Source organism: Oryctolagus cuniculus, chromosome 3, assembly GCF_964237555.1.
Source record: "Oryctolagus cuniculus chromosome 3, mOryCun1.1, whole genome shotgun sequence".
Lineage (NCBI taxonomy): Eukaryota > Metazoa > Chordata > Mammalia > Lagomorpha > Leporidae > Oryctolagus > Oryctolagus cuniculus.
The window spans coordinates 16,394,247-16,538,425 of record NC_091434.1 but is presented as its reverse complement, the minus strand read 5'-3'; the positions used below and the strand labels follow the sequence as shown (position 1 = coordinate 16,538,425).

The window sequence follows — 144,179 nt, the reverse complement described above, 5'->3', positions numbered from 1 at the left end:
TGTAAAAAGGAAGAGGTTAAAAAAAATCAACCAATCAAGATTTTCAAAATGAAATTAACTTAAGGATAGAATGTAAAGAAGGGTTTGGAAGAGGACCTGATATATCCATACTGAAGAAGAATAAATTGCTTTAAAAATTTTAACCTTAATAAACCTATTGTCTTACAAAAACAATTTTTATTAGTGTACATCAATGCTAATCTAATAAATATGCTCCATGACCTGAATGCCCCAAATATTAATTCACAGGAGGACAGATGCCTGTAGCATGAAAGATTTAGGAGTCTTGAATTTTGTCTCTAATTTATTATGGGACCTTGGGCATGTCACTATATTTTTGCTGTAGCTTCTCAGTCTGTAAAAAGGATAATAAAAGTACTCATTGAGGTAACCTCCAAGAAGTATTCTCATGACTAATGAGTTGATGATGCTAATATGGTTTACACATCTGAGATGAAAGCCAGTGCATAAAAATGTATTGTCATTGTTGTTGTAATTATTGTATTGTTCATACACAAGGAATAGATATGGGAGCTGGCAGTATGTCAGCTACAGCAGAAGACCAAGCTACTCAAGAAAAATAATGAACACATTTATGAATATTGATTTCACTTATACTTTATTTTCATGGTATACACCTTAATTTGATTTATTGCTATAATAAAATGTTCTCAGAACGTGACTTCTCATTTGTAAATAAGGAACTTCTTGGGTGTTTCAGCAGCCAGTGCTGTGACCTTCATAGTGCCTTTTGGATCTCAGTTTCCATGTCAGTAAAATACAGTTGAGGGATTAGGGGATCTCTGAGTTTTCTTCTGGCTCTGAGAGTTTACAATTCTGTTGCTCCAGAAACCTCAAAGGTCAACCCTGCAGCCAATAAAAAACAGAAGGCCAAAGGCAACCACCATGCCAGCAAGGGAAGGTTGGTTGTAACACCGAGCAGGCAAGCGGAGAGGTTTAGAGCAAGGTCTTAGGAGTCAGGAAGCTGTGCTGTAATTCTTGTTCGACTGCTTTATAATAGCTTGTGGGCAGCTCTTTCCTCACCTCAAAATAGAGCTCAAAAAGAGCCCCATGACCTTGGGAAGATAACCAGAAGGGCTTAGGATAGAAGCTGGCATATAGAAAGTAATTGATCCATGTCAGATATTATGATCACTAAGCTCTGGGAGGACCTACACAGCAACCCACATCATTGGCTATGGCATCCACCTAACATTCATTAAACACCCACTGTGTTCTTGAAATAGTGCGGCCACCTAGTTGATATTCAAGTTCAAGAAAGATTGCTTTTGGGGAGTGTTTGGCCTAGTGGTTAAGACTGCTTGGAACGCACACATCCCTTCTAGGAGTGCCTGAATTTGAGTCCTGGCTCTGCTCCTGATTCCAGTTTCCTGAGCACATGCACCCTGGGAGCCGGCAGGTGCTGGCTTAAGTAGCTGGGCCCCAGCTACCATGTTAGTGAGCTGAACTGAGTTCCCAGTACCTGGTTTTGGCTTGACCCAGCCCTGGCTGTTGCAGGCATTTGGGAGTGAACCAGTAAATAAGAGTGCACACTCTTTCTCTTTCAAATAAATTAAATTTTTAAAAGTTGCTTGTGTTTTTCAATGAAAGTTGTTCTTGTGAGTTCCAGCTGCCTGGGGACTCACAAAAGTCAGGGGATGGGAACTCATCCTATTCAGGAGGAACTGAATATTCTGTGCCACACAGGACAGTGCCTTTCCAATAAGGCTTCATAATATCACACTTGGCAAACTGGGAGCCATGTACATCTGGCTCTAGAAAATGCATTTATTCCACAATTAGACAACAATTCTGGGGTGGGGGGCAATGCCATGGGCACAGTGGGTTAATCCTCCGCCTCTAGCACCGGCATCCCATATGGGTGCCCTTTTGAGTTTGGCTGCTCCTCTTCCGATCCAGCTCTCTGCTATGGCCTGGGAAAGCAGTAGAAGATGACCGAAGTCCTTGGGCCCCTGCACCCGTGTAGGGGACCCAGAAGAAGCTCCTGGCTCCTGGATTTGGATTAGCCCAGCTCCTGCCATTGTGGCCATCTGGGGAGTGAACCAACAGATGGAAGACCTTTTTCTTTGTCTTTCCTGAACTCTACCTCTCAAGTAAGTAAATAAAATATTAAAAAAAAAAAAACCTGATTTTTGAAAATATGGGTAATAGAAAACAAAATATCAGAGCTACTAATCTGTGGTGAAAGTAAGGGTTGTCCTTTGAAACCTTTGTCTATACATAAATAGAAGGGTATTTAAAAATGTATGTGAAAAATAGAATTCAAAGTGAAGTATTTTGATACAAAAAATTTTGAAATTCATGCTGCAGTGTCAGCACTGTGGCATAGTGGGTAAAGCCAGAGCCTGCAGTTCAGCATCCCATGTGGGCACCAGTTCGAATCCCGGCTGCTCCACTTCCAATCCAGCTCTCTGCTGTGGCCTGGGAGAACCGTAGAAGATGGCCCAAGTCCTTGGGCCCCTGCACCCGCAGGGGAGACCTGGAAGAAACTCTTGGCTCTTGGCTTCGGATCAGTGCAGCTCCGGCCGTTACAGCCAATTGAGGAGTGAACCATCGGATGATGGAAGACCTCTCTCTCTGCCTCTCCTTCTCTCTCTTTGTGTACTTTTTTCAAATAAATAAATAATCTTAAAAAAAAAAAATCTTGCTGGGGCTGGTGCTTTGGTGCAGCGGGTTAAAACCCTTGCCTGAAGTGCTGGCATCCCATATGCGCGCTGGTTCAAGACCCGGCTGCTCCACTTCCAATCCAGCTCTCTTTTGTGGCCTGGGAAAGCAGTACAAGATGGCCCAAGTCCTTGGTCCCCTGCACCCATGTGGGAGACCTGGAAGAACTCCTGGCTCCTGGCTTCGGATTGGCGCAGCTCCGGCTGTTGTGGCCAATTGGGAAGTGAACCATCAGATGGAAGCCCTCTCTCTCTCTTTCTCTGCTTCTCCTCTCTCTGTGTAACTCTGACTTTCAAGTAAAATAAATAAATCTTTAAAAAAAATCATGCTGCAAAAGGTCTTCGAAAAGCTCATGGAAAATATATACTATGAAAAAATCATGAATTTCAAGTTTTTACACCAAAAGCCTTATCTTTTAATTCCATTTTCTAAGAACTGTTGAAGTTCCCTTGCATTTGTTTTTGCGCACTGGATTGCTGATATTTTTGGCTATAGGTTGTGTCTGAAACATTTGGAAGTTGCTGTTAATATCTTTAGCAATAATCCATAGTAAGAACAAAGTTTATATTATAAAATGGTCCTCCTCTTCTAACAATGAACATTGGCACAGTTTAGCTGCTGCTTCCACTTCTTTCTTCCTCATCTCTTCCTTTTTCTTTTTTCCCCCAAGTTTAACAAATATGATTTGTCAATTTTCAATAGTAGGTGAAAGGACTTAAACCCTCTTTTGTGATGTGGTGATTTATTTTTTTCATTTTTATTAAAAGATTTTAACACATAAAAATTGTACATATTTATAGGGTATTAATGCAATATTTCAATGTATGTGTATGTTGTGCAACGTACAGTCAGGGTAGAAAACATATATTTATGTATATTCTTGGACATTTAACACTTCTTTATGATAGAAGTATCCCAAATCTTATTTTAGAGTTGTTTTAAAAAATTGAGAAAATACATAGCACATTAAATAGCTACCCTTCTGTGCTATAGAATCCTAAACGTTCTTATTCCTTCTAGCCATACTTTAGCACCTGTTAACTTTTCCCAACCCTCTTTCCCCTATTCCCTTCCCAGTTCTAGAAACCTCCACTGTACTTTTGCCTTATATGAAGTCACCATTTTTAAGACTCTGCATAAGTGAGACCATGTCATACCTGTCTTTCTGTGCTTGGCTTATTTTCCTTAATATAATGACTCCCAAATTACATTTTGAGATTTGATTATTGTTTATAGCCCTTGACTATCCTAAGGAACAGTGGTGTTTCTACTTACTACTTGTTGAATTATTTACTTAGTATAGGGTTAAGCTTGTGATTGTAAAGTAAATTGAAATTATGTCAATGTAAAACCTGAAAGAAAAATAAGAATGGAAGAAGGAGGAAGAATGGAAGCAAGGTGGGGGGTAGGGTGGGAAGTATCATTATGTTCTTAAAACTGTATATAGAAAATACATGAAATTTATTCTATATAAATTTTAAATAGAAAAAATATATAATGACTTCCAGTTCTCCCATGTGTCACAAATGAAAAGATTTCATCTTTTTTATGGATGGGTAGTGCTTCATTGTGTATGTGTACCACTTTTTCTTTACCCATTGATCACTAGATAGATACTTAGGTTGTTTCCATTTCTTGGCTATTGTGAATAGTGTTGTAATAAACATAGGAGTGCAAATGTCTCTTTGATAGACTGATTTCATTATCCTTGAATATATACCTGGAAGTGGGTTGTCAGGTCAGATAGTTTTTTGAGGAACCTCCGTATTGTTTTCCACAATGGCCTTACAATTTACTTTTTCACCAACAGTGGAAAATACTTTTTCATTTTTTGTCTTTTTGATAATAGCCAATCTAACTGGAGTAAGGCTATATCTTTTGTGGTTTTGATTTGCATTTTTCTGATGATTAGTGATGTTGAGCATTTTTTCATGTACCTGTTTGCCATCAGTGTGAATTGCTTTAAGAAATGTTTTTTGATTTATTGCCCATTTTTAAGTTGGACTATTTTTTTTTTGCTGTTGTTTAATGGCTTGCTTTTGAAAACTCCTTTGAAAAGAAATTTATAAAGACATATAAATATAAGGAAACAATGTACCATATCCTTGGACCCAAATACTCATAGCATTTAAAGTATATTGCAAATGGGATTTCCGTTCCCTCATAGGTAAACTTACTTTATAGCATTAAGTATCCAACTGTTCAATTCTCCTCCTGATAATTCTTTACTACATTTTAAACTTGCAAGGTATTTAGTTATTTTTCCTATGATATTCTCTGAAATTTTCTGAGAATGTCCATTTCTTTTGCCTCTCTAATAAGCTGTATTTTCTCCAGCATTTATTCTTTTGTTTGTTGAATTTGGTGTCTTTTAATGATAATGTTTCTCCCTAAATATTGTTTTTCCTTTGATCTTTGTACTGAAAGTTCCTGGTCCTCTGCCAGTTTTATCTGGTGTCCTGGGGGAGGTAGATGTGGGAAGAGATATTGTTGGCAGGAGGAGTGACCTTCAGCTTCTCCTCTGAGTGCGAAAGCTGTCCTCTGCCTAGGGGGATGTGTAATTCCCAGAGATCTTGCCTCTACAGCAGCAGTGTCCACAACCAAGGCTTTGACTGTGGGCAAATTCCCCAGCTCCCCAGATGGCCCAGCCCCTTCATACTTGTTTCCCTGTCATCACCTTTGGGGATGTTGCTCCTTAAATACGTTGCCTCTCAGCTGGGTCTGCTCCCAACTTTGAGTTCTTTTCCCTCTGGTTATTAATCCATAGTGCTGGCCTGTAGGAATCTTTATTAGTAATTCGTCAACTTTTTTGGGCCATTGAAGACGCTCTTGTTTTCTGAGTCAGTATTAATTTATTGCTGATATAGATCAAGCCCAAAGTTTGCTCTAGCACCAAATGCCCCAATTATGACATCAAGTATGTATCTCCTGATCCAATGATTTAGCTGTATCTTTAATGTTTAATATTAACCTTTTATATCTTAAATCACTATCTCTTCTGAAATGAGTAAGTAGGATTGTCAATTTTAGCCTTGTAGGAAAACTTAGGTTTTTTGCTTTGAAAAATTAAAAAGGGGAGTTCTCAAGTGTACAGAATAATCAATTCTTTTTTTTTAAATCTGTCTTTAAGATTTTTTTATTTGCTTGAAAAGCAGAGTTACAGAGAGAAGATGAGAGACAGAGAGAGATCTTCCTTCTACTGGTTCACTCCCCAAATGGCCATAACGGCCACAAGTGGATCAGGCTGAAGCCAGGAGCCTGGTGCCTCTTCCAGGTCTCCCATGTGGGCACAGGGGCCATCTTCTGCTGTCTCTCCCAGGTCATTAGCTGAGAGCTGGATGGGAAGTGGAGCAGTTGGGACCCAAACCAACACCTATATGGGATGCCAGCATTGCAGCCAGAGGCTGAACCTACTATACCACATCAACCTCTACAATAATTAATTCTTGAGGAATTACTTGTAATATTAATGTTGGCTGAGTCAGGGTTAAAGTTTAGTACACATAAACATATAAACAGGCTTCAAAATGTTCATGGAAAAGGTAAACTAAGAAAAAATTATGCATGGATTTCAAAAAATTTACACAAACATAAATTTAACTTTTAAAAAACTTGATTTTATTTGGGAAGCAGACAGAGAAAGAGAGGGAGACAAATATAGAAAGAGCTCTCCCAGCCACTGATTTAACCCCTAAATGCTCAGAATGACTGGAGTTAAGCCAGGAACAAAACCCAGAGCCAGAAATTCAACCCATGTTTCCCACAAAGATGGCAAGGAATCCACTATCTGAGCCATCACTGCTGCTTCTCAGAGTCTGCATTAGCAGGAAGGTGGAATCAGGATCCTGAGCCAAGAATTGAACCCAGGTACTCTAATGTGGGATGTGGGTGTCTTAACTTCTAGGCTAAATGCCGCTGCCTAAATTTATCTTTTACTGCTATTTTCCATGAATTTTGGAAGCCCCTTGTGTGTTTATGGATGGTGTGTGTACCTCTCTGGTATTTTCTAGGCAATTTCTGTACTACCAAGTGCAGTGGTAACTTTCAAGTCCAGTACATTGATTTATGTATACATTGATTTTCACTATCTGTGTCATTTTACTTTCCACGTGAGTATCAGGGCACGCACTTAATGATGTATCTACCAGACTTGCCTTGTATTCCCCAGACAGAAACAGAAATACCATTAAATAAACAGAGTCCAAAGCCAAGCAAGCCTGTCCTCTGAATGATCAGTTTCCTTAGAATGGAGCTCTTGCCTTCATCTTTACTGGGTCATTCAAGGTGCTTTGCTTCTTGGGTTATTTGTACAATTACAGTCCTTATCTCATTGAGGGCCAAATGTGAAAAAAACTTCTAGTGCAGTTATTAAAGGAAAGACCAGCTCTGCTACCAAAAGAAATGGTGAGTGAGAACCAGACTAAAACCAGTGATTAATAGGAGACCTTTCCCTCAATGAGTCAATGAGAAGCAATTGAGTGCTTCCCACAACTCAACAGGGAAATCCCACTATAGCAGATTCATTCAAAAATGTATTTCAGCAGGCCTAATGTCAAGGAATAGGAAAAAGCAAGGGATCATCAGGAATTCACTGCATGGTCCGTGTTGCAGCAGAGAGGTGAAGTCAAGTCACCACCCATGAAGCCATCACGCCATAAGGGAGCCAGTTCAAGTTCTGGCTGCTCTAATTTTTTTTCTAGAAACATTTTATTTAAGAAATACATGCTTCATGTATTTCATAAATACAACTTTAAGAATATAGCGATTTTTCCCACCATACCCACCCCCCCCCACACTCTCGCCACTCTTGTTCTTTCTCCTACTATTCCCATTCTTGTTTTTTACTAAGATCTGTTTTCAATCAACTTTATATACATACAATTAACTCTATTCTAAGTAAAGAGTTCAACACATCGGATGAAAAAAAAAATTGTTCCTCAACAGTCAAGACAAGGGCTGTTCAAAGTCATTACATCTCAAAGTGTTAATTTTACTTCTACTACCTTTTAGGTGCTCTATTAGTTATCAAGATCAGGGAGATATATGGTATTTGTCTTTTTGGGACTGGCTTATTTTACTAAATATGATGTTTTCCAGTTTCATCCATTTTGTTGCAAAGGACAGAATTTCACTCTTTTTTAACTACTGTATAGTATTCCATTGTGTACATATCCCATAATTTCTTCAATCAGTCCTCAGTTGACCAGCATTCGGGTTGAGTCCATATCTTAGCTATTGTGAATTGAGGTGCAATAAACACAGGGATACAAACTCTTTCATATGCTGATTTCATTTCCCTTGGGTAAATTCCCAGGAGTGGGATGGTTGGATCATATGGTAGGTCTACATTCAGATATCTGAGGTATCTCCATATTGTCTTTCATAGTGGCTGTACCAGTTTACATTCCCACCAACAGTGGATTAGGATAACTTTTCCCCCGCATACTCACCAGCATTTGCTGTTTGTTGATTTCTGTTTGAAAGCCACTCTAACTGGGGTGAAGTGAAACCTCATTATGATATTGATTTTCATGTCCATGACAACTAGTGAGCCTGAGCATTTTTTCATGTTTCTGTTGGTCATTTGGATTTCCACTTTTGAAAAATGCCTTTTAAGTCCTTTGTCTATTTCTTAACTTAGTTGTTTGTTTTGTGGTTGTTGAGTTTCTTGATCTCTTTATGTATTCTGGTTATTAATCCCTTATCAGTTGCATTGTTTGCAAATAATTTCTCCCATTCTGTCGGTTGGCTCTTCACTTTGCTAAGTGATTCTTTTGCAGTGCAGAAGCTTTTTGATTTTATATAATCCCATTTGTCAATTTGGGCCTTGATTGCCTGTGCCTCTGGGATCTTTTCCAAGAAATCTTTGCTTGTGCCAATGTCTTGAAGGGTTTCCCCAATGTTCTCTAGTAGGTTTATGATATAAGGTCATAGATTTAGGTCTTCAATCCATTTTGAGTGGATTTTTGTGTCAAGTGTAAGGTAGGGGTCTTGCTTCATACTTCTGTATGTGGTGATCCAGTTTTCCCAGCACCATTTGTTTAAGAGACTGTCCTTGCTCCAGGGATTGATTTGAGATCCTTTGTCAAAGATAAGTTGGTTGTAGATGTTTGGATTGATTTCTGGCATTTCTTTTGTGTTCCATTGGTCTGTCAATCTGTTTTTGTACCAGTGCCAGGCTGTTTTGATTATAACTGCCCTGTAGTACATCTTTAAATCTGGTATTGTGATGCCTATGGCTTTGCTCTTGTTGTATAAGATTACTTTAGCTATTCAGTATCTCCATATGAATTGCAGCATCATTTTTTCTACATCTGAGAAGACTGTCTTTGGTATTTTGATTGGTATCACATGGAATCTGTAAATTCCTTTTGGTAGTATGGACATTTTGATGATATTGATTTATCCAGCCCATGAACAGGGAAGATTTCTCCATTTTTTTAACCTTTTTCTACTTCCTTCTTCAATATTTTGTAATTGTAAAGATCTCTGACATCCTTTGTTAAATTTATTCCAAGGTATTCCAAGGCTATTATGAATGGGATTGATCTTAGAAGTTCTTTCTCAGCCATGGCATTGTCTGTGTATACAAAAGCTATTCATTTTTGTGTGTTGATTTTACATCTTGCCATTTTACCAAACTCTTCTGTCAGTGGAGTATTTTGGCTCCTTTATATCTAGAATCATGGCATCTGCAAATATGGATAGTTTGATTTCCTCTTCCCCAATTTGTATCCCTTCGATTCCTTTCTCTTGCCTAACGGCTCTGGCTAATGTTTCCAGGACTATATTGAATAGCAATGGTGAGAGTGGGCATCCTTGTCTGGTTCTGGATCTCAATTGGAATGTTTCCAACTTTTTCCCATTCAATAGGACTCTGGCCATGGGTTGGTCTAATTTTGCCTTAATTGTGTTGAGAAATGTTGCTTCTATACCCAATTTGCTTAAAATTTTCATCATGAAAGGATGTTGTAGTTTATCAAATGCTTCCTCTGCATCTGTTGAGATAATCATATGATTTTTGTTCACCAATTTGGTAATGTGATATATCACATTGATTTGTGAATGCTGAACCATCCCTGCATACCTGGGAATAATTCCACTTGGTCCAGGTGAATGATCTTTCTGATGTGTTGTTGTATTTGATTGGCTAGTATTTTGTTGAGAATTTTTTTTTTTTTTTTGACAGGCAGAGTGGACAGTGAGAGAGAGAGAGACAGAGAGAAAGGTCTTCCTTTGCCGTTGGTTCACCCTCACTGCGGCCGGCGCACTGCGCTGATCTGATGGCAGGAGCCAGGAGCCAGGTGCTTTTCCTGGTCTCCCATGGTGTGCAGGGCCCAAGCACCTGGGCCATCCTCCACTGCACTCCCTGGCCACAGCAGAGAGCTGGCCTGGAAGAGGGGCAACCGGGACAGAATCCGGCGCCCCAACCGGGACTAGAACCCGGTGTGCCGGCGCCACTAGGCGGAGGATTAGCCTAGTGAGCCGCAGCGCCGGCCTTTGTTGAGAATTTTTGTGTCAATGTTCATCAAAGAAATTGGTCTGTAATTATCTTTCTTTGTTGTACCATTTTCAGGTTTAGGAATTAAGATGATGCTGGCTTCATAGAAGGAGTTTGGAGGATTCCCTCTTTTTCAATTGTTGAGAATAGCTTGAGAAGAATTAGCGTTAGTTCTTCTTTAAATGTCTGGTAGAATTCAGTGGTGAAACCATCCTGTCCTGGGTTTTTCTTTGCTGGGAGGGTCTTCGTCACTGATTCAGTTTCCATCTTGGTTAATGGTCTGTTTAGGTTTTCTACATAGGTAGGTTGAATGTGTCCAGGAATCTATCCATTTTCTCTAGGTTTCCTGGTTTGTTGGCATACAGCTCTTTGTAGTAATTAATGATTATTCTTTTTATTTCTATGGTGTCTCTTGTTACATTTCCTTTTTAATTTCTAATTTCATTGATTTGGCTCTTCTCCCTCTTTTGTTGGTTAGTTGGGCCAATTATGTGTCAATTTTGTTTATTTTTTCAAAAAAACCAGCTCTTCGTTTTGCTGATCTTTTTATTTTTTTGTTTCAATTTTGTTTGTTTTTTCTCTAACTTTAATTATTTCTTTTTCTCCTACTAGTTTTGGGTTTAGTTTGATGCTGTTTTTCTAAGTCCTTGAGATCCATTGATAGCTCATTCATTTGGTGACTTTCCAATTTCTTGATGTATGTGCCAATTATTATAAACATTCCTCTTAATGGTGCTTTTGCCGCATCCCACAAGTTTTGATATGTTGTACTGTTGTCTTCATTTATTTCCAGAATTTTTTTGATTTTTCTTTTGATTTCTTCAATGACCCACAGGAGCATGTTGTTCAATCTCCATGTGTTTACATATGTTCTAGAGATTCCTGAGTTGCTGATTTCCAGCTTCATTCCATTGTGGTCAGAGAAGATGCATGGTATGATTTCATTTTTTTTTTTTTAATTTTCTGAGACTTACTTTATGATATAGCATGTGGTCTATCCTAGAGAAAGTTGCATGATCTGGTAAGAAGAATGTGTATCTGCATCTGAAGGATGAAAAGTTCTGTAGGTATCCGTTAGGTCCATTTTGTCTATAGTGTTGATTAACTCTGCTGTTTCCTTGCCAATTTTCTGTCTGGTTGATTTGTCCATTGCTGAAAGTGGGATATTGAAGTTCCCCATTACTATTGTATTGGAGTCTATGTCTCCCTTTAGATCCTTAACATTTCTTTTAAATAGCTAGGTGTCCTGTAATTAGGTTCATATATTTATAATAGTTATATCTTCCTGTTGAATTGATCCCTTAGTCCCCTGAGATTGTTCTCTCTCCACTTTTTTTTTTTTTTTTAAGATTTATTTTATTTATTTGAAAAGCAGAGTTACAGAGGGAGGTAGAGACAGAGAGGTCTTCTCTCTGCTGGTTCACTCCCCAAATGACCTCAATGATCAGGGCTGGGCCAAGCTGAAGCCAGGAGCCAGGAGCTTCTTCCAGGTCTCACATGTGGGTCGGAGGGCCCAAGTCTTGGGCCATCCTCTGCTGCTTTCCCAGGCAAATTCGCAGGGAGATGGATCAGAAGTGGAGTAGCTGAGACTATAACTGGTGCCCAAATGGGCTGCTGGTGCAGGAGGCCATGGTTTTAACCAATTGCTCCACAGTGCCAGCCCCCTCCACTTTTTTTTGAACTATCTTCTCCTAGGCTAGAGAAGTAAGCTCTCTCCCTATTCTGCCATTTTGAAAACTCTCCTGCTCTACCTCTGATCCAGCTCCCTGTTAATGGGCTTGGGAAAGCAGCAGGAGATGGCTCAAGTGTTTGGGCCTCTGCCACCCATGTGAAGGATCCTAATGGATCTCCTGGCTCCTGGCTTCATCCTGGCCTATCCCTGGCCATTGCAGCCATCTGGAGAGTGAACCAGCAGATGGAAGATTTCCCCACCCACCTCCCATCTCTGACATTCAACCATAAATAAACCTCTATATTAAAAAAGAAGAAGAATTCACTGCAGTGATGATATGGGGAGTCATTGCCAAATATTTACAAAAGCATTTGTCTTTATTTGTTCTGGCACAGTAGATAAATTGAGATAAATTGGATGCTGCTGGGTTTTTTTCAGCATTATATAACAGTTGTGCTTTGTAAGTTTGCATGGAGTTCACAATGGTTCCTAACCTCATTTTCTTCCAGCTGAAAATTAAGACTCGTTTTATACACATAATTGCCTTTCATTTTCCCATGGACCTAAAGGGAGGAAGGCAGGCCCTAGGTCCTTAAGGGGAAGCCTAAATGATGGGGTGAAATATAGTAAGGTGGGCGAGGGCACACAGCCTTCTGCCTACTTCATTTTCTAGAACTCATTCTCCCTTCTATTTGGAATGCTGTCTTCCTCCCAGTTTGGTTGAAAAGTCACTTCCTGTCGCTCCCCGTCTTCGTGGAGGAACGACACAAAGCCCTGCCTAGGCTTCATATCCGAGTCACGGCACCATTATGTCGCTCCCCCTCTTCGTGGAGGAACGACACAGGACCCTGCGCTGTTCTTTCGTCTGCTCGGCCCTCCCCGGGTTTGCTGCTGGTTCTTCCCGGGTTGGCTACTATCCCTTCCACCTCCGTGGAAGGGCAGTTCCCCCTGGCCGCATTCCCCACTTCCGCAGGGGAGCGGCACACCGCCGGCCGGCTTTCTCGGGGGCTGCACGGGTGTTCCTTCAGCTAGATGTTCCCCATAGATGTTCCCGGTGCATGCCGTCTCTCTCCTCCTTTATAGTCCTCCTCCGCCAATCCCAACTCGGCTGCCCACACGCCAAGTACGCTGCTCTCCAATCAGGAGCAAGTCCTACAGTTAATTGGTTGAACTGGAGGCAGCTGTGCGGAAGCTGTTTACTTCTCTCCCAGTGCCATATTGTGGGAGAGCAGATGCATAGAATAAGTCTTAATTCGAGTAACAGTCTAGTCCGGATTGCTCCCCACAGATCCCCCTTTCTTTTTATTTTTTAGCGTTGATACGCGCCTGTCTTCGGTGTCCCACGGCACACACTCTGCTCTACTTGCTAGAGTTGCCACAGGCTCTTACAAGTCCTATCAGGCAAACCGAATCCGGGTCCTCTCTTCGCCATGTTGTGAGGAGGTTTTTAGGCGCTGATGCGTGCCTGTGTTCGGTGCCCTGCAGCGCATGCTCTGCTCTGCCCACAGGGGCTTACAAAACCTATCAGGCAAACCGAATCCAAGCCTTCTCATTGCCTTTTTGTGGGGGAGACTTATTAGTGTTGGTTCGTGCCTATCTTCGGTGACCTGCAGCTCATACTCTGGTCGAGCTGCTTGCTGGCGCTTACCGCCTTAAATCAGGCAGACCGAATCCAAGCTTAATATTGTTGTATTGTGGGGAAGCCTTACTGATGTTAATTCGTGCCTGTCTTCGGTGACCTGCGGCGCATAAGCTGCTAGCTGCCCGCAGGTGCTCATCGCCTCACTTGATTAGGCAGACCGAATCCAAGCTCTCACATTGCAGTGTTGTAGGGAGGCCTTTTTATTTCTCTATTTCTCTATCTCCGGGCATTCCTATTTCTCCCATTTTACTTCTATCTTCCAGCATTCCTATTTTTCTCACTTTACTTCTAAACTTCTGTTTCTCTTATCCCTGCGGCTTTCCGGCACCTCGCCCCGCCGGCGGGTTCCCGGCTCTGCGCCGCTTCAGCCCGCGCGCCTCTCTCATCTGCGCAGCTTCCCGGCTTTGCGCGGCTCTGGCTTCGCGTGCTCCGCGGTCTCCACGCTTAACCCTTTCGCGTCTGAACCACGGCCTACGCCAGCGTTCCCTATCTATTCACGCCCCGTGCTCTCTCTGCACGCGGCGGCTTCCGCGAGTAACACAGCGTAGCTTGCGTCTCCACCACTAGCATTCAATCCAAGTTCCCCGGGCTAGCCTGGCGAATTCAACCCAGCGTACGTCTCCGCCCCACGGTTTGGCTTCCCGTCCTTTGCTCCCCGGGCTAATCAGACGGATCCCAATCTGGCTTGCGTCTCAGCTTCTGGTTTCAACTTTTCGCCCCCTATTCCCGGGCTAACTTGAGAACCCCAAAGTGGCTTTCGTGTCCGCCTTGGCCTGCCCCCCACGGCTTCAATTTCCCTAACATTTTTCTCTACCCGGTATGTTTCCCCAAGCTTTCTTCCAACAATACTCCTCCCTCATTTCTCCTGGCCTCTCCCCACAGTCCGCGTCCGAGTCTGTTTGTTCTAGCTTTCACTTTCGCTTTCGACCTTAGAGATTTCTCCCAGCTTCCCCCCGTAGTCCGTATCCGAGTCTATGCCTAGGCTTTCAATAGCTTCTTCCGGCTCCTTTTTCGTCCGGCTTTTCCCTAGGCTGTTTCGAGTCTATGCCTAGGCTTTCAATAGCTTCTTCCGGCACCCTTTTCGTCCGGCTTTTCCCTAGGCTGTTTGCTAGTCTCTCTCTCTGGTATTTTCCTGCTTCTTCCCGTTTCTTCCCTCCTAAGTTTGCTATCCGTCCTAGGTTTCCTATCCAAGTTAGGTTTCCTATCCGAGTCACGGCACCATTATGTCGCTCCCCGTCTTCGTGGAGGAACGACACAAAGCCCTGCCTAGGCTTCATATCCGAGTCACGGCACCATTATGTCGCTCCCCCTCTTCGTGGAGGAACGACACAGGACCCTGCGCTGTTCTTTCGTCTGCTCGGCCCTCCCCGGGTTTGCTGCTGGTTCTTCCCGGGTTGGCTACTATCCCTTCCACCTCCGTGGAAGGGCAGTTCCCCCTGGCCGCATTCCCCACTTCCGCAGGGGAGCGGCACACCGCCGGCCGGCTTTCTCGGGGGCTGCACGGGTGTTCCTTCAGCTAGATGTTCCCCATAGATGTTCCCGGTGCATGCCGTCTCTCTCCTCCTTTATAGTCCTCCTCCGCCAATCCCAACTCGGCTGCCCACACGCCAAGTACGCTGCTCTCCAATCAGGAGCAAGTCCTACAGTTAATTGGTTGAACTGGAGGCAGCTGTGCGGAAGCTGTTTACTTCTCTCCCAGCGCCATATTGTGGGAGAGCAGATGCATAGAATAAGTCTTAATTCGAGTAACAGTCTAGTCCGGATTGCTCCCCACACTTCCTCCAGGCAGTATCCCCTGACTTTCCTGTCTAGATGCATTATTAACTTTCTGTTCTTATCCTTCTTTGTGTAGACATGTGAATGTTTTGCTCACAAGGGGTACTACCAGTGACAGTGCCTGCTGCATGGTGGGTGCTCAAAAACATCTACTGAACTAGTGAATTATATCTCTTCTTCCTCTCATCCAAATAAGTTCTGACTGGGTGTGTGAGACCTGGCTCTGAGCTGTTGGGGGCGCTCAGTAGAATATCTTCCTCTTCATCTGACCTCTCCTTGAGTTGTCTTTCACTCATCAATTCCCATCTCAAAATTGGCTCAAAAAGTGCTAATTAAGACTTCTGTATTTTGCTAAAAGTCGTGTGTCTTTTTATTATCTGCCTTTGGAAACTACTTGAGCCATTACTTCTGCCTCTGGGTCTTCAATTAGAGAAAGCTGGAATCGGGAGCAGAGCCAAGAATTGAACACAGGTACTCTAACATAAGATACAGGTGTCTCAAGTTTTGTCTTCTAGGCCAAGTTACCATCCCAGTAATTTTTAAGCTAATAATTATGTTGCCATATAAATTAGTTATATGGATTTTTCTATTAATATATCACATTAATGAAATTTGATTTGCCCTTTCATCTTGTTTTCAACTGATTATAGTTAAAATGCATTAACACTACTTTTTTAAATTTACATATTTTTATATTGCAAGGAGAAGCTTATGGAAGCTTTTGTCCAAGAATAAATTGTTCCAGATTAGATAAGACAATTAAATACGTCAGTTTAGAGAAGTAGAACATGAACTGGTTTTACTTTTAAAGTTTATTTTACCTGATCAGAAACTTTAAACTTACAATGTGTTTGGTTAAAATATGAAAACACCTGGGCCAGTGCTGTGACGCAGTGGGTCAAGCCGCCGCCTGCAGCACCGGCATCCCATATGGGTGCCGGTTCAACTCCTGGTTGATCCACTTCCGATCCAGTTCTCTGCTATGGCCTGGGAAAATAGTAGAAGATGGCCCAAGGACTTGGGCCCCTGCACCCATGTCAGAGACCCGAAAGAAGCTCCTGGCTCCTGGCTTCGGATTGGTGCAGCTCCGGCCTTTGCGGCCATCTGGGGAGCGAAGCAGAGGATGGAAGACCTCTCTATCTGCCTCTGCCTTCTACAACTCTGTCTTTCAAAAAATTAAAAATAAATCTTTTTTTAAAAAGATTTTATTTATTTATTTGACAGGCAGAGTTACAGATAGTGAGAGAGAGAGAGAGAGAGAGAGAGAGAGAAAGGTCTTCCTTCCGTTGGTTCACTCCCCAAGTGGCCGCAACGGCCGGAGCTGCGCCTCTTCGGGGACTCCCATGCAGGGGCCCAAGGACTTGGGCCATCCTCCACTGCTTTCCCGTTGCTCTTATGAATGCTGTGCTGATTTCCACTCTGTTCAGCCACAGTTCCCCAAAACACAGCATTCTCAGCTAGAACCAGCTTTTAACAATGCAGACCCTGAAACAGACTAGGAGTCTAGGCCAGTTTGCACTTTTCTCCTTGGCCAGATGCCTCTTGCAGGCCATCTCAGCTCCATGGAGTAGGAATTGAACCCTCAAAGAGTAGGAAGTCTCTACATTTTCCCCCAAAGCTTCCAGTTCCACCATGTATATTTGCCAGTGTGCTTCATAAAACATAACACTCACAAAACATACCATGGAGTATAAGAAGGAGCATACTTTGGTGGCCTATAACAAAAATATCCACCGCATACGAAAACAAAAATCAAAAGGAAGAAGCAATATCTCACAAATCTAGAATGCATGCTTCACATTTATTTGCTGTTGCCGTCTGGCCTGAGAGGTGTCCACTTTTTTTCTTAAGTTATTTATTTATTCATTTATTTGAAAGGCAGAGTGACAAGAGCAGAGGGAGAGATAGAGGATCTTCCTTCCATTGGTTCACTCTCCAAAATAGATGCAATAGCCTGGTTTGTAACTTGGCCTTTCAAATAAGTAATAAAACAAATCCTTTTTAAAAAACCCGACAAATTGAGCCGGCGCCGTGGCTCAATAGGCTAATCCTCCACCTTGCGGCGCCGGCACACCGGGTTCTAGTCCCGGTCGGGGCGCCGGATTCTGTCCCGGTTGCCCCTCTTCCAGGCCAGCTCTCTGCTATGGCCAGGGAGTGCAGTGGAGGATGGCCCAGGTGCTTGGGCCCTGCACCCCATGGGAGACCAGGATAAGCACCTGGATCCTGGCTCCTGCCATCGGATCAGCGCGGTGCGCCGGCTGCAGCGGCGGCCATTGGAGGGTGAACCAACGGCAAAGGAAGACCTTTCTCTCTCTGTCTCTCTCTCTCACTGTCCACTCTGCCTGTCAAAAAAAAAAAAAAAAAAAAAAACAGACAAACACCATAATTGAGTCAAATGAACTCAAAATAAAATGTCTCCTATTAATATTCTTAATTCACACTAAGATACTCAGCAGGGGCATGCAATGCCAGCATCACATATGGCACCAGTTGGAGTCCCAGATGCTCCACTTCCTCTAAGTTACCTGGGAAAGCAGTGGAAGATGGCCCAAGCACTTTGGTCCTTGCACCCACGTGGGAGACCTAGATGAAGCTCCCAGCTCTTAGCTTCAGCCTGGCCCAGCCCTGGCCATTGTGGCCATTTGGGGAATGAACCAGCAGATGGAAGATCTTCTTTCTCTCTGCAACTCTGCCTTTCAAATAAATAAGTAAATCTTAAAAAAAAAAAAAAAAAAAAAAAAGAATGCTCAGCAATGATTTACCAAGATGTACCTTTTAAAAAACCGTCACTGCTTTCCCCAAGGCCCTTGGCAAATGGTAGCCGATATCACAACAACCCCTGCCTTCCACCATCCTCCAATCCCTCACTGCACAGGTAACAGTTCCATGTGAACTCAGAGTGACCCACCTCAGGCAGATGTCTGCTGATCCACTGGCAAGCCCAGGCTCTCCCCTAGGCCATAGGAGGCTGTTCACTGAACCTGAATGCACAGCCTGTAATCATGGGGAGTTCAGGCCAGCAGGCACAGCCCTTAGGCCATGGGAGAGGAGCCAGGGGCTAAATGTTACAGGTGCCTGTCCTTTGAGGGGACAATTGAGGTAGGCGTGAACCTTCTCAGAACTTTTGCTCAGAGAAGTGACAGATAATGCACCCTTTTATTGGCTTTCCCTCTGTTCTTGTCTCTGTTTTCTCTCTCACTCCTGCTCTCAGGGATCACCCTGCACTCAAATCCTGGCTCTGCTTTTGGAGAAACTCAAATTAATGACAAGAGGATATAACCTATCCAGGAGGAAGAGGCTGCTCTTCTATGGAAGACTCTCCCATCCCAACATATCTGAGACACATACCAGTCCCTCCCCAACTCCCACCCCATCACACACACACACACACACACACACACACACACACTGACATACAGCAGGCTGCTTGTCATTGTCTCTGCACAGATTTAGCTGTCTCCACCTAAGGGTAAGAAGAAAGAATATCTCTCCATCACAACCATTCTGAACTCTGGCCTTTCCTCACAGCCTGGGCTTGTCCTGCCTTATTGTTAATTTGTCCTGTTTGCTACAATCTAGCAATTGGTTCAAGTGCAAAACAATGGCTTAGAGCATTGTGAGAGAATGTCAAGGTCTTAGCCGGCTGAATTACCAATGCAGTTTCAAGTGCCTCTGTTGGTTTCTCTAAATTTTGAGTCATCACATAGTATTTTCTGATGCTTATTGATATATTTTTCTTTTAGATTTTGACCCTTAAATTTTTCCCAGACAAGCCTTCCTCTTCATTCTTTTGCTTGAGTTATTTTTATTGATTACCCTTTTAGGGTTTTGAGTGGACTGAGTTCCAGGGATACTCTGAGAAGATGGATGAAATAACCACTTTGGAAGTTGCTTCCCACCCATTCTTTCCTTTTTCTCATCATAGCCACAGCCTAGAATCCTGCTCCATTTTTATTTCCATCATTGACTTCCCTGGGGTCTCCGTATTTGGGGAGCTGTTGAAGGTTGGGTTCCTGGAAGTATACACTGAGATTGTCGCTAAATAAGATCAACCACTGGGGTGAGGGCGGGAGAACAGAAGCAGAATTGGGCAGAAGAGATGGGCTTCAGTCTAAGCACAACAAAGCGTCATCCCTCAGAGAGCCCTGGAGCTGGATGGCTCTCCAGAACTGTCCTGTGTTGGGACAAAAACTAGCCTTGGTGACCTTCTTGAAGACCAGTCCTTGGATGTAGGCATCTCCGAGAAGAGACAGTTTCTTGGTCATGGAGGGAGCTGAACGCTGCCAGCCTCCCCAGAAGCTGAGGAAATAAACCCTTCAGCCCTGAAGGAGAGGTAGGAATCTGGGGAGACAGCATACACATCCCACCACTCTCACACTCTTTAATCTACCGGCATCCATTCTCTGTGTTTGAGTCCTAAGGTCTGCCCGAAGACCTCAAGATAAACATCGAGGACCTGGCAACATTTTAAGCACACAAACAGGGGAGGGCATTTAGCTTAGTGCGTAAGACGCCAGTTAGGATGCCTACATCCCACATCAAGGTACCTGAGGTTGATTCCCAGCTCCAACTTTTGACTCCAGCTTCAAGCCAGTGCAGACCCTGGGAAGCAGTGGTAACAGTTTAACTCCATGGTTCCTTGCCACTCATGGAGGAGACCTGACTGAACTCCAGTTTCCTGGCTGTTCAGCCCAGCTGTTGCAGGCATCTGGGGAGTGGACAAGCAGATGGGAGGTTTTTTTTTTTCTTTTTGAGGATACTAGGTGTCTATTTCTCTCTCTCTCTTTCTCTGCCTCTCAAGCAAATAAACAAATAAATAAGTAAATTTTTAAAAAACTCACGATGAGAAAAGCTTATACAAATTGTGGTATAAAAGTAAGCCTATTTCCTTTTTCTTTACAACTTATTTGTTTATTTGAAAGACAGAGTTACAGAGAGGCAAAGGCAGAGACGGAGAGGTCTTCCATCTGCTGATTCACTCCCTAAAAGGCCACAATGGCTTTAGCTGGGCCCATCTGGGTCTCCCATGCAGTACAGGGGCCCAAGGACTTTGGCCATCTTTTACTGCTTTCCCAGGCCATAGCAGAGAGCTGGATTGGAAGAGGAGCTGCCAGGACTCAAACCGGCACCAAAAGGGATGCTGGCACTGCAGGCTGTAGCTTTACTTGCTATGCCACAGCAGTGGCCCCGAGACTTGTTTTCTTATGTACACACACACACACACACACACACACACGGTGGGGGAGGGGAATATGGGGAGGGTAAATGAATGTCTATGTTCCAAAATACATTTCTGAAACCGAGAGCTTTTTTTCCAGATACGCTAAACTTTGTGAATTCCATAGGAAATGGAAACTTAATTTCAAAAATAAACCTTGGAGCGATTTGAAAATAAAGAGGACTTCCCTTTTGAACCAATGCTAAAAGTTAAGCAGGCCCACAGGCACTGTGAACCAAACTTCTTAAGTATTCTCCAAAATTCAAAAAGATTGTAATAACAGATGTCTTCGAGTATGTGGCAGGATTTTAAAGTAGCTTAGGGAATACTGAGAAGGCTTCCAGTCAGAAACTTCTGAATTCTTTTTTTTTTTTTTTTTTTTTTTTGAACTTAAAGTACATTCTAAGGTCCATCAGACTTTATGAAGTTCTGTAAAGGTAGGGAGGTAAACCCATTGAGGGTATGAACAACTCAGTGTTAAATCACTATTGTGGACTCAATTTTGTCCCTCCAAAAAAAAAAAGTTGGATTCCTAATCTCCTGTATCTCTGAATGTGACCTTATATGGAGACAGGGTCTTTGTAAAAGTAATTAAGTTAAAATGAAGTCATCTGGGGGCCTTAATCCAATGTGAGAGTCGTACTTATGAAAAGGAGAAATTTGGACATAGAGTTAGCTATTGGGGAGACTGTGTGAAGATATAAGGAGAATGCCATATAGAAGCCAACCATCACTCAAGTCTACTAGAAGCTGGGAGAGAGGTCACCTGATTGTAAACCTGTAGCCTCCAGAGCTGAGCCAATCGATGTTGGTTGTTTAAGCCAGGCATGCAGTCAAGTCCACCTTTCCACAATGCAACATGGTCAGCACTTGAATTTCTCTTGTCTATAATTCATCAAGGTATCCTAAAGATATATCTTTCCTTCTTTACAGTAGCAGATCCACATTAGTAGAAGAAGGACCTGCCGGGCTCCAAAAAGAGAGTTTTTTGGTTTTGATTAGAAAATGAGGCAGAGTGTTCCCAAGAAATCCAGTTGATTATTGGTAAAGATAAGATTTGCCTTGAAAGTACCACTTCAATGCTTCATGTATTTTATGACCTCAGTTATCTGGAAGGTAGCCAAGGAACTAAAAGTGAACAAAAATCACCTGACATAACAGAGTAGAAAGAAGTAAAATTATGTGAAAGTACCAAAGTTGGCTCTTCTAGGGTAGTGGTCTTTTTAACATATGTTTGCCAAGTCTTTTTTTTTTTTTTTTTTTTTTTTTTTGACAGGCAGAGTGGACAGAGAGAGAGAGACAGAGAGAAAGGTCTTCCTTTGCCGTTGGTTCACCCTCCAATGGCCACTGCGGCCGGCGCACCATGCTGATCCGAAGCCAGGAGCTGGGTGCCTCTCTTGGTCTCCCATGCGGGTGCAGGGCCCAAGGACTTGGGCCATCCTCCACTGCACTCCCTGGCCACAGCAGAGAGCTGGCCTGGAAGAGGGGCAACTGGGACAGAATCCGGTGCCCCGACCGGGACTAGAACCCAGTGTGCCAGCGCCGCAGGCGGAGGATTAGCCTATTGAGCCGCGGCACCGGCCTTTTCTTATTTCTACTCCTTACTGTGTAGCTTTGACAGAGTGTGGCCAGAGCACCAAGTGGAATTAGATGGTTTTTCCAAAAAGAATTGCAAATGCTACAAAGAGAACCTGTCCTGCCTGGTGTGGTGCACTTCATTGTACTCATTAATGTCTGGTGCCTTCGATTTTGTCTCTTTCTTGACCTCTTTTCATCCACTGGACTGTTAAATGCTGGCGATGGCCAGGGTTCTGCCCTTTCCACTTGCATTTTTGTATGTATGATGCACTCTCCCTTGACAGACCCTGTCAACAAACATGGCTTCAGCTACCTTGTTCCCTGAGATATATTTTTACTCCTGACAGCCCTCATGAGCTCAGGACAATTAGATCTATCACACAAATCCAACTGAACACATTTATGGTCTCCTTCTGAAGCCTTAGTTTCAATTTGAATGAGAATATCAACCAGTCAGCCCTGGGAGCCTGGGAACTCCCTAGCCACTTCCCCATGTCCCCTCTCTCTTCTTTCCTTTTATTCCGTGCTTCAATTCTGTCTCTTTGATCTTGCTAATGCAGTCCCTGCTTTCTGCTCTCACTATGCTTTATTCAATTCCTCCTTATCAAAACCTACTTGATTTCTGCAGCAGGCTGTGTTTATCTCCCTATCTTCAGTCAAGTCCTTTGCAATCTATTGTCCAGGAAATGATCAACGAAACAAACAAAACCACATCTTCTACCTAAAAGCATTCAGTAGCTAATGTATGCTTAGAAGATAAATTCCAAACATCCAGTCTTGAAATAGCTGAAAAGTCCATTCATGCTCTTTCTCACATGTTCTCGGGCCATTTTCCTACGTAAAACCTGGTCTATAGTTATTCTGGCCTCCTTGTAATTCCAAACATGCAGTATGGTCCTTACTTGTATGCTTTGATACTTATTGATGCCTCTACCTGGGAAGTCCATCCATCCCCTCATCCTCTACCTCTCTGCCCAAGTCTTACATGTCTTTAGGGACTTGATTCAAATATCACCTTTTAGAAGCATGTCCTGACAGCCCCAAACTTATCTGGAAGTTTCTTCTTTATCAGCCTGTGAAGGCCTCTACCTTACTCCTTATTTACTGCCTTATTATTGATCTACTTGGGTAACGCCCTCACTAGGCTGATTATTACAGGTAGGAAATGGATCAAGCACATGTCTCATACATAGAGGGAGATGAAAGACATGGTGAATGAATGACCCTTGCCCAGAAGAATTCTCCTTTTCAGTCTAAGTCATAGGGGATTAACAGACAACCCCTCCCAGCAATGACCATAGTGTCCGAAGTTCTTCAGTTGCCCAGACTGAGACCTGAAAGTTGAAGCACATTTGACAGACAATTGTAATTTAACAGGACAACCATGACAATGCTCCTGAATTATTTGATGTGGCTACTGATCTGGGAAACTGGTGGGCATTCCTTTTTTGTCTCCCAGTAAAACTTCCCTTTCTTTTAACAAAGGTACCTTGATATGCTTCGGGGATACCAACCCAATCCCTGTAAATCATGTAGGACTGATCCTAGGCTTTTACTTCATTGGTAGCCAGATGACCTAGATTTGTCCAATTTGGACATTGCATTCGCTTTGCCTCAGCAGTTGGTTCAGAGATAAGCACAGGATCCGAGTGGTACCAATGACACTAAACACGAGGGTGTTCTCTGGAACTATCTAGAGAAAGATTGCCTTTTTCCCCTGGAGTTGCTTGTTAGAAATAAGTGGTAGAATTATAAACCTGCTGTGACTATTAGCCATCTTTGTCTTCATGTAGTAAAAGATTTGAGAATGAAGTCCATGTCAAAAATGAAGAGGAAAATGTAGAAAAACACATTGATAAAGTTTGAGTATCTAATCTAGCTTTGCATGATGTCAGGCCTGTTTTGTTTTGATTTTCCAGTTACATGATACAATCCATTACTCTTTTTTAATAAAAGCTTTTGATTTGAGTATCTGTCACTAGAATCTTTGTTAACAAAGAAGTCAGAGAAAATGTGAATACAGAACCTCTGTGGTCCTAAGACAGGGTGTGTGTTGTGATCTGAATATGATATGACCCCTCAGGAGCTCACATTGAAGTTTAGTCCCCATAATGAGATTCTAAGAGTTAGGTTCCTTATGAAGTGATTAGGGCTCTGCCCGTATGAACAGATTAATCCATTCGTGCAATTAATGGATTATCTAGAGAATGGATCTACTATAAAAGCCTCTGCGTGGGTAGCATAGGAAAGAGTTCCTCGGTGGGAGAGTGGGTCCTTAACTGTGGCCCAGTTAGAGCACACCTACTCCTTGTTCCATTTACACTTTCCTCCCAAAAGTGCCTTTTTTGAAAACTATTTTGTTTTACATTTATTTTTTGTTACTAAGCAAACCCTGAATACATTCTTCGGTAGAAAATTGAAATATCCTAGGAAAAACAAAAGGTCCCCTGACTTTTCCATGACCATTCCCTTCCAGATGTCACTCTGCTTTCAGCTAGTAACATTTAAAATGTTTTAACCTAGTATACAAACACGTAGGAACACAGAAGTTTCATTCATGTGGTGGCTATTCAGAGCATGGTAGTGATGATTACGTAGACTCTGCACACACAGACACTAAGTGTAAAAACCCAGACTCGGAACAACTCTATCACTCTCACGCTATCATCCAACCTCAGAGATATTTGCAATTGCCTTTCTTTTACATCTCTTCTGTGTATTCAGAAATCCTTACTAAAAGGCTATTATTAAAAAGTTTTGTAGGAAGGGGAAGATGAGCTAAACTATACTTTTTTCAAATTTTTTAAATTCAATTTTTAAAAATCATGTAAGTAATACACGAACATGTACTTAATGTAAAACATTTTGGGGCATTGTGGTAAAGCAGCTTAAGCTGCTGTGACGCTGACATCCCATATGAACAGTGACTTGAGTCCAAGCTGCTCCACTTCCAATCCATCTCCCTGATAATGTGCCTGGGAAAGCAGTAGACGATGGCCCAAATGCTTGTCCCCTGCCTCCCACGTGGGAGACCTGGATAGAGTTCCAGGCTCCTTGCTTTGGACTGGCCATTTAGGGAGTGAACAAATGGATGAAAGATTCCCTCTTTCTCTCTCTCTCCCCACCCTCCCTTCCTCCCTCCCCCCTCCCCTCTGTAATTCCTTTCAATTAAATAAATATTTCAAAAAACATTTTAAAAACACAGGAGTATGAGAATGTGAAACTAAAGTGGAAATCTGCCCCCATTTTACAATCTCTCTTCACCTCTTCACTGTTCCCTCCTTTCTTCATTGTGTTTTTCTAGTCCCTTTTCTGTGTATTTTCATTTTATACTTGTATTGCAGCAATATATTTTAGACACTTTTCCATGTCACTGTCATAGACTAATAGATTCAGTCATGAAAACCAGAGAATATGCCCTTAGGCAAAGACAGACAGGATGGGCAATTTTTGAAGGACGGAAAGGGGCCAGGAAATTGCTGTACACCGCTTGAATAGGGAGGTCTAGGCCGAGTGGCATATTAAGTGCTTGTAAGGGCACTGAGCTCAATGGGGCCATGTGAAGATCAAACCTCAATGACTTATCAATTTTTTGTAGCTCTGCTGGGAAGATGATTATGTTTGTGTTAGTAATGGGACTCTAGTTTTCTATTTCTATTTGCTACTTAAATTCGGTATTTCTTATACCACAATGTCTATTCTCTCTCTCTTTGGATAGGTCAAGCTGTGTGTTTTTTCCTCCCCATGTACTAATCTCATAGCACGCGATGGAGTCCTGGAAGACTGCTTCTCATTTTGAGTTCTTGTTATCTGGCAGAAATCTCCTCTTCCCTGTCCTCCTCTTCCTTCTTCTCTTCTGCTTTTTCCTCTATTTTCCTTTTAGTTTTTCTTCTCTCCTAGGAGTCAATACTTCAGAGACAGGGGTCAGGAAAATGTATTTTCTTTCTTTCTTTTTTTTTTTTTTTTTTTTGACAGGCAGAGTGGACAGTGAGAGAGAGAGACAGGGAGAAAGGTCTTCCTTTGCCGTTGGTTCACCCTCCAATGGCCGCTGCGGCCAGCGCGCTGCGGCCGGCGCACTGCGCTGATCCGATGGCAGGAGCCAGGTACTTATCCTGGTCTCCCATGGGGTGCAGGGCCCAAGGACTTGGGCCATCCTCCACTGCACTCCCTGGCCACAGCAGAGAGCTGGCCTGGAAGAGGGGCAACCGGGACAGAATCCGGAGCCCCGACCGGGACTAGAACCCGGTGTGCCGGTGCCGCAAGGCGGAGGATTAGCCTAGTGAGCCGTGGCACCGGCCAGGAAAATGTATTTTCTTTAATTTGCTTCCATTGTGGATCTTCATTCAATTTAGACAAATTGTTACAATTACTTATCTAACATTGAGGCTGATACAATGTTGAATATCCTCCAAAAATATTTAAGCATATGGATTTTTGGTGTGATGTAAGATATTCTACTAGGATGACTGGCAATACTGTCTTGCTCTCTGGAAAGCTAAGAACTGTCATGGGGAAATCGGGAGCTAGGGAGTCAGTCAGGCCCAGGTGTGGCTTCAGGTTCCAGTACCCACTAGTTTCAGGATCTCAAGAATCTAACAAGGTTCTCAGTGTTTTCTGTAAAACAGGGAAATGCTTCATGGGGTACTTATCAGGTTAAATAAAATAATACACACACTTATGGATGTATACACTCATACTTACATAACATTAATTCAATACATGAGTGATATTTTCCCATACTAATATTTTGATTTACAGAAGAGTCATTGGAAATTTCATATCACCCACCAAGTCAGCCAGAATACAAAAAAAGAGAGCGATTCTATCAGATGACCTGGCAAAGAGAAAAACTGCTCTGTGATTCTCTTCTGCTGATTCACTCAGAAACCTGATCTAGCTTAACCCAGTGCAGGAAGAAAAGGAAGCCCTAGAAATATGATTCCTGCTTTGTAGAGATACGATAAGGTTCATGCAAAACACATCTAGAAACTAGGCCTAGTGTCTGGCCATATGTTTAGCTCATAAAGATCTAGTCATAATTTAATGATAGTTACAAACTGCCTTGCTAAACTTCAGTGAATTTCATTTTTAAATCCCCCATTCATTTCTCTGCTTGTATGTCAGGAAGTTTGAGCTGGGACTGGCCTAAAACTACCTTAAGCACACACATGCACATGTATTAGGTCATTTTACTGGAAAAAATACGGGTGGATGCAGACCTGAAACCCAACTATACGAGGCATCCTCACCCCACCTCTCTTTCCTAGGCTTCCTTCTGTGTTGGCATGAGGGCTTCTGAGAGAGCTGATAAACTTCAGGCTTAGAGCATTCCAAGTCAATATTTCTCAGGTGCAGACGTAAAATGCCAGGGATGGACTCAGTTTGGGTCTCCCTGCTTCATGTGACTGCTCTTTGAGCCCACACCTGTGGCAAGGGAGGATAGAATGTTCTGACTGGCAGGCTGGGTACCACACTCGATTCCGTGGGTAGTGTGGGCAAGGTTTGTTGGCCTGCATTTCCTCCGGGAGAACACAGAGGAGGAGGGCTGTTTCCCAGAGGGAAGGGATGGCTTTTAATAGAAAAAGTGGGGGGAGAGTTGCTGAGCAGACAATACAACAGATGTCCACGTTAGAGATAGTCTTTTATAAAATGATCTTCTAGCTAGACTTTTACTGTCATTGTATAGATTAAAATAGAGCTTTGAAATTTTAAGTATCAAGTTCTTTAGCCCCTACGAGAGTGTTTTCATCACATCATTACCTCTGGTAAATGTATCCTAAAGTATTAGGAGACAGGACTACTTTTCAGAGTTGCAGTTAGAGTGCTGATAGGATGGGCTATATTAGGCTCTCTCACAAAACCAACAAATTCCCACTAATGATCTATTTGGTAGTTTTCTTTTTGCTGTACTTGCTGAAAGTAACTGATTAAAAAAGTGGATGGATGAGAATTTCTGATTTTGGAGTTAAAACTCATGTGTGGTGAATTACTGTGATTTTCTTAAATCAACACCATGGATATAAAATGAGCCTGGGAAACATGTTCTGACCTTGTAAGTACTTGAGGGGTTGGGAGTGGAAGATGCTGCATTTTATAAGGCTAGGCTTGCAGTTTTGGGAAAACTTGATTCTTTAAAGACTTTACATATTTTTCCCTAGCCAAGAAATTCAAGGGGCAGCAGGAGATCCTGCCTTTTGGATGAGTAGCAAAGAGCCACAGTAAACTACAGATCTATTCAATTCTCCCCCTAGCTTTTCCTGTATCTATGGAATGTTCCATTATGTACCTGTGCAGTGTGCCAAGACATCAGGAATCAGAGATCTTGTATCTGTTCTCTAAGCCAGTCATTTTCCTGTCTCTATGCCTGGATCTTGGTGTAAGTGTCAAATACATCTATATTTGGTGTCAGAGGGAATTGACAATTATGCTGAGTCAGTGTTCCTCCAACTTCAATGTATACAGAAATCACCTTGTTAAAATCTGGTTACAAAGAAACAAGTGGAGTCACAGGTCTTCCTAAGATTTTTAAAACTTTACTTTGGGGGTTGGTAGAGAGAAGAACAGACTCTTGAGAGGGGGCTCACATCCACAGGTCCACTCCCCAAATGTCCACAATATGCAGGACGGGTCCAGCCCAAACCTGGGAGCCAAGAACTCAGTCCAGGTCCCTGATGTGGGTGGTAAAAACCCAATCACTTGAACCATCACCACTGCCTTCTAGGGTCTGCATTAGCAGGAAGCTGGAATCCAGAGCTCGAGCCCAGAGTTGAAGTCGGGCACTCTGACATAGGATGTGGGCATCTTCATCACTAAGCTAAATGCCTACCCCTCCTAAGTTTTAGTTAAATCTGCTTTGTTCCTTGGTAAGATGAGTTAGGCACTCTCAATAGACTTTTTAGTTAATGTATTAATCGTTCCACAATTTATGCAAGTTTGAGAAATGTGCTTTTAGTAAGGTGTGAAGATATAATGAATACTAGAGGCTTGTGGTATAAAGATTATATACAGAATACATAAAGTGAAATATAAAACATGCAATGTTTTTATATTGGTATATGGATCTTCAAAATGTTCCCAGGGTCATTAGAGATTCAGTTAAACAGGTATAAATTACTAACAAGATGCATATAAATTTTATTTTTCAAAAACATTGGGAATTTTAGCATGGTCTTACTTTGTTAAAAATTTCTAGACTGAAAATCATCCTTATAATGTAAGAAAATACAAATGATAAATATTTTAACAGTCAAACTATGAAGGAGCAAAAGCTAAAACTAAAATGACATTTCTATTTTGTCAGTGACTTTTCTGTGCTGGTTAAATGTTTTAAATATCCTTCCCCACAGATGTATTAATTTGCAAATCCTGGCGGGGTGTCTCTTGCAGGTCAGGCACTGTGCCAGGCACTGGGATACAGTGGTGGATGAAGCACACACGGTCTGTTTTCATGCAGGCAGTTTAGATCTGTGCTGATAGATAGAGTAGCTATTGAGCACCTGAAAGGTGGCTAGTCCAAATTAAGAAGTGTTGTAAGTATAAAATTTAAATGTGAGGTTTAAAAGTATCCCTTCCCAGTGGTAGTTGTTTGCCTGCACTCCAGGTGGAGTGCCTGAATTTGCGTCCCAGCCCTGCTCCCGATTCCAGTTTCTTGCTGATGTATACCTTGAGTGCAGCAGATGATGGCTCAAGTAGTTAGCTCTGTGTTATCATGTGGGAGACCTAGATTGAGTTCCCAGCTCCTGGCTTCAGCCTAACTCAGTCTTAGCTGTTGTGGACTTTTGGGCAATGAAGCAGTAGATGAGAAAGATTTTTCTATATGTTTGTCTGTCTTTATCCATTTTTCAAGTAAAAATAAAAAATACCACCCAAATAACTCATTAATGATTTTTGTAATTATTATAAGTTGAAATGACAATATTTTTGGGTGTATTGGGTTATGCAAAATATATTACTAAAATTAACTTCACTTGTGTTCTTTTTACATTTTAAGGTAGCAAATGCAAAAATGAGTCTCCCATTTTATCTTTTTTTTTTTTTATAAAAGATTTATTTATTTATTTGAAAGGCAGAGTTACAGAGAGGTAGAGGCAGGGAGACAGAGAGGTCTTCCATCCACTGGTTCACTCCCCAGATGGCCACAACGGCTGGAGCTGTGCTGATTCAAAGTCAGGAGCCAGGAGCTTCTTCTGGGTCTCCCACATGGGTGCAGGGGCCCAGGGACTTGGGCCATCTTCTACTGCTTTCCTAGGTCATAGCTGAGAGCTAGATTGGAAGTGGAGCAGCTGGGACCCGAACTAGCACCCATATGGGATGCCTGCACTACAGACCAGGGCTTTAACCCACTGCGCCAGCCTCCCCCCCCAACACCCCATTTTATCTTTAATGATGGAAACTGGTCTGGAGCAGTTGACTAGTGTTTCTCAAACGTTTATGTGTCTACGAATCATCTGTAGATCCCGTCAAAATGCAGCTGTGTTTCAAACAGGCCTGGAGTGGAGTAAGTAGGCCTACTTACAAGCTCTCAGGTGATGCTTATGCCGCGGTTCCATGCAGCATATTTTGAGTATCAAGGGACTAGAAGACTTATGAAATGGTACATTAAATGTGGTTTGAAATCAATGACTAAGAATAAAGATACAGGAATGAATTCATTGGAGAAGTAATGATAAACTAATAATATTGCAAAAGAAATAACTGAAGTAAATATAGCCCAAGGACAGTCTTCCGGTTAAACTTTTAGAAACAATTTGTTATATAGATTTAAATGTACTGTCAATACCAACACTGGAGTATGTACCCCTGTAAACATAAGCAGGAATGGATATATTCATAGTTGAATACAACAAATGCAATTTGAGCTAACTCGGTGTGGACATTGTATCTACCAGCAAATTGGATAAACTTAGGGATAAAAGAGTAAAGGAGGGGCCTGCACTGTGGTGTAGCAGGTAAAGCCACCGCCTACAATGTCAGCATACCATACAGGCGCTGGTTCGAGTCCTGGCTGCTCCACTTCTGATCCAGCTCTCTGCTATGGCCTGCAAAAGCTGTAGAAGGTGGCCCAGGTCCCTGGGCCCCTGCACCCACATGGGGGAGCTAGAAGAAGCTCCTGGCTCCTGGCTTGGGATTGGCGCAGCTCCGGCCATTGTGGCCATTTGGGGAATGAACCAGCGGATGGAAAACCTCTCTCTCTCTGTCTCTCCTTTTGTCTGTGTAACTCTGGCTTTCAAATAAATAAATAAATCTTAAAAAAAAAAAGTAAAGGAACGTGCACCTAGCTCTCAAACAGCCCATGATTGAATAAAGAAAGACAAGTGCCCATAATACAGCACAGGAAGCCATGAGTTCGTGGTAGTGCCATGGATGTTTTGCTCCCTTTCCCATTTATGATTTCCCTGAAGGCATTTGCATTCGCCTGTCAGCCACATTGCCTCGGTGTTTGTGAGGTGTGGACTGCTAACCTCCACCCTAGGATTTAAACAGTAAGTGAGTCAAGCCTGGACAGACAGAACATAGTGTTCTGTACAAAAAGACTAGGCCAGGAGGGATGCTTAACCCCTCGAGAGGAAATAAGAGTTCTGGGGAGGGACTACATTTCCAACCAGAGCTTCTATCCACATGGCTGCCACGGGGACCACAGGATGGAACAAACACCAACACCAAGGAGGCAGGCCTGGGGAAGAGAGAAACCAACCTGCTCTTTCTGTTTTATTTATTTATTTATTTATTTTTAAAAAAGAGCTCTGCTCTTTTAAAACTATTTTAATAATTTTTGAGAAAAAATTCTTAATTATATTAGGCAGAAAATACAACCTGATATTAGAAAAGTTGGGTTCAGCCACTTTGTTTCGCTATAACTTTGATCAAATTATTTAAGCAGCTTAAGGTTAAACAGCAGTGCCCAACACATACTGAGAAATGCTTATGAGTGATAATACCGATTGCTTAGTGACTGCTTTGTGCCAGGAGCTCCTCTGCAAACCGTAATTTGTATGAGTTCCTTTACTCTCCATCATCCCTAACACAAAGAATCTACCACCTCCCCACTTCACAGATGAACAAGCTGAGGCACTGAAAGAGAAAGTGATTTGCTGACAGTCCCAGAGCCGTGGTAGTTCTAGAACTTATGCTCTCAATTACTAATTTATTCAATAAATTACTTAATGACTCCTCTCCTTCCTCACTTTTTCCTTTCTTCTCCCTCTCTATCCCACCTCTCCTCCCCCCTCCCTTTGTTCTTTTTCCTCTTTTATTTCCCTCCTCCTCTTCCTTTGTCATTGAGTAAAATCATGAAATAGATATGAAGACATGGAAATTTACAACCTGCTCTTTCTGATGTCTTTCAAGCACTGGATCAAGCTGTCCTGAAGGCGGAATTACTCCTGGGCTGTTTAATTTTGTAAGCTATACATTCCATTTGCCTAAGCAAGTTTAATTTGCCTTTCTATTCCTTATAACCTGAAGAGGCCCGATCAAAACACCAATAGCATAACCAAGACACAGAGAATGGAACAAGTAATTTTGCATGGGAGCATCAGAGAGTACTTGCTGCGTGTGTTCAAAACCTTAAGTGACAGGGGCCAGCGCCGAGGCTCACTTGGTTAATCCTCTGCCTGAAGCGCCAGCATCCCATATGGGCACCAGGTTCTGGTCTTGGCTGTTCCTCTTCCAGTCCAGCTCTCTGCTGTGGCCTGGGAGGGCAGTGGAGGATGGCCAAGGTGCTTGGGCCCCTGCACCCTCATGAGAGACCAGGAGGAAGCACCTGGCTCCTGGCTTCGGATCGGTGCAATGCCGGTCATAGCGGCCATTTGGGGAGTGACCCAATGGAAGGAAGACCTTTCTGTCTCTCTCTCTTACTGTCTGTAACTCTACCCATTAAAAAACAAAAAACAAAAACAAAAACAAAAAACCGTAAGTGACAAAGCAAGATTTGATAGAACTTTAGATGCTAGGCTTAGGTTTCTTGTTATATTTATGGATACTGTAAACTGGGCAGGATTCCAAAAAAAGGCCATTCCAGTCTGTAGGATCCAAGAATATAGTCTCTGGGAGAGGTGCTCTAAAGCTGGCTATAAATATCAAACAGTTTCTCATTAAGACTTAAATGTCACCTCTCTGAATTGTCTTCCCTGACCTCCCCATCCAAAACTGTCCCTAAGTTTCCTTTCCCCGTTTAAATGCCTGAAGAGCACTTTTGGCTCTGTGTCTTCTGTAAAAATTTGTTTACTGTTTTTACTTATTTATTATAACATCTTATCTTAGAATACAAAATCCTGAAAGATGAGAACACTTGCAGTCTTGATAAGTGTGAGATCTGTAGTGTCTAGCTCAATACTAGTCATCTGGTGGCATTTAAACATGTGTTGAATTAATGTTCAGTGAATTAGAGAACTGAATTCTGGCTTGTCTTCCAAATGTTTTGTAATGATATAGACAATAGCAGCTTAGAGAAAAGAAACAGAAAGAATGAAAGGGTTGAGCAGTTCAGGAAGGAACTCTTAAAGGAATTAATACAGATGGCTGTGGAGAAGGGATTGCTCAGGAATGACTCATTTCACAATTACATGATGACTCTTTACTCGAACAATGCAGAAAAGTTGTTGTTTATTGTCGCTGACTGCTGTATCAAAGGAGGAAACCAGTAAGAGCACTTTCCGTGAGCCAAAGGGAACACTTGAGTGCTATTAGCTTAGGGGAGTATCCCAACATATTATGGCTTTATTCAGATGCCCACCTTTGTCAAGAGAGCAGAAACTGCTGGTTGTTTATCCAATAACTACGCTCTCCTTCACGGCTCGTGCAGAACTCCGACATTAGGATGCTTCTAAGAAACTGCATTTCTGGTACCTTAGTATGTGAGGGTGTCCTGGTCAATGGCATGCACAGTGCAATGTTATGGGGAAAAAGCTGCTTAAAGGAATTCCTGAGAGTTGTAACTCCTTTATTTGCTGCTTTTCTTCCTCTCACAGGCAAGGAAAATAAGCGTTTTAGCTGGAGTTCCAGCAGCTATTTTATGACTTGGAGTACAGAAATCATGAATGGCAATGAGAAGGAGGAAAGCATCTTATGTCCTTTATGATTTCATGGAGTTACAATACTGGCCCTGGACTACCAAGTTCCTGGCTCCGTTTACGTGGAATAAAAACTTTTGTATGCTTTAGCCATTATCTTGCATTCTTAGTGGCAAAACAAGTCTGGTATATCTAAGTTTTCTCTATCTTAAAAAATGCTTTTTTCATTTTTTATTTGAAAAAGCACACACACACAAAGAGACAGAGAGAGAAAGAGAAATAGAGAAAGAGGGAGAGGGAGAAAGAGAAAGGGAGAGACCGAGCTGTCTGCTATCTGCTGATTCATTCAAACCAGAGTCCAGAATTCCATCTGGGTCTGGGTGGCAGGGACCCAAGTTCTTGAGCCATCCTCTAATACCTTCAAGGACACACACTAGCAGGAACCTATATCACAAGTGAAGAGCTGGGATTGAACCCAGGCCCCCTGCTCTGGGATATGGGCATCCCAAGTGGCAACTTAATCACTGTGCCAAGTGCCCACCCCTAGGTTGTCTCTTTTTAATCAAATATATCAAACCTATTTTATAAGAGATCTTTAAAAAACTACAAACAAGTTTAAGTTTAATATAACTGTCTGAGGGGCAGGCGCTGTGGTGCAGTAGGTTAATTCCCTGGTCTGAAGTGCCAGCATCCCATATGGGTGCCGGTTTGAGACCAGGCTGCTCCACTTCCTAACTAGCTCTTTGCTATGGCCTGGGAAAGCAGTAGAAGATGGCCCAAGTCCTTGGGCCCCTGCACCCATGTGGGAGACCCAGAAGAAGCTCCTGGCTCCTGGCTCTGGATCAGCACAGCTACGGTCATTGTGGCCAATTAGGGAGTGAACCATCGGATGGAAGACCACCTCCCTCTCTCTGCCTCTGTACCTCTCTTCTCTCTGTGTAACTCTGACTTTAAAATAAATAAATAAATATCTAAAAAGAAAAATGAAAAAAATAACTGTCTGAATTCTGGGTTCTTTTTTTAAAAAGATTTATTTATGTATTTGAGAGGTAGAGTTACAGAGAGAGGGAGAGACAGAGAAAAGTCTTCCATCTGCTGGTTCCCTTGGCTGAAGCTGGGCCAATCCGAAGCCAGGAACTTCTGAGTCTCCTATGTGGGCTCAGGGGTCCAAGCACGTGGGCCATCTTCTACTGCTTTCAGCCACAACACAGAGCTGGATCAGAAGAGGAGCAGCTGGAACATGAACCGGTGCCCATATGGGATACTGGCACTTCAGGCAAAATCTTAGCCCACTATGCCACAGAACTGGCCCCTTTTCTTCTTCTTCTTTTTAATTATTTCTTTATTTGAAAGTCAGAGCTACCGAGAGAGGAACAGAGAGAGAGAGAAAGAGAAAGAGAGAAAGAGAGAAAGAGAGGGAGAGAGAGAGAGAGAGAGAGAGATGTTCCATCTGTTGATTCACTCCATAGATGGCTGAAATGGCCAGTGCTGGGCTAGGGCAGAGCTGGGAGCCAGGAGCTTCTTCCAAGTCTCCCATAACAGGGGCCCAAAAACTTGGGCCATCTTTCATTGCTTTCTGCAGGCCATTAGCAGGGAGCTGGCTCAGAAATAGAGCAGCTAGGACATGAATCGGCACCCATATGAATGCAGGCTTCCCAAGCGGCAGCTTACCCAGCTTCACCACAATGCTGGCCCTTGAATTCTGGGTTCTATGCATATACACACATAAGATGGAAAGGAGGGGCCAGCGCTGTGGCTTAGCAGGTAAAGCCACCTCCTGCAGCACTGGCATCCCATATGGGTACTGGTTCGAGACCTGGCTCCACTTCCAATCCAGCTCTCTGCTATGGCCTGGGAAAGCAGTAGAAGATGGCCCAAGTCCTTGGGCCCCTGCACTGGCACGGGAGACCTAGAAGAAGCTCCTGGCTCCTGGTTTCATATTGGCCCAGCTCCACCGTTGCAGCCGTTTAGGGAGTGAACCAGCAGGTGGAAGACCTCTCTATGTCTCTCTCTGCCTCTGTCTCTCTATAACTCTGATTTTCAAATAAATAAATAAATCTCAAGGAAACTCAAAAGAGTGGATAAATTACAGGAAAAATTTCAGAAGTTAATATAGAAGATTGTGTATGCAGAGGCTTATACACTAAACAACAATCAAACTCAACAACAGATTGGAAGAGACTTTTAGACATTTAAGAGTAGAAGCTCACTGCCTTAACTGGGAATTAGTATCAATCAAGGTGAACCAGGAAACCAGGAATGAAGTATGTGTGTTACTTCAAAAAGCCTCGTAATTTTAGCGTAGTTCAATGGAATTTTGATGTGAAAAGGCTGGGAACAGATCTTTTCAATATGTTTTACCATTGCCAGATCTTTCTTTGTTTCTTTTTTCTTTTTTAGATTTATTTATTTGAAAGAGTTACAAACAGAGAGAAAGAGAAGCAGAGAGAGAGAGAGAGAGAGAGAGAGAGGTCTTCCATCTGCTGGTTCATTTCCCAGATGGCCGCAACAACTAGAGCTGAGCCCACCTGAAGCCAGGAGCCAGGAGCTTCTTCCAGGTCTCCCATGCCGATGCAGGGGTCCAAGGACTTGGGCCATCTTCTACTGCTTTCCCAGGCCATAGCAGAGAACTGGACTGGAAGTGGAGCAGCCAGGTCTCGAACCGGTGCCCATATGGGATGCTGGTGCTGCAGGAGGTGGCTTTACCTGCTAAGCCATAGTGCTGGCCCTGAGATCGTTCTTAAAATTCGGGTATCTTGTTTTGTCCTCTAAATGATAAAGAGGAGAAAACAGGAAGAAAAATGAGTAAGGGATAGAATATAGGTAATTTGCAAAAAGGTTTTAAAAGAAAAGATTTGTATCTTGGAAACAGAAAAGTAAAGAGGATTAACATATTACAAGTATTGCTGCTTGTGAAGTACTATATTATTTATTTATTTGACAGATAGAGTTAGACAGTGAGGGAGACAGAGAGAAAGGTCTGCCTTCCGTTGGTTCACCCCCACAAATGGCTGCTGTGCCAATCTGAAGCCAGGAGCCAGGTGCTTCCTCCTGGTCTCCCATGCAGGTGCAGGGCCCAAGCACTTGGGCCATCCTCCACTGCCTTCCGGGGCCACAGCAGAGAGCTGGACTGGAAAAGGAGCAACTGGGATTAGAACCAGGCACCCATATGGGATGCTGGCGCCACAGGCAGAGGATTAACCAAGTGAGCCACGGCACCGGCCCTGTGAAGTACTATTAAGAGGACGCTGGGGGCCTGTGTTATGTTGTAGTGATTAAACTGCCGCTTCTGATGCTGGCAACCCATGTTGGAGCTCTGGTTCAAGTCATAATTGCTCCCTGATAATGCACCTGGGAAGGCAGCAGATTATGGTCTAAGTGCTTGGGTCTCTGCCACCCAAATGGGAGACCAGCATGGAGTTCCTGGCTTCTGGCTCCTGGCTCCTATCTGGTTCAGGCCCTGTCACCTGGTCTTTGGCCTTGGCCATTCCTGGCTATAATGGCCATCTGGGGAGTGAACCTGCAGATGGATGGAAAATTCTCTCTCTTTCTGTCTCTAATTTTTTTTTTTTTTTTTTGGACAGGTAGAGTGGACAGTGAGAGAGAGAGACAGAGAGAAAGGTCTTCCTTTTCACCCCCCCCCCCCCATGGCCACTGCGGCCGGCGTGCTGCGGCTGGTGCACTGCGCTGATCCGAAGCCAGGAGACAGGTGCTTCTCCTGGTCTCCCATGGAGGTGCAGGGCCCAAGGACCTGGGCCATCCTCCACTGCACTTCCGGGCCACAGCAGAGAGCTAGACAGGGACTAGAACCCGGTGTGCTGGCACTGCAGGCAAAGGATTAGCCTATTGAGCCGCGGCGCTGGCCTCTAAATCTCTTTTTGCAGCTCTGCCTTTCAAATCAATAGATCAATCATTTTTTTAAAGGAGGCTGGTCAGTTTTAATAATTAATGTAGAACAAAATCAAATCACCTTAAATGGAAGGAACTGTTTATTGGTGGAGTGTTTGTGCAATCCAGCGTTAGTCAAGGCCATAGGAGACTTTGAACCCTACAGATCTTCATACAGTCCAGAGTGGATGAGAGAGTGCCCCACTGTGAGGTCTCACCCCATGATCATCCATGCACATCCCTCCTGAAGCTGACAGCAGATTATAAAAGACTACCTAGAAAGACAGAGGACCTCCTAGAATTCCTCTCCTAACTCTTTCTTCGAAATCCAGTAACTGGAAACTTCCTTGAATATATCTCAGTTTTGTTTTTAAACAAAAGGACAGATGACACATCTGTAGCAGATGCTGTGGGTGCCCTGCACACATTCCCTTGCCCTTCTCATGCTCAGTATGTGCTGCCGACACCTGTGGCTCTCCACCCCAGGTCTTTCCCTCTACCAGTTTCTAGAGCAGTGATTCCTTCTTGCTAGGGCAGCAACACAGCTGTTCCTTCCCACTGAGCTTTGCCAGCACCACACTCTGAGGGCTCACAGCCTGTCTGATTTGTCACCATAGAATTCTGTATGACAAGTGATCCAGAACCAAGGGATCCACTTCATAGTAGTGGAGTTCACAATGGGCAGATGCCTATGGGATATACTTATTATATACTTCATCATCAATAAATGTTGCCTGATAAATCTCTTAAAGGTCTTCTAACAGCCTAGCCTAACCTCCCGCTAGGCAGCCAGGGGGAGGTTCTGTTGGAGCAGTGCCATATCCTTCAAAATGTGGCATGTACTTTGAACCTAAGGTCAAATTATATTGTGTCCCTAGTGGCTGGATGGAGCATTCACTCCCATACCTAGTAACTGATGTATGATTGAGCTAAATTTATCAGGGGAGTTTTTACCTGTTTTGGTGGTTGGTTTAAAAGAAGTGGGCCAACAGCATCTTGGAAGATGGAACCCTTCTCAACACATACTGATAGGTAAGGAGAAGCTGCTTTTTCTTCTGACTTTGGATTTAGTGTGTAAAGATAATGCTTGAAACACTTACAGTCATCTGGTAAACCAACGTGGACACTGAGAATGGTGAAGAGATGGAAGAAGCTGGGACTTTGATGACATTATTGAGCCTTTGAAGTTATCATGGCACTGCCTTCCTTGGGATATTTTGTTACATAAGATAACAGTGTTAGTGGGTAATTTCACGTGATATCCATGGCAGACTTTGCTGGGTAGACTTTCCTCCATTTATTTCATCCTATGCCTTCCTCTATGTTAATGGTGCCTGTTTTCCATTAGAGAGTCCAAAAATACTTCTTCGGTACTTTCCCAGCCTTCCTTGCAGCTAGACAGGGACATGTGACCCAATTCTGGCCACTGAAATTTGTGGAGCAGTGTGTTATGAGCCTTCTGAGAAAGATATTTTTCCTTAACAAACAATGATGCTTAGGATACATGCCGCTCTTCTTTAGCCAGATGCTGCTGAGTGTGTATGTGACACTGGAACTATGGCTGCCATCTACGTCTGTGAGTGGATGGCTTAAGGAAGAAACCTATATGAGACTGACAAAGTCAAAGACTGGAATAGCCCAGGTCTTCGGTGATAAATAGGATCTGTGCACTGAACTTGGACTTGCCCTGTCTCTTAACTTCCCTTTATTTGTGAAAACAAATGTGATTTAAAAAGTTTTGTGTTGAGTGTTTTCTCCTTAAAGCCAGAGACATCTTAACTGAAACATTTGCCACCGGCATTGTAGGCTGCAGCTTTTACCCACTTCGCCTCAGCATTGGCCCCCAGTATTTATCTTTTAATTCCATTTTTCACCAGCATTTTGAAGTAACCTTGCATTACAATGGTTTTGAAAGATGTTAGTAGTATTTCATGATACAACCACATAGACTATTTCTGCAACGCCACATGAGTTTTAGAAAACCGAGTGTATAGTAACAGCCACTGAAGTTGGAGAGTGCGTAGAGACAGGGGAAAGAGGTGGTGAAACCCAGAATTGCCCAAAGTGTAATTCCCTGGGGGGAATTAACAGAGAGAAACGCAGTTCCAGGTGTCCGAAAGACAAGGAATTACTATGCCATGAGGCTGCAGATAAAGGTGTTATAGACCAATGTGGCCCAAGGCTAATCAGAGTGCTCCTGGACTTTTTCAGGATTAATAATTCCCGGCATCATGTAACAACATGAAATAAGAGCTAAGGTTATCTTAACCACCTTGCTTGTCTGGTAAAGGTTGGGATGACCTCTACGGTGATCTAGAAGGCAAGATGGTGGTATGTTCAAGACGGCCAAGTTATGTCAAAAAGAATCCTCCCCATATGAGATGGATCATGAGATAGTCCTGAAAATTACGAAGACATCATCCCTCAGTGTTGCTGGAATTTGGAGAAACAACAAAAAGATTGAAGGAGCTGCTGTACTCCTGTAGAGGTTTTCCTTCAGTTGACGATAACAGTTTCAGAATTGAATTTTTATAAAAAGAATGAAATGTCGCCAAAATCCATACTTCTCAAAAGCTCTTAGTAAAAATAGACTGCAATTTGTCTAAAACAAAAGCAACTGTGCTTTTTTCAAATTAAAGACAACAACAACAACAAACCTAGAAAGTAGAAATACTACATTTCTGTTTAGTCCAAGTGTTAAACTGCAAACAATATAACATTTGGAATTTAAGCTTCAAGGACTATTTTCCTTTAAATATAATATATGCCCATAATATATTGGTATAATATACAATTCAATGGTGTTTCCAAGTGTTTTTGGAAAAATGAAATGAAAATGTAAGTTTATTTTGTTGGGAAAAAGTTTTGAAATCTAAGCATAAGAGAGGGATCTTCAAAAATTTCATGGAAAAAGCATTTATGAAAAACTACTAAATTCCATTTTCCATGTACTTCTTGAAGTTCCGTAATTTTTGTCTAAAAAGAGGTAACAGAGAAAGATATTGCTGGAATTGTACCACTGATGGGGAAAAAAAAATCCAACATTAGTTTTGTTCCTTTAGAAGTTACTTGGTTTTTCTGGAGGTTCTTGGTGGAACTGGAACTATTCCTTACAAAATACGCTTCCCTCTGCAGAACTGTGGCCATCTGTTCACATGAGAAAATTCTGTGTTCCCCTAATCTTCGGGGTGTACTTTTGATAGCATTTTGTGGAACCAAGGAACAAAGGAACTGCCTTATTTTCTAGTGGGAGGCCAGGTTGCCTGAGTCGGATAGCCATCCCTTTAGGAAGCTAAGTTGGCCCAGGTCTCCCTTTGCCTGTGCATCAGCGCTCCCCCTCCTTCAAGTTCTGGCGGCTCCCTGATTTTGCCATTCTTCTGGCAAGTGAGCCTGAAGCTGATTCATGAATGCCACCTTTCACCTAAAGTTCACAGAGCAGCAAAATAATATGTTGGGTTAAAAAAAAAAAAAAACGCCCTGATACTAGGTTCATGAAAGTCTCCTTTCTTACAGCACACTGCAGCTGTTGTTTCAAGCGTTTGTGTTTTGGTTTGTGTGTGTGCGCTTTGTTCTTCGATTCGTTTGGCGGCAGGCAGGCAGTCTACCTTTTTCCTCCTTCCCTAGGGTGGGCACGCTTTAAAACACACCTTTAGAGACCTAAGTAGAAGCAATAATGTGGAGTAAACTTTACCTTTTGGAGACAAACACCAAACCTGTACAGCGGGTGCATTTAGAGGAAAACGAATTATACGCTGGGCTGAGAGATGCCAAGGCAAGAGGAATAATCGCGGACGTGCACTGAGGTTTTGTCTTTTCCTGTTCCACGTATTTCCAAAAGCCACTGCGTTTTGCAAAGCTCGGCATAAATTTGTGCAGGACCAGGATAACTAATGTAAGCCGGTTGGGAACGAAAAGCACCATGCATAGTACTTCACAGCCTCTATCATGTGGAGATTCGTACTAAGACTAGGACGCTTCGTCGTTCCGCCGGGTGAGCGGCGGGGGCGGGGTGGGGGGTGGACAGAGGTGGGCTCTCCTCCCGAGGGCCGCCGTGCTTCCGACACTACCCGGCCGGCCGCTCCTCCTCCGTCTCGGCCGCAAAGCCCCGCTCCCCTCCTCCGCCAGCCGCAGCCCCGTCCCGCCCCCCACCGCCCCGCCGACCCTGTCCCCGCCCCGCGCCGGCCGCGGCCAGCTCCGCTCCCTGGCTGCTCCGCAGAATGACCCTTAGTAACCCCGCCCCGCCCCGGGCCGCCTGCGCCGCGCTCCCCGGCCGGGATTCGATAGGTCCATCCCCGCACGCGCCACCGCCCGCGGGCCAATGGGCGGCGGCCTCCGTGCCTATGCAACGAGCGCCGGCCGGGGGTGCGCGTCTTGGGCGGTTCGGCTCAACAGACGCTGGTGCCGGCGCCGGAGAGCGACGCTGCGGTTGTCCCCGTGGCCGGGGTTGGGACGAGGAGGCGGCGGGCTCGACAGCGGCCGGTCGTCCCCGCGCAGTGCGGCCGCGGCGGCTGCGCCAGGGGCTCCAGGAGGCGGCGCGAGGCGTGAATGCTCTGGGGCGCAGCCGGGCCTGCGTGGGCCCGAGGCCCAGGGCACCGGGGCCCCGGCGTTGCGGTGAGTGCGGCGCCCGTTGTGGGAGCGGCGGGGGCCGTTGGGTGGTGCGGCCTCCGCGTGCGCCAGGGCTGGGCCGGAGGGGGCGTCCGGGCCTGAGGAGCCTGGGGGCCCCGCGTGCCTCAGGTCGCCGCGGAACCTGGCGCCGGGGGTGTGTGCACGCCGGCGACCCGCGGCGTTGGGGGCGGCTTCGGCGCCGGGGGCCCGGCTGACCGGAGGCTCGGGCCGGAGGGGCCCGCGTGAGCCGAGCGGCCGCAGCCTGCGGGGCGTCCCGGGGAGCGAGGATGCCGCGGCGCCCAGGGGCCGGGGGCGGCCGCTTGGTTGAGTGAGGGGCGTTCTCGCAGCGTGGGTGCGAGGCAGCGCAGCCTCGCGCCGGCACCGGCGGTGGCCGCGGAGCTGAGGAGGAATCGGCGTGGGCAGGGGCGGCCTTGGGCATCGGTTGGGGACGTTGGCGGCGGCGGGGCTGCGATGGGGACTGGTGTTTGGGGTTGGGAGTTGTAGGTTTACTTTTCCCGAGTGCGTTGTAATTACACACTAGTACGTCATGGGGCGTGTGACACTTTGAAGGGAGCGCTTGCTCGCGGCCGCCCGGTGCAGTGGACGCGCTCCGGTCCGTTTCGCAGATGAGGATCCTCGAGGCACAGATTGGACTGGTTCGCCCAGACCGTCTGGTTTTTAATAAAATGTGGTCGAAGCTATTTCATACAAGGCCCCTCGATCCATAGAAAGAACAACATCTTTAAATTTATATGGAGAAGCAGAAAGGGGAATAGGGGCTTTGTGAAAGCGGTTATTGCCGAAGCAGATGACAAATAGCTGACATTTATTGAGCCTTTATTGTATGCCACGCACTGCCCTAACAGCTTTATGCCCAGTGTCTTTTGACAGCCCTCCAGGGCGGTGTAGTTATTCCCATTTTACAGCGGGGGAAACTGAGGTTTACCCCGCGTTCACTTGCCGCAGATCCTGGCTAGAGAGGAGAGAAGCTGGCATCAGGAAGGCCTGCCTAAATCCAGAGCTCTTACCTCTGCTCGTTCGCTGACTGCATAGTTGCCACGGTGGAACGGAGTCTGGGGGCGCAGGGGCGCTTGTAGATTGGCGACGCCTTCCATCATGGTCCTCAGCCTGTTTTGTGCCTCTAGGTGAGTTGAAGGGTGCGGCTGAGTTGCTCCTGAGGGTGTCCTGGAGGAGGGTATTGTGGGAAGACTCGCTGTGACTCCTGGTCGGCTGCAGACTTTCTCTTACCATGTGCAGTTCTCACACTTAGGGATGAGTGAAGCTTCTCTGTCACTCTGGCATGTGTTTTTGTCTTTAGACTTTGGTTTCTCTCATGTATACAGAGTGCTGGTACTATAGGAGATGCATCTTGGGTGTAGGGCAGAGTGGCCCATGGCACCTGAGAGTTGAAATGCCAAGTCATCTCGTGTCTTTGGGTCTCCGTTACCGGATCTGTAAGACATCTGACTGGATGACTTAAAGCTCTCAAATACATTCTGAGTCTAAAGTGTCCTCCTTGAAGGTAGAAAGGGAGGTTGGGAGAAAATCACTCTGCTGGGTTTGGGGTGGGTATCCCATCTTAAAGCCTTAAGATCAGTATCAGTTGCTTATGTGCCTTCCTGCTTTCTGGTGACTGGTTCATCCCTCGTTCCACAGTTGCTCCGCTGGAGCCTAACGCCTCTGTAGGTCAGGCACCGTGTTACGTGCTAGGAATATGAGAGCTGCAGTGAACAGAATCGATGAGATCCCTGCCCTTAGGGAGCAAACAGGAAGCAAATGATCACACAGATAAATACATAATTACATGTTACAATAATGTGCAATGAAGGGAAAGTATTGTGTTAATGAAGATTCTAATCAGGATTATGACATAGGTGGAGATCTAGTCTAGGAAGCACCTTTGAATTGATATGGTGAAATTTGATTAGATGGCAACCTTTCACTTTTTTTTAATTTAGTTTTTTTTTTTTTTTTCATGAGAGAAAAAGAGTGAGGAAGGGAGGGAACAGGGATGCTTTCATCCATCCTGAATGCCCAGGAACTCAATCCAGGTCTCCTGTGTGGGCGATAACCCAACTACCTGAGCTGTTCCTACTGCTTCTCAGGAGGCATTAGCAGGAGGGTGGAATCAAGAGCCACAGCCAGAGCCCAGCCCAGGCATCCTGATGGACATCTCAGCTGCTAGGCCAAACACCTGCCCCCACCTTGCATCTTGAGGCTGCCGTTAAGTGTATATAATAAAATATTTGGGGAAATTTTCAGCAAGAATACTTCTTTTCATTTCTCAGTATCTGTTCCTATCCAGAGTGTCTCTCCAGCTCACATTGCAAGTTAGGTAAATGAATAGGGAACTTTTCCAGCAGTCTTTTTTTTTTTTTTTGACAGATAGACAGTGAGAGAGACAGAGAGAAAGGTCTTCTTTCCGTTGGTTCACCCCCCACATGGCCGCTACAGCCGGCGCTGCGCCGATCCAAAGCCAGGAGCCAGGTGCTTCTTCCTGGTCTCCCACGCGGGTGCAGGCGCCCAAGTGCTTGGGCCATCCTCCACTGCCTTCCCTGGCCACAGCAGATAGCTGGACTGGAAGAGGAGCAACCGGGACTAGAAGCCAGCGCCCATGTGGGTTGCCTGTGCTGCAGGTGGAGGATTAGCCAAGAGAGCCACGGTGCCGGCCTCCAGCCATCATTTTGAATGTCTTTCTTCAAGGTACTTAAAAACTTAAACATCCCCTCTAATACTTTTTCCTCCTCTGGAGATGAACAGTTAGAGAACAAGAATCTTTTATGTGAGATTTGGATTTGAAGATGAGATTTCAATTTTTTTTTTTTCAGGAAAGCTAGACTAAAAGTGACAATCTTTTCTAATTTTAGATAAACAGTGCCATAATTATCAAAAGTACCCATTGTTGTTTACACTTTACAGGATGATTTAACTTAAAATTCTCACATCTTAGGAAGCAAAAAGGTGTGGTCATTCTAAGCCACTGCTTCAGATACTTGGCATCCTTTGGTCCTGGCTATTTTGTACTTCCTATCTAGTTTCTTGCTAAGCGCCTAGGAGGCAGCAGATGATAGCTCAAATGCTTGAGCCCCTGCCACCCATGTGGGAGAACCAGATGGAGTTCCAGGCTCCTAGCTTCCACCTGGCTTAGCCTCAGCTGTTGCTGGCATTTGGAGAATGAATCAGCAGATGGACAATTGATATGTCTGTCTCTCTTCCCGTTCTCTGTCACTCTGCCTTTCAAATAAAATTGTAAATTATTAAAAAAATAAAGTTTTTGCCTCTTTGGAAGCAAAAAAAAAAAAAACAAAAAAAACCACAAAACCCTAATGGTGCAGATTGGGAAATAAAACTGTTAAATATATAAATATTTCAGTTGAACTTGTTTGAAGCCACTATGTTCATTGCAGTACATTAAATGCCATCTGCATACAAAGCATTGTCTTTAGGTGTACTGTGGAATAAATAAGATGAACTTGACAAAAGTCCTTAACTTCGAAGAGTTCAATTAGCACTAATACTCAGAGTTAAGGTTTTCTTCCTCCCTCCCTCCCTCCCTCTCTCCCTTCCTTACTTCCTATTTGAAGATTTATATATTTGAAATGAACAGTTACAGAGAGGGAGAGACAGAGAGAGGTCTTTCATTCACTGGTTCACTCCCCAAATGGCTGCAACAGCTGGGGCTGGGCTAAGCTGAAGCCAGGAACCAGGAGCTTCTTCCAGGGACTTGACCCATCTTCCTCTGCTTTCCCAGGCACCTTGGCAGGTAGCTGTATCAGAAACAGGGCAGCCAGGACTTGAACTGGGACTCAAACCAGTGCCCATATGGGATATTGGGGATGTATGCAGCATTTAACCTGCTATACCACAATAACAGCCCCTCTTTTTTTTTTTTTTTTTTTTTGAAGTACTGTTGTATGTTGGCTTTTACGAGCTTTATAGGATAAGGAGAAGTATTAAGAAAATGGAGATTTTTAACCATAAAATTGTCAGGTCATGGTGATAAATAGTATATAGGGTGGGGCTGGTGCTGTGTCCTAGCAGGTAAAGTTGCCGTTTGCAGCGCTGGCATCCCACATGGGCGCTGCTCTCACTTCCGATCCAGCTCTCTGCCATGGCCTGGGAAAGCAGTAGATGATGGCTCAAGTCCTTGGGCTCCTGCACCCACGTGGGAGACCCAGAAGAAGCTCCTGGATTTGGATCAGCACAGCTCTGGCTGTTGCAGTCAATTGGGGAGTGAACCAGCATAAGGAAGACTCACACTCACTCACTCTCTCTCTCTCTCCCCCTCCTTCCCTCCCTCTCCCCCCTCCCCCTCCCCCTTTCCCCCTCCTTTCCTCTCTGCCTCTCTGCCTCTCTCTCTGTAACTCAGACTTTCAAATAAATAAATAAATATTTTGGCCGGCGCCACGGCTCACTAGCCTAATCTTCCGCTTTGCGGCGCCGGCACACTGGGTTCTAGTCTCGGTCGGGGCGCCGGATTCTGTCCCGGTTGTCCCTCTTCCAGGCCAGCTCTCTGCTGTGGCCAGGGAGTGCAGTGGAGGATGACCCAAGTGCTTGGGCCCTGCATCCCATGGGAGACCAGGAGAAGTACCTGGCTCCTGCCTTCGGATCAGCGTGGTGCGCCGGCCGCAGCATGCCGGCCGCGGCGGCCATTGGAGGGTGAACCAATGGCAAAGGAAGACCTTTTTCTCTGTCTCTCTCTCTCACTGTCCACTCTGCCTGTCAAAAAAATTTTTTTTAAAAAATAGTATATGGGGTATGAGAAGGAGGTGTCAAGTGATTACTAGACTTCATACTAATGAAACTGAAGGCATGTGTGTGCTATTCACTGAGCTGGGACTTACTGGGATAAACCTTTGTTTTAAATCTGAGACAGTGTGACTTCAGATTTAGAAATGTTCAATTAGAGCTTCCTTGAGACCTCTTTTGACTTCCTGGGTTAATACTCAAAACTGGGGTGGATTTTTACTGTTTTGGAACCCTCAATGTAGAGATGAAAGCTGAAACAGTGGGTGCAGGTGAAGATTGTCTAGAGAAACCATAGAACAAGGCTAAAAGGAGGATGACTGGGATGACAGGGGGTAGAGGAGGCTGAGCTTGCAAAGGAGACCAGGGTGGTAGCCAGGAAAATAAGAGGACAGGTGATGTGGGCGTCCCTGCAGGGCAGGTGGTCAGTACTGTGCAAGCTCCTGTGAGAGAATTGAGAATCATTCATTGGAATCAGCAACATGGAGGTCTTTTGATGACCTTTGCAAGAAATGCTGATCTGCTGATAGGGGTGGGATGGCAGAGCAAGTGGGAGGCAAGGAAAAATGAGACATAGCAAGCTTGGGAAACTGCTTCCAAGAGTTTTGATTTCAGCATATTTACATACTGTTGGCAGGATTGATTGAGAGGGAGGGGTTGAATATAGACAAGAAAAGAATATACTCACTTGGGCAGATTTCCTGAAAGGGTGAGGGGAGATGAGATTCAAGGCAAAATGAGACGTGTGCCTCTGCTGGAAGGAGTACCACAGAGTACAGGCTTATAACCTGTATAAATCAGTAAGTACTTTGTTTACTGTGGGGCCTTAAGCAGATTCCATAAAATTGCCAAAGATTGTTAAATTCCTAAAAAAGCACCCAAGTTTAGCTAAGTTGTGACAATCTTTCAGGAAACTTCACCACAGAAACAGCTTGTGAAGTTGATTTAATGTGTGACTACCTTTGATTTCATCCACCTCAATAGAGTATATACCTTCATCTGACTTTTGATGATTTATTTCCCTTCTGAAAAAGAAGGCCTGGTAAATGTTAAATTTTGTGATTATTTTGCTACATGCTTATTTTTGGTTTCATAACAATGGTTTTCAGGTTACTTTTGTTTTCCTTGTTTTAAATAATTCTTGAAGTTTTAGTTTCTATTATTATTGGAGTATTTTACTTAGATACTACTAAGCTTCCTTCTTTGAATGCTTATTTAGTGGGTTAAATCAATGTGCTGAGTTGAAGATCCTTAAATAACCTTTTGGATAAGTTGAAATCCCCTCAGATAGTTAGATAATTGTTTGTGATGATATCTGTTATAAGGATATACTCCTACAGGGACAATGAATCATTCATGTATTTGGTATCTATTTTGCAAGGCACTGAGAATCTGGAAATGATTGAGAGATAGTTGCTGCTCCCAAAGAACTCACAGTTCAGGAAAGGAAGGAAGTATATGAATAAACATTACAGTATGGTATAACAGAAGAAGGCATATGAGCAGATACTTTACAGTTTGGTGTAATCAGTACAGCAGTGGAAGCTGCTAGGAAATACAAAGTGTGAAGCAGGCACAGGGCAGGGGAGGAAATTGGGATGGGGAGCTTTGCAGAGGAGGTGGTAGCTGAGGCAGGTTTCCCAAGAGAAATTGGTTCTTTGCCAATCTTTACCTTGATTTTTGGACCAGGTGTGTGTGTATGGAACACATACAGAGATATATACACACTGAAGAGGTTATAACAGTATTGAATAATATTTTTAGAAAAATGAAAGCAAAAAGTAACAAAACTCTTGCTATCAACACTACTGAAGAGGTGAACAGTTTCCCGTCATCCCCTGTTTAGTTGTAGTCAACTTTTTGGTTTCAGTGCTGCACTGAAGTGTATTTTTCTGAAAAAACAAACAAACAAACAAACAAACTGGTTTTTCTTTTTCTAAGGCTTTTGGGATGAGGGTAATGCCTTTATAGTATCCTGTGGTCAGGTACTGTTCTAATTTTCTTAGTCTTGTGTGATAGGTTCTTTTATCATCCTTATTCATAGATGAGGAAACTGAGGCACAGGATAGTGTAGGTGACTTGTTTGAGTTTGTGGTGGATTTTGTCCCAGGCAGTTTGGCACTGTATCTTCTCTCTTACGATGACAGTTTGGCTTGAGGTTCGTTTAAACTTCTGAAGGTATGGTTGTATCTGGAAAGGAGCTGTTTCAACATTTAGGGGCAGTGTTTAGATCTGTTTTACCACACAGGTGCTTTAACCAGCTAAGCTATGGAGCCTTGATCTATTTTAATTACACACAGTTATTACTCCAAATAAATCCCACCTCTTTGTTGTTGTTGTTTTTTTTTTAATGAGTGGGAAAAATAAAAGGTAAAACAAACTAAATTGAGGGAGTTCAAGTAGAATTTTCTTCTTGATCTTGAACATAAATATTTCAGGATACATTGTCCTTTACTATTCCTTAATATGAATTAGTGTTATTACTCCTTTAGATTTCTCCTTTGGATCAGAATTTAAAGGAATTTGAGAAGCCCTAATCTGTTAACTCCAGTTTTCATTTTCTGTATGTCTCAAAACTATTTAATAACATTTAATATAATTGAAAAAACTCACTCTTGTCCTCTAAATCTTCAGTTAATCATTGCCCAGAATTTGCTGTTTATTATTCTTACGCATTTTTCTGCAGTTTTGGTTCACATAATTGTATACCATTGTATGATACTGTTTTGTGTATTGTTAACTTTATATAGATGATACTGTGTGTATTGTTATGCAGTATCTGTGTGGCTTCATCCTTTGAGTTCTATCAATAAGCGAACCTAATTTAGTTCATTCAGTTTTACTGTGGAAAATGTATTCCTTTTTAGGCTGGGTATACCTTATTTCCTTTTTGTTGGTAGAGTTTAGGTTGTTTCCATATCTGTGGGGAGGTATGATTACAAGTACTATTACTCTATTATTGAATATGAGTCTTTTCCTAATTCCATTTTTGATACTATAGTTTCCCTATGCTTTTTTTTCTTTACATTTTTACATTGGCTTTGCTCTAGTCTTTTCATTGTTTGAGTCAAGGTACCTTATAGCACAAAACTACAATGAACATTTTTCCTTAAGGCTTTTTTTAATGACATTTATTTTAATCATATTTTACTTTTTTTTTTTTTTTTTTTTGACAGGCAGAGTGGACAGTGAGAGAGAGAGACAGAGAGAAAGGTCTTCCTTTTGCTGTTGGTTCACCCTCCAATGGCCGCTGCGGCCGGCGCACCGCGCTGATCCGAAGGCAGGAGCCAGGTGCTTCTCCTGGTCTCCCATGGGGTGCAGGGCCCAAGCACTTGGGCCATCCTCCACTGCACTCCCTGGCCACAGCAGAGAGCTGGCCTGGAAGAGGGGCAACCGGGACAGAATCCGGCGCCCCGACCGGGACTAGAACCCGGTGTGCCGGCACCGCAAGGTGGAGGATTAGCCTAGTGAGCCGCGGCGACGGCCTTTAATCATATTTTACTTTTTTTAAAGTAGGAATTTTATAAGGATCTAATATTATTTTACTTTTAGTTCCATAACTGACTAAGGGTAATTCATATGTACCCTTTCTCTCAGGCAGTTTTTCTTTGTTAATGTTTTTTTGTTTTACTCATTTCTGTATTTATGTGCTTGTTTCCTTTTAAAAATTTTCCTCTATGGTTATATCTTTCGCCATTGCTGCGTGCGTGTGTGTGTGTGTATGTAAAGGAGCCATGCTTGGAGTTAAGATGGCTTGAATTGGAATCTTGGGTCTATCTCTTATTAGCTCTGTGACCTTGGGCAGTTTATTTAACTACGGTGCTGCAGTTTCTTCATCTGAAAATAGAGATGATAATAGAATGTACGTGAAGATTGTTGTATTTATATAAGTAGTTGTATAGTCAGCACTTAAATAAATATGAACTATTTTTATTTATTTTTACAGTGTGCAATATTTTCTAAGTCTCACTCACTTTGTATTATTGCTGTCTTTTTAAAGAAGCGTTATCTTCACATAGAGAAATATACCTCAAGGACATGTTGAGTGTATCATACATAACCTCTTGTTAATGGAGGTTGGGAACAGGGAGCTTATAAACAGTAGAAAACTATAAATTGTGGGACATCATTAACTATATTTTTTATATCAACATCAGTAATTTAGGGTTTATCTTGTGCTTTTATTTCTTATAATTACATGTACAACTCATTGAAAAAGGTTGACATGGTGTACTTTCATTTATATAAATAGCAAGCGTTTACTCTTGTGATTTTTAAGTACCTTCCATCCTATGATCCTGATAATGATTCAGGTAGCATTTCTAAATAGAGGGAGCTTTAAAAAGTTCATGGAGAATATACCTTTTAATTTAAGTTTTCTATAAACTTTTTGAACCCCTTTGTATTATCGTATATTATCAAAGTTTTTTTCTTTTTCTTAAGATTTGTTTATTTATTTGAAAGACATAGTTACAGAGAGGCAAAAGCAGAGAGAAGAGTTTTCCATCCTGTGTGGTTCACTCCCCAAATGGCCGCAAAGGCTGGAGCTGGGCTCCATCCAAAGCCAGGAGCCAGGAGCTTCTTCAGGTCTCCCTTGCACTGCTTTCCCAGGCCACAGCAGAGAGCTGGATCAGAAGTGGAGCATATGGGATGCCAGCACTGCAGGCAGTGGCTTTACCTGCTGTGCTACAGCACTGACCCTATCAACCTTGTTTTGTTGAGTGGAGAAGGAACCATTGCCACACATGTGTGTAAAACTTGATATATAAATTTGAACTAGTTATTTACCCTTTCTCAGCTTTCCATTTCAATTTCTATAACGTGAAGATTTTAAAGGGCTATATTGTGAGAGGTGAGGGAGACCGTAGGTAGTTCAGGGCACATTGCTGACTCCTTATGTTAGTTACTTCCTCCATCTCTGCCTCTGATACCTCTCTCTTTCTCTCTCTCTCTCTCTCTTTTTTTTAAGATTTATTTATTTATTTTAAAGGCAAAGCTACAGGGCGGCCAAGGCGGTGGGGAGAGGGAGGGGGAGAGAGAGGAGAGAGGAGAGAGAGAATCTTCCATCAGCTGGTTTACTCCCCAAATGGCTGCAATGGCCAGGGCGGGCCATGCTGAAGCCAGGAGCCAGGGGTGTCTTCCAGTTCTCCCACATGGGTGCAGGAGCCCAAGCATCTGGGCCATCCTCTGCTGCTTTCCCAGACACATTAGCAGGGAGCTGATTGGAACTTTAGCAGCTGAGACTTGGACTGGCACTCAGTGGGATGCCAGCACTGCAGGTGATGGCTTCACTTGATCTTAGCCAAAAGACCCAGAAGCAGGTGATGGCTTTATCTGCTTCGCCACGGCGCTGGTCCCTCTGTTGTCTCTTAGTTGCCTTTTATTCTGTTTTCCCTCTTCTCCATTCTATGTTTCTTCTTCCTCCTTTGTCCTTCAGAAGTGGTTTTTTTGGTAAACAGCACAGTGCTCTGAATCCAGCATGTTCGGGAATCCATTACATGAATAAAAGTATATGTCATTTATAGAGGTCTAGGAGGTATTAATTCCTGAAGGAAAAGAGCTTCCAGACTGTATGAAGGTACAGAACAAGATGTGGTAAATCTAATATGAGCAATACCAGAGGACTGAGAGGTTGGATTTGGTCCTGCTCAAAAGGAGACCTATGTTGGATTTGAAGAAAGGGTTGAGTTTGAGGAAGGTATTCAAATTGAGTCCAAGGGCAGTGGAATTTGAAAGAGCAAATTGACATATAAAATTGAGCCATCAACTATTTAGGCGGACCAAAGAAGCTGCAGGGATAAATCACATCCCATGGGGCAGCAAGGAACAGACTTAGAGGACAAAAACAATGAAAACCTTGCATTAACTTCTTGATTGATTGATTCAGTTCAGAAAGTAATTGTTGGATGAATTAAAGCAGGGCTGAGGAACATCTGGCTGGTAGACTGTATAAGGCCCATGAAATCTTTTGGTTTGTCCCTGAAAAGGAAACTGTAGGTGGGACTTGAAATTCAATAAATCAGTAGCAGGCTAACTTTTTTTTTTTTAAGATTTATTTATTTATTTGAAAGTTGGAGTTATACAGAGAGAGAAAGAGAGGCAGAGAGAGTGCGAGCGGTTTTATCTGTTGGTTCACTTCCCAATTGGCCACAGTGGCCAGAGCTGTGCTGATCCAAAGCCAGGAGCCAAGAGCCTCCTCTGGGTCTTCCTACACAGGTATAGGGACCCAAGGGCCATCTTGTACTGCTTTCCCAGGCCATAGCAGAGAACTGGATAGGAAGTGGAGCAGCTGGGACTCAAACTGGCGCCCATACTTGCCTCAGTATTTTTGTTACCTGTGCCATAATTCTTTTCTTAGATGTCTTTTTATTTATTTATTTGAAAGGCAGAGTTACAGAGAGAGTGAGAAACAGGGAGAGATCTTTCATCTGCTGGTTTGTTCCCCAAATGACTGCAACAGCCAGGGGTGGGCCAGCCAAAGCCAAGAACCAGGAACTACATCCAGGTTTCCCACGTGTGTGGCAGGGGCTCAAGCTCTTGGACTGTCCTCTACTATTTCCCAGGAACTAGATCAGAAGTGGAGCAGCTGGGACTCGAACCAGCGCCCATGTAGGATGCTAGTGAAGCAGGCAGTGGCTTAACCTGTTCTGCCACAATGCTGGCCTCTTGAATAGATTTTCAAATCACCAGAATCTTGTTTATTTGAGGTCACAGATATAGAATGTTCCCGTTTCACTTCTCTGATTTTACTTGTGCAGCTTGAGTCACTGCCAAAAAAGTGATGCTGCTACTATTATGACATTTTCCCTGTTTGTTTCTGGTGACTATAATATTCACTATAGAAAGTATGATTTCATGGAAAAATCTTAAGTAACGCAAATGTTTATTTAACAGGAGGGATTCAAAATTTATAACTACCGGTGTGCCTAAGTTTATAAAGTAGATAATAGTAAGAAGGTTATATAATTTTTATAGACAGTAAATTTAAACATCATAGGAAGATTTTTTTAGTTAAATCATTATTACAAGATTTATTTTATTTTATTTGAAAGGCAGAGTTACAGAGAGAGAGAGTGGGAGAGACAGAGAGGATCTTCTGTTGGTTTTCTCCCTAGAGGGTCACAATAGCTGGAACTAAGCCAGACTGAAACCAGGATCCAGGAACTTCTGGGTCTACTATGTGAGTGCAGGGGTGCAAGCACTTGGACTGAACTCCACTGCTTTCCAGGTGCATTAACAGGGAGCTGGGTCAGAAGTGGAGCAGCTGGGACTGGAAGCAGTGCACATCTGGGATGCTGGCACTGCCGGCCCCTACATAATTTTTTTTTTTTTAAGGATTATTTATTTGAAAGGCAGAGTTACAGAGAGAGAAAGAGAGAGAGGTCTTCTATCTGCTGGTTCAATCCCCAAATTGCCACAACAACTGGGGCTGAGCCAAGCCAAAACCATGAGCTTCTTTTGGGTCTCCCACATGGATGCTTGGGCTGTCTTCTGCTTTCCCAGGCACTTTAGTAGGGAGCTAGATTGGAAATGGAGCAGCCAGAACTTGAACTGGTGCCCACGTGGGATGTCAGTGCTGCAGGCTGGGGCTTTAACCTGCTGCGCCACAGCTCCAGCCCCAAATAATTATTATTAACATCTACAAACCATCCATGCAATTGATGAGCTCCCACTGAGGAATGTTGGTGGACCTTGAGAATAGAGAGATGAATAAGACAGATGTGTCCCTTCCCTGGTGCATGGAGTAGGAAAGTGGACAGTAAGCACTCTCACAAATCGTTTAATTACAACTGCATTAGATGCTGTGAAGACAAAATAGGGTACTGAGAGAGTGGTAACATAGGCTTCCCTGGGATGCTTCTCTGAGGAAGTGCCACTGAACTGAACCAAGTCATGGGGGATGAGGTGGGGTGAATAGGCAGCTTTGTAGGCATAGTCTTAAAGCATTCTGAATGTGGGATGGAAACTTAGCACTGGGGAAAATCTACATGAAGGCTAGAGGGTCATGAGTTAGATAATCTGAGAGTAAATCCGACTCATTTGAGGGCCCACAGCATGCATAAGACAGAAGGTAAAATGAAGCCTTTTGGTCTCTTAAAAGCCATCTGTTGAGAGTAGGGAGGGAAGATTAGGGAATTTGGAGGTTCAGCTGTGCCAAGTAGCTAGCAATACCTATATCCAGTCAATAGGCTGCTTTGGTCCCTCAGTTACTACAAAAAGAAGTCTAAATTTATTACCACAAAATGTGGAAGCAGCTAACTTTTTCCCTTTTGTAGTTTGAGTTGTATTATTAAGAGTGTTAGAAATAAGCAAAAAATGGGGCCGCTGCTGTGGCTCACTTGGTTAATCCTCCGCCTGTGGCGCCAGCATCCCATATAGGCATTGGTTCTAGTCCTAGCTGCTCCTCTTCCAGTCCAGCTCTGTGCTGTGGCCTGGGAAGGCAGTGGAGGATGGCCCAAGTGCTTGGGTGCCTGCACCCGCGTGGGAGACCAGGAAGAAGCGCCTGGCTCCTGACTTTGGATTGGCGTAGCTCCGGCCGTAGAGGCCATTTGGGGAGTGAACCAACGGAAGGAAGACCTTTCTCTCTGTCTCTCTCTGACTGTCTAACTCTATCTGTCAAATAAATTAAAAAAATTGTAAAAAAAAAAAAGAAATAAGCAAAAAATGATCTTTAGCAGTATTAAAGCATCTGTAACACAACAACTTACCTAATTATAATTTATTGTGTTGGTTTTGATATGGATGCATATTTAGTTAGGGCCAATGAAAAAAACTTCTGTTAGATGAGATAATATTTTATGATTCTGTTGTTATGTGTTTTGAACGAAAAGATTTTAAGTAATGTCTATTCTGAAAGTTTCTTGTTTAAAAATAAACTGGCCTACTATTTCAGGTATTTTAGTATTGTTTGCATATATTTGTAGACATTTTAATGCATTTGAATATTTGCTTAAAGTTTTTCTTAAGTATAACAATATATGTTCAAAGAGAAAATTTGGAAAATACATGAAAGCATAAAGAAGAAAATAAAAATCCCAGCTAATCCTACATTCCAGTTGTAAATTTGGGCACTTTTAGTTTTGGCACCTATTTGTGTGTGTTAACAAAAGTTATATTGTGTATATTTAATGTTTGATCTCTTTTTCCTCATTTCTCATATTTTTCTTTTAATTTATTTGAAAGCCAGACAGGGCTGGCACTGTGGCGTAGCAGATAAAGCTGCTGCCTGCAGTGCCGGCTTCCCCTATGGGCACTTATTTGAGTCCCGACTGCTCCACTTCTGATCCAGCTCTCTGCTATGGCCTGGGAAAGCAGTACAAGATGGCCTGAGTCCTTGGGCCCCTGCACCCGTTTGGGACACCCAGAAGCCCTTAGCTCCTGGCTTCGGATCAGCCCAGCCCTGGCTGTTGGGGTCGATTGGGGAATGGACCAGTGGATGCAAGATCTCTCTCTCTCTCTCTCTCTCTCTCTCTCTGCCTCTCCTTCTCTCTCTGTGTAACTCTTTCAAATAAATAAATAAATCTTAAAAAAAAAAAAAAGGGCAGAGTTAGAGAAAGAGAACACGCGCTTCCATCTGCTGTTCACTTCCCCAGATGGCTGCAACAGCTGGAATTGGGCTGATGTGAAGCCAGGATCCAGGAGCTTCTTCCAGGACTCCCATGCAGGTTCAGGGGCCCAAGCACTTGGGCTATCTTCTACTGCTCTCCCAGGCCATAGCAGAGAGCTGGATTGGAAGTGGAGCAGCCAGGACTAGAATTAGTGCCCATATAGGATGTGAGCACTGCAGGCGGCAGCTTTACCTGCTACACCAAAGCGCCGGCCTCCTATCTGACAGTATCTTTTTTTTTTTTTTTTTTTTTTTGACAGGCAGAGTGGACAGTGAGAGAGAGAAACAGAGAGAAAGGTCTTCCTTTGCCATTGGTTCACCCTCCAATGGCCGCCGCGGCCGGCGCGCTGCAGCCGGCGCACCACGCTGATCCGATGGCAGGAGCCAGGAGCCAGGTGCTTTTCCTGGTCTCCCATGCAGGTGCAGGGCCCAAGCACCTGGGCCATCCTCCACTGCACTCCCTGACCACAGCAGAGGGCTGGTCTGGAAGAGGGGCAACCGGGACAGAATCCGGCGCCCCGACCGGGACTAGAACCCGGTGTGCCGGCGCCACTAGGTGGAGGATTAGCCTAGTGAGCCGCGGCGCCGGCCTGACAGTATCTTAAAGTGGGTATTGTGGGGGTACTGACTGGCGTAAGGTAGGAGGTCAGAGAGGAAGGGAGATCAGAGCACCTCACGTATTACTGAAGAGACTAGAGTGGTAGACAGGAGTAAGGAAGAGCTTGAGCATGGGGACCACGTTTTATAATTCTGTTTCTTTAAAATAGGGATGATGCCTGCCTTGCAGGGGACATGATGCTCTGGCATGTACATGCAATCAGTTGCTGGCGCTGGAAGAAACTGGTGGAAATTCTCTTGTTTAAAAAACAGTTCATATATTTTATATACATGATTTATAATGTTTATAGTATGCAAGGACATAATATTAAAAGTACACACTTGGAATGGCAATTTTTTTTTTCAAAGGGTGCTGTTGTGATCCTTGGTTTAGAGGTCATGACCTAGTGGATAAAAGGTCAGCCCATGCTTATTAGTTTGGGGCAACTCTAGAGATGAGTGGAGTTTGGGGTGGGTAAAAGTGCTGAGTTTGTTGGCTCTGGAAATGAATTGAAGGGTATTGAATTTAGGGAGTTAGTTTCTGTAAATTCATTTGCAAAGTGGTGGACATAGTAATGATTTCAGTTACTTTATGAAAGTCTTAAACTACTTACTGTCACACTAGATATATTCTCACGTTACATATTGTCACATCAAGTGTTAGAGAATTACATGGTCAAAATTGGATGGAATACCACCCAGAAACATGAATCACTATTAGAGAATTGTCCTTGATGCCTGGATAATTTGCCCACAGATAATTAGGAGCTGACTGTATGCGTGTTTGTGTTAATAAGGTTTATTTATATTATGTGATGCCAGAGGACAGGCATATTAGCGATAGGTGATTCCAGTTTTTGTTTCTTATTATTAATTTCAAATACAAGTATGAATAATGGTATTTTCTGTTTTTTAGGTAAGTCAGAAATATCATATATTTCCTTTGATCTCTTTAAGAGAGAGTAGGTTTGTTTGACCTTTCACTAGAAGGAATACTCTGTGAGAGGAGGCATGATTGTGTTTTATTCACTGCTGTATCCCCAGTGTCTGACATCTAGGAGACACTCCTATTTGTTGAATAAATCAGTGTCTGCATCCTTGCCACCTAGAGCAAAAATGGACATGAGACACTGAGCAAGCATTTATTATATTGAGTTGAAAGGTTTAAGCATAATATCAGGAAAATTTTGGAAGGCCAGCAATCTCACATCAAAAATGACCAGTATGTACTTCTTGTTAGTGGTGCTCTGAGTTGAAAGAATGGGGTTACTGTCAATAAATATGTACTTGAATAGCTAGCTGGCTAAGTAATATATACAAATAGTTTTAAAAATTGTGTGATAGAAAGGCAAGAAAAGGATAGATTGTTTGAGGCCAGGCTGTGTACTACTTTACCTCTTATCACCCTTTTGGTAGTTTTTTTTAAGATTTATTTCATTGGGGCCAGCACTGCACTGTGGCTTAGTAGGTTAAGCTTCTGCCTGCAGTACCAGCATATACCATATGGGTCTTCCATCTGCTGGTTCACTCCCCAAATGGCCACAACAGTCAGGGCTGGGCAGGGCCAGAGACAGGAGCCAGGCGCTTCTTCCAGGTCTCCCAGGTGGTTACAGGGGCCCAAGTACTTGGGCCATCTTCCACTGCCTTCCCAGGCACATTAGCAGGGAGCTGGGGCTTGAACCGGCACCCGTATGGGAGCTGGTGTTGCAGGAGGCAGCTTTACCTGCTACACCACAGCACTGGGCCCTTTCTATAGCTTTTGAAACTCCTGAGGATGCCCTTATCAACTTTCGTTTTGCCTTCTTTTGGATTCTAGGGCACTAGCTCTTGGTTCCTTTACCTGTGTTACTGGCTCTTCTAGTGATTGTCCTTAATACATTAAGGACAATTAAATATAAGCTAAATACAACTAAATATACTGCTCCCCAAGGATTCCATGGTCTTTGAATACAATCAGATCAGACTAAAACCTTGCTATTGGCTGTGTCTGGAGCTCCAACACTGTATTTCTAATACTGTATTCATATCTAATCCTTCAGTTCCTTCCATCCTTTAATTCAGTGCTCTCATACAAGTATTTTTTTTTTTCCTTCAGTATCCCTTATATCTATCACAGGCCATCTCTTTATTCCTCCACATAAGAAATGTTAATCTTCAAAGCCCTTGCCGTCTGCATTCCAGCTGACAAGTGCTATTAATTTTACTTCTGTGAAGTCTTTACAGTTGGTTCTATTTCTTCTGTATCTACTGCCTTAAATTATCTTAGCTCTTACCCTTTGGGCTATTGAAATAACCACATGCCTGGAATCCTTTCTGCTTTGTTTCTATATGATGACCCAAGTCACCATTATGAAAAAACAAATTTGACCAAATGCCTTACTTAAAAAGTATTCTCATTCTATCTGGAACATTATCAATACCCCCTCCAACCCTCCAGTATTTCCTGTGTTCTGTGTATCTCAGCTTACTTGAGATTCTTTTATTTCTTTTTTTTAAAGATTTATTTGAAAGGTAGAGCATCAGAGTGGGGAAGGGATGGGAGAGCAAGAGCAAGCAAGAGAGATCTTCCATCAACTAATTTACTTCTCAGTTGATTGGAACAGCCGGGCTAAGCCAGGCCAAAGCCAATAGCCAGGAACTCCATCCTGCTCTCTTATGTAGGTGTCGGGGGCTCAAATACCTGGGCAACCTTCTTTCTTCTTAGTTGCATCAGCAGACATGCTGGATCAGAAGTAGAGCACCTGGGACTTTAACCAGCACTCCCGTATGGGATGCTGACATGTCAAGTGGCAGCCTAACTTACTGCTCCACAATGATAGCCCTTGGGACTTCTCATTCTGTGTTCATTTATGCCTCTGTGTGTTAAGCATGAGGGGAAGAAGGGCTCTCACCCAGACTGACTGATTCAGTTCTGATGTGAGTCCATAGGAGAACTGACCCTCATGATGAGGCTTTAACTGCATTTTGAAGGCTGAATTTGCTTTGGCAGTATTCTTTGCTGCTTCTCCGTGCTATTCCATATCCCAGATTCAAAGTTCTGGAGAGGAGAATATGATTGGATCAACACATACATCATTTTGATATAGGCCTCACTGGTTATGGGCTCTTAGATGCCTGTGGATCCCTACATTTGCCGCAGTCGTCTGGGTGGAGATGAGAGTAAAGTGGCATCACGTAGTTCATACAGAACCAGTGCTTCCTACCCCAGAACAGAAGTAGGCCAGGCATATGGGCTATGCAAGCTAAGGCTGACATCACAGGAGATGGTTTCAGAATCAGGAAAAAAACTGATAGCATCCCAATTTTGGGATGTGGAATTGTGAAAGGTTATTAGTTGATGGCTTGTCTGTCCTGGACATAAATAAACCATTATTTCAATTCTGATTTTTCTTTCATACTCTTGCAATTTAGTGAATACTTTTTTACCCACTGGTCTGAAATGTACTGTGGTCAAAGTTTCCTTTTTTGGTTTTTAAATATTATACCAGAGCAGTTAGTGTTCATTTTCCATCTAATAAGACGTAACACATTAAATGTCCCTTTTCTTGCGTTTCATTAGCTAATCTTACAAATTTTTCTTCCAAAAAAATTTTAGAATTAACATATTAAGTAACCATACAAAACAAAAGATTTATTTATTTGAAAGAGTTATAGAGAGGCAGAGGCAGAGAGAGAGAGAGATTTTTTTCATCTGCTAGTTCACTCCCTAAATAGCTGCAGTGGCCAGGGCTGGGCCATGCTGAAGCCAAGAGCCAGGAGCTTTACCTGGGTCTCCCTTGTGGGTGGCAGGATGCCAAGCATTTGAGCTATCATCCACTGCTTTTCCCAGGCCATCAGCAGGGGAGCTGGATTGGAAGTGGAGCACACAGGACATGAACCGGCTACCATTTGAGATGCCGGTGTTGCAAGTGGCAGCTTTACCTGCTGTGCCACAATGCCATCCTCTCCCCCGCAAAGACTTTGATTTGGAATTGCATTTGATATAGCTTAGTTTTGGCAGAATTATGTTTATCTTTTCCACTAAGGAACAAGTCTATTTTAACAAATATTCAGGTTTTTTAGTGCCTAAGTATAGCATTTTACATATATTATTATGTGAGGTATTTTAATGTTGCTTTGCTATTGTGACTAAGATCTTTTTGCATTTTATTTTCTGTATGGTATTTGAAAAACTATCACTTTTTATTATTTACTTCATATTTAGATATATTAGGGAATTCCACTGATTGGATATTTTTCAAATGATTCTTTGAGTTTTCTTTTCAACAGCCATTTGTCTGCAAACAACATGAATTTGTCATACTCATTCCGTTTTGTGATTACAGTGGCTGAATTGCAGTACTATTCAAAGGAAATGCAATGAAAGCCATAGATGTCAGTCATATATCTGATTTTAAAATTCTAGTATGCATATTACAATAAGAGCAAACAGGGAAAATTACTTCTGATGTTTTTCATTTAATGCAGTATACTCCAAAATACTGTTTGTGTTTGTCATAGTATAAAAATCGTTAATGAGCTATTTTGCTTTCCTTTTTTCATACTGAGTCTTTGGAATCTTGTGTGTATTTTATATTTGGAATACATTTCATTTTGCAGTAGCCACATATCAAGTGCTCAGTAGCAGTTTTGGTTAGTGGTTATCACATTGGATATGTAGCCAGAGCCTTCTCAGTGTTCCTTATTTATTTATTTAGTTAGTTAGTTAGTTAGTTAGTTAGTTTTTTTGACAGGCAGAGTGGACAGCGAGAGAGAGACAGAGAGAAAGGTCTTCCTTTGCCGTTGGTTCACCCCCAAATGGCCGCCGCGGCCGGCGCACCACGCTGATCCGATGGCAGGAGCCAGGTACTTATCCTGGTCTCCCATGGGGTGCAGAGCCCAAGCACTTGGGCCATCCTCCACTGCACTCCCGGGCCACAGCAGAGAGCTGGCCTGGAAGAGGGGCAACCGGGACAGAATCCGGTGCCCTGCCCGGGACTAGAACCCCGTGTGCCGGCATCGCAAGGCAGAGGATTAGCCTAGTGAGCTGCGGCGCAGGCCCAGTGTTCCATATTTATGGCCATACTTGCCCTCCTTGTCTTGTTCTGTGTTGTAATGGAAATCACTGTGCAGTATGATGTTTACTGCTGTTTTTTGATAAATATACTTTTTTAAAATAAATTTTCATTTTTGTATTTATTTGAAAGGCAGAGTTACGCAGAGAGAGAGAGAGAGAGAGAGAGAGAGAGAGAGAGAGAGAGGTCTTCTGTCTACTGGTTCACTCCTGAGATGGCTGCAATGGCAGGAGCTGGGCCAATCTGAAGCCAGGAGCCAGGACTTTCTCCAGGTCTCCCATGTGGGTACAGGGACCCAAGTGCTTGGACCATCTGCTGCTGCTTTCCCAGGCCATACAGCAGAGAGCCTGGTTGGAAGTAAAATAGCTGGGACTCGAACTGATGCCCATATGGGATGCTGGCACTGAGGGCAATGGCTTTACTTGCTACGCCACAGCGCTGGCCCCAATAAATATACTTTTTTTTTTTAAGTTAAAGAAGCTTGTTTTTTCTTAGAAAATATTTTAAAGTTAAAAGTTGATATTGACTTTTCTTAAAAAAATACATATCACAACTTGCCCTTTCCACTTACCATGTTAATGTAGAGAACATCTTTGTATTTATACAGTGTGAAACATCTTTGTATTTATACAGTAAACAAATCACGCTAGGTCTCACTAGGTCTTGCTAGGTTGTGGTAGATTATTTTTACCTCTGTTAGATTAGATGTGCTGATATTTTAGAATTTTTTTTGTTAATATTCACTAGAGAGGTTGTTCTATTTGGTATGTCAGGTTTTTGAGTCAGTATTGTACTAGCTCTTATAAAACAGATTACAAAACTTTAGATTAATTTTGGCCTAAAAATTGTCTTTTAAAACTTTTATCACAGGATTATATACACACAGTTGAGGACTTTTTAATGTAATTTCTTAGCAAAGGGTATTTATGGAATGTAAATTTAATGAGTCGTTGCATGTCTGAAACTTTCTTTATTCAGCTTCAACTGATTGGAAATTTAGTTGGGACTAGAATTTGAGGTTAAAATTAATTTTCCATAAAACTTATAAATGTTTATAGCTACCTGTATTCCTGAGATATCTGATGCCAGTAGATTATCATTCCCTTATAGGAAGAGTGACCATACATTCCTGATTTGTCTGGAACATCCCAAGTTATACTTTTTCCTAATTTTTCAAATGTTTATTTTCATTTGTTTGAAAGGTAGAAAAACAGAGAGAGAGAGACAGACAGACAGACAGACAGTGACTCTTGAGATTCTTCTGTTTGCTAATTCACTGCTCAGGTGCCCACAAGAGCCAGGGCTGGACCAGGCTGAAGCCAGGAGCCAGGAATTTCATCCTGATCTCCCACATGGAGTCATTACCTGCTTCCCAGAGTGCTCATTAGCCGGAAGCTGGATCGGAAGCAGAGGTGACTCAGTCCCAAGAAACTCTGTGGGTTGTGGGCTGCTCAAGTTGTAGCTTAACCTGTTATACCACATAGCCTTTCCCAAATTACAATTTTTTTTAAAAGATTTATTTTATTTATTTGAAAGACAGACTTACAGAGAGAGGTAGAGACAGAGAGAGGTCTTCCACCACCTGGTTCACTCCCCAGGTGGCCAAAATGGCCGCCGGAGCTTATTTGTTCAGCTTGCTATAAGTACTTAGACTTTTCTGAAAGTTATCTTTCATTGTGTAACATCTTTGTACTTTTGCAAATACTGTTGTTACTCCCTGCAGTTGTTATCTACTTGGACAAAAATAGACCCATCAACTCAGCTTGTAGTGACTTCCTGGCTGTACAGAGGACTGCATTTGCCTGTCTGTTTTCGTTCCCTGCCTCTCTCCCTTCATTCTTCCTTTCTTTCCTTCTTGCCTTCCTTCCTCTCTTTCTTTCTCTTTCCTTTTCTTTCTGTAAGATTTATTTATTTATTTCAAAGTCAGAATTACAGAGGGAGGGAGAGAGGGAAAGGGGGGGAGAGAGAGAGAGAGAGAGATCGATCGATCGATCGATCGATCTATCTATCTATCTTCCATCCACTGGTTCACTTCCCAAGTGGCTCTAGCAGCCGGGGCTGGGCCAGGCTGAAGCCAGGAGATAGGAGCTTCATCCAGGTTTCCATTGTGTGTGTTGGGGCCCGAGGATTTGGGCCATCCTCTGCTGCTTTTCCCAGGCACATTAGCAGGGAGCTGAATTGGAAGTGTAGCAGCCTGGATTTAGGATGCTGGCACGGCAGGCAGTGGCTTAACCTGCTATGCCACTGCACCAGCCTGTGTGCTTGTCTAACAGTTTTTGCATGTTAAAACAATTTGTTTTGTCAGGCCTTACCTTGGGACTAGGAACTTTTTGAGCTCATTTGCAAAATAAGAAGCATAAGGTCTGGAGCCTTATATGGGTTTATTAAGAACTTGTTGGAGAGATTCTTAACATTCACTGAGGGCCAGTTACATTGGACTAGGACCTGTCATGTTGGGCTGTTTAATTAACAAAACAAACCAGGGGAAAATCAGTTTGCACATGTGCAAGAGTCAAAAGAGATTTGCTGGATCACAGCAATTTACATTTCCAGCTTTTTCTAGATGCTGTCAAATTGTTATTCAGACTGACTATACTTTCCCCAAAGTGCCAAGAGCTGTTCTGTTTCCTGTTTACTTACCAACAATTGTGATTTTCTTTTCACTTAAAAAAAAAAAAAAAGATGAGGGAAATGATAGTGTTTTCATAGTTATATGGACATAAGGGATTTTCTTCTGTGAATTTCCGGTTAATACTATGATTAAACTAACGTTAAACTTCAAAATGTGGAACATTGAGATGTAAGTTTATTTTGGTCTGAACAATTTTTAAATCCATGCATCATGAGTCTTCAAAAAATTTGTGAAGAATGTTAGTATGAAACAAACTATGCATGAATTTTATTTAAGATATTTAAATAATTCCTCCATGTCTTTTTACGACTTTATAGCTCTTTCAAGCAATGAATAATATTTCATTGTTTAGATGTACCACAGTTTGTTCATCCATTCACTTATCATGGTACATCTTGGGTGCTTCCAACTCTTGGCAATTAATAATAAAGCTGGTATAAATAGCCATGTCCAGGTTTTTGTATGAACATGTTTTTAACTCTTTGAGGTGAATATCAAGAAGTGTGATTGCTAGGTTCCTAGGGTAAGTGTAGGTTTAGTTTTTTATGACACTGTGAAACTGTCCACCAAAGTAGCTGTCTCATTTTGCATTCCCACCAGCAATGACTGAGAGTTCCTTTTACTCCACATCCTTGCCAGTGTTTGGTGTTTGGATTTTGGCTATTCTGTAGGGGAATAGCATATATACTATCCTTTTTTGGAGAAATGTTACATAATAAGATGTCATTTATTAGTGAGATTTATAATGTTTCCAGAAAAGCTCACTAGAAATTTTCTTCATGAGAGGTTAGGAAGTCACTTTTTCCTGAGCAAAGTTGATATTTGGCTTTGATTAACTAAATTATGAATAATATTTGTCTCTTTATTTGTTTGTTTTGACAGGTATTGACACAAAGGCAGCTATTTTGAAGGCACTAGTACCTCCTACCATTGTCAACTGGTAAAAATTTAATTTTTTATTATGAATTATTTCATTAAGCTTGAAATGTTTTAAAACCAATTATTGTTAAATTGACAAAAGGAAAAAATTAGAAATTCTTCCCATTTTGTGATTACAGAATTACTATGAAAGTTATGTACTTATTTTAATCCTGTACAAAATCAATGAGACATTAAACCATGCTGTTCAGTTATACTGTCTCCCCTCCTTTCTTTAGTTTAAATTCCATTAAGTATCTGTGCAAAGAATTTAAACTCAGTAGCTCTTTAAAATTTGTGGTTTTTTTTTGTAAATTTCTAAGTGGACATTTTAATAGAAATTGTAGCTTTGAGGTCATTTGAGGTCAGGAAACAGAGTTTTTTTATTTTTATTTTTTTAATTTTTTTATTAGCCCATAGAAAATTCAGCATGATAATCACAGTTGTTATGGAGCATAAAATACAGCACAATTTCGTTCTTCCCCTACTGTAGCTTCTGAAGTAAATAGATTTTAAAAAATTTTGGGCTAAAAATGTAAGGATCAAGTGACCTGAAGGTTTGTATTATTCTGAGAAGTGAGAGTAAAATTGGATAGGACTGTTACAAGGAGTAGTCCATGTTGGTAACATGCTTTGAGTGCATATGAACAATTAGCATTTTATCCAGTAGAAACACTATTGTTGACATGCGTCTTCTGAAGGTATTGTCTTTTATTTTTTTATTTTTTTATTTTTTTTATTAGCACAGAACTTAGGCATCCTAATTCCTGTCATGGTAGTAACCCACATGTCATACCTGGTGCTGATCTGATGTTTTATTTTATTGTGCAGTATTCTGGACTGTATCTACCACACTGTGCAGTAACTGATGCTCTGGACCTTTTTTTTTTTTTTTTTTTTTTTTTTAACAGGCTGAGTAGTGAGAGAGAGAGAAACAGAGAGAAAGGTCTTCCTTTTTGCCGTTGGTTCACCCTCCAATGGCCGCTGCGCTGATCTGGCAGGAGCCCGGTACTTCTCCTGGTCTCCCATGGGGTGCAGGGCCCAAGCACTTGGGCCATCCTCCACTGCACTCCTGGGCCACAGCAGAGAGCTGGCCTGGAAGAGGGGCAACTGGGACAGAATCCGGTGCCCTGACCGGGACTAGAACCTGGTGTGCCGGCGCCGCAGGCGGAGGATTAGCCTAGTGAGCCGTGGCGCCAGCCATGAAGGTCTTTTCAATGTCTTTGTCCATATCACTTGAATTTACTACTCTTTACATTTTTGAGTGATTTTAGTATGTTTATTGTATCTATTGCTAAAAACTGTCAATGTTAAGAGAGTGTAAGAAGACAGGAAGCTTTCCTGTTTCCTTCTTTATTTCTACAGTGATTATTCTTGTACAATATGGACTAAGTCCTTCTAGGCCTCTGCTGTGTACACCCCAGATTTCTATCTCTTAACAAAGCAGGCATTGTGGAAAAAGCAGTCTACTTTGCTCATTGGTGTGCCTTCATTTTATGTTAGACATTTCCTTGCCCATATCTCTTTGAGGAATGTATATGGCCAGATGAAGAGTGCTTTGAAGTGACTAAACACATTAGAACATGGTACAAAACTGCTACAGACTGCTTTTAGTGGCTAGTGGGTTATAGGAACCCCAGACTTCGAATTCCTAGCTTGGACTGCTTCAAGAGAGTTTATATTTAAAGTGAAATTTATAATTTACAGTATATTAAATAATAATTATTAAATGGTAATGCATTTGTAGATTATAATTACCTTTGGGGTAGATGGAGAAGTAGTGTTGTTTTTTTTTTTTTTTTTACAGGCAGAGTGGACAGTGAGAGAGAGAGACAGAGAGAAAGGTCTTCCTTTGCCGTTGGTTCACCCTCCAATGGCCGCCGCGGCCGGCGCACCGCGCTGATCCGATGGCAGGAGCCAGGAGCCAGGTGCTTCTCCTGGTCTCCCATGGGGTACAGGGCCCAAGCACCTGGGCCATCCTCCACTGCACTCCCTGGCCACAGCAGAGAGCTGGCCTGGAATGGGGGCAACCGGGACAGAATCTGGCGCCCCGACCGGGACTAGAACCCGGTGTGCCGGCGCCGCTAGGTGGAGGATTAGCCTAGAGAGCCGCGGTGCCGGCCGAGAAGTAGTTTTGTTGCTTTAGGACAATTTCTGTTGCCTCATGTAGGGCATTTAGGACACTTGAGGGAGGAGGCAGAAGGACATCAGGAGCATAGTCATGATTTTTGCCTCTGACATAATTTTGCCCCAAATCAACAAGGTCTAAGAAATAATAATCAAGATTAAAGAAAAATATTGGCACATATAATTTTGTATTATATGTTATAGAATATTTGTATTGTATGTATATTTTTTTCTCATAATTTAAAGCAGTATAAATGGATTGTGTTATCTCAGTTTTTCAACTGAATTTGAGACTTGAGAATGTTAAGGGACTTGTTTCATGTTATACAGTGGTCGAATAGGAAGCTGGCATCTAACTCAGCTTATTCCTGTGTTTCTAGAAATAGGGAGTCTGTTGAACACTATATATATATAATTTATCTCCAAACTACTCCTGCAAGTAATAAAACTGTTGATCATATGAAGTATCTAAATAAGTACCTGTCTACTTTGAAATGCTACATGAAATAACTTTGTACCCAATCCTCCTGTTACTGGTGAAGCGGTGGTAGCAGCAAAGAGATGATCTCTGTTCTTTGTCTTACATGGAAGAAGAACTTCTATGTTTATTTAAGTCAGGGACCTCCTGGCCAAGTGGCCAGGAAGGGGGCACCAAGAGAGGCAAAACCTGAAGGGGCTGGTGGCAGGTATGGTTTTTAAGCACAATTTTGGGGAAAAAAAAATCAGCTTACAGTCAGTTACAAGGCAGGGACAACACCCATCAAAAGAACTGATTTGTGATCTCATTTGCCTTGTCTGGCTTGCTTATGATAAAACAAAGTAGGGTGGGATAGGTAACTTATTTCTATTCATAAGATAAAACTAGAAACTCAGAGGGTGGGATGGGCACTTCTGTCTTGCTGAAGGCAACTTTTGGGAAGAAACATACATTGGGATTTGGCACCTTCTAAGGGGGACTTTCCTTTTTCTCATTTCCTACCCTGACCAACCTGGCTGTGTGACCTCTCCCACTTCTGTTGTAATAAGTAGCTCTTGTAGTGCTTTTACATTTTCTCAAAGCCCTTTGTATCTACTGCATTTTGTGTTTTATTATTTAATTTTGTGCATTAGATGATGAGGACAAATACTGAAAAATATGCAAAAATTATTTAGCAAAAAAGATTAAATTTTAACTATTAGTAGACCTAGGCTACATTTAGTTTGCTGATTCCATGAAATGTTTCATTGTAGAGTAGCCTGCTTATCTCAGTTTGCTGGGGACTTCCTTGGTGTTTAGCATTGAAAGTGCTGTGTCCTGGGAGAAATGCTGCAGTTCCAAGCAAACTAGTAGGATGGCTGGTCTCCCTAATTAATTATAGCACTTTGTGGTAATTGGGGATGGGAACAAGGTTGCCATACTTGTGGAATACAAGGCACCCAGTTAAATTTGAATTTAAATTTGTTAAATCTGGCAACTCTTAAGGAGGGAAGGGACATTCCAGTTTATAAAAAATCCACTCAGATGTTTGGCTATACATTTGGCTCATACATTTAAGGGAAGTACTGTCTGCCCTTTTCTGGGGCAGACAGATGGCAAGAGGTTGGGATGAATATGAAACCAGATTTTGCCCAGTGCCTGTGTATGTGTTTGTGTGTACTCGCGTATGGGAGGGCTGGGGTGGTGGTTTGAAGTATTTGGTTCTCTTACTTTATTGGAAAATTAATTCAGGTCTGAGTCTGTTTCGTCTTTGCTGGCTCAGTCTATCAAACCAGCACATTTTCATGGAGCATCCATAAGGTCTTTAGACTGTATGTTAAAGGTATTTTTTGATGTTGTTAAGACGGTATATTCAATATAGTTCAAGAACTTTTTTTTTTTTTTTTGACAGGCAGAGTGGACAGTGAGAGAGAGAGAGAGACAGAGAGAAAGATCTTCCTTTTTGGCGTTGGTTCACCCTCCAATGGCCCCTGCGGCCGGCGCATCGTGCTGATCCGAAGCCAGGAGCCAGGTGCTTCTCCAGGTCTCCCATGCGGGTGCAGGGCCCAAGCACTTGGGCCATCCTCCACTGCGCTCCCTGGCCACAGCAGAGAGCTGGCCTGGAAGAGGGGCAACCGGGACTGAATCTGGCGCCCCGACCGGGACTAGAACCTGGTGTGCCGGCACCACAGGCAGAGAATTAGCCTATTGAGCTGCAGCGCCAGCCCAAGAACTTTTTTTAAAGCAAGGGAGTTTTTTCCAAAAGGGGAAGTATTTTGTACTAGGAGACAGAATCCTTCAGGTTACTTATATATCATCATTGTTTTATGGCTGATAGTACTCCTAAATCTATTTTGGGAGAGCTAGATGTCAGTAGAATACAGTTTTTAAATTGATCCAGTTGAATTCCATCAGTATTAGTGGTGAGCAAAGTTAGATTTTTAGCGACCGAGTCATAGTAACTGGTGGCAGAGCTGATTTTTAACTAGAAGAGGAAGATGGAATAAAAGTAGTTTTCCAACGTTTCTGTCAGCAGGTTTTGGAAAGTCATGGGACCACTTTTGTATTTCACGGAGATTATGAAGAATCCTATACTTTCAACTGTTGAAGTAAAAGGACTGAAAAAATTTGAAAATTACAGTAGATAACTAGTAATTTAAAAAGGTTAGTTGGCTCTTTTGAACTGCTTTTTAATTTAAATATACTCATAGGAAAGAAATTTAGTATCTCTCCCTCATTTCCCCCTCTGTCTCATCCAGTATATATCTTCAGAGCCAGTATTTCAGTTTTGAAGGTTAGAATAAATATGAGCTTAGTCGTGTTCTTAAAAAGAAATACCAAATTATTATTTCTTCATAAAACTTTTTAGAAATTGAAACTTCTGTAATCCAAATGGAAATACAACTAAATTGTCTCATAGTGTATTATTGTTGTAGGCTGAAAGGACTTTCCTGTCCAGAATTTAACCATTTTATTAGTTGTGTTATAGAAGCATTTGCATAGGTTAATGATTTTGTTTTGCAGCCCTAGAATCATTGCAATATCATATAGCAAAAACAGTTTTAGGATCAGAGTTGAAATCTTCAATGTTGTTGGAGCATTGTGTTAATATTTGGAGATTTAGAAAGGAAAAATACTTTGTCTTCTTGTCAATGAAGAACCACTCTGTTATATAACACTGAGACAACATAATTCACTGTGTGTAAAGACTTTAAAACAACTTTCCTCCAGTGGAGGGTGGTTTTTTTGGCAGGCGGACAGCAGGGTATACAGTCAGTGAATATTTTAAAACCATATGTATTTTTTATTATGCTTTTAGCCTTGGGAAGCAGAGAAGCAAATATGTTCAGCAGAGCTAGGGTCCCCCTCTAAAGAAACTTCCTGATAGCAAATAAGGGTTGCTGGTTATATTTTCCATTACAGCTCTGGGAGGCTGGTCTGGAAAGGAAATAGTTCTGTCTAGCTTTTTTGACTCCAGTTTCTCATTTCAATATCGATGATTTAAATCATTCATCTAGGACCCTTTGTTTCTGTAGACCATTATCATATGTGATTTTTACTTTTGTGGAAAGGAGATTCAAAAGGAGCATGGTAAGGGGTTGTTTAACTCTTCCCCCCCGCCTTTTTTTTTTTTTTTTTTTTTTTTGACTGACAAATATTAACCATATAATTTACTTTGGGATTGTGTGGAAGTTTAAAAAGTTGGATGTGCTTTGGAGAGAGATTGTTAAACCAGAACTCTTGAGGCCCAGGAATTTCTGAAATAAAAGGGTTTATGGAGTTATTATGTGTCCCAAAGGAAAGGCTTAGATCTTGTGACAACTTACCACAGCTTGCACCAGTGAGGTTAGGTAGCAGTTGGAAAATGTACATTGGACTATAGCTCAGAGCATTTTTTGATAACTAAAATTTGGGGAAGAAAGGCATGAGTTGGTTACATTGAACCTGTCTTATTTGTAGATAAGAAGGGCAAGATGGCATAGGGAGGAGAGCTTAGGAGTAGGAGGTAGTCCATAAGAAGTCATTGTTGCTTCTGAATTGTTGGGGTTGTGATCATGATGCCCTGACACCCAGGGCTGTTGATGGCATTTACGTTAAGGTTTTAATATTTATTCAGGAATGTACAAAGGTCTTTCGTACTCCTCAGCACTCCCCAAATCCTTCTCCTTGTTAGGAAAGAGGCACAGAATAGAGAGGAGAATCTATAGCCAGGCCGAATTTATTCAGAGAAAATAAATTCGTAGAGGTGGGTGACCAGCTGCTGGTATGCACATTGATGGAACACATGGTAGAAGACCCTGACCACAGAGACTGAGCCTTTTTATATTTTAGGAGGGCTAGGGATGGAGGGTGGGGGGTAGGGGACAGCAGGCAGAGGTGAATTCCTGGAACTATTCTTTCAGGTGTCCTTGTAGGGCTTGGGGACCTGGGAAGGAATGTGGGGGTGCAAAGGCAGTAGGGTGTGAGACCCAATTGAGATCCAAGGGCAAGGAATAAATTCTAATGCTTATCTTTTGGGCAATGAGTGAGAATGGCTAAGATTTATGTCCTGTTCCATAACTCCTACTCTTGTAACTAGATTTAGGACATCTTGTAACTTGTCTCATATCAGCATGTAGGTTGAAGTCCCACCTGATCTGTTAGTTGTGTGTTTGGCATGATCTATTTGAAGAGTGTTTTTGTGAGAATTAAATGAGATACTCTAAAAACTTCGCTGCATAGTGTTTTCTTGGTTGATACTCAGTGTTGTTTCCCATTTATTGCAAGCTTTGTGAAAAATTCTGGGCACATTTCACATTTGCAAATATAGATTCCTTGATACTCATCTCTTATTTATGTTTCAATAGAAAGTGCTAAGCTTACTTTTTCTGCAGATATGAATAGTTCTGTAGTATTGATGCATGCTTGGTTGTTGTAGGCTGAAAGGAAAATACAGAGGAGAAAATCAGAGTATTAGGCAAAGTAACCAGGAAAAAATTGTTATCAGATGCCCCTTCTGGAGCAGTTTTTCCTCACTACCCTCCCTGACTTCCCTCTGCTCCACTCTGAGTTTGTACGAGAATTCAGTAATAGGATTCCTTCCCTGCTCTGGAGGTTGAGCTTGCAGTTCTGTTTTCTTGAGGGACTGGATGTGGGGAGGTGTGAAAGATTAGCTTGCTGTGTTGGTAGGGTGTTCATATAACGGCTTTATTGACCACTTCCCTTCTATGCAAATGTCTTAGATTCTGAGGGTGACCCCATTATTCAAGTCACCAGCTTTGTGAGAGTTAACTTCTTAGGTCTACCAGTTTTGGATTGAGGTACTATGCTGCATCTCTCCTGAGCCTAAGAAGTTCTTTAAATGTTTACCTGCAAATTACTGCAACCAGATCTAAGCAGGTACAGTCATTTAATACATTAGAATGAATGTGATTCTTGTGGCAGCCTTCTCCCTCTCCCTGTTTTTCTGTTATGTAACACTTGTTTCTGTTGAAAGCTTTTTATATGGGGAGAATTTAGGCCATTTTATGTTAAAATGAGAAGTTAATATACCCTTCTAAGATGATGGTATTTATCCTCAATATCAATTTAGCATAAAATTTCATTTTAGTATCAGTTTTCTATACTGTCAAAATGCATCAGTTGAGAGTGATTTTATAGGTGAGAATAAATGTCCGTTACTTTGTGTACAGTTTTCATAACCCTAAAATCTTTCCTCAGCTTTGTGACAGTGACACAAAATCCTACACTTTTCTTCTTCCATTCTTGCCAAGTCTTCTGTGTTCTTTTTCAAATAATAGAGATCATACAAGGGAAGGAGCTTTCTTCTACTTGATTGAAAGCAAATACTAATTAAAATGATAAAATGTAATAACTTTTTTTTTTTTCTTTTTGACAGGCAGAGTGGACAGTGAGAGAGACAGAGAGAAAGGTCTTCCTTTTGCCATTGGTTCACCCTCCAATGGCCGCCACGGCCGGCGCACCACACTGATCTGAAGGCAGGAGCCAGGTGCTTCTCCTGGTCTCCCATGGGGTACAGGGCCCAAGCACTTGGGCCATCCTCCACTGCACTCCCTGGCCATAGTAGAGAGCTGTCCTGGAAGAGGGCCAACTGGGACAGAATCCGGCGCCCCGACTGGGACTAGAACCCGGTGTGCCGGTGCCGCAAGGTGGAGGATTAGCCTAGTGAGCCGCGGCGCTGGCCTAAAATTAATAACTTTTATGTAATGCAATAATGGGTCATTTATATTGAACTTTTTTAAAAAAGATTTATTTATTTGAAAATCTGAGTTATACAGGGAGGAGGGGAGAGATCTTCATCTGCTAGTTTACTCCTCAGATTGCCACAATGGCCAGGCTGAAGTCGGGCGCCAAAAGCTTATTCCAGGTCTCCCACATGGGTGGCAGGGTCCCAAATTACTTGGGTCATCTTTGGCTGCTTTTTCCAGGCCATTAGGGAGCTGGATTGGAAGTAGAGCTGCTGAGACTTTAACCATTGCCCATATGTGATGCCAGTGTTACAGGTGGTAGCTTTATCTGCTGTGCCATTGTGCTGGCCCCTTATATTGAATATTTTAAAAACACATTTCAAGTGCTTGAATCTAGCTGTTCATTACTACATAGTTTGATATTTTTGGATTTAATATTTGCTCATCTGTACTTTTATAAATAATAGATCATTTGCTTGTAGTACTGTTAAATTTGAATCATTTTAATTGGCAGTTTTGAGAGTATAGTGAAGTTGGGAGTTGTTACATTTTTCATGGTAAATATACCTTTACCAGCATTTAAATATGTAGTGATAATTGCCTAAAAACCTTGCAATATCCCTGCTTTTTTCTGTGGTTGGACACGGAGCCACAAACACCTGTGAATACATTTTCTTCTTGTACCCCTCCATTCTCTTCTTGGAGTCCCTCCAGGTCAGTGCATGTATATCTAATTTGTTTTTAATAGATACTTAATAAAGTTGGTATTTCTCTACCTCTCTTCTTTCTTCCTCTAGGTCTTAGCCATCAGTATGCAAACAAGCTATTCTGTGTGTTTAAAACAAGAATTTCCTTTGTCCTAACCTGTTAACCCATTTCCCTGTCTACTTTCTCTCTTCCTATTTCTTGTTAAACCAGTTGAGCTTTGGTCTTAACACAGCTCTTTTCAAAGTCATCAGGGACCTTCACATTGTGAAATCCAGTGCTTGAGGGGTTTCAAGATGATGGAGTAGCAAGGGAGCTTACTGCTCTAGTCCAAGAGAAGATAGTTTTTTTTTTTTTTTTTCAGTATGTTTTTTTTTTTTTTTAAACTTTTATTTAATGCATATAATTTTCCAAAGTACGACTTATGGATTACAATGGCTTCCCCCCCATACTGTCCCTCCCACCCACAACCCTCCCCTTTCCCACTCCCTCTCCCCTTCCATTCACATCAAGATTCATTTTCGATTATCTTAATATACAGAAGATCAGCTTAGTATACATTAAGTAAGGATTTCAACAGTTTGCTCCCACACAGAAACATAAAGTGAAAAATAATAGATGATTTTTTTTAAATGATGATGAAATCAGATCAGACCTATTGTCATGTTTAATCCCAGTGAGAGTCAAGTTGGGAATTGATAATTTCTTTTCTTTTTTTTTTTTTTTTTACAGAGGATCAGTTTAGTATGCATTAAGTAAGGATTTCAACAGTTTGCACCCCCATAGAAACACCAAGTGAAATATATTGTTTGAGTACTCGTTATAGCATTAAATCTCAATGTACAGCACATTAAGGATAGAGATCCTACATGAGGAGTAAGTGCACAGTGACTCCTGTTGTTGACTTTACTGATGCCATAGACAGGAGTGTCAATTGGTAATCTCCCTATGCTCCAGTCATGAGTTTCCAAGGCTATGGAAGCCCTCTGAGTTCTCCGACTCTTATCTTGTTTAGACAAGGTCATAGTCAAAGTGGAGGTTCTCTCCTCCCTTCAGAGAAAGGTACCTCCTTCTTTGATGACCTGTTCTTTCCACTGGGATCTCACTCGCAGAGATCTTTTGCCAGAGTGTCTTGGCTTTCCATGCCTGAAATACTCTCATGAGCTTTTCAGCCAGCTCCGAATGCCTTTAGGGCTGATTCTGAGGCCAGAGTGCTATTTAGGACATCTGCCATTCTATGAGTCTGCTGAGTATCTCACTTCCCATGTTGGATCACTCTCCCCTTTATTTACTCCATCAGTTAGCTTTAGCAGGTACTAGACTTGTCTATGTGCTCCCTTTGACTCCCAGTCCCTTCACCATGACCAACTGTGAACTGAAACTGATCACCTGGAACAGTGAGATGGCATTGGTACATGCCACCTTGATGGGATTGAATTGGAATCCCCTGGTATGCTTCCAACTCCACCACTTGGGGCAAGTCAGCCTGAGCATGTCCCAAATTATACATCTCTTCCCTCTCCCATTCCCACCACCATGTTCAACAGGGATCACATTTCAGTTAATTTTCAACACTTAAGAATAACTGTGCATCAATTACAGATCTAAACCAGTCATATTAAGTAGAACAGATAAAAAAACTACTAAGAGGGATAATGTATTAAGTTGTTCATTAACAGTCAGGGCTATGCTGATCAAACCACCATTTCCCATAGTGTCCACCTCACTCCAACAGGTTTCCCTCTTGGTGTTCAGTCAGTCGTCACCGATCAAGGAGAACATATGGTATTTGTCCCTTTGGGACTGGCTTATTTCACTCAGCATGATGTGTTCCAGATTCCTCCATTTTGTTGCAAATGACTGGATTTCGTTGTTTCTGACTGCTGTATAGTATTCTAAAGAGTACATATCCCATAATTTCTTTATCCAGTCTATCGTTGATGGGCATTTAGGTTGGTTCCAGGTCTTAGCTATTGTGAATTGAGCTGCAATAAACATTAGGCTGCAGACCGCTTTTTTGTTTGCCAATTTAAATTCCTTTGGGTAAATTCCAAGGAGTGGGATGGCTGGGTCGAACGGTAGGGTTATCTTCAGGTTTCTGAGGAATCTCCAGACTGACTTCCATAGTGGCTTGACCAGCTTGCATTCCCACCAACAGTGGGTTAGTGTCCCTTTTTCCCCACATCCTCGCCAGCATCTGTTGTTGGTAGATTTCTGCATGTGAGCCATTCTAACCGGGGTGAGGTGAAACCTCATTGTGGTTTTGATTTGCATTTCCCTGATTGCTAATGACCTTGAACATTTTTTCATGTGTCTGTTGGCCATTTGGATTTCCTCTTTTGAAAAATGTCTATTGAGGTCCTTGGCCCATCTCTTAAGTGGGTTGTTTGTTTTGTTTTTGTGGAGTTTCTTGATCTCTTTGTAGATTCTTTGTAGATCCCTTCAAGATATTGGCACAGGCAAAGAATTTCTGGAAAAGACCCGGGAGGCACAGGCAGTCAAAGCCAAAATCAACTATTGGGATTGCATCAAATTGAGAAGTTTCTGTACTGCAAAAGAAACAGTGAGGAGAGTGAAGAGACAACCGACAGAATGGGAAAAAATATTTGCAAACTATGCAACAGATAAAGGGTTAATAACCAGAATCTACAAAGAGAAGATAGTTTTAAAAAAGTGGAGATTGTGTAGTCTCAGGGAAGAGGTAGGGAAAAAATGGCAGAGGAAACTCTACTGCAATTAGAGAGACATGGTGGACCTACATGGAGGGCATGGGTGTCCATGGCTTGGGACTCCAACAGTGGAGAGCCTGCGTACCCACGTACCCGTGCTGGAAAGTGAGGGGAGACAAGACCGTAGTAGCCCGAGCCACTGGCAAAAAAGCCACAGGAAGAGCCTAGAGGGAAAGAGGCTTGGAGCCCAGTGGGGGAAAGTGTACCAGCCAAACTAGAGGAGAGGAAAAAACAAAACAAAACAAAGATGGTATGGACATGTTTCTCTCTCTCCAACCATCTCACAAAGGTGTATAAGCCAATAGAGGGGGCACCATTTTGCAGAAATATAGCAGCAGGGTCAGCTTGTGTCTGTGCCCTGCAATCAGCTGAGCGGAGACTCCTGACTCTGGTGGGGAGAAATAACAGGGGACTAGGAGCTTGTGACTGTGTGATGCTTCTGAACCAGGATTGTGGAAAAAAAAACAAAACCAAAAACAAAACAAGGTGTCTGGGAAATCTAGCAGAAATGGATAGATTAATGGACTCATACAACTTACCTAAATTGAACCATGAAGACAAAGAAAACCTAATCAGACCTATAATCTAGACAGAAATTGAACCAGCATTAAAGGCCCTCCCAAAAAAGAAAATCCCAGGACTGGGTAGATTTACTGCTGTATTCTACCAGACATTTAAAGAAGAACTAACTCCGATTCTTCTCAAGCTATCCAACACAATTGAAAGAGAGGGAATCCTCCCAAATTCTTTCTACGAAGTCATCATCACCTTAATTCCTAAACCCAAAAAAGATGCAGCAGAGAAATAGAATTACAGACCAATTTACATGAAGAACATAGATGCAAAAATCCTCAATTAAATTCTAGCCAATAAAATACAACAACACATCAGAAAGATCATCCACCCATACCAAGTGGGATTTATCCCTAGTATGCAGGGATGGTTCAACATTCGAAATCAATCAGTGTGATGCACCACATTAACAAACTGCAGAAGAAAAACTATATGATTATCTCAATAGATGCAGAGATAAAATACAACACCTTTTCATGATGAAAACCCTAAGCAAATTGGGTAGAGAAGGAACATTCCTCAACACAATCAAGGCAATTTATGACAAACCCATGATCAGCATCATATTGAATGGGGAAAAGTTGGAAGCATTCCTACCAACATCCAGTAACAGACATGGATGCCCACTCTCACCGTTGCTATTCAATATTGTTCTGGAAGTTTTAGCCAGAGCTAGTAGGCAAGAAAAAGAAATCAAAGGAATACAAATTGGGAAGGAAGAAGTCAAACTATCCCTTTTTGCTGAGGATATGATTCTTCACTTAGGGGATCCAAAGAACTCCACTAAGAGACTATTGAAACTCATAGAAGAGTTTGGTAAAGTAACAGGATATAAAATCAGTACACAAAAATCAACAGCCTTTGTATACACAGACAATGCCACAGCTGAGAAAGAACTTCTAAACTCAATCCCATTCATAATAGCTATAAAAAAACCACAATAGCTTGGATTAAACTTAACAAAGATGTCAAAGGTCTCTACAATGAGAATTCCAAAACATAAAGAAATGGAAGAAGATACAAAAAAAGGAAAAAATCTTCAGTGTTCATGGATTGGAAGACTCAATATCATCAAAATGCCCATTCTTCCAAAAGCAATTTATAGATTCAATGCAATACCAATCAAAATACCAAAGACATTTATTACAGGTCTGGAAAAAATGATGCTGAAATTCATATGGAGGCACAGGAGACCTCGAATAGCTCAAGCAATCTTATACAACAAAAATAGAGCCAGAAGCATCACAATATCAGCTTTTAAGACATACTACCGGGCAGTTATAATCAAAACAGCCTGGTACTGGTACAAAAACAGATGGAACAGAATAGAAACACCAGAAATCAAACATCTACAGCCAACTTATATTTGATCAAGGAGCTAAAACCAATTCCTGGAACAAGGACAGTCTGTTCAACAAATGGTGTTGGGAAAACTGGATTTCCACATGCAGAAATATGAAACAAGACCCCCTACCTTGCACCTTACACAAACATCCACTCAACATGGATTAAAGACCTAAGTGTATGACCTGACACCATGAAATTATTAGAGACCATCAGAGAAACCCCGCAAGATATTGGCACAGGCAAAGACTTCTTGGAAGAGAGCCCAGAGGCACAGGCAGTCAAAGCCAAAATTAATAACTGGGATTATATCAACATGAGAAGTTTCTGTACTGCAAAAGAAACAGGAAAGTGAAGAGGCAACTGACAGAATGGGAGAAAATATTTGCAAATTATGCAACTGATAAAGTATTAATAACCAGAATCCACAAAGAGATCAAGAAACTCTACCACAATAAAACAACAATCCACTTAAGTGATGGGCCAAGGACCTAAACAGAAGTTTTTCAAAAGAGGAAGTCTAAACGGCCAACAGACACATGAAAAAATGTTCAGGATCACTAGCCATCATGGAAATGCAAATCAACATCACAATGAGGTCTCACCTCATCCTGGTTAGATTGGCTTTCATACAGAAATCAACAAACAATAGATGTTGTTGGGGATGTGGGGGAAAAGGCACACTAATCCACTGTTGGTGGGAATGCAAACTGGTAAAGCCACTATGGAAGACAGTTTGGAGATACCTCAGAATATAGCCCTACCATATGACCCAGCCATGCCACTTCTCAGAATTTACCCAAGGGAAATTAACTTAGCAAATAAAAGAGCTATCTGCACCTCCATGTTTATTGCAGCTCTATTTACAATAGCTAAGACATGGAATCAACTTCAGTGTTCATCAACAGAAGACTGGATAAAGAAATTATGGGATATATACTGTATGGGATATACACAGCAGTTATAAAAGAGAATCCTGTCATTTGCAACAAAATGGAGGAATCTGGAAAACATCATGCTGAGTGAAATAAACCAGTCCCAAAGGGACAAATATATGTTCTCCCTGATTGGTAACAACTGAGCACCTAAAAGGAAACCTGTAGAAGTGAAACTGACACTATGAGAAGCAATGACTTGATCAGCCCTTGTCCTGACTGTCAAGGAATAGCTTACTACTTTATTCCTTTTAGTATTTTTTTGTTCTTAATATCATTGGTTAAACTCTTTACTTAACACAGAATTATTCTTAGGTGTTTAAATCCAATTGAAAATTGATCCCTGCTAAAAATAAGAGTGGGAATAAGAGAAGGAAGAGATGTACAGTTAGGCACACGTTCCCTCAGACTTACCTCTAAGAGTAAAGGTAAAAACTTTTTCATGGGACTCCAAATCCCATTAAGTTGGCAGGTACCAATGCCATCTTACTAGTTAAAGTGGTTAGTTTAAGCTCATAACTGATCATAAAGATAGGATTAAGTGTCAAAGGGATCACATAAATAAGAAAGAGTCTGCTAATAATAATAGAATTAAAAAGGAGAGAACAATCCAACATGGGGAGCTGGCCACACAGCAGACTCACAGAATGACAAATGCCCCAAATAGCACTCTGGCCTCAGAATGAGCCCTTAGGCATTCTTATCTGGCTAAAAAGCCCATGAGAGCATTTCAGTCATGGAAAGCCAAGATACTGTGGCAAAAAATGGCCTACATGAAAGATCTCTGTGAGTGAGAGCCGGGTGGAAAGAAGGGGCCATCAAAGAAGGATGTATTTTTCTCTGAAGGGCGGAGAGAACTTCCACTTTGGTTATGGCCTTTTCTAAATATTTTCGGAATTTGTGGACTCAAGAGGCTTCCCATAGACTTGGCAGCTCAAGGCAAGAGCCTTGGGTGATCACTGACATCGTAAATAGGAGTGTCAATTGTTAAATCAACAACAGGAGTCACTGTATACTTGTTCCCCGTGTAGGACCTCTGTCATTAATGTGTTATACTATGAGAATTAATGGTAAAACTAGTCTTCAAACAGTACTTAATACTTTGTGTGTCTGTGTGGGTTCAATTTGTTGAAATTTTTACTTAGTATGTACTAAGTTTATCTTCTTTATATAAAAATAATTAAAAATGACTCTTAATGAAGAATGGGATAGGAGAGGGAGTAGGAGGTGAGATGGTTTGGGGCTGGGACGGCAGGTATGGGGGGAAGAACCATTATAATCCAAAAGTTGTAGTTATGAAATTTATATTTATTAAATAAAAGTTTTCTGTATAAAAAAAGCCAGTGCTTAATTCTCAAGCTCTTTTTTTGGTGGTGGGGGTGTTGAAATTGTAGACTAAATATAATATGTATCATTATAATCATCTTTATGTATATAATTCAATGGCATTAATACATAGGCATGGCATTCAGCCATAATATATGTTTAATGTACACTTTTCTGTAAAATTGTTTAAAATGTGGAATTGCAAAAAGTGCATGTGTTTTTAAGAGTATTACCAAATTACTTTGTTTGTTGAGCTATGGCTATTGCGGTCTTTCACATATTTATGAAACTGTTATTTGAAAAGTGGTATAAGCTTCTCTATAATCTTGACTACAAATTAAGGAAAGCTTGTTGTCATATTTTATTAGTCTTCTGCCTTTCTCCTTTTTTTTTTGACTTCCATATGCATATTCTTTTCCCAGTTTTCCTTGTGTTACTAGACTTATTTAATTTATAGGAGGTCTTTGTACATTTTGTCATTGTTTGTTCTTTTTCTTTGTTTTTTAGATTTGTTTTATTTGGAAAGCAGAGTTACAGAGAGAGGTAGAGATAGAGAGAGGTCCTCCATTTGCTGGTTCATTCCTTGAATGGCCACAAGGCTGGAGCTGAGCAGATCTGAAGTCAGGAGTCAGGAGCTTCTTTCGGGTCTCCCACAGTGGTGTATGGGTCCAAGGACTTAGGCCATCTTCTACTGCTTTCCCAGGTCATAGCAGAGAGCTGATTGGCAGTGGAGCAGCCAGGACGTGAATGCTTTGTTCATATGGGATGCTGGCGCTGCAGGCAGAGGCACTTAGCCCACTATGCCACAGCGCCAGCCCCTTTGCCAGATATTTAAAGCTAGACTTCTCAGGCATTCGTGTATAAAAAATCCATGTAGCTGCTGCTAGAGTTTTCAGTTTATAGGTGTGGTAAGGAAGTAGGGGTGACATATCTGATGAATATTGTTTGTACACAACTTGTAGGATAATTTTGATATGGTTGCTGTATGTACGTATTCAGGAAACATTGCTGTAAATCTGCTCTATTTAGAATAGTATGGAATTAGAACAGCAGTAGGCAAATCCATCAGAGAAAGAGTAGTAGTTAGAACTCATCCAAGTGGCCGGCGCCGTGGCTCAATAGGCTAATCCTCCACCTTGCGGCGCTGGCACACCGGGTTCTAGTCCCGGTTGGGGCGCCGGATTCTGTCCCGGTTGCCCCTCTTCCAGGCCAGCTCTCTGCTATGGCCAGGGAGTGCAGCGGAGGATGGCCCAGGTGCTTGGGCCCTGCACCCCATGGGAGACCAGGAAAAGCACCTGGATCCTGGCTCCTGCCATCGGATCAGCGCGGTGCGCCGGCTGCAGCGGCGGCCATTGGAGGGTGAACCAACGGCAAAGGAAGACCTTTCTCTCTCTGTCTCTCTCTCTCACTGTCCACTCTGCCTGTCAAAAATAAAAAAAAAAAAAAAAAAAAGAACTCATCCAAGTGTGTATGAGATGAATGAATATGACCTGATAAGAAGAGAATGGTTTATGTAATAAACAATTGAGACAATTCATTCACCGTATAGAAAGACAAACTCTACTCATTAAAACCTAGCTGAGACAATTATGCAAATATTAAAAAATATTCAGGAAACCAAATTTTTACCTTTCAATGGGTGAGGCCTTAATGGATTGGAAATTTTGAAGCGGGGCCAGTGCTGTTAGTGATCTAAGCCTCTGCCTGTAGCAACGGCATCCGGTGTGGGCACCATTTCATATTCCAGCTGCTCCTCTTCCAATCCAGCTCTCTGCTATGGCCTGGGAAAGCAGTACAAGGTGGCCCAAGTCATTGGGTCCTGCACCCACATTGGAGACATGGAAGAAACTCCAGACTCTTGGCTTTGGATCTGTACAGCTTTTGGATTATAGTGGTACCCCCCCCCCCCATAAACACCCTCCCATCCCAAACCATCCCATCTCCTACTCCCTCTCCCATCCCATTCTTCACTAAGAGTCATTTTTAATTATATACAGAAGATCAACTTAGTATATACTAAGTAAAGATTTCAACAGATTGCACCCACACACACAAAGTATTAAGTACTGTTTGAAGACTAGTTTTACCATTAATTCTCATAGTACAACACATTAAGGATAGAGATCCTACATGGGGAGTAAGTGTACAGTGACTCCTGTTGTTGATTTAACAATTGACACTCCTATTTACGATGTCAGTGGTCACCCGAGGCTCTTGTCTTGAGCTGCCAAGCTCAAGCCTCTTGAGTTCACAAACTCTGACCTTTAAATCCTTATTTTCAAGACTCTGTTTATCTCTTTTCCATCAACCTTCCAGTCATCAGCCAACTATTTGACTTTTTGTGTTTCTTTCTTAATTGAAGGCACCAAAACCATTTCTCTCCTTGGTAATGCAACTGCTCTGATCCCTTTTGCAACCAGCTCCACCTTCTAAGAGTCACCTCTTTAGGAAAATTTGAGACAACTGAAAGGGGCATATTAGGAACAACAAAAGCTGCTCTTCTTCAGAAGAGTTTTTAAGAGCTCTGTGCCAGGAAACAGGGATGAAGATAAATATATGCTATATTTCTTACTTTATTATTTAAAATTTGTTTTCATTTTATTTGAAAGGCAGAGAGAGACAGACACAGAGAGATCTTTCATCTGCTGGTTTATTCCACAAATGCCCACAACAGCCTGGGCTGGGGAAGCCCACCCCAGAGTTCAGAACTCCATCTAGGTCTCCCACATGAGTGGCAGAAACCCAAATACCCAAGCCATCATCTACTCCCTCGCAAGGTGCACATTATCAGGAAGTTGGATTGGAAGTGGAGATGCTGGGACTCTGATACAGAGTACCAGACATTCTGATATGGGATGTGGATATCCATGTGGCAACTTAAGCTGCTGTGCCAAACTCTCCACCCCTGTATTTATTATATCACAGTCTTCTATCCTGCAAGCTTGTTGAACTCATAATTAAGTTCTAGTAGCATCTTAATGGAGTCCTCTGTATACATGATTATATCATTTATGAATATGCCTTTTTAAATCAAGATAACTAATATTTTAAAAAGAGATTTATTTATTTGGGAGGCAGAGAAACAGTCACAGAGATCTTATATCTGTTGCTTCCCTCACTAAATGGCTACAGCAGGAGGCAAGAAGTCCATTCTGGTCTTCTACATAGATACAATTGCTTGGGTCATTATCCACTGCCTTCCCAGGTGCAGTAATTGGAAGCTGGACTGGAAGCAGAGTAGCTGGTACTCTAGTATGGGATATCAACATCGTAAGTGGTGGCTACAGGCAGATGACCAAACAAGAGATTTCAAATAAGAGTTTGTGTCACAGCACTGAGTTTCCACCTGATTTCATGTCAAAGAATTCTCTGAAATTTGTTTAGCTACTTTCCCCAGTTCCCCTTTTCCCCTTTAAAAGACCCTGGAGGAAAAGTGTATTTGGGATCATGGACTCGGCTTTCTTCCCAGTGGCCACTGTATAGTAAACTTACTGTCTGCTTACATCAACTGTTGTGTTGACTGTCTAGTGTTGACCAGCCCAGTTTTAGTCCTATAACACTGGCTTTGATTCCCATGGTTGCAGGCATGTTGGGGAATGAATCAGTGCATGGAGTGTTCTCACTCTTGGTCTTTCTCTGAAATAAAACATAATTGCAACAAAACAAAAAAAGCAAAATTAAATTTTTGAAAGAATACTTAATTAGATAATGATGTTTATTCTTTGCAACTCCCATTTCCTGGAAGTAGCAAGAACATTTGTTGTCATTGTGTCATTTTCTGTACAGAAGTGCTTGGTGACTTTCCTCACCTTTATGGCAAAAGTCCAAGTTCTCTGGAATAGTCTCCAGAGTACTTTGTAATTCATTTCCAAAGAAAACAGCTTGGAATGGTGAATAGAGCTTAGGGCTCAGTTGGGAGGCCTGGCTTCTTATCAGGTGTTCATAAACAAATTAGTGGATGTTCCACATGTTGTAGGATTGAGAGTTTGATTTTTTTAAAAAGATTTATTTGAAAGGCAGAACAGAGGCGGCAAGAGAAAGAAAGAAAGAAGAAAAGATATCTTCCATCCTCAGGTTTGCTACCCAAATGGTTGCAAGGCCGCAGGCTGGGCCGGGGCCTAGACAGTTTGGCCATCTTCCACTGCTTTTGCAGGCACATTAATAGGGAAGCTAGATTGGCAGCAGAGCAGCTGGGACTTGAACAGGCGCTCTGATTTGGGATGCTGGCATTGCAAATAGTGATTGTGAACCTGCTGGGCAGGGTCACAGAATCTTTCACCCACTGATTCAATACCCAGATGACTGCAGTGTTTAGAGCTGGGCCATGCAGGAGCCAGGAGCTTCCTCTGGGTCTCCCAGACTGGTGCAGGGGCCCAAGGAATTGGGACATCTTCTACTGCTTTTCCAGGTCATCAGCAGGGAGCTGGATCGGAAGTGCAGCAGTTGGGACTTGAACCAGTGCCCATATAGGATGCTGGCACTGTAAACGGCGACATAACCTTCTGCATCACAGCACTGGCCCCTTGATTTTTGATTTTTTAAAAGCACTTTTTTTCCTCTTAGTTCTTTGGATAAATTTACAATAGTTGCTTTTATGTCTTGTCTACTAAGTCCAGTATCTGGGCCTTCTTAAGAATAGTTTTCTGCACCCTGCTTTCTCCCCCACATTGCCTGTGTCTTCCTGTGTTGGTATTGTACTCAGCAGTTGTCTTTTACTAGTTAAGACAGAGCTCAAGGCAGCCATAAGTTGCTCTACAGTGTGAACCAGTGAAACTCGGTGCCCTTTTTAGAAGTTGTGTTTCAGACCGGTGTCTGGGGCTTGTCATGAGTCTAGGAGGGTTCTTAGGTGTCCCTTTCCCTGATTCTCTGTTAGACTTGTTTGTTCTTTTGTTTCTGTCATGGAGAGGTTTGGCCATAATCTCAAAAGTCAATCTCAAACCTTATAATCCTGAAAGATCAAAATCCTTAAAGTCTAAAATACTTAAACAAAAATTCGGGCAAAATATTTCAAAAGATCTTTATAAGACATTTTTTACTTTTTAAAAAGGAGATTTATTTAAGAAGTTTAAAGACATTTAGAACATTTACTAGGCTACTTTATACAATAAAAGTCAACAATAATAACCTCACATTTTTCTTAAGCATAAACATTCAGGTATCCTAGCATCAGTCATATGGGTATGGCAGTTAAACACAGGGATGTCTTTTAATTTATTAAGTTTATAAGTTTTTACATATATGAACAATGGTGCTTACACATAAACTTAATGTCATGGTAATGCACTTCTGTAGAGGAGACAGATTTGTAAAAAGCAAACTGTAAATCAGAACTCTATAAAACTTTTTTACAATTTATATAATGAATTTATATAATGAAAATGATGTTATGATAAAGTATGTGGCATATTGATTTGTAGCTGACAATTTAATATAGTGAGGGGGAACCCCTAAAAACAGAAAATTTGACATGAAAAAGTACATTATAGCATAAGTGATAAGCAGTTGTATGGAGTGGTCTCTAAGAGCTGGCCACCTGTCCCATCATGCACTGTGTACTGAGGCCTTCTCCAGCTTTCTGGAGGGGAGGGACATGACTCCTCACAGAATGCACTCACATTCCTTTTTTGTGTTACACTATTTCTGAAATTCTATGATTCCATTTTTTTTTTTTTTTGACAGGCAGAGTGGACAGTGTGAGAGAGAGACAGAGAGAAAGGTCTTCATTTTTGCCGTTGGTTCACCCTCCAATGGCCACCGCGGCCGGCGCGCTGTCCATGATTCCATTTACGCTGAAATATTCTCTATTGAATTGTCTCATTTTTTGTGCCTTGCTGTATTTTTGGGTACATGGAAATCTATTATACACACATTTGTATACAGATGACATATTTGGCAGAAACAACGCTGGTGGCCGACAGCAGCATGGTCCTGTGATTGTCTTATTCTACTATGCACATGATTATCCTTGAACAAGTCAGTAACTTTGTTGGCTTCTTAATCCAAATGTGGCTTTCATTCATGGAAACCTCCTGGAATTTCATCATCTGGAAGGAATGCCAATGTAGACAGATAACACATTTTTAAGTTGAAGTTTTCAAACTTGTCATATTCTGTGGCCAATCTTTCACCAGAATTTGAAATTTTTACCCTTCTTATATAGCATCCCTGTCCCCTAGCTTTTAAATTGTAATTGTGGCGTTGGGGATTTTGGCTTCCAGGATTTAAGTACTGTGATTTTCAGGATTTTAGATTTCAGGGATTTTCTTTAGATTTTAGGGATTTTGATCTTTTGGGATTTTGCTATTTGGGATTATGGATTTCAGCATTGTCTTTGGGGATTATGCTTGGCACAGTTACAGAGCTATCAGCTTCATCTTAATTGTTCCTCAAAAAGGCTTGAAATTTTTCACAGTGCCATTGGATGTGAACTTCTGTGTGCCCTGTTCCAAATAAAGCATGATTCCTAGAAATCGCTGAGGCATTCCCGTTCTTACAGCTTGCTCCTCCAGCCTGTGCAGAATCTGTCGCTGCTCTGGAGCCGGGACCAGGGAGAGTGGCTTGGTTTTCTTCTCCCTTTTCCCTTCCCTCCTGTCTTTCTCTCTCTCTCTCTCTTTCTTTCTTCCGGCTTCCCTCTCTCTCCTTCCCTGCCTTCCTCCCTTTCTTTCTCTTGCTTTTCTCTCTCTCTCTTTAAAGATTATTTGTAAAGCAGAGAAAGAGATTTTTCATCTGCTGGTTTGTTCCCCAAATAACCGCAACAGCTACAGTTGGGCCAGGAACCTAGAACTCCATCTGGGTTTCCTATGTGGGTGGTAGGAGCCCAAGTACTTGGACCATCTTCTGGATCACAATGCTGCCCTGATTTTCTTGGAGTTAGTCTGTTCTGTGAGAAGTCAGCTAGGCCGTGGCCGTAGCCACCAGTCTTCTTGGTTTGGAGCTTTTCTGTCTGCTTGAAACCTCTACCTTTCTTATAAGTGAACAGATGTAAGGATAATTTGTGCCCAGTATTCTCAGCCTGCTCTGCCTGGGGGAGAGTTTGTGCCCTATGAATGGCAACTGGGTGAAGGAAGGAGTTCTCAAATCTCTTGGCTATCCTGCCTGGAATAGAGTTTCTGCAAATGTGGGAGTAGCTGGCTGCTTGCCCCTTCTGGTGATAAATCATAGTTTTGGGCAAGGTACTGTTTAGTAGTTTGCTTCAGTTTTGTGTTAGGTTCGGCACACAATGCTCTCTCTCTTTGAAAGTCTCTTAGAGCAGCGCTCCCCAGAGACTTTTCCTGACTACTACCCAGGTGATAGGTCCTCTGCAACTCTATTTCCTTTTCCTGGGTTTGTTTTTCTCTGTAGCATTTATCAGTTCCAGGCATGCATGTATACCTACATATGTACTTGCTTATTTACGTCTCCAGAGGGTGTGTTTAGGTTCCATGAAAGCAGGGACTTAGGCTGTTTTGTTCACTGTTGTATTCTCTAGATCCCTTTTGAATGCAAAGCCCTAATGAAGGCAAAGTTAACTTTTTTCTTCTTCAGTTTAGCCTGTGTAAATTGAAAAATGTCTAGAACTAGTATGCAAAATGTAATTGTGAGTTTCCCAGCTCCAGTGGCTAAAGCGAGAATGGGATTACCTGGGAAAGAACTCGTTGATTATCTGGCAAAGGCTGCTATGGCCTTATGAAAGGAGGATGTGGCATCTCTAGTGCCATGAGACAGTAAAGAGCAGCAAGTGGGTAAATTCTTTGTTCTCTATTCTTTTTTTTTTCTTCTGGCTTGGTTCCTCTTTAGTACTGGGAAATGTTTGTGGATGCTTGAGTTAGATCGGAAAGACCACCTGTTGACAGTATGCTGTGGAGATTTTTGTGTAATTTATTGTTGATAAATAGGGTAGAAACCAGTCTTTTGGAATTACCAGGACGTTGCCGGGGTCAGTGTACCAGCTTCTTTCCAACTGAAAGAAAAGTCCTTGTTTTCCTATCTAATGTGAGGAATTTTTCTTTAAAATTTTTAACTAATGCTTTTCTTTTTCTTCCTCATAGATTCTTGCTGGAATCTGTAATTCTACTTTGGAACACATGAATAACCTCATATCTTCAAAACCGTCTACCATGAAGCTGAAACAGACCATCAACCCCATCCTTTTATATTTCATACATTTTATAATATCACTCTATACAATTTTAACATACATTCCATTTTATTTTTTGTCTGAGTCAAGACAAGAAAAATCAAACCAAATTAAAGCAAAACCTGTAAATTCAAGTCCTGAGTCTGCATACAGATCTGTTAATAGTTTGGATGGTCTGGTTTCAGTGTTGTACCCTGGATGTGATACATTAGATAAAGTTTTTATGTATGCCAAAAACAAATTTAAGGACAAAAGACTTTTGGGAACACGTGAAGTTTTAAATGAGGAAGATGAAGTACAACCAAATGGAAAAATTTTTAAAAAGGTAAAGTGATGTTTCATTGCCTTTCAGTCCCTTGAATAAAATGAACTCCTAGAAATGGTGGCGCGAGACATGCACAGCCTACTTCTATGGGAATGTGCTGATCTTGCAGGAAAAACAGGATAGAAAGGAGATGAGACTGTGCTCTCATCTCAGCCTGTGCTTACTTGCATTGATTTGTTCTGAATTTCCAGAAAGATTGAAAATATACACTGGTATGGGGCTCTTCTGATCCTTGTGTCCACCATGGTTTAGAATAGAATGTCGGGTGGATTTGGGGATGAAACCATATTCCATGTCTTCCAGAAGCATTTGGATGTTTAAAAGGCTTTTGGGGGTGTAAACTAATGTTTCAGATTTCCTGGGGGATTGCAGTGTGTGCTTAATGTCCTGGTGCTTGGCTTGTGGCAATTGCATAGTTTTAAAAATTTCTTTTTATAATCACAGAGGAACTGGCCACTGTTGATTTGAAATAGAGGGCAAGGTGTCTTAGAGGCAGTGTAACAGAGTGGTTAAGAGCCTGGACTCCAGACACAGACTGTAGATTTCAATTGTAGCTTGCCCATTTACTGACATTGTGACCTTACAGAAGTTATTTAACAAGCTTGCCTCATTTTCTTTATCTGAAACATGGAGATGATCATCATGTTTCACTAGTATTTATCATAAGTCAAGGTATTTCATGAGTTCCTCATTTTGTTAGTTTATTTAGCTCTATGAGTTACGGTCATCCCTACTTTACAGATGGCAGCATTGGGCATAGTTGGGTTAGGTAACTTACCCAAGGATACTACAGTTAGCAAATGCTGAAACTGGGACTCGAACCCAGGCCTTCTGACTCCATAACTCACACTCCTTAACTGTCTGTAGCAAGTTCTATTGAAGATGAAGACAGAAAGAGGTGGATTCACTGCCCGTTGCTCCCATCTTGCTCTATGTTGCCAGCCTTCTGAGAGGACAAAGGCTTTATTACTGATTCGTAAAGGGCAGGAGAAATGATTCAAATCTACATCCTTGAGTCAGATTTGAGTGAGGTTTTTTGGAGTAGGTAGGAGGGAGCTGATGTTTGAAACACAGGAGAGGTAAGTTCTGATTGGAGGGGCTTGGAATAGATCAGTCCAACTTAAAGTTATGTTCAGTCACTGTTCCTGAGAATGTAGGAGCTTTGTGTGTGCTTCTCTCCTGCCTGCCTCAGTGCCTTTGTATTCATTGATAATTCAACAAAATATGAAATATTTGGATTCATACAGAAAAGTTAGGGGCCAGTGCTGTGGCACAGTGTGTTAAGCTACTGCCTGCAGTGTTGGCATCCTATATGGCTGACTGTCCCAGGTACTCTGCTTCCAATCCAATTCCCTGGTAATGTTCCTGGAAGAGCAGTGGAGGATGACTGAAATACTTGGGCCCCTACACCCATGTAGGAGACCCAGATTAAAGTCCTGGCTCCTGGCTTCAGCCTGGCCTAACTCTGGCCATTGCAGCCATTTGGGGAGTAAACCAGCTGATGGAAGATTTCTCTCTCTCTCTCTCTCTCTCTCTCTCTCTCTCTCTCTCTCCCCCCCCCTCTCCCTCTCTCTCCCCCTCTCTCTCCCTCTCTCTCCCTCTCTCCCTCTCTCCCTCTCTCCCCCTCTCTCCCTCCCTCTCTCTCCCTCTCTCTCCCTCTCTCTCTCGCTCCCTCTCTCTCCCTCCCTCTCCCTCTCTCTCCCTCTCTCTCTCGCTCCCTCTCTCTCCCTCCCTCTCCCTCCCTCTCCCGTTCCCTCTCCCTCCCTCTCCACTCGCTCACTTTCACTTTCTGCCTCTCCTCTCTAACTCTGCCTTTCAAATAAATAATCTTTAAAAAAAGAAAAATTAGATGATGAGCTAGCTGTTTTTAGTGAATAACTTTTTCTGTTTATAGTACATTTTTAAAAAAATATTTATTTATTTGTTTGAATGAGTTACAGAGGGAGAGATAGAGAAATCTTCCATCCCTTGGTTCATTTCCCAAATGCCTAGAGTGCCCGGAGCTGTGCCAATAGCCAGGAGCTTATTCTGGGTCTCCCATGTGGGTGCAGGGGCCCAAGCACTTGGGCCATCTGCTGCTGTTTTTCCAGGTGCATTAGCAGGGAGCTGGATTAGAAGAGGAGCAGCCAAGATTTGAACCAGTGCCCATGTATGATGCCAGTGCTGCAGGTGGAGGCTTTACCCTTACACCACAGTGCTGGCCTCTATAATACATTTTTACAGGAAGTTTTTAGATTTACGTATGTCAGAAGATCTGCTTGCTATTAGTATTTGTCATTAAATTGGCATTTGGATTCATTAAGCCTTGTTCAGAAGGTATAGAAAGATGAGAAACATGTATTTTTCTTGTCTAAAGTTAGGTTCATTGGGAAAGTAGAATTGATTTTTAGGGTTCACGTATAGTAAATGAAGCAAGTATTTTCCATTAGCCTTACTGAGGAAGAAAGTGTGTGGTGCTGCAGGCACTGGTTTTTGTGGGTCCTGAGCTGTAGCTATGGCAGTGGCATGCTGCCTGGCTAGTGACTTCTCTCCTTAGAGCCAACTAACCGGTGCAGCTATGGAGAGAGGTCAGAAGACATTTTTGATGAAGGGCATCTTCATTAAATGGTTCATTAGACATCAGCTCCAAGATGGCGGAATAGGGAGGGAGCACACTGATAGTCCGGGAAAAGACAGTTTAATAAAATGGAGATACTGTAGGTTCAGGGAAGAGTTAGGGGAAAAACAGCAGAGGAAACTCTTCTGGAACTAGTGGGACACGGAATGGTTCACGTATTTGAAGATAATTTTCAGTTGGAAAAGAAAGCCAATGATGTAGAAACACTTAGCAGTTTCTTCTCATTTTGTGGGACAGACTTTTGGAGATTCAAACTGATTATATAGGTAGAAGCAAAGACATGCAGATCTTATTTCAAAATAATGAACTTTGAAGCTTTGTTTCCATATTATTCTAACAGTCTGTTGTGAGCATCCAAGGGAAGATATGTAGAAGAAAAGGCAGGTGATGATTCTGCTCTAACTATGCCCAAGATCGAGTGGCCACCAGCTTAACTAGTACAGGACTCTGAGGAGCAGGCAGAAAACTGCAAGCCGATTCAGTACTGCTGTCTGATGTGGTTTTGTAAAACCGTAGTTCTGTAAAGCACCTGGAATTTGTGTCATTATCACTTACTTCCTGCCTTCCAGCAGCAAATGCATTGTGCTAGTATCTTAAAATGAAGAACAGGGCCGGCGCCGCGGCTCACTAGGCTAATCCTCCGCCTAGCGGCGCCGGCACACCGGGTTCTAGTCCTGGTCGGGGTGCCGGATTCTGTCCCGGTTGCCCCTCTTCCAGGCCAGCCCTCTGCTGTGGCCAGGGAGTGCAGTGGAGGATGGCCCAGGTGCTTGGGCCCTGCACCCCATGGGAGACCAGGAAAAGCACCTGGCTCCTGGCTCCTGCCATCGGATCAGCGCGGTGCGCCGGTCGCAGCGCACCGGCCGCGGCGGCCATTGGAGGGTGAACCAACGGCAAAGGAAGACCTTTCTCTCTGTCTCTCTCTCTCACTGTCCACTCTGCCTGTCAAAAAAAAAATAAATAAATAAATAAATAAAAAAAAAAATGAAGAACAGTAGACAGTTGGATTTCAGAGCAACTTTAAAATATGTGCACCTGAAATGGAGCGGTTGCAACGAATAAGAACAGAAAAGAATACAAAGCTGGTTCAACTATCGTCTGAGCTAACTATCAGAAATACATTCAGTATTTTTTCTTGTATATTTTACACAGATTAAAAAAATGTAATATAATTTTCATGCATGGAGAAGTTTTGCTGTGACCTTTTTAAATCAATCCAGAAAGACAAAATATTCATTTTTTACCTTGTGAATTGACTTAGTTTTCTTTTTCTGTTTCTTAATGCTTATTCCTAAGTTACTTCACATTTTTTTACTGTTTGCTTATATGTATGATATATATTTACTGATTTTTAAGACATTTGAATCATAATTAATATCAAAAGTAATGACCAATCTCTTGGTCAGAATATGTTGCTTGGTTATTAATATTATCTCTCTTTGATTTTCTCTTCCAAACTTGTTCCTCTCCTTGCCGTTCTATTTGTTAAAGGCCCCACCATACACAAAATTGCTCAAGCCCCAAAACCATGAATCTCTGATTTATTTCCCTTACAATCCTTGCTCCTCCTGCCCCTCTTTTTTTTTTTTTTTTTAAAACGTCTTCTTATTTCCACTCTTGCTTCTACTGGAATTCACCCCACACAGCAATTAAAATGGTCTTTTGCAATTATATCTCAGACCACCTTACTCTTAAGGCTTTATAGGAGACTGACTCCTTTCTAGAGTACTTAGCACTCTGGGTGACTTTTCCTAAGTTTGTATTCTGGTCATACCACTTATTAGTTGTGTGATTCTGAGCAAGTTTTAAAGATACTTCAAAAAGTTTGTGGGAAAATGGAATTCAGAAAAGTTTATTGTGGTGGATGAAATTTTGAAGTGCATGTATAATTTTTCATAGTTGCCATCTTCCACAAACTTTGAAGCCTGCTTTTATGCATGGATTTCAAAATGTTTGCACCAAAATTTACCCTTTCATTCCATTCCATTAACTTTTTGAAGTATGCTTGTACTTTATCTGGGTCTCAGTATTCTTATCTAAAATAGGGGATAATTATGGTAGTTGTCTCTTATAGTTACTGTGAGAATTTAATATGTTAATACCTGCAATGACTTACCATGTAGTAGATAGTAGTAAATGTTAGCTGCCTTCATCATTACCATCATCAGGATTGTTCTCAACTACCCTGGTCTCTGTAATATTTTTATTCTCTCTGGCTCCCTCACAGTAATTTGTTCATAATAATCTTCGGTTGCAGAGAGAGAGAGATTAAGCCAGGTATCCTTTATTGAAGAAGACATGATTTGAGGTACTTCGGTTCCAAATAGTGAAAGCAGAAACAATCCTAGGGTTTAAATTTGTTAAACTCCTGGCTGTTGAAAACTTGATCTTTATTTGACGGTCTGACCTGTCAGGGACTTGAATGGTTAAGTATCTGTGCTTCTGCTTTATGGGATAGTCTGTATTCTCTCTATTTTTTACTTTTTTTTATAGCTTACCTTTGAGGTAGGAGACTATTATAAGAGCATGCAATTTCATTAGTTCCTGAGCAAAGTAAATTATTAATTTCCTGTGTCCCAGGCAGTTATAGTCTGACTGAAAACATTGATATTTACACATGTGTGTGTAACACCTGTCATAGAAAAGCAATGTAGTCAATTGTGAGAATGGAAAATGATCTTAAGAATCATGGTAACCCTTCCCCAGAGTTTATGAATGAGGAGACTGTTCAAGGACTCCATGATAATCTTTCAAATAGCCACATTGAAGGAAAATGAACATTTTATATGCGAGTCACTGGTAAAACATTTCAGAGGTAATAGACAAATGATGTAGTAGGTGATTGAACAGAGATCAGAACAAAAGTAGCTGTGGGAGTCAACTGTTTGGGTGGACCTGGACTTTTTTTAAACCAGTCTTTTAAAAGGAGGCTGCTGGAGGAGAGCATGAGATGAAAAGACTATTGAAGTTGTGTTGAATTATACCATTTATGCAAATAATTGCTGAGTGCCTGGAACTCTTCTAGGCACTAAGTAGACAGTGATGAATAGGACTCATGAGTTATTTTATCATGGATCTTGTATGGGAGGAACAAAGACAATAAACAAGTTGAAAAATACAGTAATTACTATGAAGAGATAAAGCAAATTAGTGATCAAGGAAAGCCTCACTGAGTAGGTTTTAGTTAAGCTGAGGCCTGACCAATAACTGTCCAACTTTCTCAAGATGTGTGTAAAGGAATTTCCAGGCTGTGGGACAGGATAATGCAGTGATTTTAAGACAGGAGCCCAGCTGTTGAAGTTCACAGGATGAAAAGTGTAAGAAGGCATTCTGGTCCTGAGAGGAGGAGTGCCTCCCTAGATTTGTGTCCTAGTGTCTGTCTTACCCTAGCTCAGCTGTTTGAAGGACATAAATTACAAAGTTGTGTTTAGAGTGAGTCAGGGGAAGGAGTTTGGGCACAGAGAGGCTTGCAGCTTCTAGAGCTGGTCAAGCCAGGGTGAGGTTTTTGGACTTCATTGTTCCTGAAAGAGAAAACCCTGCAGAGTGTTAATGCAAGCAAGAGATGTGGTTTATATGGGTTATGAGAAAATAAGAGTGGAAGCAAGTTGGCCAGTTGGTGTGCGTTCAGGAGAGAAATGGACTAGGATGATAGGAGTGAATTATTTTGCAGTAATGTTATAGTCAGGGAAAATATATATATATATATATTTTAAATAATTAAAGTAACGAAATTCAGATCTTTGTTTTGATGTACCTGAAGAAACCTTACACTTTATTAAGCTCATCACATGGTGACATCACAGCATGAATTTACATATTTGGATCATATTTTATATTTTTGAATGCCTTTTCAGAACACACATACTCTTTTTAAAAAAATTTTTATTAATATAAAGAGAGCAGATTTCTTACATATCACAGATATACTTCCCTCCCAAGAACACATGTAGTCTTTGAAATTTATAAAGCCCATCATTTAGCTTCTTTTGAGCTTAAAATTTTTAATAATTGTAATCTAGTTCACATGTTGGCCAAATTTTCATCTGTCTTCTCACCCCCACAGAGCTCCTTTTGAAGTCATTGGAGCTCCCTGGGAGTGCTGAGCCTTTCGTGGGGGTGCAGAGCAAGGTGAGAGTTTGGGACCAAAAATAAATAAGTATCTTAAATACAGTTGGCTTCTCCATCAAAATAGAATTTCCATTTTAAATCTTATCACTGAATAAACACTAGAGGGCGGCATTTATCCTTTTAAAATTTTTAGAAATCTTTATCCAACCTCTTTTTTCTAGAAATCTCTTCAATGTTGTTTGCATTTTTAAAAGTGGATATGCTCAAATGGTTTTAAAGTGCTTGAGACATACATTAATTACATAACTATCTTTGGGAACCATCTGCATGTTTGCAGAGAGATTTTTATCTAATCTGTGTGTAGTTGGGGATGTATGGCCTTACTGAAGTTGAAGAAAATCCTTAACAACAAAAATATGTTAACCAGCTTTAAAAGGGGGTTATTAATAAGGTAAACCTGATGTTACCAGTACTTTTTTTTTTTTTTATAATAAAGATTTATGTATTTATTTGAGAGGTAGAGTTACAGACAAGCAGAGGCTTAGCCTAGTATGTCACAGCGCTGGCCCCATTACCAGTACTTTTGATAAACACAGATAAGATGTTAAAAGCCTGGGGAGTGCCAGTGACCATTTCATACTTGAACAGAGGGGCTTTGATGAATAATACAACTAGTTCCTAGATGGTTGCATAAATAGAAACTTGCTTACTTTGCTATTGAGAGTTAGATAAAGCAATTTAAATTGAAGTCTTAAATATTTCTATTAGCTTAGGACTTGTTTCTGTTTGTGGGTCATGTTGTACCATCCCATGTTAAATCTAGGAATTTCTAAGTAGAAGAAGAGGAAATTTTGGTGTCAGTAGTACTTGATACCTTTTAAATTAACATGTAAATCACTTAGGTAAATGAAATCTGTAAGTTGATTGATAGTATGTACAGTTAAAGATTTAGAATAGGATTTGAGTTGTCATACAAGATATTATAACTAATTTTAAAAATAGTTCTTCACTTGAAATTCAATTACTAGCTTTTTATTGGAAAAAAAGATTTATGCAAGTATAACGTTCTTGTCGCTCAGAATTTGGAATATTTTAATTTCTTTTGTAAGGTAATATTTTGGATATATTAAAAGCTATTTGTATTTTTTTGTTTCATCAGGTTATTCTTGGACACTATAATTGGCTCTCCTATGAAGATGTCTTCGTTCGAGCCCTTAATTTTGGAAGTGGCTTACACATGTTGGGTCAGAAACCAAAGACCAACATCGCCATCTTCTGTGAGACCAGGGCCGAGTGGATGATTGCTGCACAGGCGTGTTTTATGTACAATTTTCAGCGTATGTGGGCTTTCTTACTTTCCGGAAGAGTGACTATTTTAAAAGAGATGATACTTAAATATTATAATATTTCACTCTCGAGAGGGTGAGAGGTGGGGTTAATTTTCATGGGGCATCCAATTAGTAGAGAATTCTTAGTTGTGACTTGTAATTTTTGGTCTGTTTCTGAAAAAGAACCAGTTGTGGAACAGATTGTCCCAGTCAATGTAGTGAAGAGGATTAGCTTATTAGCAGGGGATTTTCTGGGTCTAAGGAAACAGACCTACACTCACTTAGGGGTCCCTGCTCCATTATCGTCTCTCAGGAATCCACTTTTGAAGTCACTGTTCTTGTGTTAATGCCACATCTCCCAGTGGCAACAGTTGACCTCTAAGACACTTCCATACTTGAACACGGTAAACTTCAAGGTGCCAGGTTAAATGATAGAGTATTTTAATGTTGTAATTGCTTCAGTGGTAATTGAGATGGCTCAGTCTGTGGGATATTCCTGAATGCTTGGTTAAGAGATGGTGGTACCAAAACGTTAAGTGTAGATGTTGTCACCTATTTCAGATGAGACTGAAAAGATACTTTAGCTAGGTTTCTTGCTATATGTATTTGTACTTTTTCTTCTATTTATTCTATATTTTTTTAATGAATGAGACAACTGCACACACACACACACGCACACACACACACACACATTAGACACAAGGAGAATGAGTGCACACATACTGTGCAGCTTCACTCCCCAAATGCCCACAACTATTGGCTGTTCTGGGGCTGAAGCAAGGTGCCAGGAATGTAGTCCATGTGAATGGCAGAGACCCAGTCACTTGAATCATCATTGCTACCTCAAGGGTATGCATTAGCAGGAAGTTGGATTCAGGAGCTGGAGCCAGGAATTGAACCCCAACCACCTGATATGAGACATGTACATCCCAACTGATAGAAAAAATGCCCAGCTCATGTTAAGAATTCTTCTAAAGCTTCTTAAAAGAAACCTATTTTCCAAGTCATTTTGTGTCCAACTTTATTTAGTTAGACAGAAGGTAAGAATCCCCATTATCATTTATATTCTGTAATTTTGACGTTTTCTAAGATTTTTCTTTAGATTTTTCTGCCTTAGAATAAACCATGCTGCCACTTGCTCATGCTATTTTCTTGACATGTTATGCCTTAAGTCTGACATTTCATTAATCATGATATTGGTATGTTATTTTTTACATTTTAATACCAAGTAGTCAACAATTATTTTAAAAAAAAGAGATTTATTTATTTATTTATTTGAAAGAGTTACACAGAAAGAGAAGGAGAGGCAGAGAGAGAGTGAGAGAGGTCTTCCATCCGCTGGTTCACTCCCCAATTGGTTGCAACGATGGAACTGTGCTGATCTGAAGCCAGGAGCCCCTTCCAGGTCTCCCATGTCTGTGCATGGGCCCAAGGACTTGGGCCATCTTCTGCTGCTTTCCCAGGCCATAGCAGAGAGCTGGATAGGAAGTGGAGCAGCCGGGACATGAACTGGGGCCCATATGGGATGCTGGCACTGCAGGTGGTGGCTTTACCCTCTATGCCACAGTGCTGGCCCCAAGAGTTAGGTTTTGAAATTTTTTATTTTTTTTATTTTTTTTAAATTTTTTTGACAGGCAGAGTGGACAGTGAGAGAGAGAGAGAAAGGTCTTCCTTTGCCGCTGGTTCACCCTCCAGTGGCCGCCACGGCTGGCGCGCTGTGGCCGGCGCACCGCGCTGATCTGATGGCAGGAGCCAGGTACTTATCCTGGTCTCCCATGGGGTGCAGGGCCCAAGGCCTTGGGCCATCCTCCACTGCACTCCCGGGCCACAGCAGAGAGCTGGCCTGGAAGAGGGGCAAATGGGACAGAATCCGGTGCCCCAACCGGGACTAGAACCCGGTGTGCCGGCACCACAAGGCAGAGGATTAGCCTAGTGAGCCACGGCGCCGGCAGGTTTTGAAATTTTAAAAATCAGTTACAGTTCGTTTCCAGAGTGATAGTCCCAGAGTAACATCTGTAGGTGAAACCAACTAAAATTTAGAACCGTTCATTTGGGGGCCAGTGCTGTGGCATAGTGGGTAAAGCCGCTGGCTACAGTGCCAGCATCCCATATGGACGCTGGTTTGAGTCCCGGCTCCATTTCTGATCCAGCTCTCTCCTGAAGCCTGGAAAAGCAGTAGAAGATGGCTCAAGTCCTTAGGCCCCTATTCCCACATGGGATACCCAGAGGGAGCTCCTGGCTCCTGGCTTGGATCAGCTCAGATTTGACCTTTGCAGCAAGCTGGGGAGTGAACCAGCGGATGGAAGACCTCTCTCTCTGCCTCTCCTTCTCTCTCTGTGTAACTGTGACTTCAAATAAAAAAAAAAATCTTTAAAAAAATAAAGCTGTTCATTTAAAAATATTGGAAACTGGGGCTATTAGGTGAGGGTGAATAGGTATGATGTCAACAAATTATGTTAGAATAATTTTAAAAAAAGCACTGTCTCATGGGCTATGGATTTCACAGTTTAGAATGCTCGGTTATGATATACATCCGCTGTGAGGCTTTATTTGCACCTGGTAGTTTATAAAATGTGTGTATTCTTGATTTGCTCTTCTTTTCCTTGTAGTTGTTACGTTATATGCTACTCTAGGAGGCCCAGCCATTGTTCATGGATTAAATGAGACAGAGGTGACCAACATCATCACTAGTAAAGAACTCCTGCAGACAAAATTGAAGGTGAATTCTGCAGTTGCTTTGTGACTGACACTTTAGAATTTGCAGTGTGATGAGACCTGTTAAGATACTTTATTTATGGTTTCTTACATCCTTACTGTCTTTGTAAGCTTTTATGAATATCATACCCTGTTATTTTTCTTGAGGAAATAAAAAGTGGGTTTTATATATATATATATATATATATATATATACACACACACAAATTCAGATAGTCCAGGGTTATGAACTGTTAATGTTCTTATGTTTAAATAAAAGGGGTCACAACTTTTATTGTACTCATATATTTTCTAGTCTTTTTAATAAATTTGTAATTTCTAAGGGTTATATTTTAAACTGGTAATTCATGTTGCTCCTGAATTATTGTATAATAATGACTTCAGAATATTGTAAAAGTTAAAATTGGAGACTTGGAAAATTATAGAAAATGGGCTTTAGTTTCTAGACAGTTTCCTATAAAAATAGAAATATCTGGACCATTCATTCATTGGTTTATTTAGCTTTATAACTTTACAATTGAAATCCTCACTCCCCACTTTATCTCATGTGTTTTTATTTCACTTCTTAAAAAACTGAGTGATTGACTCTGATTTCCCTGGGGCTCATGTCACCTGTGTGTATGTGCCCACTTGGCAAGGCAGTGGCTTCATTGATTAAGATTTTACTAACGAACATGGGGTACATGCTGTAAAAGAGTAAGTTCAATTTAGTGCAATATTTCTCAATCTTAAAGTGATATTTATGCCATTGCAACCCCCCCCTTTCTTTTGAGATAAGAAATTTCTTCAATAGTTGTTTAATATGGTAAATCTCTTTTCTTGTATCTTGAACTATTTGCTAAACTGTTTCAAGAATTACAAAGAACTTGGTAAATGTTGGCATTTTTCCAGGATATAGTTTCCTTGGTCCCACGCCTGAGGCATATCATCACTGTTGATGGGAAGCCACCAACCTGGTCTGAATTCCCCAAAGGTGTCATCGTGCACACCATGGCTGCAGTGCAAGCCCTGGGAGCAAAGGGGAGCCTGGGTATGTTCCCTTTACTCATTCTTGATGAGTGCTTTCTGTGGGCACTTCTCCAGGATTGCTCCAGAGATTTGACTCTGTGGTTAGATCAGATCTAGACCATGAGTGGGAGAAGTGTTTCTCTCTAGGTATCCTTTCATCTAGCCCATAGAGAAAAGTTTAAAGAAAAATACATTCTTAATGTTCTAAAAGTAATAAGAGTAATTTAAAAGAAAATATTTGATAATATAAGTTTTTCTTTTATTTAATCTTTCCATCTCCCTTTTCTGATCATTTTGGGATAGTTTAAAGTTGATTTTGTAAATATGCCATTAAGCTTGTCCATGTGAATTGCTTGCTTGTGTTAACAGATGGAGGACTCGACCTGGAGCCCTCCTTTTACACTCTGCTCCCACTCTTCCCTCTCTGGAAGTGACATGGTTGTATCTTCAGTTAGTACACCTGGCATGGTGCCTAGAAGTTTTTATTCATAAATAAATGTAAAAAAAAGTTAGGGTGTACTTTACTTCCTCTTTAGTAGGAAACTTAGTGATTCAGTGTGAGCATTCACTTAGCTCAGGAATAGAGTTGTGCTGACATGAATTTTGGGCTTGTGTTTTAGGTGCTGATAGGACATTCACGGGTATATACATGGTCTACTTGAGTTTGGAATTAAGAGATTTAGAAGCTAGTAATAGTTGGGTATTCATTAGAGCTTTGGGAAAAGGTGAGGTCACCCACAGGGAAAGGTGTCACTGAAGGTCCCTGAGGACTACTCAGAGAGAAAGGAAGAAAATGACATTAGGAGTGTGTGGCTGGTGAAGCCAAGGGAAGGAGATTTGGACAAGTCATCAATAGGACTAGGTGTACAGAGAGGTCAGGTGACACAGGGGTTGCAAAAGCACTACCAGACTTGGCAAATGTTGTCTTAAAGAGGGCAGTGCCCAAGATGTGATAGAGGTAGAGAATGGTGTTAATGGGTTGCAAAGGAATGAATGACAGATGCAGAGGCAGACTTGACTGAATTACTTTTCAAGAGACACATCTGGGTGAGTAATAGAGAAGGGAGATTTTCTTTGGGAACATGTATAAAGACTTTCCCCATTTATTTAGAAATCCACATCAAGGGTTGTTTTATTCAGGTATGTCAGCATTTTCATCCATTACTCATTTCTCTCTTTTTGCTTTGTCATCTCTATTCCTTAGGGTTGTCATTACAAATGGTTGACAGTGTTGTTGTTTTTTTTTTTTTTTTAAAAGATTATTTATTTGAAAGTAGAGTTACAGAGAGGCAGAGGCAGAGAGAGAGAGGTCTTCCATCTGCTGGTTAACTCCCCAGATGGCCGCAATGGCTGGAGCTGTGCCGGTCCAAAGCCAGGAGCCAGGAGCTTCCTCCAGGTCTCCCACATTAAGTACAGGGGTCCAAGGACTTGGGCCGTCTTCTGCTTTCCCAGGCCATAGCAGAGAGCTGGATCAGAAGTGGAGCTGCTGGAACTCAAACCGGCCCCCATATGGGGTGCTGGCACTGCAGGCGGCTGCTTTACCCGCTATGCCACAGCGCTGACCCTGACAGTGTTTTTCAGTTCAGGACTGCAAGCCACACTTATTTCTAAGTTGAATTGGTAAAATAGCCTTTTGTTTCCTTAATTCCTTTCTTGTCTTTATAGTTCGTTAAGCATACAGCAGCCAAGTAATCCTTGTCACAGGTGATGATTATGCCTCTGTTGAGAACAACATTGTTTCTCTCTGGAGTAAAGTCCAAAGTCTTCAGCGGGGCCTATAAGACCCCACGTGTATGGTCTGGTCTGCCACCTCACCACAGTTCTCTGGCTGTCTTTTGTGTCCACTGCATTCCCACTGCATTCCTTGATCGTCTTTATGTATGCCAAGCACATTCGTACCTCAGGACCTTTGCACCTGCTTAGTATCCTTTGAATGTTCTCTCAGTCCCAGGGTTTTCATGGCTCTCTTCCTCACCCTATTTAGATTTTCACTTAAAATAGCTGCAGAGAGGCGTTCCCTGATACTTGTATCTAAGTAGCATCTGCTTCATCTCGTTGCCTTGTCTTGCTTTGTGTTTCTTCATAGCTGTTATTCCAGTATAGATTTTTTTGTCCCAGTAGATTTTATGTTCTTAATGTGTAAAACATGTATATTTTAGTTGAATTGAGTTAGAATAATTATGAAAAAATCGGTGATATGATTAAATTTCTCAGAAGTGTGTTATTTTTCCTTCAATACAGAGAACAAACCTCATAGCAAACCATTGCCCTCAGACATTGCAGTAATCATGTACACAAGTGGATCCACAGGAATCCCAAAGGGAGTCATGATTTCACATAGTAACATCATTGCTGGTATAACTGGGATGGCAAAAAGGATTCCAAGACTGGGGTATGTCATAGTAAAAAAAAAAAAAAGGGGAATGTTTTCATATGTATGTTGTTATTAACAGATATGTCTTTACTAGTGTATGGTTAAATTGCTCCTTCAAAGGCTATTTACACTGGATTTTTTTTTTTTAATTTAAAGATTTATTTGATAAGCAGGGTAACATAGAGGCAGAGGCAGAGGCAGAGAGAGAAGTGTTCCATCTGCTGGCTCACTTACATGGCCACAATGGCTGGAGCTGGGCTAATCCGAAGTCAGGAGTCAGGAGCTTCTTCCATATCTCCCACGTGGGTGCAGGGGCCCAAGGGCTTAGGCTGCCTTCTACTGCTTTCCCAGGCCATAGCAGAGAACTGGATCGGAAGTAGAGCAGCTGGGACTTGAACCAGCACCCACATGGCATTCTCGCACTGCAGGCGGTGACTTTACCCTCTATGCTACAGTGCTGGCCCCAATATACTGAATATTTTCTAAAAATTGGACACTAAAATTAATTATGAAATATAAGGTTTAACTTTTTAACAATTTTAAATTTTAAATGACTTATATAAATCCCTTAATTTTTTAAACTAGTTGATACTGTTGCTTCTTTAGTCATTTTTATATCGAAATACTGTTTAGGTAAACAGATAACTTGTAAATATTTATTCAGTAAATATGAGCTGTGTTCACAGTCTCTGATTATTTTATTTAATTTTTAATTTGTTATTCATTGAGAGGCAGAGGGAAAGAAAGAAATGGACAGAGTGAGTCCTCATTGTCTGGTTCTCTCCTGAAATGCCTGCAGTGGCTTGAGCTTAGAACTTAATCTGGGTCTCCCAAGCACCCGACTACTTGAGCCATTACCTGCTGCCTACTAGGCACTAAGGGTTCACATTAGCAGGAACCTGGAATTGAGAATGGAACTGGGCACTGCAGTACGGGATGTAGGCATTCCAACCAGCATGTTAACCACTAGACCAAATGGCTGCCCCTGATTTTTATTTTTAAGACAAACTCCAGTGATAGCAGGATGGGTATAATGGAGTAGAAAAGAGATAATGGAGGAAAGCAGATGGAATCTGAGGGGTGGTAAAGGAAACATTCCCAGAGATGGAATCAGTATTCCCGTGACTGATCTGAAGCAGTGGCTATTTTTAATGCCTTTTTGTACTGAAGCCACACACATATGTACACACATAGTTACTGTGGGATTGAGCTTGGGGATAGAGCATGAAATTTCTTTTATATATTTGTACATTACAGAAAACAAATTAGGAATAACAATTTCCTTATAGGTTTGTCTGAGTTGTACTTGGTATTTTGGGGATGGGGGCAGTTGTTGAAATACACACACACACACACACACACACACACACACATATATATGTATGTATATATATATATGTAATATTTGTGGTATATTAGCCTATAATTTTTTATTTGCAATTTAGTCCCAACTCCCAGAGCAGAATCTGTTTTGTAAAATATCTGGCAGACACTTGTGGATTGGAAACAGCATCTCTTCTTGTCTGCTGCCTCAGTTTCGGTTTAGCTTGAGCAGTAGTTTTTTACCCTAACATCCCCGCTAGTACCTATCTGTTCCTCCCCTAATGTGGTCACTTTGAGCATAGAGCACAGCTGACCTTTCTCCTGTCTCCTTTGTCTTAGAGAGGAAGATGTTTACATTGGATATTTGCCTCTGGCCCATGTCCTGGAGTTAAGTGCTGAGCTCGTTTGTCTCTCTCACGGATGCCGCATTGGCTACTCTTCACCACAGACTCTAGCAGACCAGGTAAATTAAATGTCTGTGACTTGAAATAATGGACTTTTCAGTATGACAGTATATTGTAAGGATGACAGTAAGTCATTTTGAAATAAACTCTTTGCTTCTAAAGTGTTTTGTAGTTTATAAGTACATTAAAATGATGAATTTATAATATGCTTTTTGATTTGAGGTTTCTTTGCGTATTCAAAGTGAGGACCACTTTATATGGATCATTTTTTTCTTTTCTTATAGTCTTCAAAAATAAAAAAAGGAAGCAAAGGGGATACATCCATGTTGAAACCAACCCTGATGGCAGCCGTTCCGGTAAGATTTGAGCAGTATTGAATATTTAGTACTGAAGATGTATGATCTGCTGCAGAGCAGTAATGCTTGTGAAAAAGGTAGCACTGACATGGTAATTGATGCAGAATTTATTCCATATTGTTTTAGAGCATTATGCTTTATAGGACTTATTCTTACATTTTTAGCTTTAATTTTTCTTCGTGTTTACTGAGCACTCAGCCTGGCTTCAGCTTCCATATATTATCATCAAATACTTAAATGGAAAGTTATAGAAAAAGGACCCACAGCAGTTTTCTGGCTTCTCCTATTATGGCTTTCTGATTTTGCTTAAAAGTGTTGGGAATTACTTGCGCTTATATCAAGTGTATTTACGTAGTTATTTCAAAGTCAAATGTAAATGGTCAGTAGTTTGGAGTTTAAGTGTGATTATAGTTTCCTAGTAGTACCCTGCTTTAAATTCTTAATTTGTTCAAAAACTAATTATAACTTAAAACTGTGGAGAAAAAATTATTTTAAATCATTAACGTATACTTTTTAGTAATGAGACTTGGCAAGCACAATGCAGACAAGGAAAGTTTTCATGGCAACGATATTAAAAGACAAACAAATCAAAAAACAAAGGAAACCTAGGCCCTTTTGTGAGCAAACAGTATGCTACATCTATATAATATGAAGTTAGAGGGGTTGGTGCTATGGCGCAGCAGGTAAAAGCCCTGGCCTGCAGTGCTGGCATTCCATATGGGTGCTGGTTCAAGTCCCAGCTGTTCCACTTCTGATCCAGCTCTCTGCTAAAGCTCCTAGGAAAGCAGCAAAGGATGGCCCAAGTGCTGGGCCCCTGCACCCATGTGGGAGACTCAGAGGAAAAAGCTTCTGACTCCTGGCTTTGGATTGGCTCGGCTCTGGCTGTTGCGGCCATTTGGGGGGAATACCAGTGGATAGAAGATCTCCCTGTCTGTCTCCCTCTCTCTGTAACTCTGTCTTTCAAATAAATAAAGTAAATCTTTAAAAAAAATAAAGTTAGATTATAAAAATAAATATCAGATAGATGTTAATTATTTTGTGAGTTTAGTGTTTGGTTCAGAGTAAGTGAGATAAACAAAGAAATATAAAGAATCAATAATGATATATTCCTGCCCTAAGTCTTATGTTTCCCCCTTTTTGTGTTATTATCAAGAGTATCTAGGTGTATTTCTGTTAAAAATTATTTCTTCAGAAGTCTCATTTTTAAACTAATTGTGGCTGTATTTCATAAGTTTTGTTCTGATAGAATATACTTTTACAATGCCTTAATGAAAATTTATAAAGCCTTAAATAGAAATACAAATCAGGTTTTCAGATTTGAATATTTAAGGCAGCTGCTAATCATTAACTGCGTTATGGATTCATTTTTGTATATTTATATATGTATTATGTTATAAATATACATTTATAAAATATAAACAATTATACATAAAATATGTTTATACCTACAAATATATTTATATACATATGTATTTATGTGCTGTATGTTCATTTTTATATTTGCAGGAAATTATGGATCGGATCTACAAAAATGTCATGAATAAAGTGAATGAAATGAGTAGTTTTCAACGCAATCTATTTATTCTGGCCTATAATTACAAAATGGAACAAATTTCAAAAGGACGTAGTACCCCACTGTGTGACAGGTAAATAAGGACCCTCCCTTTTTCTTTTGATAATTTAATCATTTAATTCATGTTAATTAACCAGTTAATTGAGATAGAGATAAGTAATATTGGGGGAGGGCAGCATTGTGACGAAGCAGGTTAAACCACTTCCTGCAGTGTTGGCATCCTGTATGGTTGCTGGCTTATTACTGGCGCAGCTCCAGTTGTAGCAGCCATCTGGGGAGTGAACCAGCGGATGGAAGACCTCTCTCTCTCTGTTTTTACTTCTCTCTATAACTCTGTCTACAGATAAATAAAATCAATAAAACATAAAAGATATAATAAAAAAAAGAATATGAGGTATTTAAAAATAACCTGCAGGAGCTGGTGTTGTGATATAGTAGGTTAAACCACTGCCTGCAACGTTAATATCTCATAGGGGCATCAATTTGAGTTCCAGCTGCACCACTTCCCATTCAGCTCCCTGCTAATGTGCCTGGGAAAGCAATGGAGAACGACCCAAGTATTTAGGTCCCAGGACCCATATAGGAGACCTGAAGAAGCTCCAGGCTCCTGACTGCAGGCTTCAGCCTGGTCCAGCCCTTAGTTGAGGCCATTTGGATAATGAACCAGCGAATGGAAGATCTCTCTGTATGTGTCCCTCTCTCTCTCTCTCTCTTTCTCCAACTCTGCTTTTCAAATCAATAAAAATAAGTCTTGAAAAAACCTGCAATATCTTTTGAAAATATTTTTCGTTTAGAATTTTGCTGTATTTAATTTAATTTTAATTTTTTATTTAATGTAATTCTGTGGACACTTAAGGGACTTAGTACTTTGAGAAAATTTCTCTTTGATTTGAAATTTATATTGGCATCAATATAAAATTTCAGTATGAATATAAAATGAAGACTAAATATGATTAAATGTTTTGTATTTAAAGTTTTAAATGACCAATTTTATCCCAGATATGTATTTTGATAGTGTTAAATAGATTTATGATTTTATGATTAAAATTCAAATTTTTATGAAAAAATTAGTTTTCAGGTACTTCTTTTTATTTAGAACTCTATGAGCTTTTTTCCCTGCCTTATTATCTCTTTAGCAAGATATATATACATTGCTTTGGAAAGTTTGTTAATTTGATTTTTCAAAGTTATTTAAAAATTTTTTTAAAAATCTTCTTCCCCTTTTGGATTGAAGTAGTGAATAATCTTAATTTATTAAAATTAATTTATTAAAATATTATTAGAAACTTATCAATTAGATGATGAATTATTTTCCTTTTTTTAATTCCTCATAGATGATTTCTTTTAAACAATAATAATGCTTCTTTTAAACAATAAAACTTCAATTAGTGAAATATTAAAAATAGCTAGGAGGTGGGTATTTATTTTAATATTTATTATTTGAGAGATAGCTTATAGACAGGGAGAGGGAGAGACAAAGAGACAAATCTTCCATTTCAATCCCCAAATGGCGGTAGCGGCCAGAGCTTTTGCTGATCCGAATCCAGGAGCCAGGGTCTCTCATGTGGATGCAGAGGCCCAAGCCACTTGAGTCATCTGCTACTGCTTTCCCAGGCCTAGCAGAGAGCTGGATTGGAAGAGGAGTGGCTAGGACTCAAACTGGTGCCCATATGGGATACTGGCACCTCAGGTGTAGCCCATTATGCCACAGAACCAGCCCTGGAGGTGGTTATTTAACCTAATAATTAAGACACTTAATCCTGTATCAGAATGCCTTGGGTGCATTGCCTGGACTCAGCTCCCAACTCCCCAAGTCAGCTTCCTGCTCATGTATACTCTGGGAGGCAGTGGTGATGGCTTAAGTAGTTGATATCTGTCACCCATGTGGAAAAGTTGAATTCTTGGTTCCTGGCTTTGACACGGTGTCGCTCCCCTCTTCGTGGAGGAACGACACGGACCCTGCGCTGTTCTTTTGTCTGCTCGGCCCTCCCGGGTTTGCTGCTGGTTCTTCCAGTGTTGGCTACCGACCTTTCCACCTCCGTGGAAGGGCGTTCCCCTGCCACTTTCCCCACTTCCGCGGGGGAGCGGCACACCGCCGGCCGGCTCTCTCGGGGGCTGCACAGGTGTTCCTTCAGATAGATGTTCCTGGTGCATGTTGTCTCTCTCCCTCCTTTATAGTCCTCTTCCACCAATCCCAACTCTGCTACCCACACGCCGAGTACGCTGCTCTCCTCCAATCAGGAGCAGGATCAGCTCCTGCAGGTCATCACTCAAGTTGGCGAGAGGCAGCTGCGTAGAAGTTGTTAATCCCTTCTCAGCGCCATATTGTGGGAGAGCAGATGCATAGAATAAGTCTTAATTCCAGTAACAGTCTAGTCCGAGTTGCTCCCCACAACACGGCCCAGTCCTGGACCTTGCGGGCATTTGGGGAGTGAACCAGCAGATGGGAACACACCGTATCTCTCTCTCTCTCTCTCAACAACCAAAAAGAGCTTTGTTGCTATGTATAAATATGTGCACATTTCTAATGAAGTAAAGCAAAAACCTAATTTGCTTTTAATTTCATGTAGATATAATACAATAATATAATATAAACTAGTTGCTATGATTTAAGGGATTTTCCATTATTACACAAAATAAATTATATAATAATTCTTTTTGAAGATTTATTTATTTGAAAGCAGAATTAGAAGGAGAGACAGAGAAAGAGATCTTCCATCCACTGGTTCACTCCCCAGATGGCTGCCATGGCTGGAGCTGGGCTGATGAGGAACCAGGAGCTAACTTTAGGTCTCCTACATGGGTTGCAGGGGCCCAAGCACTTGGGCCATCTTCCATTTCTATCCCAGGCACATGAGGAGGGAGCTGGATCAGAAGCAGAGGAGCCAGGACTCAAACCGGTGCCCATATTGGGTGCCAGTACTACATGCAGTGGCTTTACCATAGTGCTGGCCTCCTTATGATTGTGAATTTAGATATTACTTGAAAATTTCTTATGGGGAATTCATGTATTCTTTACCTTGTTAAACTATTAGAAGCTAAGATTTAAATAACAGGTCAAGAGAATCTCCCAAATTGGCTGTGTGACTTTAGATAAGTCACTTAATTAAAAAAATCTCATATCATAATTGGGAGATTAGAAAATGATTTGGAAATCTTTCAGCTTTAAAATCCTGTGACTCTGATTAATTCCTTTTTTTAGCTTTGTTTTCCGGAAAGTTCGAAGTTTGCTAGGAGGAAATATTCGACTTCTTTTGTGTGGTGGTGCTCCACTTTCTGCAGCTACACAGCGGTTCATGAATATCTGTTTTTGCTGTCCTGTTGGCCAGGGATATGGACTTACGGAATCTACTGGTGCTGGAACAATTACAGAAGGTTAGTGTTGTTCCTGAAATGAAGTGTCCATCTGAGACTTAAGTACAACTCCAGGTATTTTTTTGGTATGGATTATTTTCTGCAAATATATTGGAGATGAGTAGTAGAGGTTTTTGTCTAGTAGATGAGTGGGTAAAATTGAGGTGGTATTATTGATACCAGTTTTTAGAATATATTGGATGTGTCTGTAGTCAATAATTTATCTGGAGAGGCTTTTCATATTAAACTATTCAGGTATTTAGCATTCTGGAAAGAAGCTTTAGTGACCAGCATTGACTGTGTTGTATATATTTATCTTCTAATATCAGTTATTAGATTTCTTGTAGAAAAATTTGGGTGTTTTTGTCTAGTTGAGCGCTCAAGTTCAGAAATGTCTATGGAGATCTCTCTAAGTGTGGAGAGGAACCAGATTTGAGTCTAGTGAGTATAATTACCAGACTTCATCATGATGAGGGGTTGAGGAGGAGATCCACTGCCTAAATGGTGGTTGTTTCCCAGATGAGTCCCATAGATAGTGCCTCATGTGTCCCTTATAGGAGAGAGTCATTTTGCTTCCCAGTGCTAGAGAACTGTGCTCCTACTTTATATGTCATAGATATTGATAGATACTAAGTTTTTTAACTGCTCATTTTCCATATGAGTGCTTCTGTTTACCATTCATATGCAAGGTTTTTCTTACATTCTGTGTTTTCTTGCCTTTCAGTTGTGTTCTTTTATTTTACATAATTTGGAAGCTAATTTTAGATTTATTTTGCAGGAAATAAGCAGTCTTAAAAACATGCAAATCTGGAGCTTTTTTTTGCAGATATTTAATTTCTTCTGTTTATAAGATTTAGATTGAATATGGGGTTATCAATAACAGTTTGTATTATAAGTCAAAGTCTTTGAAGTGTTAAATATCAGACTTTCATTTCTGATATTTGAATACTCTTTAAAGAGCAAACATAATATAGTTGTAATTCATGATAGCGGAAGATTCCAGCAGCCTTACTCTGTGGCCTGCTTCTGAGATACTGTAGGAATTTCAGATAGGGCTTGCTATCATAAGGTAAGGTGAGGGAGACTGTAATAGTGACACATGGAAGACCAGAGTTATTTGTGCTGTAATGCTGTGGGGCCTGATAAGAAAACAGAGAAGTGTAAACGGCTTGCTCCATCAGCCTTTAAGCTAGGGGTACAGACTCACTGAATGAGCAGCCGCTTAATGAATGCAGTGGGTCCTGTCTTGAGGAAATGTGATGGGAAAAAATTCTAGGGGGACTGAGCAGGCATCCTGTCTAACAGAGGCTGTTGATTGTTGCTATATCTTTAATGTGGGTCTGTCCTCACTGGAGATTCCACACTTATCTGTAAAATTCCATGATTTTTTAAAAAAGATTTATTTATTTTCTTTGAAAGAGTTACAGAGAGAGAGGAGAGGCAAAGGGAGAGAGAGGTCTTCCATCCGATGGTTCACTCCCCAGTTGACTGCAACAGCTGGAGCTGTGCTGAAGCCAGGAGCCAGGAGCTTCTTCCTGGTCTCCCACATGGGTGCAGGGGCCCAAGCACTTGAGCCATCTTCTACTGCTTTCCCAGGCCATAGCAGACAGCTGGATGGGAAATGGAGCAGCTGGGTCTCAAACCGGCGCCCATATGGGATGCTGACACTTCAGGCCAGGGTGTTAACCCGCTGTGCCACAGTGCCAGCCCCAAAATCCATGATTTTTAAAAATGGTAATAGCTAATTCAGGTTTTAGGAAAACTCAGTATAACAGCATGCCTGTGCAGACTGCATCCTGTGGTTCACCAGTTTGCAGTTTATGATTTTGAAGATATTTAGCTTTGGGATAAATCATTATGTTGGTAATTTAGAAAAATGAAGTTGTTTGTTTGTTAACTACTGTTCTCAAATGCTTTTTTTTTTTTCCATATGTCTCTCAGTGTGGGACTATAATACTGGAAGAGTAGGAGCACCATTAGTTTGCTGTGAAATCAAATTAAAGAACTGGGAGGAAGGTAATATCCTACTTTAACCATAGAGCATTAATTTTTATAACATTAAGGTTGAAAATTAGAATTATGCTTCATTTTCTTCCTTATTTTTAGAATAATAACTTCCAGAGCTTATTTTTGTCCTTTGTAAAATAGTTATAATTCTATCTAGAGCTTTGGGAATACATTTAGTTACCATGTTTCAAAGATGGTTCTGAAGAATTTGTTTTTATTTTATTAAATGTAACTAAGAATTGTGGCATAAACTTATGTAAGGTGCTAAATGGATAATGTTTTTATTTTGTAGAGGTCAAATCATAAAATTTATTCCATCAAATGGGATTTTTTTATGCTTCTTTCTTTTCTGTAGGAGCTTCAGTGTGGAATTATCAGAAGGATTTCACTTTAATTCTATAAATGTTTATTGCATATACCATTTAAAAAACATTAGTTGATCCTGCTAAAATTTAGTGAAAGTTTTCTTTGATTTATTGGGATGCACCTTCTCTGCAAAGAATGATCCTAAGGCACAGAAGTCATTTTTCAGCTATCTTTAGCAGAATTTATGGAAATGTTCAATAAATTTAAACTCACTGTCCTTCTGAAATTATAAGAATATCTCCTAAATATATATTGTTGGATTTTATAGACTTGTTCTCTTATTAAATGTATGACTTAGTACTTTTATTTTTATGCTAGTGTGATATTTAAGACTCTACAGAATCATAGAACTGCTTACCTGTATAGTATTTCTAATTATTTTATATGGTAGGTGGGTGATACTGGATTTTAGAGTATAGTATTCTTTTCTTTTTTGAATAGTGGCTTAAAAGCATACTTGCCTGTGGTTAAGCAACTGAAATTTTGTGCCTAGTTTCATATTGATGAATATTATCTATTCATTGAAACCAGTAGTTTCAAATTTTCACATTACATATAGGGATAAAATACTGAATTCTTAAATTATTTTATGTTTGTTAGGTGGATACTTTAATACTGATAAACCACATCCAAGGGGTGAAATTCTTATTGGTGGCCAAAATGTGACAATGGGATACTATAAAAATGAAGCAAAAACAAAGGCTGATTTCTTTGAAGATGAAAATGGACAGAGGTGGCTGTGTACTGGAGATATTGGAGAATTTGACCCTGATGGTTGTTTAAAGATTATTGGTGAGCCATCTAGTAATTTTTTGGTTAATGACTGTTTATGAAATAGTTTTGCATAAAAGATACTGCATATTTAGGAAAGCTGTTTAATAATTTCAGAGTATATTTTTATGTAATGTTGGCATGGACTATTGAATCCTCCCTGGAATATAAAAGTTTTTGATAAATCTGCACTTTACTTTCCTTGCTTATAATTAGAAGCTTGCTATTTAGAAGTTCCCAAAATTCATAATAGCAGTGATCTTTGAATTATTAGGAGATAACTGTTGGTCATTCTTTCCTCCTTGTGTAAGGGATACTCATTTTTGTGAATTCTTTGACATTAGAGGTTATTGGATGAGACTTCCCATGTACCCTGTGTCTTTGGCTTGCGCAAGAGAACAAAGGAAAGCACGACAGCTCAAGTACTGTGACCCATACTGGGCAAAAAGTACCTGTGCCCACTTCCTCTATTAGTTTCTTTTTCCCAGTTAATGGTATTCCTGTCCCAGTCATTCTAACTAGAAACCTGAGAGGAGCTGGAAGACTCTGCAGTCAGTCCTGATGCCTGTTCATCCCATTGATTGATCCTATGGGATGTGCTTCAAAGTCATACTCTTACTACTTTCTTTGCCCTTACCAGGATTGTAGGCCAGGCCTGAACTGTCTACCATCCTATTGCAAGAAATTACTCTTTATTTCCATTCTTGGATCCCCTTAAAAACACCTCCTCATGCCACTGTGTCATTACTCAACACTGACCTTACAGATTGCTTTCTTCGGCAAATGTTTTAATGGCTCCTAGCAGCTCAGTTCAGGGTATCTGTCACATGACCGTTGTTCACCTGTTTACCTGCATCTTCACTTGTTTGCCTCCTGCTTTATGCTGTACAGTAATTGGAGCTGACATATTCTCTGGCCTTTGCTAGTGATTTTTACTTGGCTTTATCTCACTGTCCCCTTAAGTCTCAGCCTGAGCTGTACTTAATCGTACAAAAATTAGAGCCCAATTTTATATTTTTCTTACTTTTAGCATAACCCTTAATATCTAATGTAACAAACTTTAAGTAATTTGATAAATTATTTGGGGAATGGCCAGTATTTATTTGTATTAAAGGTATGATCAATGTCATTCTCCTCAGTGCTCCCCCCTCCTTGTTTTTTGTACAGATCGTAAAAAGGACCTTGTAAAACTCCAGGCAGGAGAATATGTTTCCCTTGGAAAAGTTGAGGCAGCTTTGAAGAATCTTCCACTAATAGATAACATTTGCGCATATGCAAACAGGTAAGAAAAGTAGAATTCCTACTACTTTTACTTCAAATATTTGGTGTGCTATAGGCATTTCCTGCGTATGTTATACCTTCTTTGTAGAGTTTTTACAGGAACTTTCCTTCCTGCCTGTTATCTCTGGGAACAACCCCTCATTAGCTGATTTCTTTCCTTGCAATGCTTTCCCCTCCTCATCTTCCTGTTTGTCTTTTCTACTTTACATCTCACTGTGGTGTCCTGTGTGGTAGGGAATGGAAGAAAATAAACTCCTCCTTCCTGATAGCCTAATGTACTCCCGGCTATCTGGTCTTTAGTACAAGGATGTTTCACAGGATGACCCCAGAGGAAAGGGAAATGAAGAAGTACCAGCAAACAGTCCACCGTTCAGTGCTGGATCGCTCTACTCCCCTTGTCCTCCGTAAGCCCCAGACCCTCCCGGAGAGAAGAGCCCGCAAGCTGAGTCCAGACCAGCACCGCCCCCTCCGCCCACTGCTCTGGGGGGAGGAGCGGGGAGCACGTGTGGCTTCCGCGCTTCCTCTGCGGCCCCGCCCACCCTCAGCCTTCCAGAACTTTCCTTCCGAGGAGCTCTGATGGCAGCGTCTGCGAGCGGCCCTTGGCCGTGGCTGCCCCGTGGCTGCGTTGCGGGCGGGCATCTGCCCTCCGCGCCTTGCCCTGACCGCCTCGCGGCCACAGCTGCGGGCTCTGCCCCGCCGCTGCGCTGGCCTCCGGGCCTTGGATAGGCCCCCGCGCTCGGCCGGCAGCTGCCCCAGAACCGCCCACCTTGGCCGCGACCGACTGCTCGGGGCCAGGACGGCCGGCCGTAGGGCCCCAGGAGGCCCGGGGCGGTGTGGGGCTCGGCTGCGCAGGTCCCAGGTAGCTGGTGGGGGGCAGGGTGCTGCCGGCCACTTGCGGAATAAACACCGTGACCTCTGCTGAAAAAAAAAAAAAAAATAAAGGCAGCTGGAGCTGGGTTAGCTTCTGGGCAGGTCTAGGAACTCCCACCTTATAGCATGCCAAGTGAAAGCTTACCATGTAGCATTCCTAGCTCATGAGATACAAAGAAGGTGGGGCTAGAGAGTTTTAAGTTAAAATTCCAAAATTATGTTTAAGAGAAATGTGTTGCAATTTCAGATTGAAACTCTGATAGCATTTTTCTATAAAAGTATTGCAAGTGGTAATTATTCAGAGAGAGAGGGAGAGAGACTTTCCATCTGCTGGTTCACTTCTCAGATGACCTCTGAACCAGGCCAAAGACAGAGTCTTCATCCAGGCCTCCCATGTAGGTGTCAGGGACCCAAACACTTGGGCCATCTTTTGTTGCATTTTGCAGGCTATTAGTAGGGAGCTGGATTGGAAGTGGAACAACTAGGACATGAACCAGCACCCACATGGGATGCTGGGTTCACCAGCTTCACAGGTGGCTGAGTTACCTGATATGCTACAGTGCCAAACCCCCCCCCCCTTTTTTTTTAAGATTTATTTGTTTATTTTGAAAGTCAGGAGTTATAGAGAGGGAGTGAGAACAATCAGATGTTTTGTGGATGAGCCTAGGAATCCATCTATAGCAGTTGACATTTATTACGGGAGAATTGAGTCAAGTATCAAAAAAAAAATTTAGAAATAGACTTCGGGGTATGGCCCAAATTAAAGATGTACTACACTGGGGCAGAGGTTTAGCCTGGTGGTTAAGAAGCCTATGTTCCATATCAAATACCTTGGTTTTATTCCCAGCTGTGACTTTTGACCCCAGTTTTTTGGCAGTGCACACCCTGGGAGGTAGTGGTGATAGCGCAAGTGATTAGATTCCTGCTACCCACATGGGAGACCTGGATTGTGTTCCCAGTTCCAGGCTGTGGCCCTTTCTGTTGAGGGCATTTAGAGAGTAAACCAGTATGTAAGAGCTCTCTGTCTCTATCTCTGCCTCTAAAATAAATAAATAACAAAATTTTAAAAAGGTGAACTAAATTGATTTATAAATGATTCTACCCTTTAATTAGCCATTTAGTATTTACCTTAGTGATGCCACAGTTCTAGATTTTAATGTGATAGCAAATCTATCTTGTTTCTTCAGGTTACTGTTTTATGATCTTCAACAAAAGTGTTTGTATTTGTATGCTCAGAGTTCATCTTTCAACATAAATTCTCATGATAACCAAAGAAAGTGTCACAATTATTAACATTTGTAGTTTTTTCTTAAAGATGTATGTATGGCACAATTTATAATAGTTAGGAACACTTGAAATTTATCATGAGATGTCAGATTAAAGTTTATTTAGCAGTGAACTCTTTTAAAGCTTTGAAACTTACTAAAACTCAACCAAGAATACCATTGCTTGAAGTAAGTTTGCCATAGTAAATATGGTATGTACATTTAAAAAAATGGTGGACAGTTACTAAATGTCAGTGTAATTAGTAGCTGCAGCTAACTGCTTTGTTTGTTTAATTAAGTTATCCTTTATATATATTTCAGTTATCATTCTTATGTCATTGGATTTGTTGTGCCAAATCAAAAGGAACTAACAGAATTAGCTCGAAAGAAAGGACTTAAAGGGACTTGGGAGGAGCTGTGTAACAGTTGTGAAATGGAAAATGAAGTCCTCAAAGTGCTCTCTGAAGCTGCTATTTCAGGTGAGTTTCTGGATCCATGAGATGCATTGATAGCTCTTTCATTTGGTGCCTTTCCCATTTCTTTGTGTAGGCGCCTATTGCTGTAAACTTTCCTCTTAACACTGCTTTTGCTGTGTTCCATAAGGTTTTATATGTTGTATTGTTATCTTCATTTGCTTCCAGTAAGTTTCTTTTTCCCTGTGACCCACTGTTCATTCAGGGGCATGTTGTTCAGTCTCCATGTGTTTGCACTTGCTCTAGATTCCCAAGTTGCTGATTTTGGTTTATTTGGTGGATACCTAGGAGTGGAATTAATGGATCATTTGTCAACTTTATATTAAATCTTTTGAAGGACAATCTAACAATCCTCTGCCTAATCCAAGTCACAAAGACATAGCTCAAAGACATAAAACTTCTTTCTAAGATTTGCTTAGTTTTAGGTCTTACATGTAGCCTTTTAATTAATTTTAAGTTAGATTTCCTATGTGGTGTGAAAAGGGAGTACAGTTTCATTAAGTAATATCTATATTGGGAAGAATTATGCAAGAGATACACAATCAGTATAAGGTTATATATTTTAAGATACAAATGTGTCTCTGTGTGTGTGTGTGTGTGTGTGTGTGTGTATGTATGGTGGGGGGAGGAGAGAGAGAGCAAGGGAGTGTTACTGCAAGAAATTGGCTTAAGTGACTGTGAGGTCTGTATAGTAGTATACAGAATTGTCAGGGCAAACTGTTAGAAGTGCTAGACCCTCAGATAAGAGCCGAAACTCCTGCCCATGTGCAGAATTTGTCTTTGGAAGCCCTCCTTCTGCTTTAAGGTCTTTCAGTTGATTGAATCAGCCCCACTAAGTTTAGCTAGTATGTACAAAATACCTTCACATCAACACCTACTTTATTATTTAAGTAGGAGCCTGTGCTTCTTGACACATAAAATTGACTTCACTGGCCTACTTCTTATAAATGACATTTACACACATTAATCATAGTTAATTCCATATACAGACAGTTCCAAAGTTAGTCTTCTGCCCAGCTTTGACAACAGTCATCTTGTATACAATTGAAAATACACCACCCTTTCCCCAGAGACACAACTCCTTGGGTGATTTTAACTCTTTTTCCTTCGATGGCCTTTAACTTAAGTACTGTGATACAAAGTTTACTGTTACTAATCCATCTTATGGCTATCAGAAAATAAGAAAAACATAACGCAAGCATGTCTTTGACATAGTTAGTACTCATGACTGTTAGAGTGCTCATAGCTCCAATTCGTCATGCTGTGCTTAGTTTCCTGAAGCATGGGTTTAGATGATACTATCACAAAAAAGGATAATTTTGGGCCAGCACTGTGGAGTAGCTGGTAAAGCCGCTGCCTGCATCCCATATGGACGCTGATTCAAGTGCCAGCTGCTCCACTTCCTATCCAGCTCTCTGCTATGGCCTGGGAAAGCAGTGGATGATGGCCCAAGTGCTTGGGCCCCTACACCTGTGTGGGAGACCCAGAAGAAGCTCTTGGCTCCTGGCCTCGGATTGGCCCAGCTCCAGCCATTGCGGCCATTTGGGGAGAGAACCAGTGAATGGAAGACTTCTTTCTCTGCCTCTGCCTCTCTGTAACTCTGCCTTTTAAATAAATAAATAAATAAAATAGTTTTTTTTAAGAAAAGATAATTTTGAGTCATCATAGAGTGCTGTGCTGAGCAGTTTGAAATAATAATAAGAAATATAGTGTCAGACTCCACTCCATTTGTAAGTCAGTTCTTTGTTACCTGCCTTAATGATTTTGCTGCCTTTGGAGACCGCTCTGGTGACAATCTTGAAGGCTCAAACCCTCAGTGTTTTTGTTTATGAGTTCAAGTTAATGTATCTTTTTTTTGCTCTTGAGGCACCTTATACCTTTAATTTGGTACATTTCCTTTCTTTTAGTGTAATTAAAAAAAAAAAAGATAGCATTCAATTTACCACCCTAGCCATTTTGATGTATACAAGTGTAGTAGTGTTAAGTTTATTTATATTAGTGGCTGCAGAGTTCTAGGACTTGGTCTTCCAAAACTGAAGCACTGTGCCTGCTAGGCTCTGATTCCCTTTCTCCTTGCTTTTGACAGTCACCTTCCTACTTTCTGTTTCTGTAATTTGACTTGAATTATTTCATTAAGAGTGGATCACAGTACTTGTCCTTTAGTGACTGGCTTGCTTTGTCATACCCTCACAGTTCATCCATGTTGTAGCATGTGACAAGATTTCCTTCTTTTTAAAGCCTGTATATTACTCTGTTGTGTGTGTAAGTAGATTTCAGCAGGTTTATAGAAAGATAGAATTAAAAGAAGTAATTTTGGCCTTGAGATTCCATATGAATTTTAGAAGATTTGTTTGTCTATTTCTTCCAAAAAATACCATCAGAATTTTGGTAAGGATTGTGGCAATTCTGCCAGTTGCTTTGGGCAGTAGTGTGGAAATTTTTTTTTTAAGATTTATTTATTTATTTGAAAGGAGTTATGGAAAGAGAGGGAGACAGAGATCTTTCATCTGCTGGTTCACTTCCCAATTAGCCGCAGTGACTGGGGCTGAGCCAAGCCAAAACCAAGAGCCAGGAGTTTCAACCAGGTTTCCCATTGGGCCATCTTCAGCTGCTTTTCCCAACAAGGAGCTGGATCAGAAGTGGAGCAGCTGGGATTCGAACTGATGCCCATATGGGATGCTGGTGTTGCAGGCCTTAATAATTTTGCTGCCTATAACCTGCTGCACCACAGCACCAGCCCCTAGTGAGGAAATTTTAAAGATATTAAAGATAATGACTCTTCCAATCCAGCAGTACAAGATATCTTTCCATTTCTTTGTATCTTTTATTTCTTTAAGCCTCTTTTAGTTTACAGTGTACATGTTAGGTTTGTCCCCAATTTTTTCCCCCCACAATGGTTATTGTTAATATATAGAAATACAACTGATTTTTGCTTGTTGATTTTGTATCCTTAAACTTTGCTGAAATCTTTGTTGTTGTATTTTTATACATATTAGGATCATGTGATCTGCAAACAGTTAAGTTGTACTTCTTTACAGTTTGGATGGCCATTTATTTGTTTTTTGTCAGGTTGCTCTGGCTAGTACTTCGAGTATTGTGTTGAATAGCAGTGGCACGTGGGAGATCCTTGTCTTGTTTTTGATATTAGAGAGGAAGCTTTCATTCCTTTGCTGTTGCATATGATGTTTGCTGTACTGTAGGCTTTTCGTGTATACCTTTGCTTTTTTTGAAGTAATTTTTTTATTTCTACTGCATTGAGTGTTTTGATTTTGAAAAGGTACTGAAATCTTGTCATGCTTTTTCTGCTTTGACAGGATCATATGATTTTTTAAATCAACTTCCTTTTTAAATTTGGTGTGTTTCACTGATTTTTCCATATGTTGAAGCTGCTTTGCTTTTCAGGTGTAACTCTCACCTGGTGTTGATGTACTATTTAGTTTGATTTTGAGAGTATTTTGAGGGCATTTTTACATCAATATTCATCAGGTCTTTAGTTTTCTTACACTTTTTTCTGGTTTTGATATCAGAATATGGCTGACTTTATAGGATGAATTTGGTATTTCCTCTCTAATTGGGAGAATTTGAAGAGGATTGCTGTTAATTTGGTTTTTTAAAACAATTGGTCGAATTTTTTTTACAGCTTCACTTTTTCCTAATGTCTCCTCATCATCCTGCAGGCTGTAGTGCCCTACCCAAGTGACCAGGTGTACCATTGTGATAAGGCTGGTCTCTGTCAGTAGTTCACCTTCTTGCCCTCCCCTGACTGGCTTAGTGACCTTCAGATGCACCAGGGAAATCCCCTCAGCGTTTGCTTATGTACTCTGCTTCTACTCCCCTTCACGGCATTTGCCCCTGTATTTTCACTCTCTGATCAGTTGACGGGTTGGTGTGGCCTGGTGTGCCTCTCTGTGTTGTTATTCCGCATCTGCTCCTTTCCCAGCCCTAATGAGCTCTGATTTTCCTTTAGCCCTCCTACTGGTCCCAAAGTCCTAACTCCCCTGGTGTGTCATGGAATCATGTGGATTCTTCCAAGGGTATTGTCCTGCCTCGTTGCTGTTGTTATTTTTATTTTATCCTATTTGCTTTCTTGTTTATAGTGACATGTTTTGATCCTCTCTGCATTTCTGTCTATGTTCCATAGATATTTTCTTTGTGGTTATCAGTGCGGTTACATAAAAAGCTAGTTATAAAATCTAATAGTTTAACTATAATTTTATATAAAAATTGTACTCCTTTACGTCTTTCTCCTCCATTTATATTATTGATGACACCAGACACCTCCTTTTAAATTATGTATCCACCATCTTAGATTTAAAATTACTTTGTATGGCTTTGTTTTTGAAATTCTATGCTAGGGGAGTGCATTTAGCCTAGCAAACATGTTCCTAAGATATTTATATGCCACATTGGAGTAGCTGGCTCCAGCTACTGACTCCTGCTTCCTTCCAGTGCAGACAGACCCTGGGAGGCAGTAGTGATGGCTCAAGGGGGAGAGTTGAATTAAGTTCCTGGCACCTGACTTTAGCCTTATCCCAGCCCCTGCTATCACAGGCATTTGGGGATTGAACCAGTAGGTGTGAGCCCTCTCTCTGTGTTTCTGCCTCACTGTCTCCTCACAAACGAATGGAATGGATTTCTGTACTGGATTTACAAGTGATTAAATACATACACTACTGTAGAATTCTGTATTTCTCTGTGTATTTGCTGCAGAATTTTATATTTTCATGTGATTTTTGTATTACTATTTTTTGTCCTTAAAAGACTGTCATCATTTCTCATAGAGTAGATGTAATGGTTATGAATGATTTCAGCTTTTACTTATAGGGAAAATTTTAATTTTCTTTCATTTTCCTAAGATAGATTTTAATTTTCCTTCATTTTCCTAAGATAGATAGATAGATACTAATTTTCCTAAGATAGATAGATAGATATTAATTTTCCTAAGATAGATAGATTTATTTATCTATTTATTTATTTATTTAAAAGCGCTAAAGAGAGAGAGATCTTCCATCTGCTGGTTCACCCTCCAGGTGGCTGTAATAGCCAGAGCTGAGCCAGGCAGAAGCTAGGAGCCAGGAGCTTCATCTAGGTCTCCCATGTGGGTACAGGGACCCAAGCACTTGGACCATCTTCTGTTGCTTTTCTAGGTGCGTTAGTAGGGAGCTGGATCTTAAGTGGAGCTGTTGGGACACAAACCAGTGTCCATGCGAGATGCTGGCATCACAGGTGGCAGCGGCTTTACCCAATAAGATAGAATGCTGGCGCCATTTTCCTTCATTTTTTTTTTAAAGATTTATTTATTTACTTAAAAGTCAGAGTTACACAGAGAGAAAAGAAGAGGCAGAGAGAGAGAGAGAGAGAGAAGTTTTCCATCTGCTGGTTCACTCCCCAAGTAGCCGATCCGAAGCCAGGAGCCAGGAGTTTATTCTGGGTCTGCCACGTGGGTGCAGGGCTGAAGCACTTGGGCCATCTTCCACTGCTTTCCCAGGCCACAGCAGAGAGCTGGATTGGAACTGGAGCAGCTGGGACTTGGGCGCCCATATGGGATGCCGGCACTGCAGGTGGCAGCTTTACCCACTACACCACAGCAACAGCCCCTTGTCCTTCACTTTTAAAGGACATCTTTGCCAGGTATAAGTTTCTTGGTTGGCAGTTTTTTTTTCCTTCTAGCATTTGGAATATAACATCTTTTTCCTTTTTAGCCTTCAGTCTTTCACCTGAAATGTCCGATATTCTAATGAAAGCTCCCTTGTACGTGATGAGTCACTTTTTTATTTTTGCTTTCAGGATTCTCTGTAGTTTTTGACACTTTGATTGTAATATTTCTGAGTGTAGTTCTCTTTAGATTTATCCTAGGGAGTTCTTTGAACTTCTTGAATTTGTGTGCCTGTTGTTCTCAGATGTGGAGAATTGGGAGCCATTATTTCTTCAAATAGATCTCTGGCACTTTCTCCTTTTTTCCTCTTGTGATTCCCAGAATGTATGTTTTTCCATGTGATGATGTCCCATAGATTTTTTTAGGTTCCTTTCATGTTTTTTGTTTTTTCCTTTTTTTTTTTTTTTTGCTCTTCTACTTTGTAATTTCAGAAGCCCTCTGCTGAGTTTGCTAATTTTTTTCTGATCAGATTTCTTGTTGGTATCCTCCAATGAATTTTTCAATTTGTTTATTTTACTCATTTCCAGAATGTGCTTTATTCTACTTCTTAGTGGGTTTTAGGTCATTATTATTAATCTTTCACTTATAGTCTCATAAATTATTTTCCTGATTTTTTTTGGTCATCTGTGTTCTCTTACTTCTTGAGTGTCCTTATTGTATTATTATTATTATTTTTTTTTTTGCATTCTTCATTTGATAATTCACAATTTTTCTTTGAGTTTGATTTCTGGAAATTTACTTTGGTCTTTTTGATGGGCCTTGTGCCTCTCTCTCTCATTTTGGTATGTCTTACTATGTTTTGCTTGAACTTTGGCACTTGTAAAATTGGCTACCAATCTCAGTTTTTGTGTCTTGTTTTGTCCTGGGAGGATTTTCTCCATTCAGCTCTGCTAGAGATTTTTCAGCAGGCCTAAGGTGTTTCCTGAGGTGTATCCCCTCTGATTTGCTGGTTTCTATTCAGGAGCTCCCCCTTGTGTCTTTGTGTGATACTGCAGCTTCTGGTACTTGCTGGTTGCCTTTGTTCTTGGCAACCCCCAGCACTGGCGCTTTCTACCTGTTAGCACTTAGATTCAGGCGAGACAGAACCCAAAGTCAGAATGTTAGATGTACATCCCCTCCAGGAACAAGTTGGCAGTTGGGGGTGTCCTCTGTGGCTTTGCACTGTGAGAAGGATGGGTTCTGGCAGGTGAATGCCATGTGTTCTCTGTGTCAGGCTTTGTTGCTGTTTTCATGTTTGCCTGGCGTGTAGGGGCCTCTCAGCTGGTTTCAGGTTCCTCACACAGGCATACACAGGATTAGTGTTCAGTCCATGTCTCGGGCGGGGGTGAGGGGACGACAGCTAAGTCTGTTCTGTCATTTTACTGACATCACTCCTCCCTCACACCTGTTTTATGTATTATTATGGTTTGATGTTTGCTAGAAACATCCAATCCCCTGTTGGATTGCAGACCACTTGAAAACATTACCTATTCATTTTTGTGTTTTAAAGACTGTTTATTAAAATACTATACATATAATAAATTCTCAAATACTTGTGAAAGAATGAAACAAAAGGCAGCGATGTTAAGGACTTTAATTTTCTTTAATTAAGTTTCTTTAAGTAAATAAATAAAAAACATTTTAAAAAGATACTTTTAAAATGTTTTTTATTTATTTACTTATTTAAATCACCTTGAAAGATGTGGTAACAGAAAGAGACAGTGAGAGGTCTATCGCTCTTCCTTCCTCTGATTCACTCCAAATTCCTGCCTTACCCAGGGTGTAGCCAGGCTGAAGGCAGGAGCCCAAGCACTTGAGCCATCAGGTGCTGCCTCCCAGGATGGATTAGCAGGAAGCTAACAGAGTATCTGTGACTTGAACTCTCACTCTGATATTGGATATGGGTGTATTTCAAGTTGTGGTTTAACCTGCAGTAGCACAATGCCCACCCTGAGTGAGTAATTTATTAAACTGCATTTTAAAACTTTAACACTGCATCTCCTTCTTCACCTCCCTCAGATGTCCTTTCCTCTCCCTCCCTCCTTCCGTTTATCAGCTATCACCAATCTACTGTATCAGTAGTAGGAATGTAATAGTGACCAAGCATTCTGTCTTCATAGCTTATAGTGAATATCATGATTCAGTGACAACATTCTCTCTAACTAAACTTTATTATTTTTTAGCATCTGAAGTCATTGTGTTCTTTGTAATCAATTCAAGGAAAACAAATGTGTGTGAAGGAACAAGTGAAAATGTCCTCGGCCGGCGCTGCGGCTCACTAGGCTAATCCTCCGCCTAGCGGCGCCGGCACACCAGGTTCTAGTCCCAGTCGGGGCGCCGGATTCTGTCCCGGTTGCCCCTCTTCCAGGCCAGCTCTCTGCTGTGGCCAGGGAGTGCAGTGGAGGATGGCCCAGGTGCTTGGGCCTGCACTCCATGGGAGACCAGGAAAAGCACCTGGCTCCTGGCTCCTGCCATCGGATCAGCGTGGTGCGGCGGCCATTGGAGAGTGAACCAACGGCAAAGGAAGACCTTTCTCTCTGTCTGTCTCTCTCACTGTCCACTCTGCCTGTCAAAAAAAAAAAAAAAAAAAAAAAAAAAAAAAAAAAAAAATGTCCTCCTCCTTCTGGACCCCAGCCCCTCATGTTATCCGTGTCCGCACATCTGGGTGCAAGCCTCCCCTGCCTGTGCTGCCAGTCGCCTTTTTTTTTTTTAACCTATAAGTGAAATTCATTTTATGACAAAATTGTATCCTACTTTATGCCTGAATCACAATTTATTTAACTCCTTCTGTTGATGAGAATCTGTAATTAGTTTTTCACTGCAATAATTATCATGTGTCCATGTTTTATACTTGTATTTTTGAGGGACAGATTTCTTAGACATGAGATTTATGGGCCATTTGTTGGTTGTGCATTTTGATGAACACTCAAAGAATGAGGAAGCTATTCTATTAGCTTAGAATTTTAATCGCACATTTTAAAATTCCTTTGCTTTTCCTTTTTTCTCTTTTAAACATCTTAGCAAGTTTGGAAAAGTTTGAAATTCCAGTAAAAATTCGTTTGAGTCCTGAACCATGGACCCCTGAAACTGGTCTGGTGACAGATGCCTTCAAGCTGAAACGCAAGGAACTTAAAACACACTACCAGGCGGACATTGAGCGAATGTATGGGAGAAAGTAATTATTCTCTTTTGACATCAGTTTGCTACAGCGAGCTCAGATCAAATAGGAAAATACTTGAAATGCATGTCTCAAACCGTGAGACAAACTCCATTCCTCGTATTAAACCGAAACTGTTATTCTCATGACATCACCATTTCTAACTGACAGGATTAGTAAAATATTAAGACAGAAAACTTGTGTCTGTCTCTTCTTTGTTTTTCCCTACTCCAGTTTACCACCTATGACTGTACTTGTCAGTATGAGAATTTTTCTGAATCATATTGGAGAAACGGTGATTTTAAAACCTCAAGTTTTTAAACATGATTTGTATGTTCTGTATAATGTTCAGTTTGTAACTTTTTAAAGTTTGGATGTATAGAGGGATAAATAGGAAATATAAGAATTGGTTATTTGGGGTTTTTTACTTAACTGTATTTAAAAATGCAAGGGTATTGATGTGAAATTATGTAAATTTCAAATGCTTATGAATCAAATCATTGTTGAACAAAAGATTTGTTGCTGTGTAATTATTGTCTTGTATGCATTTGAGAAAAATAAATATACCCATACTTATGTTTTAAGAAATTGAGAGCTTGTGAATATATGCCTGACAGTGTCTTCTTTATATATTTATTTTTTATTAGAAAAAAAAAAAGTTTGGTTGAAGTTGCAGGACAGTCATGGTGTAATGGCAAATGATTTAATACAGCAACTGTAGCATCAGTTGTTAGTCTCCAGTAGCTTACTGTCAGATTAGTGTCTTCTCTTTAGCTGTTGAGACTAGGAAAATGTCCAAACTTAAATGGGAGCAATCTGAAGGACAGGGTAGAATGTTTTTTTTTTAAAGGATAGATTTTTTAATGTCATTGACCATATGTATATTGAGTTGTCTCTATATGAACAAATTATTCATGAGAAATTATTCTATTCCAAACTCTTATTCTAGTTTTAGTCTAGGTATTAATCATATGTCTCATTTCACAGTTGCAGTTTTTTTTGATATTTTGCACTGGTGTCTGTGTGAGAGGGTCAGTGGTTGTAGTTTATTAAAGAGCACGTTATCCTCTCTTTCTGCCATAATTTGTCCATACTAGAAAATGAAATAATTTAGAATGCATTTGATAATAGCATTCTCACTAAGATACATGAGAATTTAACTTTATAATGAGATAAGATTGATAGGCTGTATGTCAATATAGAAGTTATTTGTGATTCATAAAACATTGCTTGTATATACATAGTCTTTCCATATGTAATGCTTGTTGTTATTTCAGGAGTAATATTACATCGATTAAGATGTGTTCAAATCAGAACTCAAGAGTTGTAGGAACCACAGTTTTCATACCAAACTAGTCACTGTTTCTCAGTTACTTTAGAAAGAAAAATGAGCATTATGTATGTGTATGTGTGTATGTGCACAGATGGGTTTAAGGTAGCAGGAGTCTTATGAAGAGCCAGGACTGTGTAGTTTTGGTCACATCACAAGTGCTGTATCTGGATGTTTCAATTCAGTGTTTTGTTTTGTTTTCAGTTTTTTTTTGTATTGCTGTGTATTTGTATTATGTCTTGAATTCTTTTGTTTTTGTCATTGTATGAGTTTTAATTATGTTGGGGAAAACTGCCAAAAAGTTCAGCTGAGAGAAAATGAACGGAACTTCTCTATGTCAGAATGCTGTCATCTGAAAGTCAAGTCAGGGTGGGTGAGAGAATTAGTTTTGATGCTTTGTCTTTAAAATAATGTTTGATTTCAAATTATTTTTAAAAAGAGGTATTTAGGAAAAATACTCAAAGCTTCAAAGGAAAGATAACTGGTAATTATAACTTGAAACAGTGTCAGAGGACTCTGTAGTTTATGTCTTCAGAAACATCTAGTGTAAGGCTAGCTTAGTTTACATCTAATTCCATTTGTTTTCTCATGCGGTAATGTTTATAATTTATTTTCAGTCTCAAGATATCAGATGCTGGATTTGAAATGCCACAGCAGAGCATGAGATTAAATAGATAGAATGACTTTTCAAACAAATTTTTCTCTTACCCAAATCATCCTTAGTGACTTGAAAAATAATAATTTGGTCAATTAAAAAGAACTCCAAGCATTATAATTGTTAAGAAATACTGGTTTAACCAGAAAATATTTGGGTAGGAAAATTTTAAGGAATTTCATAGTAAATTGCTAAATGTAATACACATATTTGGGAATGGAATATAGGTGCTACAGAACTGTTGTCTTCCAGAAGTGAACCATATGAAGACACCTTAAACATTTTCTATTACAGAACCTTAAGCATTTTATACATGGAGACTGGTGGCCACTTCCACTCTTCTCTTACTCACGCTTGCTGATGTATTTTACCTGAAATTTCGTTAACTTTTTAACTAAGAACACAACAAAACTGAAAGTAGTATCTACTTTCTAAATGCTACTTTATTTTTTAAGTAGTAGAGTTATATCCATGATCTGTAAAACTTGCAATTTTGGGGCAATGTTTAAAAATAATTTAACTTAAGGTAATTATTTGCTGCTAAAAGACTCAAAATTTTAGAGTTTTTAAACGATTAGTCCCTGGGATACAAGTTTTAAAATTAAAAAACACTCTAATATGTGGGTACCTTCTTTTACTACAAGAATTGTGTACATCTGTGATGTGTAAGAGGGCTATCCACATTTCACCAGTGTGTGTACTGCGCCACACTTGGAGTGTAATGCCTCCTTTCTATGCTTACAATTCATGGTTTCCTGTGAGCTTATTTCCAATGGATTCTGGGTTATTGCTGTTTTCTGCCTGAAGAAGTGTGTATCAGAAAGAAGCTACATGGCTACATGGTATGGACTATTTATTTGTAACTTGACCCTAAGTTTGAAGAATAAAGAGATGTAAATATTAAAGTTTCTGATATTAAAATTCTTAATATTTTTTCTCAAAGAGGAAGTTCTCCCACACTAAAGATTTTGACATTGCCAAGATTGTTGTTGGAAAAGGGAATTTGGGGGATTTTTTTCCTGGCCTCAAAATCCTTTCGAAGAGAAATTATTCTGGAAGTTCTGATCCACTTTGTTTCCTAGTGTTCTTGTGTTCTGGCTTTGCTCTAATCCCAGCTGAGGGCCTTTCCATTCCTTTCTTGGCTTTAACTGCACAGAAGGTATGCTGTCAGCATTTTAAAGTCAGTGTTTACAAAATGCTGTCTACACTTAAAATATTCACATTGCATGAAGTCTTCAGTAGGTTGGTAAATTAAAGTTTGACATAGAAATTCATGGGCTAAAAGCAGATTGGGAGCAATAAAATACTTTGTTTCAATCCTGTGGTTGTGCTAGGGAGAGTGCTGTGCTATGATAGATCAGAAGCCAGCCCCTCCCTCCAGGGACTGCCAGGCAGGGTCTGTGGGGTATGTGTGACTTTATACTAAAACTTTTTAAAATAACAGTCCATCTTTCTGTTTAATCTTGTAACACTTAATTTAAATATGTGCCTCTGGCAACTTCCGTATGTTTCGTTTTTTGCATTAACTTGAGATGTTTATGCCTTGTTTCTCTTATTAAATTTTCTTGGATTTTGTTTTTTGAACACTAATTGCTTAAGATTTCTACCACACTACCTACAGGTTTTATGATGAGGCATACCAAACAAAAGTAGCAGACTATGTGCAGATAAATAGCCTGGTTTTAAGTTGTAAAAATCTGTTTATCTTCTGATTTTAAAAAAGTGCTCTGATTCTTTAATCAATCTGCATACAGGCCTGTAATTTGCCAACGCCTGTCCATTTCAGACGTGGCACTGAGCCCAGTGCCGTAGCATGGTGCCTGGCCCCAGAGCAAGTGTTTAGCAATTATTTCTGAGTACATTAAAGTGTTAAAGTTGGTGTTTGGCCTAGCAGTTAAGACACCCACATCCCATGTGGAATGCCTGGGTTCAGTATCTACCTATGGCTCCTAATTCCAGCTGCCTGCCAATGGCAGACCCTGGGAGGCCATGGGGATGACTCCAGTAATGACTGCAGTCACCCACGTGGAATTGCTGGATTGAATTTCCAGCTTCCAGCCTGGGCCGCCTTTCAGCCCTAGCCATTGCGGGCATTTGAGGAGTGAACAGGCAGGTGGGAGCTGTCTTTGCTTCTCAAACAAAACAAAACAAAACAGTTATAATGACAATACACTTAGATATTTGGATGCCTTTCTTCTAGTTCAGTCCTTTTTTTTAACTTTTATTTAGTAAATATAAATTTCCAAAGTACAGTTTATGGATTACAATGGCTTTCCCCCCATAACTTCCCTCCCACTCGTAGCCCTCCCATCTCCCGCTCCCTCTCGCATTCCATTCACATCAATTTTCATTTTCATTTATTTCATTTTCAATTATCTTTATATACAAAAGATCGATTCAGTATAAAGATTTCATCAGTTTGTACCCACACAGAACATAAAGTGTAAAGTACTGTTTCAGTACTAGTGATAGCATTAATTCACATTGGACAGCAAATCCCCATCAATCTCCTTATTTGTTGATACCTTTGAGAAACGTTGCTTTTGGTGGGATTCATTTAGAGGCAGCTTTTCCCACTCAGTGACTCCTCTTTGGGTTAGTCCTCAGGTCTTTGTGAAGAGTTTCCCATTCTGTGTGGGGTTTTGTTATCCATTAAGATGGGATCTCAGTGTGAAGCCTTTTCTTCCCAGTTGCCTCTAAAGAAACAAGGTTTCTGGTAGTTCCTGTGGCTGGAAGTTTTCCATGCTTAGTGCATTTGCAGGTTTTCTGTCTGACATGTGTCTTCAGAGAAATGGAAGAGCTGTAGCTGTAGGTTTTCTTATCCTATGCTCCTTCACAGGAGGGTTCTTCTGCCTGTGAGTTCTTTTATGTTCAGTCAAGGGTAGGATGCAGGTGAAGATTGCTCCATGTTGTCCTTATTTGTAGTTTCTTCAGTGTGGATTCTTTGCTGTGTTTTTTTTTTTGTTTGTTTGTTTTTTTTTTTTTTTTTTACTTTTATTTAATGAATATAAATTTCCAAAGTATGGCTTATGGATTACAGTGGCTCCCCCCCCCCATATCGTCTCTCCCACCCGCATCCCTCCCCTTTCCCACTCCCTCTCCCCTTCCATTCACATGAGGATTCATTTTCGATTCTCTTTATATACAGAAGATCAGTTTAGCATACATTAAGTAAGGATTTCAACAGTTTGCTCCCACACAAACATGAAGTGAAAAATAATAGATGATTTTTTAAATGATGATGAAATCAGACCTATTGTCATGTTTAATCCCAGTGAGAGTCAAGGTGGGAATTTGATAATTTCTTTTTTTTTTTTTTACAGAAGATCAGTTTAGTATGCATTAAGTAAAGAATTCAACAGTTTGCACCCCCATAGAAACACAAAGTGAAATATACTGTTTGAGTACTCGTTATAGCATTAAGTCTCAATGTACAGCACATTAAGGACAGAGATCCTACATGAGGAGTAAGTGCACAGTGACTCCTGTTGTTGACTTTACAAATTGACACTCCTGTTTATGGCATCAGTAATCTCCCTATGCACCAGTCATGAGTTTCCAAGGCTATGGAAGCCTTTTGAGTTCACCGACTCTTATCTTGTTTAGACAAGGTCATAGTCAAAGTGGAGGTTCTCTCCTCCCTTCAGAGAAAGGTACTTCCTTCTTTGAAGACCTGTTCTTTCCACTGGAATCTCACTCACAGAGATCTTTCATTTAGGTTTGTTTGTTTTTTTGCCAGAGTGTCTTGGCTTTCCATGCCTGAAATACTCTCATGGGCTTTTCAGCCAGATCGGAATGCCTTTAGGGCTGACTCTGAGGCCAGAGTGCTGTTTAGGACATCCGCCATTCTATGAGTCTGCTGAGTATCTCTCTTCCCATGTTGGATCACTCTCCCCTTTATTTATTCTATTGGTTAGTATTAGCAGGTACTAGACTTGTTTATGTGCTTCCTTTGACTCTTAGTCCTTTCATTATGATCAATTGTGAACTGAAATTGATCACTTGGACTAGTGAGATGGCATTGGTACATGCAGAGTGGACAGTGAGAGAGAGAGAGACAGAGAGAAAGGTCTTCCTTTGCTGTTGGTTCACCCTCCAATGGCCGCTGCGGCCGGCGCACCGCGCTGATCCGAAGGCAGGAGCCAGGTACTTATCCTGGTCTCCCATGGGGTGCAGGGCCCAAGGACTTGGGCCATCCTCCACTGCACTCCCTGGCCACAGCAGAGAGCTGGCCTGGAAGAGGGGCAACCGGGACAGAATCCGGCGCCCTGACCGGGACTAGAACCCAGTGTGCTGGCGCCGCAAGGCGGAGGATTAGCCTATTTGGCGCTGGCTCTTTGCTGTTAAGGTGTTAAGGATATGTTATGGCTAAATATTTCCCCACTTTCCTCACATTCATAGTTTTTTAAAAAACTTGTGTGAACTTTCACATGTTGAATCAGGGAGGGAGTCTTAGGGGTTTCAGATATTTTATCAAAACTTTAAGATCCTAGCGTTTCTGACGGTTTTTCTCATAGTGATGAAGACTTCTGGTCCCGCTTTTTGGTCTCACATTTTTGCCCTCTGAAAGAAATTATTGACAAAATAATGGAGGACGTCAGGAAGCTTTTACTTAGGTGGCTTACATGTATTGATGTATACATTTTTTAATAAAGATTGTTTTATTTGAAGGGCAGAGTTAGAGACAGACAGATGGATGGACAAATAGATCTTCCATCTGCTAGTTCACTTCCTAAATGGCAGCAATGGCCAGGGCTAGGACAGGCCAAAGCCCAGAGCCTGGAGCTTCTGGGTCTCCCACATCAGTGGAAGGAAGCAAGGGCTTGAGCAGTTTCCCACTGCTTTCCCAGGTGCATTAGCAGGGAGCTGAAGAGCTGGATCAGAAGTGGAGCCACTGGGACTTGAACTATCATCCATATGAGATGCCAGAGCTGCAAGTAGCAGCTTAACCTGTTGTGCCACAATGCCAACCCATCTCTTTCTCTCACATATAATATAGATCTAGATAAATCTCATATAATATAGATCTATATATGTTTATATATTTATATATATGTATCTCTCCAATCTCTATAATGTGTATATTTTCATTTACTTGGAAGAGTGACAGTGAGTGAGAGTGCTTCCATCTCTGGTTCACTCCACAAATGCCCGCAATAGTTGGGCCTGGACCAGGAACTCCATCCAGGTCTCCCACGCGTATGGGTGGTAGAAACTCAAGTATTTGGGTCATCATCTGCTGCCTCCCAAGTGCAGCAGCAGGAAGCTGCATCAGACATGGGGTAGCCAGAACTTGTACCAGGCACTCCAATATGGGATGGGAGTGTCCCAAGCAGTGGCTCAACCTGCTGTATCACAGTGTCTTCCTCATATCTACTGGTATTGTAAATATCATAGGCTTTTTTCTTTTTAAGGAGTTTGCCCTGAGCCATGAATTTTCAAATTACTCACTTTGATATTCTTTAATGATAATTAATGAAGTCTAAGAATGGCTTAAACAGAAGACCTAAGTGGATGGGGCTTCTGGCTGTATGGGAAAGAAAGGGGAGGGAGAAGGTGTGGTGTACAAAATTCTCAGCTCTGGCCGGCGCCGCGGCTCACTAGGCTAATCCTCCGCCTTGCGGCGCTGGCACACCGGGTTCTAGTCCTGGTCAGGGCGCCAGATGCTGTCCCGGTTGCCCCTCTTCCAGGCCAGCTCTCTGCTGTGGCCTGGGAGTGCAGTGGAGGATGGTCCAAGTGCTTGGGCCCTGCACCCCATGGGAGACCAGGATAAGCACCTGGCTCCTGCCATCGGATCAGCGCGGTGCCCCGACTGCAGCACGCCGGCCGCGGTGGCCATTGGAGGGTGAACCAACGGCAAAGGAAGACCTTTCTCTCTGTCTCTCTCTCTCTCACTGTCCACTCTGCCTGTCAAAAAAAAAAAAAAAAAAAAAAATTCTCAGCTCTAAAAACCCAATGCTGCCTTGGAGGCCGCTGTGTCTTGCTCAGGGGCCTCGTGGTCCGCCAGGCTCCCAAGCCCACAGGGAGGCCTCACTCTCGCTCTGCTCCTGTGAGCCCAGGACACAGTCCCGTATTTGCCAGGTGCTCTGCCTGCCTGTACGACATCTGCCGGCTCAGCCTCAGTGCTGATGCCATTGTTGCCGACCATTCTCTGGGTTTGATTGCTGTCTGCGCGCTGGCACAAGATCTCTGAAAATTAAACAAGGAAAGCATGTTGGCCATTCTGTTGCCATGGTTAAGAGTAGCCTGCAGGATTTGTTTGTGAACCTTGGCTATGAAACCACAGCTCACCTTGGGAGCGTAAGGTGCACCAGGGGCTGAAAATGTTCCCTGTTCTCAGTCCTGCTCCTGGGAATCTGCCTTCAGAAAATAGCCAAGAGATGCAGGTTGAGATTGCTTGCACAGGGCTTTTTAAGATCTTGTTTAATCAGTCGGGTACAATTTAAGCACCCTTGAGTGAGATAACAACTGCATACTATACAGTATTCACTTGATTATATAGGCAAAAAAAAAAAAAGCTATCTGGATATCTTTATTTTGAGAACTATTTCATGCGATGGATGATTTGGGGCAAAGAAGCTGGGAATCAGAATTCAGTGGGTTCTTTGAGGTGATGTCTGTCTATAATATGAGGGTATTTGTGTATGGCTTCTGTATTTCATTTTTTAAAAATTCTCTGATAAGGGCCAGCACTGTGGCATAGTGTGTACAGCCACCCCCTGCAGTGCCAGCATCCCATCTGGGCTCTGGTTCTGGCTGCTTCTCTTTCGATCCAGCTCTCTGCTGTGGCCTGGGAAAGCAGAAGAAGATGGCCCAAGTCCTATGGCCCCTGCACCTGCGTGGGAGACCTGGAAGAAGCTCCTGGCTCCTGGCTTTGGATCTCCCCAGCTCTGGCCGTTGCAGCCATTTGGGAAGTGAACCAGCGATGGAAGACCTCTCTCTAACTCTGCCTTTCAAATAAATAATCTTTTAAAAAAATTCCCTAATAATTGCTTTCATGCTTTATATGTCTTTATTTTCATATTCTTTTAGAAATTTATTTATTTGCAAAGCAGCATGATAGAGACAGAGACTGATCCCCCATCCCTTGGTTCACTTCCCAAATGCCTGCAACAGCCAGACTGAAGCCAGGAGCCAGGAACTCCATCCAAGTCTCTGACATGGGCAGCAGGGGTCCAAGTGCTTGAGTCATCACCTTCTTCCACCCAGGGTACGCATTAGCAGAAAGCTGGAATGGGAAGTGGAACCAGGTCTCCAGTCCAGGCACTCTGGTACGGGATGTAGGCACCCCAAGTGGTGCCTTAATGCGGCATCAAAATACTTACCCTTCTCACTGCTTTTTCAGTTGTACCCTATTTCTTGAGACCTTGCTGTGACTGAATGACCCTCTAGAAGCCTTTGCAGGTGCCCAGGCCTCTGTTTCATTGTTAACTCTGATATCAGTGAGAACTCTCTGAGCTGCAGGTGACAGAACATTCCAATTCAAACTTCACTAAATAAGAAGATTCTATTGGTTCATGGAACTGAGAACCCTGGTGGGAGGTCTTCAGGTATGGTGTGATCCAGGGCTGCAGTGAATGTCAGGAGGACCTGGTCTTTTTTGCCATGGTTCTTTGCCCTCTGTTTTGGGTTTGTCCTCAGGTAGCCCCACTCTGCATGGTAACCTCTAGAATCTCCACACGTACATCATCACAACCCCAGTTCCAGCAGGAAAGAGTGCCTAGTAACTCCAGCAAATGTCTCAGTACTTGTACCCAGTGGACTGATTCTGCCAGTGCCGCCCTTAGCTCAATCTGAACTAGAGGGATACTTCCTGAAACCCAGTTTTCATGTTCTTAGCATGTTTTTCTTTTCTTACTGCTTTATTACTCTGTTTGAATTTTTCCATAACTGCGTTCTATGGGACCTTGGTCCCCAAACACTTCTTTTCCAGAATCTTCATGCATGGCTAGTGGATTCGCTATGGCCTTTCCCCTCCTCCTTTCAATGTAAAATTTCATCAAAGTCAGTATCAGATGCTGCATCTTTCTAAAGGTCATCCATTAAAGAGAAGAAGGTAACTTGCTGGTCTAAAGAGCTCTCACAGAGGAGGGAAATCGAGGGACTTGCCTTCTCCTGTTTCCTTCTCCTTTGCTCTCCAGTGGCTGTTTCCGGCTTACCTGATTCTGCTCCTGGCATTGGTGGTGAGCCTGCCTGTGGGATGATTACACCTGATATCTTTGGCAGACCAAGCCCGAGGCTCCACCCTTCTGTACTTTATTTTTTAAAGAAAACTTTTATTTGGAAATTATTTTAGACATACAAAATTTATAAAAATTCCATATTTGTTTTGTAAAAAATTACATATTATGCAATTCCAAGTAATTCATAAATACAGGCTAAATCTGAAAGTCCTCCCTGCAGGGTTTTTGAAGAATATGTGAGTCCCAGGTTCATATGCAGAAGTCCTAACCCCTGATGGCTCAGACTGGACTGTATTTGGAGACAGGGTCTTCAAAGGCAATCATTAGGGTGAGCTCTGATCCAGTATGACTGCTGTCCTTATAGGAAGAGATTAGGACAGAGAGGAGAGAGGTCTGAGAAGAAACCAACCCTGCCAACGCCTTGATCCCACACCTGCAGCCTGGAGAAGCAGGAGAAAGTAGATTCGTGTTGCCTGAGCTTACCCAGCCTGTGCTGCTGGTTATGGAAGTCCTAGCAAACTAGTATAGAATTAGTTAGATCATAACATAGATGCTGCAACCTGCTTTTTCACTGAGAGTATACCAGGGACCTCTTCTATGCCAGTTTAGACCAGGTAGATAGTATTCCTCAGAAAGGCTTTATTTTAACTTTAACCATTTGCTCATTGCTGGGCATTTAGGCTATTCCAGGTTTACTGTTGGAATCAGTGACCACACACAACCTTCGCCAACACTGGAAACTTATCTACAAAACCACCTCTTAGCAGTGGAATGGCTGGATCAAACCTTAGAAGTTGTGTGCATTATGCAGATACGTTTACAGTCCTGAGGACATGGGTGTTTCAGTGGTCCGTTCATGTCCTCCAAGTCTAGCATCATGTCTGTTTTAGGAGGTTGAGAATGAGTATTGACTGTAACATCGTTTTCACCAATTAGCCTTTAATACAGGCCAACATGCAGGAAGCAGGGGGAAAGGTGGTGTGTAGTGCCCCATCTCTGAGCACTTGTGGACCCTGTTATTAGGTCTGTTGGTCACATCTGACCTCCCTCTCTCCTTCCTCCTCCTGCCTTCTTTCCCCATGCCCCACCTTCCGTCCCTCCCACTCCTCTTCCCTTTCTTCCCTCTGTGATTATTCAGTGAGTAATTTCTTAGGTCTTCTGAGTCATTTGAGGAGTTGTTCTGCTCTTTCCCAGAAATACACTGATAATGAATAGAATAAAAATGAGGCTAATACCACGAATCAAACGGGATCATGCAGGAATTGGACGTGAAATCTGAAGCCAGCCTGTTTATGCTTTCGCCTTCCTGCTTCCACCGCATTTACAGGAAGTCATGGGGCTGTGTGGGATAACTCATGTTGCTCTCTCTGACTGCCACCCTCTGCTCTTCTGTGAATCACTGGACTGCGTGCCTGTCTGCCTGCAGTTCCTGTGTTCCCAAAGCACCACAGCCACAGAGCCTCCAGCTCAGAGCGGCGGGAGTGTACTGTAGCAGGCAGAGCCATCCTCCCACGTGTGGAGCGTGAAGAACACAGGCCTGGCACCTGTGTGCCCATGACACGGAACTGATGGCCAGAGCTACATTTCACCAGATGTGACAGAGGACAGTTTTTCAACCATGATACCGATAACAAGAATTGCTTTTCAAATTTGATGTTTGGTAGCTCCCTGTTGGTCTCCAAATTCCTTCCTCTTTTTTTTTTTCTATTTGTTCAAAGATACGGAAAGGCGGCATCACCTAAGATTGGCAAAACCCATTGAGGGGTCCTGCTCTGCCAGACGCGATCCTCATTCTTGTGAATTCTGTAATAAGGATTTCAACAGTCAACACTGACAGTTTACCGTGTATTTGATGCATGTTCTGTAAATTCTCATGACAGTGCCACACAAATGTGTGCATGTGTACCCCTTCCTAGGTTCCTGGTAGCTTGCTGTGATCACATAGTGGTTAGTACTCTGGGTTGTGTATACTCTTCTTAATGGACTGGGAAGTGGGAGCTCACAGTGGCTCAGTGAGTGACCGAGCTGGGCTGGAACCCAGACAGCCAGAAGCATGCTTCAGGCTAGTTTGGTGGGCTCTGCTCTCTCAGGCTGGGCCCCTGCAGGTAAATGCTGCCAGGCGTTCCTGAGCTGCCCTTTTGGTCCTAGTTCATTGACTGACTAACTCCAAACCCCTCTTCCCTGCCTTAGTGTCTTGCTGACCCATGGGGCTTGCTGTATGCTGCCCACCTTGTTTTTCTTCAGTCCTTACTTCTTTGGACCAACCCTGGTGTCCATACATGGCACTGACCATCTGCCCTGAACACCTAAAACAGCCCTCAGCTGATGGCTGACTGCATGCTGGCACTGGGCCAGGTGCTTTTGGTAGATCCAGGAATCAATGAACACGTTGGATTTGTGCAGCATGCAGACTGCTGTATTCTTAGAACAGAGTTTTGTTAACTTTGGCATAGAGCAGGCAACATATTTGTCCTGTTCTTGAGACTTCAAGCGTCCTGGCTATTTGAAGTTTGGTTTGCATAGAAAAACTCAGGTAATAGTTCCCACTTAAATTTTCTGCCCGAGGGTTTTCTTTTACTTTTAAAAAATGTTTATATACTTATTTTCCATCCACTTAGATGACAGAGCGAGAGCAAGAGAGAGAGAGGGATCCACTTAGATGACAGAGCGAGAGCAAGAGAGAGAGAGGGATCCTCCATCCACTGGTTCACTCTCCAAATAATGCAACAGCTGGGCTGCAGAGAGTGAAACCAGGAGCTCAGAACTCAATCTGGGTCTAAACACATGGGTGGCAGAGGCCTAAACATCCGAGACATCTTCCGGTGCTTTCTCAGGTACATTAGCAGGAAGCTGGGTTGAAAGCAGAGCAGCTGGGACCAGCACTCTGATATGGGCTTCCCAGGTAGGAGCTTAACTCACCAACATAATGCTCACCTTTTTTTTATTTTTTTTTTTGCCCACTCTTCTTTTACCTTTTTTAGAAACCAATGTTACTGAAGTATAATTAACATACTTTAATATTTCCCCATTTAAAGTATATAATTCAGAAAATTTTAGCAAATTTATTTTTTAAAACTATTTATTTGCAAGAGTTACAGAGAAGGAGAGGAAGAGGAAGAAAGAGGGAGTGGGAGAGAGAGATATCTTGCATCTGTTGATTTACTCCCAAAATGGCTGCAATGGTCAGGGCTAGGTCAGGCTAAAGCCAAGATGCAGGAGTTTCTTCTGGATCTACCACATGGGTGCAGGGGCCCAAGTACTTGGGCCATCCTCTGCTGCTTTCCCAGGCACATTAGCAGGGAGCTGGATCGGATGTGGAGCAGTCAGGACTTGAACCTGTGCCCACATGAGATGCCAACACTGCAGGCAGAGGCTTCACCTTCTACACCACGGTGCTGGCCCTAGGAAATTTATTATTTTTTTAAAAAAGATTGATGTAGTAAGTTAAGCCTCTGCCTGCAGTGCTGGCATCCCATTTAGGCACCTCTTTAGCTGCTCCTCTTCCAATCCAGCTCTCTGCTGTGGCCTGGGAAAGCAGTAGAAGATGGCCCAAGTGCTTGGCCCCTGCACCTGTGAGGGAGACCCAGAGGAGGCTCTTGGTTCCTGGCTTCAAATTGGCTCAGCTCCGGCCATTGCTGCCATTTGGGGAGTGAACCAGATGGAAGACCTTTCTCTCTGTCTCTCTCTCTCTAGATCTGTAACTCTACCTCTCAAATAAGTAAATAAAAATCTTTAAAAATATTTAAAGGCAGAGTATGTGTGTGTGTATATATATGAATAGGTATATATATGTGTATATATATGTATGTATAATCACACACAAATGTGAGTGCAAGAGAGAGAGAATCTTCCTTCCATCGTTCGTTCATTCTCCAAATGTCAAAACAGCCAGATCTGGCCCAGGCTGGGGCTAGGAACTCCATCCATGTCTCCCACGTGGGTGACAGGGCCCCGAATTCTTAGACCATCTTGCGCTGCTATTCCAGATACATTAGCAGGGAGCTGGATAGGAAGCAGAGTACACAGGACTTGAACTGGTGTTCCGGTCTGGGATGTTGGCATTGCAAGTGGTAGTTTCACCTACTGTGGACAACACTGGTCGTATTTTTAGTAAATTTAGGGGCAAGCAAGCAACACCGTCATCCGGCTTTGGAACACTGTCCTAACCCCATTCCTGTTTACTGACACTCTGGGGCTTCTTTTGCTTCCTTTGCCTCTGCCCTGGATTTTTAATAATTTCACTGTGGGTCCTCTGGTCCTTCTTTTTATCTCCATTTGTGTATATTCCTGGGTGGAGTCTGCCATCAGTGCTAATAGCCCTAAAGCTGGTCTGTCAACTGGATGACTTCTGCTGGCTCCTTATTCAGACGCTCACAGCTTCTCACCTGGGACTTCCCCAGCGGCTCCAGGTAAAGGAAACACTACCGGGACCCAGATACTCAGTGCAGCCCTGGCTAGATTCCCACCCAAGCCTTTCTTTGGGTCCTTCTCACCTGAAAAAGGGAGATTGTGGAGGAGAAAAGAGAGCTGGCATGCCCTTTGCTGCCACTTGCAGCCTTGTCTGCCTACCCCTGATCTGGGGAAATTGCTGCTTCCCAGCCTGCTCTGTCTTAAGAGGCCGTGGTGCTGTGTTTCCCTGATCCTGCCCCAGGGTTAGGAGTCCTGTGGCTCATCAAATTGCTGGTGAGAACTGCACCTCCACCTCCCCCAGGAGATGAGTCCAAGACAGCAGGTAGTATCTCTAAGCGCCCTAGGCTCCTCCTTTGTTGATTTTTGGTTTGCAAAATATGCCAAAGCAGATCTCATTGATTTGTACTGAACTGAAATCCTGGTACCAGGGTTTGGGTTCCTAGAACTGAGCCATGGGGAATGCAATATAGAGTCCTTGCTCTCACAATATGCTTTATCACAGAAATCTCTCCAGCATTTTTACATTAATTTTATGTCTTGCTTCCTCATTGAATCTTTTGATTTGGTTTTATCATTGATTTTTTAGATTTTTCAGTTGTTTTAGCATGTCAGCTGCAAATAGCAATAGTTTTGCTGCTTTGGGAATTCTTATAACTCTACCTTGTTTCTTCTGTCTAGCTGTACTAAGATGTTGTATTGACTAAAAAGTTGTACTTCCTAAAATACACAGTGTTGCGTGGGAGACCAGGAAGACACTCCTGGCTCCTGGCTTCAGATCAGCACAGCTCCGGCCATTGCGGCCATCTGGGGAGTGAACCATCGGATGGAAGACCTCTCTCTCTCTCTCTCTCTCTCTCTCTCTCTCTCTCTCTCTTTCTCTCTACCTCTCTACCTCTACCTCTACCTCTCCTCTCTCTGTGTAACTCTGACTTTCAAATAAATAAATAAATCTTTAAAAAATATGCAGTGTTGAATAGTAGTAGAGGTAGTATGGATAACTTTCAACAAAATACTCATTGCCTCGGGGTGCTGGTTGCCTGTCCCACTGTCCTGTTCCTTCAAGGGGTGGGAAATTTATTCAGACAGCAGTATGTTCTGCTAAAAGACTGCATTCTGGATCTTACTTCACTTGGTTGTGGTAATGAGAATAAGTTTTCGTACAAGAGAAATAACTGGAACTGTTAGGTGGTTCTTTGGAACTTTTCTATCTTGGAGTTTGGATTAATGGTTGGAACTCTAGACACCTGGCCCCCAAAATAAATTTTATTATGCTTTAAAAATATTTTGCTGGCGCCGCGGCTCACTAGGCTAATCCTCCACCTGCGGCGCCAGTACCCCGGGTTCTAGTCCCAGTTGCTCCTCTTCCATTCTAGCTCTCTGCTGTGGCCCAGGAGGGCAGTGGAGGATGGCCCAAGTGCCTGGGCCCTGCACCCACATGGGAGACCAGGAGGAAGCACCTGGCTCCTGGCTTTGGATTGGCATAGTGCGCCAGCCGTAGCGACCATTTGGCCATTTGGGGGGTGAACCAACGGAAGGAAGACCTTTCTCTTTCTTTCTCTCTCTCACTGTCTAACTCTGCCTGTCCAAAAAAAAAAAAAAAAAAAAAAAAAAAAAAAAAAAACACACACACACACACACAAAACTATTTCATGAGATATAATCCACATACCACATAATTCAGTTCAAGTGGAAAATTCATATTTTAGGATATTTGAGTTGGTACAAACACCACCACAACCTGATTTTAAGATTTTGGTTAGCCCCCAGAGAAACTCTGTGCCCATTATCAGTTACCTCCCATTCACCCATAACTCCTGCCCTAGGCAGCTGACCTAATTTCTGTCTCTATGGATCTGTTGGTTCTGGATGTTTCATCCATAAAATGCAGTCTAGTGTCTTTGGTGTCTGACTTTTTTCCCCTTAGTATACTTTTGAAGTTCATATATGTTGTAGCATTTTATTTCTCCCTCATTCATTTTTAATTGACTCAATAGTATTTGATTGTATGACTATATCACATTTTGTTTATCCATTAATCACTGGATAGATATTTGGGCTATTTTCACTTTTTGGCTGTTATATTGGCTGCTACCATGAACATTTGTATATGCAGATTTTTGTGTGTAGCTGTGTTTTCATTTCTCTTGGGTATCTTCCTAGACATGGAATTATTTGATCATATGAAGGGACTTCAAACAGGTTAAT

The 144,179-nt window shown here is 41.6% G+C and overlaps 1 protein-coding gene and 1 long non-coding RNA gene across 7 annotated transcripts in view; both read left to right on the top strand.

Annotated features, from left to right (window-relative positions):
• The first annotated feature begins 42,326 nt into the window (after window positions 1–42,326).
• ACSL3 (acyl-CoA synthetase long chain family member 3) lies at window positions 42,327–130,286 on the top strand. Of its 6 annotated transcripts, none has more exons than XM_070070149.1 (17): window positions 42,327–42,582; window positions 66,095–66,152; window positions 70,126–70,245; window positions 90,041–90,454; window positions 98,296–98,473; window positions 101,074–101,183; window positions 102,071–102,209; window positions 104,429–104,579; window positions 106,224–106,347; window positions 106,573–106,644; window positions 108,151–108,290; window positions 111,420–111,592; window positions 113,513–113,587; window positions 114,545–114,736; window positions 115,883–115,997; window positions 118,453–118,610; window positions 127,261–130,286. In XM_070070149.1, exons 4-17 carry the CDS (start codon window positions 90,077–90,079, stop codon window positions 127,416–127,418), a joined length of 2,163 nt encoding a protein of 720 aa, XP_069926250.1. In that variant the 5' UTR covers window positions 42,327–42,582; window positions 66,095–66,152; window positions 70,126–70,245; window positions 90,041–90,076; the 3' UTR covers window positions 127,419–130,286. The 6 variants fall into 6 exon arrangements, with proteins under 6 accessions (XP_069926250.1, XP_017198648.1, XP_008257456.1 ...); XM_017343159.3 differs by lacking the exon at window positions 70,126–70,245 and adding an exon at window positions 43,543–43,721; XM_008259234.4 differs by lacking the exon at window positions 70,126–70,245.
• Window positions 130,287–143,644: 13,358 nt separating this feature from the next.
• LOC108176890 (uncharacterized) overlaps window positions 143,645–144,179 on the top strand; it is a 9,905-nt gene continuing 9,370 nt past the window's right edge. The window contains exon 1 of the long non-coding RNA XR_001793649.3: window positions 143,645–144,179. This exon is cut by the window's right edge and continues 1,439 nt beyond it. This is a non-coding gene — a long non-coding RNA (uncharacterized lncRNA).

Excerpts from the sequence above, each read along its gene's own strand:
- ACSL3 (XM_008259233.4), top strand. The coding sequence starts at position 42,517 with ATGCTCTGGGGCGCAGCCGGGCCTGCGTGGGCCCGAGGCCCAGGGCAC. Across the intron at positions 113,588-114,544 it reads ATTAAAGAACTGGGAGGAAG|GTGGATACTTTAATACTGAT; the intron begins GTAATATCCTAC and ends TATGTTTGTTAG. Across the intron at positions 118,611-127,260 it reads CTCTGAAGCTGCTATTTCAG|CAAGTTTGGAAAAGTTTGAA; the intron begins GTGAGTTTCTGG and ends TAAACATCTTAG.